The sequence below is a fragment of the Martes martes genome, assembly GCF_963455335.1.
Source record: "Martes martes genome assembly, chromosome: 1".
NCBI classification, from domain to species: domain Eukaryota; kingdom Metazoa; phylum Chordata; class Mammalia; order Carnivora; family Mustelidae; genus Martes; species Martes martes.
The window spans coordinates 209900394-210034841 of NC_137888.1; the positions used below are offsets into that span (position 1 = coordinate 209900394).

At 57.6% G+C, this 134448-nt stretch overlaps 10 protein-coding genes across 21 annotated transcripts in view; 7 read left to right on the top strand and 3 right to left on the bottom strand.

Annotated features, from left to right (window-relative positions):
* The first annotated feature begins 14275 nt into the window (after positions 1–14275).
* Positions 14276–23095, top strand: CDC37 (cell division cycle 37, HSP90 cochaperone). 2 transcript variants are annotated; one of them, XM_080813593.1, is made up of 8 exons: positions 14276–14473; positions 19525–19806; positions 20155–20263; positions 20379–20494; positions 20590–20712; positions 21246–21428; positions 21526–21597; positions 22497–23095. In XM_080813593.1, the coding sequence occupies exons 1-8, from the start codon at positions 14372–14374 to the stop codon at positions 22650–22652; spliced, it is 1143 nt and encodes a 380-aa protein (XP_080669719.1). In that variant the 5' UTR covers positions 14276–14371; the 3' UTR covers positions 22653–23095. The 2 variants fall into 2 exon arrangements, with proteins under 2 accessions (XP_080669719.1, XP_080669718.1); XM_080813592.1 differs by having other exon boundaries at positions 19981–20263; positions 22497–23080.
* A 7367-nt stretch (positions 23096–30462) lies between these two features.
* On the top strand, positions 30463–49870 carry TYK2 (tyrosine kinase 2). Of its 9 annotated transcripts, none has more exons than XM_080812409.1 (24): positions 30463–30544; positions 31005–31967; positions 36271–36394; positions 36526–36673; positions 37042–37205; positions 38245–38611; positions 39050–39250; positions 39351–39508; positions 41246–41354; positions 41446–41635; positions 41733–41836; positions 41930–42112; positions 42204–42291; positions 43153–43280; positions 44081–44216; positions 44302–44456; positions 45399–45549; positions 45996–46093; positions 46301–46493; positions 46803–46921; positions 47183–47355; positions 47591–47708; positions 48436–48546; positions 48640–49870. In XM_080812409.1, exons 2-24 carry the CDS (start codon positions 31733–31735, stop codon positions 48772–48774), a joined length of 3588 nt encoding a protein of 1195 aa, XP_080668535.1. In that variant the 5' UTR covers positions 30463–30544; positions 31005–31732; the 3' UTR covers positions 48775–49870. The 9 variants fall into 9 exon arrangements, 8 of the variants coding, with proteins under 8 accessions (XP_080668535.1, XP_080668534.1, XP_080668538.1 ...); XM_080812408.1 differs by having other exon boundaries at positions 30479–30544; positions 30874–31967; XM_080812412.1 differs by having other exon boundaries at positions 30483–31513; positions 31752–31967.
* Positions 49871–53007: 3137 nt separating this feature from the next.
* Positions 53008–60025, top strand: ICAM3 (intercellular adhesion molecule 3). The gene is made up of 8 exons (XM_080821159.1): positions 53008–53066; positions 53292–53383; positions 53956–54222; positions 57758–58063; positions 58395–58682; positions 59034–59288; positions 59398–59646; positions 59743–60025. The coding sequence occupies exons 2-8, from the start codon at positions 53302–53304 to the stop codon at positions 59934–59936; spliced, it is 1641 nt and encodes a 546-aa protein (XP_080677285.1). The 5' UTR covers positions 53008–53066; positions 53292–53301; the 3' UTR covers positions 59937–60025.
* A 243-nt stretch (positions 60026–60268) lies between these two features.
* Positions 60269–74472, top strand: RAVER1 (ribonucleoprotein, PTB binding 1). 2 transcript variants are annotated; one of them, XM_080797164.1, is made up of 14 exons: positions 60276–60510; positions 62033–62099; positions 64432–64901; positions 68328–68519; positions 68695–68824; positions 69175–69269; positions 70040–70127; positions 70425–70636; positions 70733–70826; positions 70902–71038; positions 71801–71875; positions 72379–72519; positions 72909–72992; positions 73090–74472. In XM_080797164.1, the coding sequence occupies exons 1-14, from the start codon at positions 60292–60294 to the stop codon at positions 73234–73236; spliced, it is 2151 nt and encodes a 716-aa protein (XP_080653290.1). In that variant the 5' UTR covers positions 60276–60291; the 3' UTR covers positions 73237–74472. The 2 variants fall into 2 exon arrangements, with proteins under 2 accessions (XP_080653289.1, XP_080653290.1); XM_080797163.1 differs by having other exon boundaries at positions 60269–60510; positions 70733–71038.
* A 171-nt stretch (positions 74473–74643) lies between these two features.
* FDX2 (ferredoxin 2) lies at positions 74644–78965 on the top strand. The gene is made up of 5 exons (XM_080797182.1): positions 74644–74845; positions 74932–74986; positions 75190–75296; positions 78339–78426; positions 78536–78965. Exons 1-5 carry the CDS (start codon positions 74671–74673, stop codon positions 78690–78692), a joined length of 582 nt encoding a protein of 193 aa, XP_080653308.1. The 5' UTR covers positions 74644–74670; the 3' UTR covers positions 78693–78965.
* Positions 78966–79503: 538 nt separating this feature from the next.
* ZGLP1 (zinc finger GATA like protein 1) lies at positions 79504–81711 on the top strand (the record flags this gene model as incomplete). Its single annotated transcript, XM_080827005.1, has 5 exons — positions 79504–79640; positions 79892–80266; positions 80912–80997; positions 81342–81435; positions 81582–81711. The coding sequence occupies 5 exons, from the start codon at positions 79504–79506 to the stop codon at positions 81709–81711; spliced, it is 822 nt and encodes a 273-aa protein (XP_080683131.1).
* Positions 81712–84785: 3074 nt separating this feature from the next.
* ICAM5 (intercellular adhesion molecule 5) lies at positions 84786–103206 on the bottom strand (the record flags this gene model as incomplete). The annotated part of the gene is made up of 18 exons (XM_080820221.1): positions 103086–103206; positions 101235–101492; positions 97382–97687; positions 96773–97060; positions 96435–96689; positions 96002–96250; positions 95747–95912; positions 91383–91624; positions 90180–90449; positions 89664–89984; positions 89149–89436; positions 88492–88746; positions 88106–88354; positions 87190–87432; positions 86823–87101; positions 86498–86737; positions 85812–86078; positions 84786–85060 (listed from the first exon to the last, which is right to left on the bottom strand). Exons 1-18 carry the CDS (start codon positions 103150–103152, stop codon positions 84786–84788), a joined length of 4518 nt encoding a protein of 1505 aa, XP_080676347.1. The 5' UTR covers positions 103153–103206.
* Positions 93044–95739, bottom strand: ICAM4 (intercellular adhesion molecule 4 (Landsteiner-Wiener blood group)). Its single transcript, XM_080797367.1, has 3 exons — positions 93829–95739; positions 93394–93699; positions 93044–93250 (listed from the first exon to the last, which is right to left on the bottom strand). The coding sequence occupies exons 1-3, from the start codon at positions 94220–94222 to the stop codon at positions 93108–93110; spliced, it is 843 nt and encodes a 280-aa protein (XP_080653493.1). The 5' UTR covers positions 94223–95739; the 3' UTR covers positions 93044–93107.
* Positions 103207–112146: 8940 nt separating the features above from the next.
* Positions 112147–119253, bottom strand: MRPL4 (mitochondrial ribosomal protein L4). The gene is made up of 9 exons (XM_080807067.1): positions 118878–119253; positions 118726–118792; positions 118489–118639; positions 116580–116631; positions 115468–115585; positions 114444–114550; positions 114211–114320; positions 114055–114131; positions 112147–113000 (listed from the first exon to the last, which is right to left on the bottom strand). The coding sequence occupies exons 1-9, from the start codon at positions 118932–118934 to the stop codon at positions 112855–112857; spliced, it is 885 nt and encodes a 294-aa protein (XP_080663193.1). The 5' UTR covers positions 118935–119253; the 3' UTR covers positions 112147–112854.
* An 11300-nt stretch (positions 119254–130553) lies between these two features.
* Positions 130554–134448, top strand: part of S1PR2 (sphingosine-1-phosphate receptor 2) — a 7471-nt gene continuing 3576 nt past the window's right edge. Inside the window, exons 1-2 of one of the 2 annotated variants that reach the window (XM_080825018.1) lie at positions 130554–130689; positions 132723–132800. The gene's annotated coding sequence lies outside the window, so the exon portion shown is untranslated. The remainder of the gene's footprint in view (positions 130690–132722; positions 132801–134448) is intronic. The other variant, XM_080825019.1, reaches the window with a different exon arrangement.

Here is a 134448-nt window from a genome sequence, read left to right on the forward strand (position 1 = left end):
GAGGTTCCTGTTTTTAATTCCCAACCTGGCGGAGCAGGGTCTGCTCAAACCCCAGCTCCTCTCCTGAGTCCAGGTCCCTGAGTGACTATCTACTGAGCACTCGCTGTGTTAGGTCCTTTACACACAGCCCCAGTCTCACAACTCTCAAACCACCCCCCACCAACAGAGGAGTACCAACAGCCCCGCCTCACAGATAGGGGAAACCGAGGCCCAGAGAGGGCAAGACCCTTGTGCCAGGACTCCAGGCATCAGGCAGAGAGGTGCTGGGATCTCGGCTTTGCCATTTCCCGCTTGTGTGGGCTTGGGCACGAAGAAGGGACTTTGTTCCTCTGGGCCTCAGTCTGTCCAGCAGGAATACCACCCCAGGCACTGGAGACGGAGACATGTGGAAAAGTCCCCGGCACGGAGCCCAAGAATGAGCCATTAAGAGATGGATACCACCAAGAAAATGATGATCATTGCCACTAAGCCACTGTCCCCTGAGTGCCCAGACACCAGGGTAGGGGGAGTCCCTGGGGTCTTAAAAAGGAAGAGGGCCCAGTCCCAAAGGTACCCCCCACGCCTTCACTGGTCTCTCAGGACAGTGACCTGAGCCAGTTTGGCCGGGAGCCCCCGGTCTTGGCATTTCCTGTTGATTTCAGCTTTTGTTTTCCTTCAGCTTCTCTCCAGTTCCCTTTGGGAAATCGTAGGATATGTGTGCTGGGCCCAAGACACTTGCTTCCTGCCTGGGGGCCGGGGTGCCGGGGCTGGGTATGTTTCCAATGAGAGTGGGTGGGGGTGTTTGGGGGGAGGTGTAGGGCCTGCTGGAAGGCCCCAGAGAGAGCTAGAACTGTAGGGTCACAGCCTAGAGAGGCCTCCCTCGGGAACTCCAGGGGTGAGAGGCCTGAATCTGACCGTCTTAGTGATGTCCCAAGCAGAGGGACACCCGTGGGGGTCAGTCACCCAGAGTCAGACCCCCGAGCACAACTAGAGCACATACCGTAGCCAAGAATACCAGGTGGTTAGAGCACGGGAGGGCAGGCGGACGGGAGCACACCCCAGAACTCAGAGGACTCCTCGGCTCCTCGGCTCGGGAGACAGAGGCAGCAGAGAGCATGTCCATCTTAGTCAGTGTCCCTGGGAGCTCGGACAGTCCAGCTGACACGATCACACAGTCCCAGGGCCACCATCACTGCCTCCCAGGAATGCCTAGTGTCACAATATGTGCCTCGAGAGCACACGCAGTCACTGTCACAATCGCTGTCCCCGAAGCACACACTGTCACATCCTCATGGTCCTGAGAGCTCACAGGGTCCGACTGTCACAATTCCCGTGACCCTAAGTACACAAGTCACACGGTCACAGTCACTGCCCTGGAAGCACGCCATGTATCACAACCACACTGTCCTGAAGCACACACACAGTCATGCTGTCACAATCATGGTCTCGGAAGCACATATGGTTCCACTGCCATAATCACTGTCCCCAGAGCACACATAATCCTATGTCACAGTCGAAGGTCCCCAGAAGCCCAGGCAACGCCTATAGCTAAGACACAACTAGTAGTACCCCAACAGCTGGAGCCAACCCAGGTCAGGGAGAGGATGCCATCAAACCAGTCTGACACCTGCCCTCACTAACACTGTCCCCTCGGGGGCAGGGAATCCTTTACTACCCTGTGCTGGGACCATGCACTCTCCGGGCATCGGTCCCTCCCTCTGGTGAGCTACTGAACCCTAACACTCCTGCCCTGAGAGGGAGCTCCAACGCAGCACACAGGCCCCCAACACGGGGCTCCCCCAAGAGGCTCCCTCCGGATCTCTGACCCCAGCTGCTTCAGGGCGAGTCCCCAAATGCTCCCCCACACCCCATAGAGTCCTCCACCCCCTCAGGGGACTCCGAGAGCCCCTCAGCCTGGAGGAAACATTGTGATCTCAGCAGGCGCCCCCTACAGTGCCCTCTAGGAAACAGTACAGTGCCCCCAGGAAAGTCCCTTCAACTACCCAGCCTAGCCACTGTCCTGCGCTGTCATCAACTAAGGTTCACGCTGCCAAAGCTGCAGCCCTCAACCAAGACGTCGTTAATACTACACGCAGCATGGCGCCCCCTAAGTCGACCCCAGGACCGGCTTCCGCAGGAAGGGTACTCGTGTACAGGGCATCACCAGGGTCGCGTCCCGGACGCCCCCCCACAGTAGAACTCCCCCTCCCCTCCACACCCCCGCGAGTCACTCGGACTCCACCCGCAGCGCAGCGCCCCCTGCGGTCAGCGGGGCGAGTTGCGTCCTCTCTGCGCGCCTATCCGCTCCACGCGCGTCCGCCGCCCGGAGTCTTACCGCCTGCAGCTGCCTCCGCTCGCGCCGCCGCTGCCGGTGCCGGTACCGTGGAAGGACGAGGGCCAGGACATGCGGGAAGTGCGCAGGCCGGGCCGGTCGCCGGTGTCCACGGCGTCGGCGCGCTCTATGGGCCGGTGTGGCGACCGCTCGGGCTCTGCGCGCTCCGCGCTGTCGGAGTAGCCGCGCTGCTGGATACGAATGGGGGTCCGCGGCTGCCGCCACAGGTGCTGGGGGGGCGGCTTCAGGGTGGCCTGGCCCTCCCGGGGCCCGGGCAGAGACAGAGACAGGCTCCTCTCCGAGGGGGCGGCCGGGGGCTCCATGGCGCCGGCCCCCTACTGCGCCCCGGGGGGCCCCGGCCTCTCCAAGCTGCACCCTGCTCAGCGGCGCGCTAGCCGACGCGCCCGAGGCCCCGCGGGTGCGCCCGGCCTCGGTGGGGCCATGGCGCCCCGGGGACAGACCCGGGGGCGCTACGGGCCGGTCGCCCCCGGGCCGGGCGCCGCGGCTTTCTGTCGGCGGCTGGCGCTCTGCTCAGCGCCCGGCAGCGCTCTCCGCGCTCGGCACCCCGCTCCGCGCCAGCCCCGGCTCCCCCGCCCCGTCCCGCCCCTCCCCGCCCCCCGCCCGCCGCTCTGTCAGCGCCACCCCCCTCCTCCTCCTCCGTCCGGGCCAGTGGGGGGCAGCCACCCAAGGAGGGGGCCCCTCCCCACCCACGCAGAGCCCCGCTCCCGGAGGGGAGGGGGCGCCGGGACTCGGCTTTCTCCGGAGCGCCCTGCCTAGCCGCGGCGTGCACGGGAAAGAAGGAGTTAAACGGTTAATCCGATCAGGAGGAAGACACCCGACTGGTTGCCGGTGTGTCAGTCAGTCCGTCCATCATGGCGGGGGCGGAGCCCTATGCTGGCGTGTCCTCGCCGCTACCCCTGGCCGGGGGGAGAGTGTGGGGAGTGGTCCCGGCGCCGCCGGTGCGGTCTCTGAGGCTGGCAGCGGCGATGTTCCGGGATTCTCCTGTTGGTGGGTCGGAAGATGGTGATGATGTGTGCCCTGGGCGGGATGGGCGTGCACGTGGCCCCTTCCGAGGGTTGTCTGTGTTTTTGGTGTCGGCTGGAAGTGTGTGTGCGCACGTGGTTGGCTGCTGCGGTCTGCCTGTTTCTCTGGATTTCGCTGTGTGTGTATCAGTGTGTCTGTGGGTGAACGATGTGTGCGCACGTGTGCTGCTTGTTTGGAGGGTGTGCGCCGCTGTGGGGTCTGTTCTGGTGGCCTGGGGCTGTGCATGTGTACCCACGCGTTTGGGTGTGTGTTGTGGTCTATCCGTGCTTGCCGAGTTGTGCAGGCAATTCAGCCTCGGCTGTTTTACTGTGGTGTCTGAGGGAGTCTACATGCGTTGGTGTGTGTGTGTGGTCCGCCCGAGGGCCGCTTTGGGGTGTTTCTGGGGTGTGTCCCTTTCGTTCCCGTGTGGCTCCAGGAGAACACCCCGCCTGCCCGCCCACCGCTCTGTGTATCGCTGCCTCTTTTAAAGCGCTTCTACAGGAGGTAAACTGAGGCAGGTCTCCGGCAGCCGCGAGATGCACCCCCATGCCCTTTTCAGGCGAGTAAACAGCCGAGCCTCCTCCCCGCGGCCCCCGCCGGCAGAGCCCCCCTTCCGGCACCTAAATCGGGAGTCGCCGTGACTCACGCTCCCGCCTCCCCCAGCGCCGCGCCGAGCGAGCGAGCGAGAGAGCAGAGAGCGAGCGGGATCCGAGCGCCACCCTCCCCCCATCTCTACCGCCCGGGCCGCGACGGAGCCCTGGCGGTAGCCGGGCTTTGGGAGCGCAATCTCCCGGGTGTCCCCTCTCTGGGCCCCACGCGCTCTCGGACGCTAAACAGCTTGGGTGCGCGTCCCCGGAACCAGGTCCCCGCCCCCGCGCGTCCCCTTCACGGACTCCCCAGGGCAGGCCGTGCCGTCTGCCACCGCCCTCCTCCCTCCCGCGCCCCCCCACCAGCACTGTTCTTATAAAAAAAAAAAAAAAAAGCGGCCGTCTCCAACCCCCACAGCCGCTTTTCTCCCAGCCCGAGGGGGCTCCGGGCGTGGGCGAACGCCGAGCAAGAACCCGCCCCGCATTAGCAGCCGCGGGGTATCCCAGAAGCCAGAACTGTGTCTCCCGCTTCTCTCGGGGACCCTCCCCCAACAGTATATAGTCAAAACGGCTTCTAGGGGATTGGCAAGGGCTGCCAGTCCTCTCCAGATCATTTGAGGGTCCTGGCCTGGACCAAATTCTTGGGGTCTGGAGGCTGTAGCGTTGGACGGAGCTATCGGTGGGTAACAACGGATCGGGGCGGAGGTGGGGGGGTGTGTGGACCACAACGAGGGAGGGGGCGGTTTGCAGAAGGGCGCAAGGCAGTGGGCTAAGGCTGGTGTTTGGAGCTCTGCTCTGAATCCGGGTTAGACCAGGCTGGACCTGAACCTGGCAGAGGGTAGAAGGATGATTGGGGTGGGGGTGGGGAGGAGTTGGAGGGAGATACATTAGACCCAGGCAGGAGGGATGACAGTCACTTCCTTCCCCCATCTGGAAACGAAGCATTAGCTCATGACCCAAGCAGAGACCCCGGAGATCTCCAACTGAGTGGATAAGGGGATGGCAAGATTGAGGCTGCAGACAACAGTGGCCTGAGGAGGGCCTTGGGCCAGGGGCCTGGCCAGCAGCCAGGGCAAACTCAGTTGTCCAGCTTTTGAACTCATCCTCAGGCCAAGATAGGGGCTGAAGTGCCCTCAGAGGACCCCAGATGAGAAAGAGCAAAGGGGCTCGCACGTACCTCTCACATGTCCTCCTAAGAGAAAGAAAATGCCAGTCCAGCCCTCCACCAGGGTCTCACCATCCCCTTTAAGGCCTGGAAGAAAGTGTATCCTCCCACCCAGCTGATAGGTGGGAGACGCACTGCCTAATCTGCCCCAGCTCTCTGGGAGGGCGTGATGGGACTGGAGGGCTGAAACCCTTTCCACAGGCCTGCCTCTTTGCTGACTCAGGGAGTTGCAAAATGGAAGAAGGGATTCAGGGGCACCCTGGGGAAGGGGCATCGCAGCCTGACCCACAGGGCTCCAGAAATTTCAGCTGACTTTGTGAAAAGCCAGGGGCCTGGAACATGGAAATGGCTGGTGGCTGGACCTAGCCCCAGGCCCTGAATCTCCATCCCACCTCCCAGCCTGGTCCCCTCCTGCGTACCTGTCAGCTTGGGTGATGGAAATCCGTGGAGGGACCAGCAGTGGCAGCGTGGTGGGCCTTGGCGGCAGTGGGATCCCAGGGTCTGAGGGCTCAGTCTCCGCCCAGCCCAGGCCAGGACCCGTGGAAAGGCGACGGCGAGGGCGCCGGAGGTCGGCCCCCAGCATGCTGGCACTGGTGGGCTCTGGGGTCTCCCACAGCCTCTGAGGAGGGACAAGGACAGGATAGGGGGGCACGGCCGGACTAGACTGCTCTGAGTCCCTCCCTCCAATAACACCCTTCCCTAGCCACCTGAGAAAGTGGCTCTTGGGGACATAGACTCCTCGTGTCCCCCTCACATCTTAGCCACTCGCTGATCCCTCCCACAAAGGGCGCTTTCCCACGCCTTCTCAGCCATAATTCTTACAGCGCTTCCTTTTGATGTTCCTGTCCTGGGGCTCTGGACCCTCATGCCTGTACACTGTGTGCCTCGCTGTGAAACCCCTCTAACATACCCCCACCCGGCACGCCTACGAGGCCCCTCCTGGCCTTCCTGTCTGTGGCCCCTCCCCCCCATCTTAGACCCTCAAGACCTTACCCCCAGCACCCTTTCTTCACCCTACAACTCACTTCCCACCTGGGAAGCCCCTTGGAAGCCCCTGCGTTCTGTCCCGGGCCTGAGAGCCTCTTGATCTAGGCAGCTGGAAAATTATGGAATCAAGGGAGTAAACTGAGGCACAAGGCGACGACACTCCTCAGATTTGACAACGTAAAGCCACACTTAGTGAACAGCCATAGTCACAAGAGGGCGCCCGTCTCCCCCGCGGCCCAAGCCCCGCCCCCGGCCCGGGCCCCGCCTCTCGCACCTCGTCCCGGGTCCCGGCCACGGACAGAACACTGCGACTCCTCTTCATCCCGCCAACCTAGCGCGCCGCTGGGGCTGCGAGGGTCATATCCGCCCCGGCCAGCGGCTCCTGAAGGACCAAGCCGAAGACATCCGCCGTTAGTGCCCCGGGGCTCCCCCTGCCGGCGGAGCCCGAATCCTACCCTCCCTCGCTAGTTTTCTCTCCCGTGGCGTGACGTCAGCGGGTGGCTGACGCACTGCCCGGGGGGTGACGTCGCCTGCCCGTTGCCAGAGCGACAGCTGACGCACGGTTGGGGTATGGACGGCGTCAATGCCCGGGATGGCCACTGGGGGGCCGGGAGCCTCGGGACCGGGTCGCCCCAGCCCCCACCCGTCCTCCCGCGGGGGCTTCCCCCGGCCTGGGGATCCCGCAGAGAAGACCGGGAGCTCCCAGAAGCGGCCGCGTGTGGCGCGTGGTCCGAGCCGGGGGCCGGAGGAAGCGTCTCCTCCGAGCTGTTGGGCTTTTATGCCTAAACCCGAAATAGCTCCGATGTGCGGGGGCCGGGCGCAGCGAGACGGCGGCTTGGGCACAGATGGGGGACGCACAAGCAGAGGCGCGCGGAGACAGACAGGGACGCGTGGAAATAGAAACAGACAGACAGGGACACAGACGCAGCTCCCGATGATGAGTGCGCTCTGCCGGCGGCGATCCTTGCCTGAAAGCCTGGAGGAGGGGGAGGCCGGTTCACTTCACCTTCGCACCCACGTGAGTGTGTGGCCATGGGTCAATGACAAACCCTCTGAGGCTTGGTTTCTCCTCTATGAAATGGAATGATCATCCCTACAGGGTCCATGTGAGAATGAAATGAGATCATACCACACTGAATTCTCACAGGACAGTGTCTGGCACCCAGTAAGTGCTTAATACCGCCAATATCTGAACCTGAGAGAGTCTGTTAGAACCCAAGTCAGATCATGTCCCTCCTCTGGTCAGAGCCCTCCACGGCTTTTACTTCCCTCAGAGGAAAAGTCAGAGTCCTCGTGAGGAGGCCCATATAGTCCTGGCACAATATGCCCAGTCACCTCGAAGTCCACACCTCTCACTCCCTCTCAGCTTCTGTTTTATCCACACTGGTCTCACCTGTTTCTGGACACACCAGGCACACTCTAGCCTCAGGGCCTTTGCACCTGCTGATCCTTCTGCCTGGAACTCTTCCCTTAAATATCCACAGGGTCCTCACATTCTTCGGGTCTTTACTCATATCTCACCTTTTCAGGCATTTCTCCTGGAGTGTCTCTCCATCTCACCCCTGTTTAATTGCTGGCCCTTCAGGACGCCCAATCCTGCTTATCCTGCTCTATTTTTCACAGGTCTTATCACCTGATAATGTACTATGTAATTTATCTATTACACTTATTGTCTCTTCCCACATTAGAATATCAACTGCAGGAGGGCAAGAATATTTTATCTGTTTTATTCCTTACCATATCCCCAGTGGCTAGAACTGAATCCAGGACATAGCAGGCTCTCAGTATTTGTTCAATGTCTGGTTATTATTTTGAGGACATAATAGCATAATTATAAAGTTCCTAGCAAGGTCTGCTACTATTTTACCCCCTACTATGGGGGTAAGAAAAAGAAATTTCATTTCTTTTTCTTGCCTTATTGCACTAACTAGCATTTCAGTTCAGTGTCAGCCAATAGAAATGAATGTAAACATTATCTCACTAACCTCAGCAAGCATTGGACAGACAGTTGTTGAACAAATGGATGAATGTATAAAGATAGTTTAAAGGTCACCTCCACTTATCAGCCAAACAGACAGTTCGTGTTCTGAGCTCCCACTGATGCTTATTTTGCCCCCATTAAAGCATTCCTCATTCTGAGTTGTAATTATCTGTATCAGTGGTACCCATTCATTATGGTCCCCCACACATGGTCTCAACGGATGCTAAGCGAATGAAGGAATGAATAAAAGAGACACGGGGGAAAGAGGCACCCTCCCCCCCTGTATGAAGTCAGATACATGCACTGACAGTCCATGACAGGCAGAGAAACGGCCATGTAATAAGGGCCAGGCTCAGACTCCAACATTACACCAACAGGGGTGGTGCCTGGGTGGCTCAGTCAGGTTAGCACCTGACTCCTGATTTTCGTTCAGGTCATGATCTCAGGATACTGAGATCGAGACCCACACTGGACATGGATCCTGCTTAAGATTCTCTCTCTTCCTCTTCCTCTCCTCCACCCCCAACCCTGACGCAGCATGGATGCAAGTTCTCTCTCTCTCTCTTAAAAAAAATTACACTGACAGGCTTGTATTCAAATCCTAGCTCTTGCCATTTATTAGCTGTATGTCCTTGAGCAAGTCACCCAGCCTCTCTGAGCCTCGGTTTCCTTATCTGTAAAATAGGAATGATAACCATACTTATCTGAGGGCGTTGTTGCGAGGATAAAGCAAAGCAATGCCTGTGAGGTTCTAAGCACCATGCCTGGTTCATGGTGGGTGCTCACAAAACGGTAGCCACCATCCCAGTAATAATAGCAATTACCATCATTATTGACTCACAGACATGGAAGACAGCAACACATTCACAGAAACCTCACCTCTGCCCATTCTCCCCCTAGACTCACCAGCTGACTCACTGTTCTGCAGACTTCAAGCATATGCAGACCTCAGGGCCTTTGTACTTGACCCAAAACACCAGGCTTGGATATCCTGTGTTCCTCCCCACTCCTCCTGATTGCCTTGACTCTGCTTTCAGTCTGTTTGTTTCTTTTAGACTTATAACATTCTAGGGGCGCCTGGGTGGCTCAGTGGGTTAAAGCCTCTGCCTTCAGTTCAGGTCATGATCGAGCCCTGCATTGGGGGTGTCTTTGCTCAGGAGGGAGCCTTCTTCCCCCTCTCTCTCTCTGCCTGCCTCTCAGCCTACTTGTGATTTCTGTCTGTCAAATAAATAAATAAAATCTTTTAAAAAAATAGACTTATAGGGGCACCTGGGTGGCTCAGTGGGTTAAAGCCTCTGCCTTCAGCTCAGGTCATGATCCCAGGGTCCTGGGATCAAGCCCCGCATCAGGGTCTCTGCTCAGCAGGGAGCCTGCTTCCTCCTGTCTCTCTGCCTGCCTCTCTGCCTACTTGTGATCTCTGTCTAATAAATAAATAAAATCTTTTAAAAAAATAGACTTATAACATTCTAACGAGATAAAGAATGTACCTACTATTTTTATCAGCTGTTGCCCATCCTTTAATTAGGACACTGAGGTCTGGATGTTGATCTGTTCTGTCTCCAGCTGGCTCTCAGATTCTAGGACAATGCTGGCATACAGTAGGCACTCAACCTATATCTCTTAAAAGAACGAATCAATCTAGCTGAAGCCCTTACCTCCTCAGGCCTCTGCTCAAAGTAGATCATTCTGGAGGGGTTCGCTGACATAGCTGCTTCCCTCCATCCCATTGGCCTCACTCAGCTTTATCTTCCTCCTCAGCCATCATCATCCCTGACATAATGTACATTTACATCTCTGCTGTCCACAGCCTGAGTTCCACGAGGGGAGGGAATTTTTCAGCCTGGTTTTAGCTGTATCGAGAACCGGCTTCAAAGACCTGTGACCTGTACAGTCACTCACAGCCCTGTGCTTGGAAGGATTAAGGCACTGCCCTTGTTGTCTGAAATGCTTCCTTACTTTGACCAAGGGCCCTGCATTTTTCCCCTTGCCCCGGGCTCTTCAAATCCTGTAGCCAGATCCCCAGAGCCTGGAGCAGCCCATGGATTTGCAGAATAAAGAAAGGAATGGAGGAGTGGATGGCCAGGGAAGCCCTGCATTCCAGGCAAGAGGGGCAGAGACACACACACACCGCCCACCGCTGTCTGGACACCTGAGCACGTTTGCAGAAATCAGCCTTGGCAGAACCCCGGGCTTGGAAGGCAGGGCATCACGAACTGGCCTGAGTGCCCAAGGTAGTGGGGTGCCTCTAAGCCTGCCTTCCCCTCCCCTGGGCAGCAGGCAGGCTGGGGAGAGGGGTGGTCCAGATGGCAGAGCACACTGTTCTGGGCAGCTGGCACCAGGCTCAGGCGAGAGAAGAGAGAGGGGCTGCTTTCCCTACCCCAGCTTGTCAGTGGGATCAGCCAGTAGCCCAGCCTGGGAGCCCTTGGCCTGGCTGGACAAGAAAACACCAGCTTCACCCAAGCCCACCACCCTCAGAAGGATGCCGGGCTGGATGGCCAAAAAGAGGGAAGGAGGTGAGGATAAAGGCCCTTATTCACACTTTGGCCCTGAGCATTCAGGCCTGAGAAGGAATCGTTACTAACTAGCTCGATGCCTGGAGATAAAGCAGGGCCAGGAAGGCTCGCCAGAGACCCCAGGGCCTTTGTACTTGCAGTTCTCGTTGACCCAGTTCTCGTGGATATGCATATATGTGTGCGTGAGAGTATACACCGGTGTCCATGTGCCGCCGAGCAGGTGGGACTTTGGATGAGTCTGTGAGTGCCGCACAGCTAAAACCAGACCACACCTGCAGGAGTATATAAATACATGGGACAGGGCGAAGCCACATCAGTCTTTGAATGACACTGGATGTACCTCTGTGTGATTACAGAACGTGTATGCAGGAAGAGAGAAGAACACATTCTTGTGGACACAGCGGGAGGCAGCATTTCACAGTAGTTAGGAATGCAGGTTCTGGGTTCAAATTTTTGCTCAGTCACTCACTAGCTCTGTGGCCTCAGGCATGTTATTTAGCTGTGCTGTCTCCTGCCCGCGTATGGTGTTTGTTTAGTATGATTATGTCTGTCTGGGTTTAAGGGTGTGTGAGTGTGTGTGTGTGTGTGTGTGTGTTGTGTGTGTGTTTGAAGATGAATTCGACTCTTCCAGGAAGTCCTCCTGGATACCCAACCGGAAGTGGACCCTTCCATTTTGCTCTTTAAACACAGCCTTCTATTTCGATCACAGATCACAGTCCTAATCATAATCTGTGGTTATATATTTATTTGTTTGCGTTGTTTCTTTTTCTGTCTTCTCCATTAAATAGCACCTCTGTGGGAGCGGAGAGTTGTGTTCTGTTCCCGGCTGTGTCCCCAGCACCTGGCATATAGTAGTGGATGCTGAATAAATGTTCGTGGAGTAGCTATTCATCACAGTAGGGCTGTGTCTGTGTGGTATAGACAGAGAGGCGGGAGCCGGCTGTGGATCATGGGTTCCTGGGGCGCCCTGTGCTCAAATCTGGTCTTGACTTTCTTCCTTTCCCCTTCCTTCAGTCACGCTCACTTGATGGGAACGATGATACTCCATCAACTCCCTGTATTGCCTTTGACAAGCTCTTTCCACTGTTCCAGGTCTCGAGGACTCACTTGTCCCATCTGTACAATGGGAGGGAGGATGGACTGGCTCATAATAAACCTCCTTCCTGACCTAAAGTACTATGAAAATAGTCTTAATCTAATACCCTCTCTAATTCAGTCAACATTTATTGAGCATCTACTGTGTACCAGGCACTGTTCTGGCCCAGCCCATATATAACAAGCTGAAGGAAGTGAATGTGTAAGGCAGACACCAACCAGAAATCTCCTTCCATCTGGCACACCCTTACCCCCCCCCATCACCCTCTACGCCCTATAAATTTTAGACTCTACGGTCTGAATTCACCAGTGGGTTTTGCTCTCTTTACACCCAGATCTTGCTCCTGCACCCGCCTTAGGTACAACCACAGCAAACAGCCGGCTCTGTTTGCTGATGGCTATAGTCCCATTTCCTGGCTGCAGTGCTGGGGCACGTAGTAGGCGCTTGGAAATATGTGTGAAATGAGCTAGGAAATCAATGACAGAGCAAAGGCAGGCTCGCATGCATGACCTCAGGGAATCCTCGCTGTCGTTAGCCACTTTGCAGATGAGGAAACTGAAGCTCAGGGAGGCAGAGCCAATGCCACTGGGGTCTCACTGCAGCTAAGTTATGTGCGGCTGTGGGATGCAGCAGAGAAAGCTTGGGTAGCCGCCCACCCCCACCTCACAGGTACCGGAGACACAGCAGAAGATGCCCTGATGATGGTGGTGTGAGAAACCCAGGTCGGTGCAAAGCAACTCAGAGGGCTCTGTCTCAGCACCCAGCCGGACATGCTGTGCTGGCAGATTAGGAAAGTCTTGGCGCTGATGGGGAAGCTTCCGGCGCCCTGTCCCCAATTTTGGGAGCTCGGGCTCCCAGGATCCCGTTTCACTGGGGCCGGTAGGCTCCGGTCTCGGAAGCTAGGGAAAGATCTCCGCGGAAACCCGGGAATCTCCGGCATCTGGGGTCCCCCCGCACACCCACAGCCCGGAGGCTGCCCTGAAGCCCTCAAAGTGCGTACTGGTGGGCCCCGGCTTTCATGGGGGGCGGAGGAACCCCACAGCGTCCTGGTCCCCTCCCTCCGGGGTGCCAGGTCCCCGTCCCCAACCACAGCTCTCAGCCCGGAAGCTTACCTTGCAGAGGGGCTGGGGAGGGGATGCCCCGCCCTCTCCGGCCTGAGGGGCGGGAGGGGACAGGGGTGTCCAGACCCTTTGTTTGCTGTTGTGTGTGTGTACGTGTGTGTGCGCGATTGTGAGCCCCGCGGGGGTGTGGGTTCGTGCGCGCGCGTGCCCGGGGCCTTGACGGCCGCAGAGATGCTGGACTGCCTGGGCTGGAGGGGGAGGGGGAGGAGAGGGGGACTTCCCCCGCCCCCGCCCGCCCACTCGCGGGTTTGAAAGATGCCGGAGAGGGAGGGGAGACAGCGGGCGGGCGCTTTTGTCTGGATGGCCCCTCCTCTTCCCTGGGCAGGGGAATCCCCCCATCTTGAGAACTTTAATCCACCCCCTCCAGCCCCCTCTCTCCGAACACGCTCTCGGGGGTAGTCTGGGAAAACGCGCCTCTCACCCGAGGGGTCGGAGCTCCTCCTATCCCACCCGCCCTCACGGAACGCCCTTTAATCAGAGATAATCCTGGCCCTAGGCTGCAACACGGCCTTTTATCCCAGTATCAAAACGAGGATTGGGATGCACGCAAGTGTGCAGCTGAGGTCGCCCAAGCTCGCAGTAATGAAGTCTTTAGAGCCCCGGCCGCGTAAGGGGGCTCGAGACCAAAGAGGAGGGGCTACGAACGATTCTAGAGTACCACCACGAGGAAGGCTTCCATCCGCACCTCCAAGATCCCCTTCCCGTCCCCCGGCGGCGCTGGGCTGGAGCACAGGCCTTTGGCTAGACATTAGCGACACCCAGCGGCCGCACGGGGAGACGCCACGGACAAGAGCCCGAGATCCCCTGACTGGAGTCGGATGGCGGGAGGTGGGGGGTAGGGGTGGGGGTCCGGGTGATTTTAGAGGGGGCGTATGTGCGTGAATCCCCGCTCAGGAATGGCAGAGGATGGTGACGCGAGCGGGAGGCTGTGGCCCGAGCCAGGGAAACACTAGCGCCCAAGGCAGGGCCACATCGTCCCCACATCTGACCCCCCAAGGGCAGGGCCATATCCCTCCTCCATTTAGACCTTCCCAGGGCAGGGTGCTGTACCCCTAGAATTGGGAAAATGCTCTGATCAGACACCCCTCCCCAGCGTGGGGTTAGGTCCTCTTCTCCGGGTGCCCGGGAGAGGTCTTCCCGCCCAAGCCCGCCCCTGCAGTATGCTCGGGCTGACGTCACTGCGGCGTGGCTGAAGGGGACAATCCCCGCCTTCAGTCTCGCCACCTGCCCCGCCCCTCGCGGCCGCCGCAAACGCCCACCGGGGGGGCAGCGGAAGATGAGGGGGGCTCGAAGTTGGAACGCCAGCCCGTATACCTCCAGGAGATGCCCCGCCGAGGCCCCGCGCCCCATGAGGCGGGGTCTTTGCGGGGACTCCCGGGGGCCGGAACACGTGCGCCTGACCCTTTAAGGCAGGCCGGGTCGCCACTGCCGCCACCGCCGTTACTAGGGATATAACGTCATGCGCGGGCGGGGAACGTGCGCGCCAGGGCGGAAGCGGAAGGGGCGGGGCTCCGCAGGCCGAGTCTCCAGCGCTGCCGCCGCCAGAGTCAGACTGGGAGCCGGAGCGGGCTGAGCCGCCCAGGCAAGATGGTGGACTATAGCGTGTGGGACCACATAGAGGTGTCTGACGATGAGGACGAGACGCACCCCAACATCGACACGGCCAGCCTCTTCCGCTGGCGGCACCAGGTAGAGTGCGCGCGTCCATCCCCTTCCCCCCCTCCCTCCCCCTCCCCGCAGCGCCCGGGACTCCGCTCCAGAGTTCTGACCCCTAGTAGTGCCAGGGACCCCGCCATTGACACCTGGGATTCCCAACGCACAGTCTGGACTTTCAGTATCGCTTGGGGTTCCTCGATTCAACTCCAGACCCCAGAACTGCCAGGGCGCCGAGTCCCTACCAGAGATCCCGGGCCTCCCCTCCGGTGTCTGCATGGAACTCCCACTTGACCCTTAGGGCACCTCTCTCCGAGTCTAAACTGCTAAGAGAAGCTTTGGGGGTGCCCCTCAGTCCCCTCTGGGACCTTCCACTTACACGCAGAACTCTGCCTCAGAGTCTGGATCCTGATCCTATTCTGGGAGGCATTTCTGATCTTGGATATATCATCCGCCTCTCCCCAAATCGTAGAATTCTCCATACTTTGAATTCATTCTGAGATCTTCTTTCCTAGTTCTTGACAGGGATTCCCATTCAGATCCAGAGATCCTGCTCCTCCTCCCAGCAGAACAAGGAACTGTGTTCTTCCCGGAGATTTCTGTTCCTGGCTTGGGAGTCCAACCCATAGCCAGGACCCCTTCCCTGGAATGTACACGGGTGCTACACCAGAGCCTTCAGTCTCAACAGGCCTGGAGTTTTGGAACCCGTTTCCCCTCCAGACTAAACTACCGGTTCCACTCTGATGGAGCCTTCCTAATGCCAGCCACTCTTAGCGTCACCTACTGTGGACCCCATTTCCCATTATACCAGGAAACCCTACCCCACAGGGCTTCCGGCTGGCCTTTCCAGAGCCCCTGCCCCTCCTTGGTATTGCAGGCCCAGGCACCACCCACCCCCAACAGTTTCCTGTAGGAGCCTCTGGCAGCCTTGGAATGCCTTATACCAGCTCCAGTCCAGCACCCAAACCCACCCGGCCTTCCTCCTGACCCCAGCTCAGTCTGCTGCTCTCAGACACCCAGACTGTACCTGCTCTCAGTAGGGACCCGCCCAATTTGATTCCGAATTTACCACCCCTTCTTTTACCTATTTGCTCCCAAATCCAGATCCCAGAACCCTGTCTGGGTGTCCTCCTGCCTCTCTCCCCGCCCAGCAGTGCTCACAGGCCAACAGAACAGCTCTCATAAGTCCTAGTAGTCTAACCTCTGGCTCCCGCAAATCCGAGTTCCTACACCAACATACTTGTGTATATTATACTCTCACACTGAGGACGAGGGATCTCTCAGAACCTTCCAGTTAGGAATTCCTCACCCCACCCTTGCATAAGGCAACTCCCAGTCAGAACCTCCTAGAAGGGCCTTTCCCCATTCCGTGGTGTCTTTTGTCCCTACATCTGGTCTCTAGTCCCATTTCCAATCCTTACCCTACTGCTGCAGTCTCTAGGGGAGTGTACCTGCCAGGCAAGCCACGGAGTCAGAAGAAAGTTCTAGCACTTCTGTTTCTTGCTGTGTGTAACATTTTATTACGAAGTGCTTAAGATCTGCGCAGAGCTCTAATAAGACTATTCTTGGGAACACCTACTTCTGTCACATAAAGAGGTTAATCTATACAGCTGTATTGAGAACATTTTGGTTCTGGGTGGAAAGCCAGCGCCCCCTCTCCTGCAGAGGACATCCTCCCCACCATGCCTTCCTCCTCCCTGGCACAGGACCTTTTCCTGTCCTGCTGAGGACCCTGGAGCTGTAGTGGAGCCTAGTGGGGGTGGGGGAGGGGAGATAAGCATCTCCAGCTGTGACAGGCAAGCTTGGGTTCTAATCCCAGCCCTACCGTTTACTGCTGTACTTTCCCTGCCTGGGGAGACCAACCTGAGAATGAAATGAGATTAGGCTCAGACAAGAACTTGGCTCAGGGCCTGGGAGGGAGTAAGCATATGGGAGCGGGAGGTGGGATTAGTGAGAAGGTAGCCTGGTGCGCTTCTGAGTATGGGCCTGCATGCCTGGGGTCCAGTCCTTCCGTTGGCTTACTGTGTGACCTCCGGCGGGTTGTTTGATTTCCTTGTCTCTCAGTTTCCCCCAGCTGGGACTCCTAAGGGTATCTGCCTGAAAGGGTCGTCAGGATGGGTTACTTTATTTAACTTGTGTGATGTCCTTGGGATAGACATCATCTGGCATGTGATAAACTCTCTGTAAACTTGAGCCGTTAGCATCATTGTTGTTATTTGGGCGATCCATGCTCCTGGGGAAAAAAAATTCCAGAGGTATCCAGAAAGGGACAAGGGAGTCTCCCAGGCCCTGCTGTGTCCCCCCCCCCCCCCCCCCCCGCCGCCAGCTGCTGTTACTGGTCTCTTGTGACTCCTTTCGTGGAACTGGATGGCACCAAGGTTCTGGGACCCTCAGGTTTTCTATCTATAGGGCAGATGGGTGGGGACACCTGCAGCCCCCCCCCCCCCCCCCCCGCCACCGCCCGCTGTCTGCCCTGCCCAGCCTGCTCCAGCCCCTCCCAGAGGTGTAAAGCCCGGGCTGGGCAAGCTGCCGTCCCCATCGGCTCTGAGAGGCCTTTATTTAGCTTCGGCCTCCCTGGCGGCCACTCAGAGGACACCGAGAAGAGCTTGGTGGCCGCCCAGCAGGAGTCAGCAGGATGGTAGGTTCCTGCTGCCACCTGAGGCCAGCGATGATGCCAGCCTCTCAGCGGCAGGGAGCCCCTGGGGCAACAAAGGCCCATCCCGGGAAGGGGAACGGGCAGGGCCCAGGGCTGCTTTCTCTGGTCCCTCCACAAGAAAAGGCCCTTCTCGGCCTTTATCCACATGGGCAAAGTGAGATTCGGTATTGACTGTAGCAGTCCTGTGGGGCGTGAGAGAAGACTCCAGGCTTCCGGGTTCCCACCCACCGCCCGCCTGGCTCCGGGCTAGAACCTGGGGGTACGGCCTCCAAGAAGGCGCAGAAGTGAGTCGGGAGACCATTCTGGTGGCAGTGGCTGTGACGACAGTAACAGTGGAGCGTGTTCAGTACTGAGTACTGGGTTGTGAGCAGTTTCCTGAGGCCCCATTTCCCAAAGAGGAACCCCAAGGCTTGGAGAGTTTTAAGTGTCTTAGCCAAGGTCACGTTGCCAGTAAGTGGTGGAGCCGGGTGACTTGACTGTGCAGTGCCGACCGCTCCCAGCTACTGAGCATTTACTCTGGGCTGGAAATCGACCTAAACGCTTGAAGTACATTTTCTTGTTTGAGGCCCAGAATGGCCTCCAGAGAGAGAGAGAAATCGTCCCCTTGGATGGTAGTGGCAGTCGCCAGCACGGGAATGGGGCTTGTTGAGCGTCCAGCACAGCTCTGGACTAGCGACTTGAACTTCTCATCTCCTTTGCTTCTTCTAGTGCCACCCTGTGAGGTCGGTGCTGTCGTCGCCTTCGACAGCTGAGGAAACGGAGGTCCTAGAAGTTAAGGGATTGACCCAGGGACACCCGGCCTTTACTCGGTGGCTGTGGGTTATGACCCCACATTCGGGGCCTTGGGGGCACAATGATGTGGCACGGGGGCACTTGGACAAGGCTCTGTCGAAGCTGAGACCCGGGGGCAGAGTGAGTGGAGCAAAAGGGAGGGAGTTCCAGGTGGCAGCAACAGCCTGTGCAGAGGCCACGAGTCAAGAGACAGCTGGAGCATTTGGGGAACCATGAGGGCCAGCATCTGCCTGGGACCCAGCGTTGGGAGAGGAGAGTGGGACCCAGGCCCCCGTGGGGCCTTGGTGCTGTCTGAGCAGCTTGGGGCAAGGGTCAGGGTTGCGGTCTGAACCCAGGCACTCTAGGTTGGGGTGGCAGGGAGGGCTGCAGACAGATGTGCCTGGCAGCTTCTGAGTCTAGCTTCGGGGAGCAGTGATGGAAGGTAGGGGCGCCTCTCAGGGCTCAGGCAGTGGCTCGCGATTGAGCAGGTACTGCTGAGAGCCGGGGGGATGATGGAGCCCAGCTGGGCTGGGGACCAGATGGGGCCATGCCGTGTGACATGGGGTCCGCTGGGGACCTGAGCGAGAGGGGGAATGAAAAGGGACCATCTGAGCTTGGGGAACAGCCGAAGAGGCGGTCTGGGGAGCAACAGCTGGGGAAGGGGGACAGGAGGCTGGTGGTCCCCGAGCTAAGGCTGAAGGAGATGTGCCGGCCTGGAGACAGAGTGGAAGGGGTCCTGGGCAGCAGACCAGGAGCAGTGCCCTGAGGGGAGCGAGTTGGAGAGACTTCTAGGAGTGGAAGTAGTCAGGACTGGGTAGCAGAGAGGGAGGGAAGGACAGGCCAGTGAGCAGGCCTCGGTCGGGGCAGAGGCGGCTGGAAGAGGTTGCTGGGCAGGGAAGGGCACCAAGTGTCCCTGAGGGCAGCTCTCGGGACGAGGGGGAGCCTGAGACCCCCATCTAGTATTTCATCACTTTATTCATCCAACAAGTGTTTCCCATGTGTGCGGTGTGAGACACAAGAGTGAGCCCATCCCTGCCTCCATGGAGCCAGTATCCTCGGAGTGGGACAGCGTCGATAACACAGTAAATAATTATCACTGGGCGTTAGCAGATAATGAGTGCTGAGGAGGAAGGTGACACAGGGCAAGAGTAAGGGGAGGTTGCCATTTTCAGCAGAGTGGTCAGGGGAGGGCCTCATCTGTAAAGTGACCTTTGAGCCAAGATGGTAAGGATGTGAAGGAGTAAGCGATATGAGGGGGGGTGTGTGGAATCGGAACAGGGAGCTTTGCAGGCTGAGGGAACAGCCAGTGCAAAGGCCCTGAGGTTGGAAGTGGGTTGGAGAAAAGGTGAGGCAGCCAGTGTGACTGAGGGGAGGGGAAGACCGTCCAGGGCCTTGTGGGTGGATAGGACTTGGGCTTTTGCTGGGTGTTTTAGATGGCACGGAGTGTTCCGGGGTGGGGGGTGGGGGGTACGACAACATGCACAGACTCAGTTCTGTGCAGGTGTGCTGGTGGGGGTGGAAGCTGGCCGTCCGGGCCAGAGGGTGGCACATACATTCCCTGGGCCATCCCAGGTGCAGTGCGTAGAGCCCTGGGTGGGGCGGGGCTGAGGTCCAGGGACTGGCCCTTCCCCGAAGTGATGGGCTGCGTGTCTACCCCCAGGCCCGGGTGGAGCGCATGGAGCAGTTCCAGAAGGAGAAGGAGGAGCTGGACAGGGGCTGCCGTGAGTGCCGGCGCAAGGTGGCCGAGTGCCAGCGGAAGCTGAAGGAGCTGGAGGTGGCCGAGGGCGAGGGCAGCAAGGTGGAGCTCGAGCGGCTGCAGGCCGAGGCTCAGCAGCTGCGCAAGGAGGAGCGGAGCTGGGAGCAGAAGCTAGAGGAGATGCGCAAGAAGGAGAAGAACATGCCCTGGAATGTGGACACGCTCAGCAAGGACGGCTTCAGCAAGGTGGGGGGGCGGCGGGGTTCCCCTCCTGCAGGGGCAGGGTGCTGCACGCTGCTCAGGGGTAGGTGGTGGGCGGCAGGTCAAGGTGGGCACGGGCTGGCGGGGGTGGAGGGACAGGTGTGCGGGGCCAAGCGGATGAAGCACCCCACTGGTACCGCCCCTCTGATCTGCCCGAAGGCCCTAGTCCGAGGCCACACCTGCCACACCCTCGCTCCCGCCACACTGACGCTCATGACACCGGCACCGCCTCCGCCGTGGAAGGGATGGGCACTGCGGCCTCGGCCTGCCCGGCCACGCTGGAGGCGCCCTGCGGCCTCGCCCCAGCCCACTCCCCCTCTCGTCCCACCACAGAGCATGGTCAATACCAAGCCAGAGCCGGCGGAGGAGGAGTCGGAGGAGGTGAGGGAGCAGAAACACAAAACCTTCGTGGAGAAGTACGAGAAACAGATCAAGCACTTTGGTGAGTTGGACGCGGGGTGGAGGGGGCCCGCTGCTGCCGGGGCGTGGGTGCGTGTGGCAGGGGCCGGCCCTCTGCCTCCAGGGCCCTTCAGCACCTTGCGGACACCTTCCCGTAGGCATGCTCCGCCGCTGGGATGACAGCCAGAAATACCTGTCGGACAATGTCCACCTGGTGTGCGAGGAGACGGCCAACTACCTGGTCATCTGGTGCATTGACCTGGAGGTGGAGGAGGTGAGTGGAGGCTGCCCCGGGGCTAGGGAAGAGCCCTTGTCCTGAGACCGGCCCTCCGTGACATCATGACATCGTGCGTCTGTTCCCTCTCGCAGAAATGCGCGCTCATGGAGCAGGTGGCGCACCAGACCATCGTCATGCAGTTCATCCTGGAGCTGGCCAAGAGCCTGAAGGTGGATCCCCGGGCCTGCTTCCGGCAGTTCTTCACTAAGATCAAGGTAGCATCCCCAGGAGCCGGGCCGGACTGGGGTGTGGCCCTCTCTGGCGCACCAGCCTCTGCTCGGGCTCCCGGCCGTGAGATCGGAGCCTGCTGTAGCAGGGGAGGGCAGAGGCATGGAGGGGCCGGTGACCAGCTCCCAGACAGTTTGAAAGACAGGGGTGAGGGACAGAGTCAAGGACGCCTCAGGGCTCCTCAGCTGAGCGCCTGGAAGAACAGGGCGGCCCATGCTGAGGCTGGGGGTACCGAGGCCGGGGCAGCCGTGCAGAGCGGTCCAGAGCGCAGGCGAGCCGTGTTGAGTTTGAGGTGCCTGGTGCCCCCACAGGCGGTCGTGGAGGAGGTGAGCGTCGCTGGTCTGTGGCTCGGGGGAAAGGGGGCAGGCAGGCAGGTGGTGGTTAGCGCAGAGATGACAGAGCCGGCAAGGAGACTGCATGGGCCTGCGCGGGCCAACGCGGGCCTACTCGGGCCGATCCGGGTGCGGCTCCGTGAACGGCTCACGGCCCCGTGAACAGCTCTCGGCCCCCGACCCTGCAGACCGCTGACCGCCAGTACATGGAGGGCTTCAACGATGAACTCGAGGCCTTCAAGGAGCGCGTGCGGGGCCGTGCCAAGCTGCGCATCGAGAAGGCCATGAAGGAGTACGAGGAGGAAGAGCGCAAGAAGCGGCTGGGCCCCGGCGGCTTGGACCCCGTTGAAGTCTATGAGTCTCTCCCTGAGGTGCGGCTCCCCTGTCCCCAGGCGGGGGGCCGGGGGGGGCCGCAGGGAGGACCCCTGGGGACCTAGGCCCTGACCCCCAGCCCTTCTGCACCCGCAGGAACTCCAGAAATGCTTTGACGTGAAGGATGTGCAGATGCTCCAAGATGCCATCAGCAAGATGGACCCCACCGTGAGTAACAGCGCCCCAGGGCCACGCTGCAGCCCTGCTCCCTGCTGCCCCGGCAGAGCCTGTCACCCTGTGGCCCGCACGGGAGGCAGCCGGGCTTCCTTTCACACACGTCTACTGTGTGACCACTCCCAACGGTGAACACGGCGTTTTCAGCATGTCCCTTGCCACCGAGTGTCACCGCCCCGTGGGCCATTTACGAGCCTAGTGGTCCCACCAGGTTGCCCCACCTTCGTCCAAGGACGGGGCGTTCCTCCCCAGCTTGGGTTACCCCATCAAACCACAGTTTCTTTGGAGACTGATCTGGAGAATGCTTGGGGGCTCTGGGCACGTGGTACATGTCACCTGTCACTGTACGTGCCCGGTGTGGGGCTTGAACTCATGACCCCAGATAAGAGTCACGTGCTCTGCTGGTGGACGGGACTCTGTATCTTCATAGATCTCAGTTTGACCCCGTGCCTGCTGCTTGCCTCACTGGTTGGCCACCCTAGTGTCCTCATCTGTGAAATGGGTCTAGTTGTAGGACCTGGCCCAGGATTTCTAGAAGCTTCCATGAAAAAGGATCTCTAGACCAAGGGTCTTGATCCTATGCTTCACAAGCTCCATGTCTGTCTTTAAAAGTAAAGTTTTATGGGAACGCAGCTCTCATTCCGGATGTACGCTGTTTAAACTTGAGTTAATGTTAAGTGAAACGGAAAGGTCTGTTCCTCACCGGCACTGGCTATGGCGGAAGGACTTGGCAGCCGCACGTGCAGATTGCAGATCATTCCCATCATTGCGGAATCCCCTAGACAGCTCTGGTCTAGAACAAGCAGGGAGCAGGTTTAAGGATGTGCAGGGGGTCGGGGGGCAGGGAGGGTGGGTGGGCAGCCCGGCCTCACGCGCCACCCTTCTCCCCACAGGATGCGAAGTACCACATGCAGCGCTGCATTGACTCCGGCCTCTGGGTCCCCAACTCCAAGTCCAGCGAGGCCAAGGATGGGGAGGAGGCGGGCCCCGGGGACCCCTTGCTGGAAGCCGGCCCCAAGCCAGGCGACAAGAAGGATGTCAGCGCCTAACTCGCCCCAGCTGCTGCCCACCTGCCTGCAGGCCCCTGTGTGCCCCTCTTCGGAAAACAGAAATAGATGCCATCTCCCCAGCTCCTGGCTTCCACTTTCGCTGCTCCCGCCCAGCCTGGGGCCGGGAGAGGGCCTGTCCCCGCCCCCACTGCCCCCACCTCCAGTGCTCATCCAAGTCTCTGCTTTGAGTCAAGGGGCTTCAGTGCCTGCAGGACGCTACCCCCTCCCCCATCAGCATTATGCCAAAGGCCTGGGGGTCCAGGGAGGGGCGGAGGTCGTTAGGCTGGTTCCTGGGGTGGGGGGAGGGTCTCCAGCCCAGAGGCCTGCTCCGGTCACTATGGGCTCTGTTTTCACTGTTCATCTGCTGTCGGAGTCTTCTATATGGTAAACAGCAATGATCTTCCAATAAAGGATTTCAGATGCTCAGGGGGGCGTCTCGAGGGCTGTTGACAACAGCTCTTCTCGTGGAGTGGGAGGGAAACCCAGTGAGTGTTGGGAGGCCTGGCCTGCGGCCTGCGGTGCCTCAGGCTTCATCCTCCAGCTGTCTGGGCAACTCCCTCTGTTCGGATTCCAGGCTCTTGCACACGCTGTTCCACTGCCTACAACGTTCTTCCCCAGGGTTCCTTTACCTTGGAGTTCTCAGCCCCACCCCCCACCCTGTGGCTTGGCCCCCAGGCCCCCTGCCCCATTCAGGAGCATCGTCCATCTCTCATCACTGCCCTTGGCATCCATGGCCTCCAGATGGGTCCGGATCCCATCCCCTCTGGCCTGCAGCCCACCCCAGCCACTTCCACATATGCCCTTCCACCCCAGTCCACGTCAGACCCCAACAGGCAGTGGCCAGAGGGGAGCCGGGAACACGTGAGTCAAGTCACATCCCTCCCTGAGAGCAGAAGCCCGAAGTCCTCTCTGCAGTTCACTACGGCCCCAGTCTCTTCCTGGCCCCTGCTCTGCTCGCCCCCTCTCCTGCTCCCTCCTTGCAGGTCTCTTTAAATTTCTGTATCAGTGTGACCTTGGGCAACTTCCTCAGCCTCCATATACCTCCCCCTCTGCACAATGAGTAATGTTAGTGCCTTTCTCCTGGGGACTTAGTGCTAAAATGAGATCATGCCACAGGCAAGCAGGGCGCCTGGCACTTAAATGCTCAAAATATGGGCCTTGGCGTGTGCCTGTCCCTCTCCCCGGACACCCTTCCCTGCACCCCTCGTGAGGCTCCTTTAAAAAGTAATGAAATATTTGGGCCACATGAAAGGGCTTAAAGAATAGTACAATGAACAAGGACACCGTTTTAGGATGAAGCCAGCAGCGAGGCCCTCTGCCTGCCCCTTCCAGGGGGTCGCACCCCTGGCAGCTGCTTACCCCTCGGACCAGAGCTCGGTGCCACTTCCTCCCCAGGGCCCTCCTTGGCCCACCTGAGTTGTCCCTCACGTGCAGCCAGGCGGCTTGTGTCATCTGTCATGTGCCAAGCTTTGCTGGCCTGTGTGCTGTCCTCTCCCTCGAGCTGTGGCCCTGAGATACAGTCCCCTGGACGGGTCTGGCCTCAGTGGGCACTCGGTAAACCTCTGCTAAACCGAAGAGCCCGTAGATGCTGTTGTGTGCAAGCTGATTGCCACGAGGGGGCAGTGGTGAGCTGCAGACCCTGCGGGCATCCCCTAAAGCTTTTATATGGTGGGCATCGAGCCGATCTGGACGGCTTGGGGAGGAGGAAGGCGTTCCTAAGGCCCTGGGGAAACCTCGGCCATCCAGGATAGGCGACTTCATTATTTACTGTGAAAACTTTCAAAGATGGAATCCATATTATTGGTTTTTCCTTTTGCCTCAGGCTCTAATATAACTCAGCACTGTTAATGAATCTCTACGTAAAATTTCAGTATTTTGTTCATGGGTGTTTTTTTGTCCACATTAATTGTGCTTTCTAAAAAAAATACTTCATTAAAGTATTTATCTTGGTTACTGAGGTTTTGGGCGCCCTCTTTACTTTTCATGCCTCACCTCCCGCACCGTAGTGTTGGCTCTCAAGACTGGATTTAAAACATCAAACGCTATTAAGAGACACTCAGGAACTAGCTCTGTCTGTCCGCCCTCCACCCAGGTGGTTCCCCGCCCCCAATCACAGGCGCCCATTGGAACCCACTGTCCATGCTTTCTCGTGACTCTTTCCAAGATTTCTTTTTGCAAAATTGAATGCATTTTTGTTCTTCTTTAATTGAATGTGTTCTTATCCCGTCTCCTCTTCTTTACCTGAAACAGCATGTTTCACAGTCTGAAATGCATCTTGCTTTTTTGACGGCACAGTATGACCTGCAGACCCACCTTTATCAGTCCATCGCCACTTCCTCATTCTTTCTACCCTGTGTGGAAAGCTGTAGGGTGTGCCTTCCTTGGGGTTGATTTCATTCAGGGTTTTCCCAGTCTCTCTCTTTTTACGAGCAAGAAATACCCTGGTGCACCATTTCCCGTGAGCACAGGCATCCTACCTATAGGAAAAATTCCCAGAAGCAGGATTGCTGGGTCTTAAGTGAGAGAAACAGAGTTCAACTCAAAAGGGTTTCACAGAACAAACTGGAATGAAGGGATTAGTGTCCGGGATGTCAGCGGGGTTGCGGAACCAACAAATTCATATCAAACGTATTCGTTTTCTACAGCTGGTGTAACATAACTGGTGTAACAAACTTAGCGTCTTCAACACAAACTTACTGTCTTCCATTTCGGCTGCTCAGAAGCCTGACACAAGTCTCACTGGGTTAAAACCAGGACATTGGCAGAGCTGCAGTCCTTCCGGAAGCTCCGAGTAGGATCCATTTCCTCGCCTTGCCCAGCTTCTAGAAGCTGCTTCCATTCCTTGGCTCCTGGCCCTTCCTCTATCTTCAAAGATGGCAAAGATAAGTCAGGCCTTCCTATCGTATCACTCAGACTTCTTTTTCTTTCTCCCCCTTCCACTTTTTTTTTAAGTTAAGATTTTTAATTTTATTTGTTTGAGATAGAGTGGGAAGAGGGGCAGTGGGAAAGGGACAGAGAGAATCTGAAGCAGACTCCATGCTGAGTGCAGGCCTGACACGGGGCCGGATCTCACAACTGTGAGATCTCGACTTGAGCCGAGACTAAGAGTCAGTCACCCAACCGATTGAGCCACCCAGGTGTCCCCACCCCTCCGCTTTTAAGGATCCTTGTGATTACCTTGAGCCCAACAGGATAATCTTCTTACCTGAAGGCCATCTCATTAGCATTCTCAATTTCCATCTGCAATTTTGCTTATTTATTTTTAAAAATATTTTATTTATTTATTTGTCAGAGGGAAAGAGAACACGAGCACGGGGAGGGGCAGAGGGAGAAGCAGGCTCCCTGATGACCAAGCAGCCCGATGTGGGGCTGGATCCCAGGACCCTGGGATCATGACCAGAGCCTAAAGCAGCCACTTAACTGACGGAGCCACCCAGGCGCCCCTCCATCTGCAAATTTAATTCTCCCTTTTTATGTTTCTCCCTAACGAAGCATAACTTATTCACAGATTCCAGGGATTAATTAGTTCCTAATGGGCTTTTGGGGGGTCTGTTACTCTGCCTGCCACAGGGGGGCACCACATCCAGGGCTCAGGGGCAGGGGCAGGAAACAGAATTAGCAGAACTCATTGAGATCTGGAGCCACAAGGAAGGCACTCCTTGCAGAATATGTGGTCACAGAGGTACGATCACTGCCCAAACAGTGGCCGGCAGGGAGGGAGCAGGGGACTAGATATCACTCCACGGTTCTCCCACTTCTGGTCTCTGGCCAGGTTTCCCCGTTGGTAGAACCCACCCGAAGCTGGGTGCAGCACTTTGATTACTTCTGGCCACAAGAGGAAGCCCTCAATATCATAGGCAACAAATACCCAGACAACAACAAATAGCCTAGAACAAGTTACTCCAGCCCCCGATACGCCTTACTTGGCCAACTTCTTCCCTCCCTACCACTTAGCACCTTCCAATATATCATAAAACCCACTTACTAGTATTTATATCGTTTACGTCCACTTCCCGGAGGTTACGTCCACTTCTGTGTTTTGTTCATGGCTAAATCCTCAGATCCTAGAGCACAGCACACAGTAGGTGCTCCATAAGTGTGTGTTTTTAAATTGTGGTGAAATGTACATGCCATGAAATTAACCATTTTGGGATGTGCGATTCAGTGGCTTTAAGTACAGGAAACTGTTGCCTTTAAACACATAATCCCCCATTCATAAAATATCTGTAATTTTGTGGGACGCCTGGGTGGCTCAGTCAGTTAAATGTCTGCCTTCAGCTCAGGTCATGATTCCCCCGGGGTTTGGGGATCGAGTCTGGCATCCAGCTCTCTGCTCAGCGGGGAGCCTGCTTCTCCCTTTACCTCTGCCTGCTGCTCAACCCACTTGTGCTCTCTCTCTCTGGCAAATAAATAAATGAAGTCTTTTTAAAGAATCTATAATTTTGTGACTGGCTTATTTCAACTAGCATAACGTTTTCAAGGTTCATCCGTGGTGTAGCATGTACCAATTTCATTCCATTTTGGAGTTGAATAATTTTTCATCATAGGATACAATTTCTTTGCATATACAACCTCGATGTGGGATTGCTGGATTACGTGGTGATTCTACACTTAACTTTAGGAACCACTAAACCATAAACATATTCTGAATTCAGTAATTCAATGTCGGGGACCCAGAGGCAGAGTTAAGAACTTGTCCTCAAAATCCTTTTCTGCCTTTTCAATTCAGAACCATGTGAGTGAATTACTTACTTAAAATAAGCAATTCTTTAAAAAAAGAATGACGATGTAAGAACATTTCTTGGCACCACTTGGAAACCACATAACTATCCATCCATGGGAGAAGAGACAGATATACTGTAGCCTACTTTTTAAAAACATTTTAAAAACTTATTTATTAGAGAGAGAGAGAGAGGGAGGGAGGGAGACAGAGCATGTGCTCCCTGTAGAAGCAGGGAGCCCAACTGGGGATTTGATCCCAGGACCCCGGGATCGTGACCTGAGCTGAAGGCAGTTGCTTAACTGACTGAGTCACGCAGGCGCCCCAGCACAACGTTTTCCAGGTTCATCCAAGTTGTGGCATGTGTCAGAGCTTCATTCCTTGTAATGACCAAAAGGTCCCTCGTATGGCTAGACCACATTTTGTTTATCCATTCATTGATTGATGGACACCTGAGTGGTTTCCGCCTTTTGCCTAGCTGATGTTTTCATGTATTTCCAACCCCTCGTTGAGTGCCTGTGATATGTCCTAATCAAACAATTCTGCAAAATAGATCTATATGCAGGGGAAAGGAAAGATCACCAAAAACTATCATTAATTGAAAAAGATAACGGCCCTCACTCTGTACTCGGGTTCCAAGATCTCACATGTACTCCCCTGTTTGACGTTCCTGACATGTCTCAGAGTCTGCGACTCCAATTAGCCCCATTCTGCAGGGGAGGAGACGGGCATGAGCAGTTAAATGTTTGCCCAGGATCCCACAGTGCTGAGCTGGGATACCAACCCAGACTTTCCGGTTCCAGCCTTCGTGTATGTAACTCCTGTTTCCTCCCAAGACCAGCAAGGAATGCCCAGTTTAAGGCTGCTCGTGGGAATTTCCTGGAGGCATGTATTCACATATGTACCCAACAGGGTATGGCACTTCCTTGGAAGGATTCCCAGGAAACTGACCAGCCTCATGGCTGTTTGGGGGGAAGGGGCTGACTGTTCCATGAACTCTCCAATTCAAAAGAACACAAAGGGGTTTTGTTTTTAATTCACCGACTGGACTCTTGGCTTTTGCCTGGGCTGGTGGGAGCTCTGGGAGGCCCCTCCCTGCAGGGTCAGGGGAATCCCCCAATTCTAGCTTCCTCCTAAAAACCCGCGAGGGACCGGTGGCCAATTGTTCTAGTTTGCTCAGGACTGTCCCAGTTACAACCCCGAAAGTCCCTTGTGGTAATCTCCCTCAATCCTGGGCAAACCCTGAGGGTTGGTGGGGTGACCCGGAGGGCCCCTGCTGGTCCTGGAAACTCTTTGTGATGGAGGAGTTTGCAAAGGAGGCCTTGGGCCCTGGGGGCAGGACACTAGCCTTGCCCGAAGTCTCTGTAGTCTTTTTTTTCTTCAGCTGTCAGGTGGGTGTGCTGGTCCCGCTTTAAGAGAAACTGAAAGAGCTTGGTGAATTCTAAGCACATGCAGTCTGGGATAATGTGAGCCGGAATTATCTTCTTATTACTGGGGTTATTAGCATCTTTATTATTATCAGTCATCATAGCCACCTGCCACTTCCTGTCCCCCTGGGATGCTGGACACCCAGTCCCAGGCTCAGCCCGTGCTCTGTGGAGGCCGCCTCACTTCACCCAGCTGCCTGTTGAAGAATCTGGCAACTTCGACTTCCTGCTGCTGCGCTCTCAGGGGCAGAGAGGAAGCTGAGGCCGGAAGGCTATGGTCAGGCTTTCCGCAGCAAGCAGGACAGCCGCTCAGGCCCAGAGGGCTCCCTAGATCATTCACCACCATCCCCCCACATCTTTAAGGCATCTCCTGGGTGCCAGGCATAATTCCAGATGCTGAGCATATAGTGGAGAACCACACAGACCCCTCCCTTGTGGAGCTGACATTTTAAAGTGGAAGACAGGCGTTAAAATCAGTGCTCACAGAAACTTCCAGTGAAATGTCATAAGGCCTGCAGAGAAAAATACAGCAGGGAAAGAGACAGAAAGATGGGCTTGCTGATTTAGATCAAGGAGCTTCTGGGGAGGGCTGAGGGTTTATTTCTTGACCTGGGTAGTGGGTTTATTACTGTTCTTTAAAACTGGGCCCACAGGTGAAGCCCGGAAAATCTTTCTTTAGTGCGTGGTAAAGGAAAACTTTCTCTACTTGCAACACTTCTGATACCCCGTATGTGGGTTTTCCACACCAGACAACTCTCCAATTTTCTGTGGACACCAGCTGGGAGGAACTGAATCAGATACCAAAGGTGGGGGATGACTTAAAAGGATCCTTTGCTCGGACAGGACCAAGCAGGCTGAAGATAGGCTCAGGCCTAGGTCGAGGGCTGGTCGAGAAGAGGGCTCAGATGAGTGAGGTCAAGGAGGGCGTCTTTGTCACCTCTCTGTGCCTCAATTTCTTGCTCGGAGAAATGGGGACAACATAAGCCCCCAGAGGACTGCTGCCTTGATCAAATGAGATACTGCATGAGAACACTCAGCGCACAGCCTTCTCGGTAAATGACAGCGACGTGCCGCTGTGTGTTGGTTAGAACTCCGGTCAGGGGGGACTTCCAAGCTGCTACTTTGACAGCCTCAGCGGACGGGGCTGGAGGTGATCGGGCGGAGGATCTGATTAGGCGGGCCGGAGACGCCTCCCGGGCGCGCGTGAGGGGTGCCTCCGTCCAGCCAGGTGCGGCTGGCCCGGCGGAGACGAGGGAAGCGAGGCAGGATGGAATGGAGTCACACGGCAGGGGCCTGGAAGACTGAAGGGCGGCTGGCTGCAGCCTTGATCGCCAAAACGAGGACAAGAAGTTTACGCCAGCTCCGAAAGCCTCACTTGGGCCAACAGCCCGCGTAGGAGATCGATGTGGCGACGCCGTTTGAACGCCTGCACTGTCGAACCCCGCATACCAGCCAGCGCTTCCGCATCTCCGCCCGCTCCCCTCCAGCAGCCAATCACTGACGCCATGGTGCCATCCCAGCCAATCGCGGTTGAGGGTAAAAAAAAGGTGAAGGTGAGGGCCAATATAAGCGCCGCTATTGCAACGAAAGGACCAATGGCTACGTGCGACGGGTCACAACAGCAGCCAATGAATATGCCCATTTCAGGCGGCCAATGGGAGGCGGCGTCTCGGCGGCGATTTGGCGGTGGCTGCCCGCGGAGCGGGGCGGGGTCCCGGGTTCGAGCCAGAGTCCGGGGGGAAAGGGTGAGCCTGGAACCTCCGGGAGATCCCCCGGAGGACAGCGGCCGGCGGGAGGTGCGGTGGGAGGCGCGGCGGGAGGCTGCGCGCGGCGGAGGGTGGACGGAAACACCCGCTGCCTCGTGACCGGTCGATGCCTGGTGGGTGCGCATCGCGGCTCCTGCCCCAGCCAGCGCGGTTTTGGGGGGTGTGTTGGGGGGCGGTGCGGGTCTCCTGGGTGCGGACGTCACTCCTGCCGCATCTGCACAGCTGGTCTGCGCTCAGTGGGGACGAGGACGAAGGAAATGGGCACCCCCCGAAACCCCGTCCGTATTTTCTCAAACGTTAACATGTAGTGATAGCGAACAGTTCTCAAGTACGGACCGCACGCCGAGCCCTGCCTGAGCTGAGCGCTTCCCCTCCCGCATCTCACTGAATCCTCCCCGCGCCGCTTTGGGGGAAAGACTGCTCTCTGCCCCTTTTCCAGACGAGGAAACGGGCTCAGAGAGGAGCTGATTGCCGAGGAATCTGACATTGTGCTACGACGACACTCTCTTCTTCCCATCACTGTTTGTCTTAAACTGGAGGACTTGGAGGCCTGACCCTCGGCCTGGCTCTCGAGGAGTCCCCCAGCTGGACTGAGGGGCGACTGGAAACACAACCCCTCCTAGGCTCGGGGGAGTCAGCAGGGCCTGGGGTCACTCGTGCGGGTAGGTGTGGGACGCATGAATCTTGGCCTGCAAGAGAGAGACGATCAGGCCGATGAAATCAATAATAATGATTTTATTTTTGTTTTTGTCACATTTTGTTATTTTTTCATGCCTGCATTAAGGGCTAGGTGCTGTGGGGATGTCACAACCTTCTTTTCATGGCAGTGCTCTCCGCATCTTCATTTTCCGATGGGAAAACTGAGGCCCGATGTGGCTAAGTGGCTTGCCTGAGTTGACACGGAGAGAGCCAAGATTCGTCCCCTGGTCTGTCTGACCTGCCTGCCTGGTGATTTGGGGAAGGGGGTTGCAAAGCAGGTTTTTATATTGATGCAGGTTTATCCAATAACGGGGTTCATTGTTCATGGCAGATCTAACAGGTGTGGACGTGTACCCCAACTCCATCGAACAGATGTAGAAACAGGCTCAGGGAGGGGAATTGGATGCCTAAAGTCACACAGTGAGGGGGTTCTAGAATTTTCCCCTCAGGCCTAATGTTTGGGGGCTGATGGCCTATCTCTTTCTAGCCAAGCCAGCTGTCAAAAGCATGTCTCTGTGCCATTGGGGTGCCACCACCAGGGACAGCAGGCCTGATGGCAATGGAGCTCAGCCCATGGCCACCAGGGGAGGCCTGAAGGTCCTTCTGCACTGGGCTGGCCCTGGCGGCGGGGACCCCTGGGTCACCTTCAGCGAGGCCACACTGACCGCAGAGGAGGTCTGCATCCACATTGCACAAAAAGTCGGTGAGTCTGGGGCATCAGCCCTGTGGCAGGGGTGGAGGTGCTCAAGGTAGCTGGGCCCATCCATCTGTCCATCTGTCTGCCCATTCATTCAGCAGACATTGAGTGAGCAACTACATTGTGCCAGCCCCAAATCACTGTCTTTTTAGAGCTGATATTCCAATAGGAAAATCAGCAAGAAACACAATGAATAAGAAAACCGTGTGGGAGGGGCGCCTGGATGGCTCAGTCAGTTAACCGCCTGCCTTCGGCTCAGCTCACAATCTTGGGGTCCTGAGATCAAGCCCCACACCAGGCTCCCTGCTCAAGGGGGAGTCAGCTTCTCCCTCTCCCCCCCACTTAGGCTTACTTGCTCTCTCTCTCTCTCAAAGAAATAAATAAAATCTTTCTCTTTTTTTAAAGATTTTATTTATTTATTTGACAGAGAGATCACAAGTAGGCAGAGTCAAGCAGAGAGAGGGGGGAAGCAGGCTCTCTGCTGAGCAGAGAGCCCGATGCAGGGCTCGATCCCAGAACCCTGGGATCATGACCTGAGCCAAAGGCAGAGGCTTTAACCCACTGAGCCACCCAGGCACCCCAGAAATAAGTAAAATCTTAAAAAAAAACAAAACAAAACAAAAAACTGTGGGAGAACAGAGGTAGATGATGGAGAAAAATTAAAAATTCAGGAGAGGAATGCCTGGCTGGCTCCGTTGGCAGGGTATGTGACTCTTTTTAATTTTTTATTTATTATTATTATTTTTTAGATTTTACTTATTTATTTGACAGAAAGAGATCACAAGTAGGCAGAGAGGCAGGCAGAGAGAGGGGGAAGCAGGCTCCCTGCTGAGCAGAGAGCCCAATGCAGGGCTCGATCCCAGGACCCTGGTATCATGACCTGAGCTGAAGGCAGAGGCTTTAACCCCCCACTGAGCCACCCAGGCGCCCTGTGGGACTGCAAGTGAGGTGGGAGCCACAGAGAACTGGGCGCAAAGGAGGGGCGTGACTGGACTCAGGCGTCACAGGGGCTCTCTGGCTGCTGTTCGGGGAATAGACTGGCAGGTGAGGGTGGGAGCCAGGAGACCAGGGTGGCAGTGACCTCCAGGTAGGAGATAAGGGGGAGAGGTCAGCCAGGCCAGATCTTATGGTGCCTTAAATGCCAGAGGGAGGCGTTGAGAGTTTATACTTTCTCCTGAGAGCAGTAAGAAACTGTGGAATGCCTGAGAAAGCCCATAGCAGAGGCACCAGAAGTATCCTGTCTTCCTCCTGAGGAGGAGAAGGACTGTCCAATTGGATCTTGCTTATATGCTCCTTCCTCCAGGAAGTCCTCTCTGATGCCCTTCGCCACAACCAGATGGGGGCCTCATGGTGGATTTCTGCCACCCCTTGTACTTTCCCATGGGTGGCTGATCCTTCATGAGCTCCGACGGGTGTGCTGGGTGGTGAGAAACGTGCCCAGCAGAAGAAACAGCGTGTGAACAGCTCCCAGACAGCCTGATGTGTGTGAGGAAGCAAAAGACCTTAAGAGTAACGAGTATCGGTTTCAAGAATTTGAAAAGGGAAGTAGGACTTGAAAGTGGATCATATTGTCAGACTCCAGGTCATAGTTATTATTTTTAAGATTGATTTATTTTAGGGAAGTGGGGGAGGGGCAGAAGGCGAGGGAGGGGAATCCCAAGCGGACTCCCCGCTGAACGTGAAGTCCGACTTGGGGTTCCATCTTACAAGCCTGAGATCATGACCTGAGCCTAAATGGAGAGTCAGACATTTAACCGACTAAGCCCCCCCAGGCACTCCCTGCCCAGGTCATGGTTAGTCTGTGCTGAGGGGGTTGGGCTTTCTTAATGGGGGCCATGGGGAACCATGGAAGGTTTAAGCCAGAGAGTGAAACAGTCAGGTTGGTTCTTTAGGAAGTTGTCTCTCAAGGAGGCATCTTGCTGTGAGAGGCAGTGAGTACACTTGGACCCAGCAACTTTGGAAAGCCATTGACATCATCCAACATTGTTGGAACATACGTTCCCTGAGGCCCATAGTTCCACTTCTAGAAATGCCTAGTACAGTCGCTCAGCTCATGTGTTCTAGGAGACACATACCAGAAAGTTCGGAGCGGCTTCATTTATCATGGTGAAAAATAGGAGACCATCTCAGGGTACCCTGTAAAGGAGAGGACACAAACTAAGGTTGAAGGCTGGAAAGCTATGCAATCAGGAAAAAGGAAATTTAACCAAAGTTACACCTAATCACATGTGAAGTTTTTTTCTTAATTTAATTTAATTTTTTAAAAGATTTTATTTATTTATTTGACAGACAGAGATCATAGGTAAGCAGAGAGGCAGGCAGAGAGAGAGGAAGGGAAGGAGGCTCCCCGCTGAGCAGAGAGCCCGATGCGGGGCTCAATCCCAGGACCCTGGGATCATGACCTGAGCCGAAGGCAGAGGCTTTAACCCATTGAGCCACCCAGGCACCCCTTTAATTTATTTTTTTAAAGTAATCTCTATACTCAACATGGGGTTTGAACTTGTGACCTCAAGATCAAGAGTCAGTCTACCAACTGAACTAGCCAGGCACCCCTCATGTGTGAGTTTTTTTTTGTTTTTTTTTTTAAGATTTTATTTATGTATTTGACAGAAATCACAAGTAGGCAGAGAGGCAGGCAGAGAGAGAGGAGGAGGCAGGCTCCCTGCTGAGCAGAGAGCCCGATGTGGGGCTCGATCCCAGGACCCTGAGATCATGACCTGAGCTGAAGGCAGAGGCTTTAACCCACTGAGCCACCCAGGTGCCCCATGTGTGAGGTTTTAAAACCTGTTGTGATTGGGCGCCTGGGTGGTTCAGATGGTTAAGCATCTGCCTTTGGCTTGGGTCTTGATTCCAGGGTCCTGGGATCAAGTCCTTCATTGGACTCCCTGCTCCTTGGGGAGCCTGCTTCTTTCTCTGCCTCTGCCTCTCCCTCTCTTTCATGAATAAATAAATAAAATCTTAAAACAAAACAAAACAAAAAAACCTGTTGTAATATGAAGAAGTAAATTGTAGAAGGACACCTATAGTGTAATACTGCATTTAGAGTTTATAACATTTGAGACGAGGTCATAGACGATATGGGAATGATAAACTCTAGTTCAGGAGTGTGGTTAACTTTTTTTTTTTTTTTTAAGATTTTATTTATTTATTTGTGCTCGCTTCGGCAGCACATATACTAAAGATTTTATTTATTTATTTGTCAGGGAGTGAGAGAAAGCACACAAGCAGGCAGAGAGGCAGGCAGAGGCAGAGAGAGAAGCAGGCTCCCTGCCGAGCAAGGAGCCTGATGCAGGACTCGATCCCAGGACCCTGGGATCATTACCTGAGCCGAAGGCAGTGGCTTAACCGACTGAGCCACCCAGGGCCCCAGGAGTGTGGTTAACTCCTGGGGAGAAGAGGTGGATGTAGGCAGAGGCAAGTTTTATGTCTTGTGGCTGTACTTTGGTGATAATAAATTATTCTCAACAGATTGTCTTAGGTAACAGTTTCAAGCGATGTGTATAAAAGGATGCCTCGGGTGGCCGGTGTAGGGATTGGCAGCGAGTCTGGAGGCTGGGGTTAGGGCTGGGCTTTGGATCTGAAGGATCCCAGAGATAGATGGAGGATATGGAAAGAGCAGGTCTTGTGACCCATCTGATGTGGATTGCGGGCAAAGTTGAGGACAAGGACCAAGTCCTAGCTTAAAAGAACCGGCCAAAAAAGAGGCAGGTTTGGGGACCTGGCATGAGGTCCCTTTGGAACATGGCACATCTAAGGGGGCTTCATGTCCAGGAGGAGACATATGGGAGGTAGTTGGGTATTCCTGCAGGGCTGGAGCTCGGAGACCAGGCAATGTGCCAGCAGTTTGTAGAGTTTGTAGAGCCAGCAGTTTGGTCGGTCAAGGGTAGGTTTTTGCTGCAGTAACAAGCAGCCCCCCAAATTTTCCCTGGGTCAAGACAATGAAGGTTTACCTAAAATCCAGTGCAGGTCAGATGATTCGCTTCTGTCTCGGAGCTTTGGCACTAGGGGTCTCTAACATCCCTGAGCCAGAGGAGATGGTAAGAGTTTATTTCCAGGCCTAGAAATCTGCAGATCCCTTTCACCAGCATCCCATTGGCCAGAAACTGGTCCTGTGGCCCCATCCCAGCTGCAAAGGAGGATGGGAAATGTAGTCTCTGAAGCCACAGCTCGGTCACCATGTTGTATTGTCCTCTGTGGGCAGAAGGAGGCCCGGGGAGGGAGGGCCTGTGATGGGAAACATCAGGTGTGGGGTCCACAAAGCAGCTGGCAGCAGATGCCGCCTCCTGACCCTCTTTCGCCCCTGTTCCAGGCATCACTCCGTCCTGCCTCAATCTCTTCGCTCTCTTCGATGCCCAGGCCCAGGTCTGGCTGCCCCCAAACCATGTCTTGGAGATCCCCAGAGACATGAGCCTGACACTGTACTTCCGTATGAGGTGGGTGAAGGGCCCTTGGGAGTCTTGTCCCCTTTGGTTCTGTCCCCTTGCTCCCCTGCACCCCGCCTTCCTGGAGCTGGGTCTGAGTCCATGCTAGGCCCCAGCTGCGACCTCTCCGTCCTGACTTGCAGGTTTTATTTCCGGAACTGGCATGGCACAAACCCCCACGAGCCGGCTGTGTACCGCTGTGGGCCCCCAGGGCCCAAGTCTTCCTCCGAACAGGCAGAGCGGGGCATGCAACTCCTGGACCCGGCCTCCTTTGAGTACCTCTTTGAGCAGGTGCATGTAGGGCTGGGGAGGTGGGACTGTTTGTGAGGGACTTTGGTGCCATTGAGGAGCCCCCCCCCAACACCTCTCCCCAGTTCACTAAGGCTAATAGATTTCAACTCATGCCACCTGGGATCCTTTGGCTGCCTGAACCGAAGGATTCTGGGACACAGGATTGCCCGGGAAAGGGGGCTGTGGTCAATTCGTGATGTCCTCCGCGGGCCGAGGTTGGACAGAAGAGGCACGCGTGCTGTGTATTTGGCCTTTCCAGAAAACGGGTCCCCTCCCATCCCCAGAGTAGACAGAAGCTGGGGAGTGAACAGGCTCTCATGCCTCCCTTTCTGCCCAATCTGCCCCCCCACCCCGGCCCCAACCCCCAGGGCAAGCACGAGTTTGTGAATGACGTAGCATCGCTGTGGGAGCTGTCCAGCGAGGAGGAGATCCACCATTTTAAGAACGAGAGTCTGGGCATGGCCTTTCTGCACCTGTGCCACCTTGCTCTGTGCCGTGGCGTCCCCCTGGAGAAGGTGGCCCAGAAGATCAGGTGTCTGGGAATGGGGCGGGGATGGGTATCTGGGAGCGGCAAGAGGCCTCGCCTACTGCCGTGTGTTCATTCAGCACTTATCTAGTACCTGCTGCATACCTGCTGTGGTACCAGCGGCCATTCTGGGTGTTGAGGCCACAGAAGTGACCAAGTCAGACAGCGGTCACTGCCCTCCTGAGCGCACATCTGGTGAAGGAGGCATCAGTAAACAAAATACAAAAGGGGGAGGTCCGGTGTTTTTCAACAGTGATAAGTGCCGAGAGGGAAATTCAGCAGGAAAGGAGGAAGAAGGAGCCAGAGGGAGAGGTGTAGGATTTCAGCTTGGAGGGTCCAGGACTCCCTCAGAGAATGTAGCATTCAAATTCGAAGGAAGTAAAGGCAGGAGGCTTGCGAGTGTCTGGGAGAGCATTCTAGACCGAGAGGACAGATACCTCTCTGTTTAGAGGACAAAGAGGCTGGTGCAAAGATCCTGAGGCCTGCCTGATGCATTGGAGGATGTGTGGCTGGAGCAGAGCGAGTTTGGAGAATTCCTTAGGATTCTAGGGAAGGACGGACCCAGGAGTGTGGGGAGCTGGGAGCCAGCTGTGTGCACGGCCATTGCTGTGAGGGCCCCGGTAATCAGGGTAGACTGCCTGGAGGAGGCAGTGGGAGACATGGCTCTTGGAGGACCAGTAGTCCCTCTTAAAGCACATATCTTTCTTTCCCTGTTGTATTATCACTCTGGAAGACTCCGGCTGGGACAGTAAAGTCCGCGGTGCTGGGAAACCCAGAGGAAATACCCTCTCTAGCCTAGATGGCAGAGAACGCTTCCCGGGGCGGGAAGTGACATTTCTGCTAAGACCTGAAGGTTGAGTCAGCTTTATCCTGATGTGGAATACGTTGGCAAAGCATTCCAGGCCGAGGGAAAAGCATATACAAAGGCCCAGAGGCAGGAGGCAGCAAAGGCCTGTTTCTTGGGGATCTGAACTTGGAATATGAGGGCCAGCTTGGCCGGCAGCCCCAGACTCCTGACCAGCCCTTCCTGGTTGCCCCCCCCCAGCTTCAAGAACTGCATCCCACGCTCCTTCCGGCTGCAGATCCGGCGGCACAACGCGCTGACCCGACTGCGCCTGCGGAACATCTTCCGCAGGTTCGTGCGGGCCTTCCAGCCGGGCCATGTCTCGCAGCAGGTCATCATGGTCAAATACCTGGCCACGCTCGAGCAGCTGGCACCCCGCTTCGGCACGGAGCGCCTGCCCGTGTGCCACCTGGAGCTACTGGCCCAGGCCGTGGGGGAGCCCTACTACCTCCGGGATGCCGGGCAGGCTCCCCCAGAGCCTGGGCCGGAGTTGGCCACCGGGCCCCCCACTCACGAGGTGCTGGTGACGGGCACAGGTGGCATCCAGTGGCGGCCAGTGCGGGCAGAGGTGAGCAGGGGGCCCCTTGCATCTAGCGGTCCAGGTCGGGCTGGGGCTGGGGCTCCTGCTCAGCCTTGGCCTTGGCCTCCCAGGGTGGCTGCAGGGAACCCTTTCCCCGCGTGGCTCTGGGATATGTCTGTTTGTCCCCCGGGGGTGGTTTTTTGGGGAATGTCCTGTCTGTGGCTCCCCCCTGGGGACCTCTGAGGAACCCCGGTGTGGTATTTGGGGGTGAGAGGGCCTGGCTCTTCCTCTCTTCCTCCCTGAGGTTCTGGCCTCTGGCGTGTGGCTCTCGAGGGGGAGGGTCCCCATCATCCAGTCTGTGACACAGACTCCAGTGGGGCCGCCTCAGGAGCATCCCCGGTCCCTCCAGCTCCTGCTTCTCCGCGGGGAGAATGTGCGGGAGACGGAACCTGCATCACGCACCTGCCCCGCGTGCTGGCTTTCCAGGGTCCCAGAGGCGATGGCGGCAGCAGCAGGAATCCCCGTGCTGGCCCACTGGGGAAGAGAACCAAGGCCCCAGCAGCGGGCGACCAGCCGGCAGACAGGCCTCGGGAAGCGCTGTGGACCTACTTCTGTGACTTCCAGGACATCACACACGTGGTGCTGAAGGAACGCCACGTCAGCGTCCACTGTCAGGACAAGAGCCTGGTGGGGCCCAGGGCTGGGGGCCTGGCAGGGGTGGGGGCTCTTCTGGGCTGGATGCCTGCCTGATGTCCCGTCCCCACCCCGCCCTACCCTGGGCCTGCAGGAGGTGACCCTGCCTTCCCGGGCCATGGCCCTGTCCTTGGTGTCGCTGGTAGATGGCTATTTCCGCCTGACCACCGACTCGAGCCACTACCTGTGCCACGAGGTGGCTCCGCCACGGCTGGTGATGAGCATCCAGGACGGTATCCACGGACCCCTGCTGTGAGTGTGCTGGGGGGAGTGGGGGGAGCTGGGGGAGGAGTGGAGGGAGCAGGGGAGGGGTGGGTGGAGCAGGCAGGAGGGGGAAGGGCACGTGGGTGACACAGCCAGGTGGTGGCTGCGTAGAGCTCATGGTGAGGCTTGAATGAGGCACGTGCGTGTTTGTGCATATTCATGTCTTTGCGTTCATGTTAGTGCACACGTGTTCACCCATGCGCATGCATGTATGGGAGTGCACGTGGTCATGTGTACATGCGTGCAGTTTGGGCACGTCAGCGGTGTGGGGGAGAGGGGGCGCCTGCAGTGGTGTGGACATGTGGCACAACGGGACCCGGGTTTGGGCTGTCACTGTACACGTCTGCAGGTCGAACAGCCCGCGCGCGGCTGCGCTGCACGGTCGCCTGCCCAGTCGTCATTGCCTGGTGTCGCACGCGATGGGCTGGTGATTTTCGTGGAGCTGTGCGTTGCGCAGACGCCGGTGGCCATTCACACGTTCGCACGAGCATTCACATCCCTGCAGGCGTGTGTCTGTCCTGGTCACTGGCAGTCCCTGCCGTTCTCTACAGACTCACGGGGCGGAAACTTTGGTGTCTGAGCATCACGGGTCCTCCTGCGTGCCACTGGGTCACGGGGCTGTGACTCTGAGCTCATGTGGTCATCATACCTGTGTGTGGCTGTCCCCCGGTTTACCTGTGACAGCGAGACTGGCTGTTAAGGTGTCTTGAGAGGTCTGACCCCTGGGAGCCTCTTCGTCTCTATACTGGAGGAGGGTGGAGGGGCCTTCTGCCTCTTGAGGGCTGAGGTGGCACAAGGTCACCACCTGGTGTGCGTCACCTGACAGGGGTCTCTGGGCCCCATCCACGGGCATCCTGGTGTGTTCAGGCGGCTGTAACGGTACCGTTGACCGGGTGATGCCAAAATAGCGGACATCGATTTCTCACAGTTCTGGAGGCTGGAAGTCTAAGTTCAAGGTGCAAGCAGGTCCAGGGTTTGGCAGAGAGCCTCCCGCGTGGGTACACAGACACAGACACAGACACAGCTTCGGGCTGGTTCCTCACGTGGGGGAAGGGGCAAGGGCACTCTCTGTGGTCCTTTTTGTAAAAGGGCATGAATCCTCTCCGTGGGCTTTCCACCCTCGCGACCTACTCAGCCCCCAGAGGCTCTGCTGCTTCGCGCCGTCGCGCTGGGGGGTAGGTTTCCACACGGGAGTTCTGGGGAGACGTGGACGTTGGGTCAACAATAGAATGGGAGCCCCAGCGTTGGGGTGGGGGGGCGGTGTGTCTGGGCCCGGGTGGCAGTGTCACGGGTCCTGCCCTTCTGTGTTCCTGGAAGTCGTCCCCTCTGGGTCTGGGATGTCGTGGCCCCTTATGCCCCCTGTCGCAGTGGCTGAGCGGCTGTGTCTGCGATTGGTATCGTCGGTGTGTGTGTGGCAGGCTACCCACCGTGTGTCCGAGTGGCTGGCTGGGGATGTGCCCTCCGGTGTCTGATCACTGTCTCCTGTCTCTGGGCACGTGTTACCGTGTCGGAGGTGCTGCCTGACCATCGCCCCACACATGGGTGCCTGTCCCACTAGTGGGTGTTTCTGCACGCGCTCAGACTCCGCGTCCCCACAGAAGTGCTGACATTTGTCCCAGCCGGGAGTGCTCCCCTGCGGGCAGATTCTCTGTAACCCCGTTGCCTGGCCTGTGCCCCACGGTACCCCCCAGATTCCCTGACCGCGGCCCCCTGGCCCCCCCGCAGGGAGCCATTTGTGCTGGCCAAGCTGCGGCCGGAGGACGGCCTCTACCTCATCCACTGGAGCACCAGCCACCTCAACCGCCTCATCCTCACGGTGGCACAGCGAGAGCAAGTGAGCCTGGGGTCGGGGTCCTGGGCTGGGGCCGGGTGCGCTCCCGGCCTGGACCCCTGCTCACCGCCGTGCCCCCTGGACCCCACCGCAGGCCCCAGGCACACAGCGCGTGCACCTGCGCAAATTCCCCATTGAGCTACAGGCCGGGGTCTTCACGCTGGAGGGCTGGGACCGTTCCTTCCCCAGCGTGCGGGAGCTGCGAGCCGCCCTGCAGGGTTGCTGCCTGCGGGCTGGCGATGACTGCTTCGCCCTGCGCCGCTGCTGCCTGCCACGGCCTGGAGGTATGACGTGGGGGGCCCTGGACGGGGTGACGGTGGGCGTTGGGATCCCCATCCCCAACCCAGGCCAGCCCTCCATGATGGCACCTCAACCCCCCAGAGATCTCCAACCTCATCATCACGCGGGGGCCTCGGGCCAACACTGCGCCACTCAACCTCAGCCAGCTCAGCTTCCACCGGATCAGCCGGGATGACATCACCCAGGTGTGTGTGGTCAGAGCTCCCTGAGGCCGGGGGACCTGCGGAGGGTGGCCCTGGACGCTGGTCATGGAGCTGCCCCGTGCCCTATTCCCTCAGCTGTCCCACTTGGGCCAAGGCACGAGGACCAACGTGTACGAGGGCATCTTACGAGTGGGGGGCAGAGGCCCCAAGGAGGGCACGGCAGACAGTGAGGACCCCCCTACGCCCAGTGGGGACTGTGAGCAAGAGCTCCGAGTGGTACTCAAGGTGCTGGACCCCAGTCACCACGACATCGCCCTGGTGAGTGAGCCCAGCCGGGGGGCGGGGGGGGCCGGGGGGAGGGGTGCGGGGGTCAGGGTCTGTGGCTGCCTGACCTGCTCTGTCCCCACAGGCCTTCTACGAGACAGCCAGCCTCATGAGCCAGGTCTCCCACGTGCACCTGGCCTTTGTACACGGCATCTGCGTGCATGGCTCCGAGAGTGAGTGAGCCCCGCGTGCCCACTCGCGTCCCCGTCAGCAGGCCACCCCCCGCCTATGCCCGCTCCCTGGGTTGGACCCTGACCCTCAAGCCTGTGTCCTCCTTACTCTTGGCTCTGTGCTCCACCTTGACCTGTACTGGGATCCCTGACTGCACACCTCAATTTGTGACTACTTGACCTTCGACCTGTGCCCCAGCCACGGACTATTTCCCAACAGTCCCCGACTACACCTGGACTCTTAGCTTCACCTCCTTGCCTGGCTGCACCCTGATCCCTAGCTCCGTCAGCCACCCAGCCTCTGTCTACCCTCTGATCCCACCATGCGGGTGCCAGTGTTGTGGGGCGCCCCCATCCTCCCAGATCTCAGTCCCTGCTCTACTCCCACCCTTGCACTTACCCTGCATGTATCTCAGAAGTCCTTGTCCAGCCAGTAGCCCCCAGATCCTCAACCCCATGTCTCTGTCTCTCTCGCTTTCCTTCTAACACTGGTCGACACCCCATGAGCACCCCAAGCCTGTGGGATCCTCTCATCACTTAAGCCCCAGCCCCATGCCTCCACTTGTCTCCACCCGCCCCCAGGTCCCCAGTCCTATCCTCCCCTTTGTCCCTTACATAGCAGCTTTGTCCAGCCCCCCACCCCGGCCTGAGATGCCAGCATTCACCTCTGTCTCACCCTGCACCCGCATGGCCTACCCTACCTCCTGCATCTCCCCTCGCCCCACAGTCACTTGTCGGCTGCCCCCGGCATCTCTGCCCCAGCGCCTTCCCCACCCACGGTCCCAGCCCCCATGTCCCGCCCCCCACCTTGTTCAGGAGTGGGGAGGCAGGTGGGCAGCCCGTGCAGCGGCTGGAACTTTGCAGACATCATGGTGGCCGAGTACGTGGAGCACGGGCCTCTGGACGTGTGGCTGCGGCGGGAGAAGGGCCACGTGCCTGTGGCCTGGAAGGTGGCGGTGGCCCAGCAGCTGGCCAGCGCCCTCAGCTACCTGGTGCGTGGCCTGTGGGCGGGGCCTGGGTTGGTGGGGCCCGCCGGGGCGGTCGCACTCTTTCCACGAGCCTCTTCTGCTCACACACCCCTGTGGCTCCCATCTCCCCCAAGAGAGGAATGCCTCAACCCTCTATGTCCCATGGGGGCCTGAGCTCAGCTCCTCTGTCACTCTTTCTTGGCATTCGTCCCAGCTCCTCCTGGTGCAGTCACCCCAGTTTCCAGAGCACCTCTGTGTGCCAGGCTCTGTCCTAGACCCCAAGGACACAGTAGAGAACAAAACCGAAGTCTCTGTCCTTAGGGAGCAGGTATTTTAGATGGGAGGGGCAAACGAATGATTAACTACTTTACATAGTATTTTAGAAAGCAGTGACAACTGTGGGAGAGTAGCAGGCGTGGAGATAAGGAGTTGGCTACAGGCGAGGGAAGAGGTGGCGTTTAAAATAGATGCTACGGGTGACGGGGGGTGAGGAAGGAGCCGTGTGGGCACCTCGGGAAGTACATTCTAGGCCGAGGTAATAGCCAGTGCAAAGGCCCTGGGGCAGGACCATGCCTGGCATGGTTAGAGGACAGCAGTTGGACCTGACCACGAGCTTTGACCACCAGCTCTGGGAAGACAGGAAGGACCTACTGGGTATCCAGTGCCAACAATGTACTTGGATCCCCATGACGGTTTTTGTTTTGTTTAACCATGGTTATTTTCTTCACGTGGGCTGTCCCTGTGGAGACCACATGGGATGGGAGTGGGGGCAGCATCTACAGCACACCCCCAGTGGTCACACCCCCTTTTCACCCTCCCCACAGGAAGACAAGAGCCTGGTTCATGGTAATGTGTGTGGCCGGAACATCCTGCTGGCACGGCTGGGGCTGACGGAGGGCACCAGCCCCTTCATCAAGCTGAGCGACCCCGGTGTGGGCCTGGGTGCCCTTTCCAGGGAGGGTGAGGACCCGGTCTGGCTTGGGTTCAGGGATAGGCTTCCCCACAACTCTTTCCACCCTCGCTGACCTCTGACCCTGGCCCCCAGAGCGAGTGGAGCGGATCCCCTGGACAGCCCCTGAGTGCCTCTCCGGCGGAGCCAACAGTCTGACCACTGCGGCCGATAAATGGGGCTTTGGTGCCACCCTCCTGGAGATCTGCTTCAATGGGGAGGCCCCTCTGCAGGGCCGTGGCCCCTCCGAGGTATGTCTGGGGCATCTCTGGGCCCTTCCCACAGAAGGGACTGGTACCTCCAAGGAGTCTAGAGGGCACGTTCAGGGTCCTGGGCTGCCTCCCCTCTGGCTATGTGGCCTGGCATATATACGTGGCCTCATCTCTCTGGGGCTCCATCTGGTTGTCTGTCAGCTGGGGCTGACAATCTTTTTTTTTTTTTAAGGATTTTATTTATTTGTTTGACAGACAGAGATCACAAGTAGGCAGAGAGGCAGGCAGAGAGAGAGGAGAAAGCAGGCTCACCACGGAGCAGAGAGCCCGATGCGGGGCTCGATCCCAGGACCTTGGGATCATGACCCAAGCCAAAGGCAGAGGCTTTAACCCACTGAGCCACCCAGGTGCCCCTGGGGCTGACAATCTACCTCATCAGGTTGTTGTGACACACAGCAAGTAAGTGACATACTTCAGTTTTAAGCAGAGCAACCAAGGCCGTCATGGGAGAAGCCACAGGATGTGGGGGTGAGGGAGGACCAGAGGACTCCCCTGACCCAGCTGAGGGGTCAGGCAAGGCTTCCCAGAGGAGGTTTCAATCCAAGTACAGAAATGTTGCAGTGACCCAGGCTTGGAAATGCAACCTAGGCAGAGGTCATGGCAGGTACAAAGGCCCTGAGGCATCAGATTTCTGTTGGAGCTTCCTGGAGGCAGAGTGAGGAGGAGGCAGGGCAGGAAGGGCCTCGTGCAGGCTCCTCCTGAGCACTACAGAGTCAGCTGGACTTGGGATTCAGCCTGGGCTCTGCACTGGTGTCCAGGTCCGCTTCCCTCCACCAAGCCACAGTGGCGTCATCTGTAAAATGGGAATGACGGGAACAAGGACCCAGCGTGCTCTGGGGGCTTGACTGTCTTTTGGAGAAGGGGTTTGGGGGCAGGGTATGGGCAGGGGTTACTGACTCCCATGCGTCCCCTTCCTGGCAGAAAGAGTGCTTCTACCAGAAGCAGCACCAGCTTCCTCAGCCCTCGTGCCCGGAGCTGGCCACACTCACCAGCCAGTGCCTGACCTACGAACCAGCTCAGCGGCCCTCCTTCCGCACCATCCTGCGGGACCTCACTCAGCTGCAGCCCCAGAGTGAGCCCCACCCCAATTGCTGGGATCCCTGCTGATGCTGGCCCCGGGCCCCTGAGGGGCTCTACCCCGTGACCCCTGTCAGGTGTGACAGTGTCTGACCCACTTCCGGGTGTGCGGACACCTGTGCTTGCCTTAATGGTTTATGTGGGGAGAACCACGGCTTCCTTGGACAGATCGGGCCCTTGCAGCTTTCTGGCTTTCGTTTTCTCTCATCTTGAAATACCCTTTACCCTATCTGAGACCGTCCTGGGTGTCCTAGGATGCAGCCACTTCTGCATTTTGGACACGAGGTAGAATTTTCCAACCGTTGCAAAAAAAAAAAAAAAAAGTTTCCTTATATTTGAGATTAGATGCTGGGGGAGCCGTGGCCCCCTTTCTGTGCCCCCGAGGGTGGGCCTGTCGGGGAAGAGGCAGGAGTCCAGTGACACCCACCGCGGCTCTTCTAGATCTTGCTGACGTCTTGGCTGTGAGCCCTGACTCACCTGCGTCAGACCCCACCGTGTTCCACAAGCGCTATTTGAAAAAGATCCGAGATCTGGGCGAGGTGAGGGGCTCAGGGGGCTGGGGCGGGCCTGAGGTTAGTTCTGGAAATATGGGTGGGGCCTGGCCTGGAAGACCCCCGCCTCAAGGGAGTCCGAGTCCCGGCCCCTACTGAGGAGGTGGGGCCTGGGATTTTCCAAGCGCACCCAGCCAGGGGGTGGGGCCTGGGGAGCCGGGGCAGGGCCAACCCGCCTGCGCGTTCCCGGGTCAGGGCCATTTCGGGAAGGTCAGTCTGTACTGCTACGACCCCACGAACGACGGCACCGGCGAGATGGTGGCCGTGAAGGCCCTCAAGGCGGACTGCGACCCCCAGCTCCGCACCGGCTGGCGGCGGGAGATCGACATCCTGCGCACGCTGTACCACAAGCACATTGTCAAGTACAAGGGCTGCTGCGAGGACCCAGGTGGGCGGGGCCGGCAGGGCCGGGGCTGATTGGAGCCGCTGGCTGGGGCGCCGGGGTGGCTGCGGCCTGGGGCAACCTCCATCCCACCTTGGCCCTCTGCGGGGCCGCGATGGGTGGGAGGGACTCGGCGGCCCCCTCACCGGGGTTTTAGGATGGGCTGGCCCGCCTCAGGGCTGGACCTAGTGTCCAGGGCGAGTCAGGGCCCCACCGTTGGGGAGGGGCGAAGCTGCAGCGCTGGGAATGGGCGGCGCCCAGCCCCTGCCTCCGTCGCCCGTCGCCCGCGCGGGCCACCCCTCTGCCTTGCTTCAGGAGAGAAGTCGGTGCAGCTGGTCATGGAGTATGTGCCCCTGGGAAGCCTGCGAGACTACCTGCCCCGGCACAGCGTGGGGCTGGCCCAGCTGCTGCTCTTCGCGCAGCAGATCTGTGAGGTGGGCCCGCTGGCCCCCGTTCCCCGAGCCCGGCTCCCTCCTCCGTGGCCGGGCCCGGATGGCCCCACACCGCCCGCTCACCTGTCCCCGCCCCTGCTGCCGGCCCTGCTCCCTTCCGCGGCAGCCACCTGCCACCCTGCCCGTGCTGGCCTGGTCCCAGTAGTCCCGGCCCAACTCCCAACTCCGCAGCCCCTTCCCATCCGGTCCCGCACGCCTCAGGCTCTGCCCTGGGCCACTGACCCTGACTCGCCCTTCCCCCAGGGCATGGCCTACCTCCACGCACAGCACTACGTGCACCGAGACCTGGCGGCCCGCAACGTGCTGCTGGACAACGACAGGCTGGTCAAAATCGGGGACTTTGGCCTAGCCAAGGCTATGCCCGAAGGCCATGAGTACTACCGCGTGCGCGAAGATGGGGACAGCCCCGTATTCTGGTGACCGGACAGGACCCCGCTGGAGTGGGGGGTCAGGGGTACCTGGAGCAGACAGGGTGAAGGAGATAGAAGCCCGGGTCCCAGGTGACAGGGCCTGGTCTCAGTGAAACTGCTCTCCCCCCCCCCCAAGGGTGGGGCCCTGACTGGGACCGGAGAGCTCCTAAGCCCCAGGTAAAAGGACTCCCACCTGGTCTGGCCAGAGGCGTGAGTGTTCCCCCATTCCCCTCCCCCCCAGGTATGCCCCAGAGTGCCTGAAGGAGTGTAAGTTCTACTATGCCTCTGATGTGTGGTCCTTCGGGGTCACCATGTACGAGCTGCTGACCTACTGTGACTCCGGCCAGAGCCCCCCCTCGGTGAGAGCCAGGCCCTCAGCCCCACCCCATACCAGAGGCGCTGGAAAGGAAGGCATTGAATTCCCAGCTCGCCCACTATAGGGAGCGCTTAAGCCACGTGGGCCTCACAGTCCCACCGTGTAAAACGGGCCCCCTTGCCGCGTCGGGGGGCTCTGACTGTGACAGAAACCCAAATAGAAACAGCTTATTCAAGCGTTTGCAGCCGGGGAGGCACAACTTGACTTAGATCTCAGCTGTCCTCAGGAGACCCATTTTTCTCCATCTCCGCTCAGCTGCTCTCCGCGGAGGCATCTCTCAGGCAGCTCCCCCACCCCCACCCCTACCCCCCGCTCCGTTGCGGCAGCAGTGGCCCCCAGCTCTTCAGACACAGCCTCCCAGCTGAGGGGACCAAAGGGTCTCCTCCCCGCCCGCATAGGCTGTGCTCGGAGTTTATTCCCAAAGGCCATGGTCAGAGGGGTGGGCAGAGGATTCTGGACCGATGAAAACAGTTTGCTGAGAGGCTTAACAGCAAACCCCCGGCTCCGACTTACTCCATGACTGTTAGTTACCTACCTTCCACAATAACCCGGTGGTAGATGTTATCGCCCCATTTTACAGATGAGTAAACCGAGGCCCAGAGAGATGAGGTCATAAATCTGAAGTTAGGCACCAGGTGCCGGTGGAGGCGGGCGGGGCACCGCGGAACCTAACCCTCCTCCTGAAAAGAGCTGCTTTTGTTTCTCTGTAGAAATTCATCGAGCTCATAGGCCTCACCCAGGGGCAGATGACGGTGCTGAGGCTAATTGAGCTGCTGGAACGCGGGGAGAGGCTGCCCCGGCCAGAGAGATGTCCTTGTGAGGTGAGGACTCCCCCCTCCCCGCAACTTTTCCCCTCCCTGCCATCAGACCGCAGAGAGAGCAGCCCCCGCAGACCCACTTTCTTTCCTGCCCAGATCTATCTCCTCATGAAGAACTGCTGGGAGGCGGAGGCCTCCTTCCGCCCCACCTTCCAGAACCTCATACCCATTCTCAAGACGGCCCAGGAGAAATACCAAGGCCAGGCCGCCTCAGTGTTCAATGTGTGCTGAAGCCTCGCAGCGGCTCTCGGGGGACCGGAGCAGGCGCCCACCCAGAGGGCCTCCCCGGCCCCAAGGAACCCGACAAGGAGGGGCCGGCCTGGCCTCACCGTTCCCAGTGCCTTGTTCCTGGCTGGAGCCGCCACCGCTGTGAATGGACTTTCTTTCTGTCTTACTCCCTTTGGGTTGCTGTAGCAGTCTTACGGGTGGGCTGGCTTGTAAACAGAAATTTATTTCTCACGGTTCTGGAGGTTGGGAAGTTCAAGATCAAGGTGCCAGCACGGTCACATTTTGGTGAAGGCCCTTTTCTTGGTTCACAGCCGACACCTTCTGGCTGGGTCCCCCCACGCTGGGGGGCGGTGCTGGGGATCTCCCTGGAGTCCTTCTTATAAGGACACTTAGGCGCAAGGACACCCTCATGATCTAGCACCTGCCAAAGGCCCACCTCCTGATACCATCACATCGGGCATTGGGATTTCAATGTGAGAATTTTGAGGGGACACAACCCTTCAAACTGTCACACCCTCCATGGTTATGAGCCTGGCGCGGGCCCCTGAGGGACCCAGGACAAGCAAGGACCTAATCGGGCCCTCGAATCCGATCTTTGGGCCTTCCCCCTCCGGCTCCCAGCCTTATTTAGGGCCCACCATTTCCACCAGCTGGTAATAAACTCCCATTTTCTCTGCTGGAGGCTGTGATCCGTGGGCCCTTCTTCGGCAGATGTTTGCTGTCCTGGGCTTTGCAGCTGGAGCAGGACGCTGCAGACCAGACTGATATCTCCGACCTTTGCTTCGACCAAATCCCCAGCTAGCAGGCCAGTGCCTGGAGCATGGAAGGCTTGCGGGAACTACTCGCTGTAGAAATCGACAAAGAATGCAGGGCTTCGAGGAGCCCTGCACCAGCTTGCAGGTTCACGCTTTCCTCCCTGTGTGACTTCAGGCAAATGGCTCTCCCTCTCTGGGCCTTAGCTCTCAGCTCTGAACTGGGCATGGTCATGCTGGCTACCTCGGGGGACTCACGGAAGTAGCTAATGGGGTTCTTTAAGTCAGACGCTTAGCGGACAGACATGCAAACAATGTACTCAATAAACATTTTATATTCTTGTTAATCTGGTGTTTGCCAAAGTGTTTCTTTTCTTTTTTTATTTTTTAATTTAATTTTATTGTTTTAAGATGTTATTTATTTATTTGAGAGAGATCACAAGTAGGCAGAGAGGCAGGTTGAGGGGTGGGCGGGAAGCAGGCTCCCTGCTGAGCAGAGAGCCCGATGCAGGGCTCAATCCCAGGACACTGGGATCATGATCTGAGCCGAAGACAGAGGCTTTGACCCACTGAGCCACCCAGGCGCCCGTCTTTTATTTTTATTTTTTTTTTAAGGAAATGATTAATTTTGCTTTTCTCCCCCTAAAGATTTATGTGTTAGAGCATGGAGTGAGAGGAGCAGAGGGAGAGGGAGAGAGAATTTCAAGCAGACTCCACGTGTGTGTGTGTGTGTGTGTGTGTGTGTGTGGAACCCAACATGGGGCTTTGATTTCACGATCCTGAGATCAGGACCCTGAGGTCACCACCTGAGCCGAAACCAAGTGTCCAACGGTTAACCCGCTGCGCCACCCAGGCGCCCCTGCCGAGGTGTTTCTACTGAGACAGGATGTGTGTCAGGCCACATTGTGAAAGGCACTGAAATATTTTTCTTTCTGGTTGGGTTTCTCAAGACCTTGTGGCCTGCAGCTCCCCTTTTCCAGATAATTCCATATGGATGGGTTGAGGTTTGCTTTTTATAACAGTTTTCATATTAAATATGCATTACAGTTATAAATGGGCACGAGGTAGGTGATACTGACCCATGTGGTGAACTATCTCCCTCTCTACAAGCCACTACTGTCATCTCCCTGAAGGCAGCTAATGTCATCTGGTTTCCTGTTCTTGCTTCCAGAGACACTTTATCTAGAAAAAGGAAATCTGTGCGCGTACTATGCTTTCTCAACTCTTGCAAAAATAGTAGCATGTGGCAGGCCTGGCTGGTTCAGTAGGTGGACCCTGTGACTCTCGATCTTGGGGTTATGAGTTCAAGCTCCATGTTGACATGGAACCTACTTAAAAAAGAAACATTTTTTTAAAAAGGCATTTTGGATTTTATTTATTTATTTGAGAGAGAGTGAGAAAGAGCATGAGTGAGGAGAAGGTCAAAGGGAGAAGCAGACTCCCCGTGGAGCTGGGAACCCGATGCAGGACTCGTTCCCGGGACTCCAGGATCATGACCTGAGCTAAAGGCAGCTGCTTAACCACCTGAGCCACCAGGCACCCAAAAGAAACATTTTTTAGGGGCGTCTGGGTGGCTCAGTCACCCAGCATCTGACTCTTGGTTTCAGCTCATTCGTGGGATCAGGCCTAAGAGATATTATTTCTGGCATCTGAGAAGGTTCGAGATTTTTTTTGCACTGGAAATTGATTGCCTCTTCATTTTCCATTTTTTAAAAAAGGATTTTATTTACTTATTAGAGGGAGAGAGCGCATGAGCAGGGGGAGCAGCAGAAGGAGAGGGAGAAGTAGGCTCCCCGCTGGGTAGGGAGCCTGATGTGGGGCTTGATCTCAGGACCCTGGGATCATGACCTGAGCCAAAAGCAGATGCTTAACCGACTAAGCCACCCAGGTGCCCTAAATAGCCTCTTTGAAGAAATGTCTATTCAAGTCTTTTGCCTATTTTTAAATGGGTTTTTTTTTTTGTTGTTGAGTTGTGTTGTATTTGCATCCCCCACCCCAAGAATATTGAGCCCTCATGCTAAGGCTTTTAGACCCTCCTAGAAGTCCCCCCATTGTCCTCTTGAAATGTTGCCTTGCAATCCCACTTTATCACCTCAAGGACAGTGCCTGGCTGGAGATTCCCTGTTAACTTCCTCTATAACTTCCAGGAATTTCTATAATCTGGATATAATCCCTTACCAGATAATATAAGTTCCCCCAGCCATGCCAAAGTGATGCGTTCCTATGAAACCTTTTATAAGTCAAAAATGGCCTGAAGTGAAGAAGTAATCATCATGAATTTATGTGGAAAAAATTGTTAGTGTTCCCAGACCCAGAATAAATGGGGAGAAAGCCCCGATGCTCTCAGACGCAGGTCAGAGCTCCGGCAGCTCGCTGCTGGGATGCTGAGTGTCATCCCGGGGAAGGACTTGGGGCTCCCCTCCCATTGCGTAGTTGGGCGCCGTCTTCTATAACGTCCACTATGAATCCAATGCTGAATACTATTTTCGCTTTTAATCTTTTCTCCTAAAAAAGAAAATTCTCTTCAGATTTCCTTTGGTTAAAAAAAGAGGTACTAATGTAGGTCTTTCGTAAAAGCCAAGTGGCGTAATGGAACTTTAGAAAAGGGAGGGAGACCAGGGTTACTTACAAATACTTTTGATTTTGGTTTTAGGCACCCTCTCAGGACTTTGTGGGAAATGGACGGGGCGGGGGGTGTGTGTGGGCCCCCCACCCCCCAACCCGGGGCAGGGCAGCAGGGGAGAGACCCGACTGGAGGGGGGAGATGTTCCAGCTGAGAGAGCAGGGGGCGTGGTCTCGGGATGGGGACAGTGGGTGGATGCTGGCTGCCCTCGAGGACCTCAACAAGGTTCCTCTCTGGAGCTCAGATCAGAGGCACAAGACAAGGGATGGAAGTGGGAGTGCCCACCTGGGCCCCCAGACCCTTTCCTTGGGGTGGAGAAAGCAGCTGCCCCGGGGGAGTGGGCAAGGGGGGGGCAGGGGGGTTCGTGAGGATGGAGGGAAGGACCAGTTATAAGTAGCACCTTCAGGTGGATTCGGCCCAGGATTTGGCTGTACTCCAAACACCCCACCTCAGCATGACACACAGGAAATGGGGGGATCCTCCAAGATCTTCCAAGTTAAAGCGCCCCCACAGTAGCCACTCAGACAAGTCAACGCAGAGCCAGGCGCCCGGGCCCCTTCAACGTGGCTTCTGTTCATTTTCATGTCTTTACTCACCTTAGGGGACCCTCATTATCTCCCCCGAGTCTCTTATTTGCCTCATCCTGGGAATTTCAGGACCCCACACTAATGCCTTTAGACCCTGCCTACAAGTCCCTCCACTGTCCTCGTGCGATCCCACCTCATCACCTCAAGGACACTGCCTGCCTGGAGATCCCCTGTTAACTTCCTCTCTGGAAACCGAGCACCCCCCTTCACCCAAGTTCAGCAGGAAGGAGGCATCTCATCACCTCCTCCAACGCACCCCAGGCTTCCTAGTACTGAGCACAAAGGAAGCCAACTGTGTTAGCATTTCCTGTCGATCATTCGGGGGCCAGCGGTGTGAGTCAGGCCTGCCCCGTCCAAGACCCACCAGCAGCCTCTACCTCGCTGGGGTCCCCCCACTCCGGACCCCCTGTCCTTCTCCAGGGCCGGCCCAAAGACCTGCCCCTGGACTTCTGCAATTTTAACGCTGTGGCTGGGCTTCCGTCCCCTGGGGGCCCCACCCACTCCCCACCCCCTGCCCCCAGCTGCCCTGGACCTCATTAGGGCGACTTTCTCCTACAGGCTGGCCACCATGGTGCTCCCGGGGCTGCTGCCCAGGGCCTGCGGGACTCCACTCATCTCCCTGCTTCTGGTCTGCTGTCTGCTGCCCCCAGGTGAGGCAAGCCAGGCTGGGGAGGGCTGGAGCTGGGGGACTGGCAGAGGGCGGGCGGGGGGGGGGGGTGGTGGAGGTGGGAATTGATGAAGCAGAGCTTCCCTCACTCTGCTCCTGGCCCCGTAACACTTCCCTAAACTCATCTGACAGGTACTCACCCAGCGGCCTCAACAGAACGGCTGTTTACCTCGGCCTTCAGGGCTCCCTGATACCTGGTCCCTGTATGTGACTTGCCCCGCCCCCGCCCCCCCCAGACTCCTTCCCTGGACCTCTGTCTCTACTTTCCCCTCTGCCGGGATCTCTTCCCTTTCACCCAGAGCACTCCTACTTTCCCTTCAGAGCTGGCCCGACTTGCCTCCTCCTCCAGGAAGCTTTTGTTGACTCACTTCCTTCTCCAGGCTGGATCAGGTCTCCCCTAGCCTTCCTCAGGGCTTTCCCCAATTCCTGACCAATCATCCGTCTTCCCCCCTGGACTGAAGCGCCACAAACGCAGGGAGGTGGTGTTGAAAGGTGGGGGCTGTGGGGGGCTGGGGAGAGGCACCAGGCCAGTAGAGTGTCCCTCTGCTCCCACAGGTGCCCCAGGACAGCAGTTCCCGCTGAGGGTGGAGGTCCAGAGCCCCGTGGTGCCTGCCGGGGGGTCCTTCTTGGTCAACTGCAGTACGGATTGCCCCAATCCCAACCTCATCACCCTAGAGACATCCCTATCCAAGGAGCCTGTGGGCAATGGCCTGGGCTGGGCCGTCTTCCAGCTCTTCAATGTGACTGGTGATACCCAGGTCCTCTGCTCTGGCTACTGCGATGGTGTCCAGATGACAGGCTCCTTGATCATCACAGTGTACCGTGAGTGACGGAGCCTGGAGGTGGGACCGGCCCGGGGCAGTAGTTGGGGGGCAGATGGCGAGGGGTGTGGGGGAGCAGGGAACCCTGAGTCTGCAGAGATGGACCAGGGCTCTGACCCAGAGTGTGGACCTGAGCGTGTGCGTGTGCGTGTGCGTGTAGAGAGAGACAGGCGCATCTCAACCATATGCCAAGGCAACAGCTGCGGACTCAATTTACTTGGGGCCCATCAAGAACTTTTTTCGATGACATCTCCTTCTTATCTTTCCCTATTTCTTATGGCAGGTAATAAGTCATGTATGTGGTTTCAAATCAAGAGTCATAAAAAGGCATCAAAGTCAGAACCTCCATTTTTCCTAGTGCTGGCTGCGATGTTTTTGTGTGGACACTGGGCGCTCTTTCAGCCCGTAAGCAGCCCCAGGCTGGGGGAGGAACCCCGAGGAGCCTCATTCCGCAGATGAGGACAGAGGGCTCAGTGGGGTCAAGTCGCTTGTCGAGGCTCATAGCCCACGAGTGGAGAAGCTGGTCGTCTGGCTCTCAGGTCCTTGCTCCTAACAGCTGAGTCTTCCCCAATCCCCGCTGTTACCAGTTTTTTTTTTTTTTTTTTAAGATTTTATTTATTTATTTGACAGACAGAGATCACAAGTAGGCAGAGGCAGGCAGAGAGAGAGGAGGAAGCAGGCTCCCCATGGAGCAGAGAGCCCGATGCGGGGCTCGATCCCAGGACCCTGAGATCATGACCCAAGCCGAAGGCAGAGGCTTTTAACCCACTGAGCCACCCAAGGCGCCCCTGTTACCAGTTTCTTAGGCTACCTGCCAGAGTTTCTCTGCATTTGCAGGAATCCAATAGATCAGAAAAGAGAGCACACCCGTCCTGGTCCCTGCCGTTTGGCGGAGCCTTCATAGAGAAGTGTGGCATATGCATGGGACCGTGTGTGCACCTGTCTGTGTCTGTGTCCCCATGCGCATGTCTGTGAGTGTACACGTGTGTCATTATCTCTGCAGGTCTGTGTGGAGTGTACACAGGCGTTAGTGCCTGTCTGCATGTTTGTGTGTGCCTGTGGCGTGTGTGGGTGTGAATGTGAGTGTGGGTAGGTCTGGCTTAGGATCTGCGCCTGTGTGTGTCTCTGTGTGTGAGCGTGTGTTTCTGTGTCGATGTGTGTATCTGTGTGTGATGGGCGTGGAGGTCTGCATCGGGACACGTCTGTGCTTTTATGTCTTTGTATCTGCATTTCTGTGTAAGGTGCAGATCTGTGTGTGTCCCAGATACCTCCGTCCAGCGTTCTGTGGAAGCCTGTCCGTCCTGGCTCACAGGAGCCGAATGCACTCATCCCTTCGAGACCCTGCGTCACGTTGGGTAGCTTAAAAGCAGCCAGAGTGGGAGTATTTACCCTGCAGAAATCGGCAAACGCTCCATGTTGGGGCTGTCCCACCCCATCCCAGCCCTGAATTCCCAAGCGTTACTAGCACTGGCCCACACGCCACCATCTCTGACCCGTGGTGCCCAAGGCTAGATGGGGCACTTTTTGTTAAATACTCTAAAATTGTAAATACAGGCTTCTCCTACTATCCCAAAGGAAAGCACTCCTGTGAAACCTGTTGTGAGTCAAAATGATGAAAAGTGGGGGCGCCTGGGGGCCTCAGTCCTTAAGTGTCTGCCTTCAGCTCAGGTCATGATCCCAGAGTCCTGAGATAGAGCCCATCAGGCTCCCTGCTCAGCGGAGAGCCTACTTCTTCCTCTCCCTCTGCTGCTCCCCCTGCTTGTGTGCATTCTCTCTCTCTCTCTCTCTCTCAAATAAATAAATAAAATCCTTAAAAAAAACGATGGAAAGTGAAGAAGCAATCAATTTCTATTGAAAAAAATCTTGAGCATTCTCAGACGCCAAAAATAACATCTCCGAGGCTTTTCTGACACGTCTTGCGGACACATTTTGCTAACAGGCTCACAGAATAAATGGGGAGAAAGCCCCGATGCTTGCAGACACAGGTCAGAGCTCTGGCGGCTCGCTGCTGGGATGCTGAGTGTCATCCCAGGGAAGGACCTTGGGCGCCCCTCTCACTGGACACAGTATCTGCTGCCCTATAACCCCTCCCTGCAAAACCGACACTGAATGCTACCTTTGCTTTTCGCCAATTTTTTTTTTAAAGGTTGATTTATTTATTTGAGAGGGAGCACAAGCAGGAGGGGCAGAGGGAGAGGGAGAGAGAATTTCAAGCTGAGTCTGCACTGAGCACAGAGCCCAACGCAAGGCTCGATCTCACGACCCTGGGATCATGACCTGAGCCGAAACCCAGGGCTGGAGGCCTAACCGACTGTGCAGAGGCCCCCTGGCCATTTTCCTTTCTTTCTCTTTTTTAAGAGATTTTATTTATCTGAGAGAGCACAAGCAGGTGGGAGGAGCAGAGGGAGAGGGAGAAGCAGGCTCTCTGATGAGCAGGGAGCCCGATGTGGAGCTGGATCCCAGGACTTGGGATCATGACCTTAGAGGAAGGCAAAGACTTAACTGACGGAGGCACCCAGGCGCCCCCTGGCTATTTTTCTTAAAAGCGAAAATCCTCTTCCGATTTCTTCTGCTTAGTGAAAACAGGTGCTAATTAATGTTGGGCTTTCACGAAAGTGGAGTCATGAACTTTTGGAAAGCGGGGGACACCTACAGGAAGATGTTAGCTATTTTTCACAGCAGCCCGTGCACTGGCCTCCGTGTGATAGCTGAGGTCCAGGCTTGAGTTGTTGAGGGCCCAAGAGGCTTCCCAAAGGGGGCCCAGGGTTTGGTCCGCGTGCCTAGGAGGGGCACTGCAGCTGCTGCTGCGAGCAGACCCAGCCAGCCTGGGGCTGTGCAGTCCCTCAGGGCAGTGCCAGGTCACCCTGAAAGGCTGCCTCGGAAGAGCCTTGAGTGCCTGGGACTGACTGAGGAGGCCAAGGCCAGAGTCCAGGCCAGACGCTGGGAGGTGGGCTGTGGGAGTCCCAGGCTGTGACATCAAGGAGGCAGGGGAACACACAGGGGCCTGGAGTTTGGGTGACTCACCTTCTAACCCCAGCTGGGCCCCTTTCTGGCTCTGTGTCCTTGGGTAGATCACCTCACCCTCACCTCTCTGGGCCTCAGTTTCCCCATCCGTAAAGCAGAAGGATAATAGAGATTTCACTTGGTTGCTGTGTGCATGAAGGTGGATGACGTTTGGAAAATCTAAGGAAAACTAAATAAACAGGAACTTTTATGAGTACTAATAACATTGTAAGTGGTCATAACTTAGTCCCCTTTCTTCCCCCCCTTTTTTTTCTCAACTGTGAATTTCTCAGGAACAGAAAATCTGACTTCTATTTCAGTGCCTGGCAAGGGATCCCACAAAACAGGAAATAATAATCATGATGTTAAGGACAGTAGCAAACACTTCTGGCACAGTACTAAGCCCTCCCCGTTTATTAACTCAAAGTTCAGTTCTGCCCTGGGCCACCCTCAGCCTTCTCTCTGCTCCCTGGGGTGGGAGTTGTAGGGCTGGCTGGTGAGTACAACGCTCCCCCCTCCCAACCTCGCCCCAGGGTTCCCGGAGCGAGTGGAGCTGTCACCCCTGCCCCGCTGGCAGCCCGTGGGCGAAAACCTCACCCTGCGCTGCCAGGTGGCAGGCGGGGCGCCCCGGAGAAACCTCACCGTGGTGCTGCTCCGCGGGGAGGAGGAGCTGAGTCGGCAGCCGGCCGTCGGGGAGCCCGCCGAGGTCACGGTCACGGTGCTGGCGGGCAGAGACGACCACCGCGCCAATTTCTCCTGCCGCACGGAACTGGACCTGAGGCCCGGAGGGCTGGGATTGTTCCAGAACAGCTCGGCCCCCAGGCAGCTCCAAACCTTTGGTGAGGGAAGAGACTGCAGAGGGTGGGTGATGAGCTGAGCCAGAGAAGGGGTACCCTGGCAGGGAGGTTTCTTGCAAATGGAGTGGACTGGACCTCAGCGCCTTCTGGGAAGGGATGCCCTCCGCCACTGAGGACGGTGCAGCCGCAAACTCGCGGCAGCGGTAACTAACGAGAAGTCTAAACGGGTGTGTTCTGGGAAGGGGGTGAGCCAGGCCGCAAGATATCCTGGGAAAGAAGGACCCTGGTTCGGGGCAGTGAGCATTCCATGGGGAAAGGGACGCCCAGGGCTCTGGGAGACCCCCCTCCTGCTCACGTCCACCCTTCTCCCCAGCACTGCCCGTGACCACTCCACACCTCACTGTCCCTCGGTTCTTGGAGGTGGGAACGACTTGGTCCGTGAACTGCACCCTGGACGGGTTGTTCCCCGCCTCTGAGGTCCACGTCCACCTGGCGCTGGGAAACCAGACGCTGAACTCTACAGTCGAGAGCCACGAGAACACGATCACGGCCACAGCCACAGCCACAGCGAGCATGGAGCAGGAGGGTGCCCAGGAGATTGTCTGCAACATGACATTGGCGAGCGTCAGCTGGGAGGCCCGGGAGAACATAACCATCTACAGTAAGAGGGGGCGGAGCCAAGACAGCAGGCCGGCGAGACAAGGGGCGGGGCCTCGGTATCCCGAGTGGAGTGACATATATAGGGCGGAAACTAAACTGGAGAGGTGGGGTCTGAGCCCGCAGAGAGGAAGGGGTTGTCGTGTGGGCGGACCCTAAGTTACCTGAAGGGGATATATGGCAAGACTACCCCAAGCGGGACTGGGGCGGCGGGGGGCGGGGGGAGAGGTGCAGCGCACAGAGTAGCATAAAGGCATGGCCTGGATACCCCAAGAAGAAAGAGGCAGGAGGAGCGCGGGGACAGACCTATGTGAGGGCGTGGTCAGTAACCTCCTGGGCAATGTCCCGTCTTTAGGCTTCCAGGGGCCCACCCTAAACCTGAGTGAGCCCAGCGCCCCCGAGGGGACCGCAGTGACTGTGACTTGCTTGGCCGGACCCCGAGTCCAGGTCACGCTGGAGGGAGTTCCAGCTCCGGCCCCTGGACAGCCTGCCCAGTTTCAGCTAAACGCCACCGAGATGGACGACAGGCGCATTTTCTTCTGCAGTGCGACCCTCCGGGTGGATGGGGAGATCTTACACAGAAACAGCAGCGTCCAGTTGCGTGTCCTGTGTGAGTAGGTCACTCTGATCTTTAAACCCTTGCTCTCCTGGTTTGGTGGGAAGACTCTCCCTTGCCCCACTGTGCCTCGAGTGTGTCTTATCATTGGACTGATCCACAGACGGTCCCAAGATTGACCAAGCCAAATGTCCTCGACGCTTGACGTGGAAAGATAGGACTATCCATGTCCTGCAGTGCCAGGCTCGGGGCAACCCGGACCCCAAGCTGCACTGTTTCCAGGAAGGCTCCCGGCTCGAGGTGCCCATCGGGATCCCATTCCTCGTCAGGTTAAACCATAATGGAACGTACTCCTGCAAGGCGGCCAGCTCACGAGGCACACACACTATAACCGTGGTGATGAACGTTTGGGGTGAGCCAAGACGGGGCGGCGGGTATAGACGGGCAAGCCCGGGCGGGGGCGGGGGGCGGCAGAGCGTGTGTATTTATTTCTTGCTTCTCTGCATAGATCGGAACGCCAGCGCCGTCAGCATCGTCCTGGGGGTGTTAGCGGTCCTGGGCGTGGTGACGATCTGCGCGGCCTTACTGTACGTCTTCGGGGTCCACAGGCGTAGTGACATCTACCATGTGAACCAGGGGAGCACTTCGTTGCCCCTGACGTCTAGGCAGCCCGAGGAGGCTGTGGGGGAGGATCCATCCTGAACCTCCAGCTGGGGGAATGCTGGACCAAGGACGATGGGGGGTTTCTCTGTATCCCCGGGTTCCGCATCAATAAAGCTCTCAAAATCCGGAGTCTGTGGCTTGATTCCACGTGTGCTGAGATCACCCACTGCGCTTGGCATCCTTTGAGTGACATCTCTGTGGCAGCAAGGGGTGGAGCCTGTGGTGTCCAGACGCGGCTTGAACTCTGAGAGGCGGGCTGGGCCTTAGCCAATGGGCTGAGGGGGTGGGAGAGGAGGCGGGGCTTGTCTTGGCCAATCGGCGGGCGTGCCCTCGTTGCCGCTCTATGACGCTCCGCCCAGGCTCTCTGGTCCCAGAAGGCGCCGGGTTTCCCAAGATGGCGGCCGACGTGTCCGTTACTCACCGGCCCCTGCTGAGCCCGGAGGCTGGGGCCGAGGCTGAAGGTGATGATGCCGCGGAGCGCCGGGCGCCCGAAGAAGAATTGCCGCCGCTAGATCCAGAGGAGATCCGGAAACGCCTAGAACATACCGAGCGCCAGTTCCGTAACCGCCGCAAGATACTGATCCGGGGCCTCCCGGGGGACGTGACCAACCAGGTATGGGGGGGGGGGAGCGTGGCGGGAAATACCACCGTGCGCGTGCGCGGGGGGAACCGGGCGACACCAACGCTGGCCTGCGCCGGGGGGCGTCGGCGGGAGAGTCCAAGCGCGGGATCAGTGCTGGATCGGGAGAAACCAAGAGCAGGATGTGGGGGTGGGGGTGGGCAGTGATGGAGGGAGAAACCAACTTTGGACTGAGGGAGGACGTTGCTAGGGGCGACCACAGGCTTGGACGAAACCAAGTGATTGAAGGGGGGCGGGGAACTGGAAGGGGGCGGGCAACTTTGGCCTGGTTGGGGGATTGTGAATGAGCTACTATATTGGGACTGTGGAAGTAGGGATGGCAGTTGCTCCCTGCTCTGTGTATTGCCCCACCCCCTCTACCACGGGTAGGCGGGATGTATCCAGAAGTTTCAGGGTTCACTGGAGTATGCCTTTCCATAGCACGCATTTATGGACCCCTTTGCGACATCCGGAAGTTGTAGTAGCTCCTGGGGTCTTTCTTCACCTAAAGCTTCTGGATTAATTTGGAAAAATAGAGTCTAGTTCCCCCAGCTCACAGACCTGCAGGCCTCACCCACTGTTCTGTGCCCCCTCCCTTGACTGATCTGGCCAGGGCTGCCCTTCTTTTGGGGCCTACATGGGGTAGGGCTTCCCAGTGCTCTTTGGACCCAAGGAGATTGCACTTAGTCTGCCCTGCCCTGCCACAGTGGGATGGGTTCTTTCTCCCTGCTGCTGAGAAATCTCTGCTCTCTGACCCACGTGCACATCTGCCACTGACTCTCCCTAACCACAAGTAGGCGCATGGCTGGTGGGATCTCAGAGTGTGGTGAGGGGCAGACTTGGGGACAGACCTGGGGCAGGCGCCACTAAGCATGGTCTGGTTCTTCCCTAGAGCTGGCTCTCCTAATGCCTACCAGCTCTCAGCTGGGAACACTCTGTCTCCTTCAGGGTGCACGGTGTGTGTCTGGCAGTAGCAGGCCCCAGAGTTCACCCACGAAGCTAGCTTACCAGAAGGCCAGCCCTGTCAGCAGGGGGGAGTTGGGAGGCATGTGAAGCCATGCACTGTGGTCTTATTAAGTACACAGGGTCCCCAGTCAGGTACCCGCTGGCTGGCATTCTCTCTGCTGCCCTGACCAGCTGCATGACCTATGACATGTTCCTTTGCATCTCTGAGCCTCAGTTTCTTCATCTACAAAATGGGTTAATGCCCAATTTGTTGGGGTGTTGGAAAGAGTCACACTTGCAAACCGAGGTTTAGATGGATTGAAGTTACTTCCCTAAGGACATACAGCAGACCTGGGACTTGAACTCACACCCGTCTGACTCTTCAGTTGTGTTGTGTTAGTTCAAAGCATGGAGTCTGCAGCCAGGCTCTGAATCCTGGCTGTGTGTGTTCCCTCGGTTGTGAGATGGGGATGCTGATTGATCTGCTTTCATAGCTCGTCCATGTGGAGGTGGCTCTGAGTGGGTGCCTTTAGCCCCTGGTGACTCTATCCTTTGGCTTCTGTCTCCACAGGAAGTGCACGATCTGCTCAGCGACTATGAGCTCAAGTACTGTTTTGTGGACAAATACAAAGGGACAGGTTTGTGGGGCTGTGGGTTGGGCTAGTGGCAGGAGGTGACAGTCCCTGAAACTGGGAGGGTCTAGGCCCAACATTTCCTGTCCTGAACCTCAGGCCCAACATTGTCCCCTGGGCCATACAGGACAGACTATTGTCCCACTCTGTCTCTCATCCTGGGTGCCCATTGTGGGGCAGCCTTGGCCTTCCTCCCTTGGGCTGCCCAGCCAGATACCTGAACATTGGGCTCCCCACTTGCCCACGCCATTCCCCCCAGCCAGCCAGTCACCCAGGCCTAGTCTGGTCTTCTCCTTCAAGTCCTCCAGAACAATTGGCATCCCTTAATTCCCTCAATTTCCATCTGACCCATGCCCCCTCAATCTCTGCCAAAAAGGCAGCTTCTCACTGATCCGTCTGCCTCTGTGATGTCATGCCTTCCCCCCAGTAGCCAGCCCTGATCCTGTTGAAAATCTGACCTAACCTGAAAATCCAGGCCTAACCTTCATTGTTCTTCTCTCTCTTCAACATCTCTGAGGCTCCTGCTGACACTACAGTGCAGGGATGGGCCCCGGCCTCACCGTTCCCCTGGGCACCCATCATGTTCTAGGCTGTTCCCTCTGCCAGTGCTCTTAGCTGTCCACTGTGCCATCCTGGTGGCATCAGGCAGCTCCACGTTGTGCCCCGAATGCCCCGCCCATCATAGCACTGTCACGCTGGGCTCTTGTCGCTCTCTCGCTCACCTGCCTCCTACACTTCGTGGCTGGCTCCATGAGAACAAGGAGGGGTCTTGTCAGCCTTGGTGCTTCCTCTCTCCCCGCCCACCAGGCACGGGAGACTCTCTGTGGGTGTCTGTGCCTGCCAGGCATTGTGCCAGTATTAAATCTTCTGGGGCCTTTTCTTGCAGTGTGTAAGGTGGGTGAGGAGCTGAGGACAGGTAACTCCTTGCGACCCACCTGGCAGGCTGGGAAAGTTGTTCACATCTTGGGTGCAGGAGGCAAACGGACTTCAGGTCCTGGTCTGGCCACCCTCTGTGGCCCCAGGCAAGTGCTTTACCCTCTGGAGCCTCAGTTTTCTCACTTGCAAATTGGGCATGACCTGCTTGGGTTAGCCACGAGGCCAAACCTGTTAAAATACCTAAAAAGCTGGGGGTGCCTGGCACCTAATGGGTGCTTATTAATATTGGCAGAGGCAGTGCATCAAAAGTGTTTATTGAGCACCTAGTATGTGTGTGTGCCGGGTATCAGGGGGATCGAGGTTAACTGACATTCTCATTGATAGAGTCTTCCAGCAGTGGTCACTGAATGTTGTATGTCACTGAATGTTGTTTATACCGGGTACATAACTGTTAACCGAGCGGAGAACAGTCTAGTCTGCAGACAAGGGTGTTATTCAAACAGCTGCAAACATGGAGGTTTGCATGCGTGCATGCATACACACACACACACACACACACACACACACGATCAGAAGCTCCAGATGTGCAACAGGAGAAGTCAGGCTAGGCTTTGTGGGGAAGTGATGTTTGAAGGGCAGGTCGGGTTAACCAGGCAAAGCAGCATGGAGGTCCGGCTTCCAGGCTCAGGGAAAAGCGGGAGCAAAGGTCCGGGGCCGAGTGGGCGTGGCACAGTCCAGGAAGTAGCAGTGAAGAGATGGGAGGGGAGGTCAGCAAGGCCAGTGGGCCAGGCCACGCAGGATCCACTGGTCCCTGTAATGAGAAACCAACCCCTAAACAAGGACGCGATGCCATCTGATTATCCTTTTGAAAGGCTCTCTGTCGCTGCTGGGTGGAGAGCAAACGAGGCATGGCGGTGGGACTGGATATGAGAGGTGTTGGTGGCCTGGAAAGGTGGTAATGGAAGGGTGCAGAGCAGGGCACTGGGGCATGCCTGCCTGGGTTCAAGTCCAGGCTCCTCAATGGGGGCAGGGGGCACTGCTCTGGACCTGTTTCCTTGTTGGCCCAACGGGGGTTGTCAGGAGCAAGTTCTCTCGTTTCCCATGAAGAAACTGAGATCCCAGAGCTCCCCAGAGCCATTCAGGGGCTGGACTGGAAGCCCAGGCCCCAGCGACTACATCCTGAACCACTGCCACACAGCCCCCGAGTTAGACGCGTGTGGGACCCAGCCAGGCACACGGTGGGTGAGCCCTGCTGTGGGTGGGGATTGGGGACAAGAGCAGGGAGCAGGGCTCAGGGAGGCAGGAGGCCCCCGCAGCTGGGCCTCAAGGCTGCCAGCCATTCCCTCGGCCGGTCTGTGACACGTCCTGGTTGTTAGGTATTCTGAGGTCATGCAAGGTGTAGAAGGAGCGGGGGGCTTGCCCCTCGGGGTGCCTCCTGAGCCCGCACCCCCTTCTGCCGCAGCCTTCGTGACCCTGCTGAACGGGGAGCAGGCAGAGGCTGCCATCAGCGCCTTCCACCAGAGCCGCCTGCGGGAACGCGAGCTGTCGGTGCAGCTGCAGCCCACGGACGCGCTGCTGTGCGTGGCCAACCTGCCCCCCAGCTTCACGCAGCAGCAGTTCGAGGAGCTGGTGCGGCCCTTCGGCAGCCTGGAGCGCTGCTTCCTGGTGTACAGTGAGCGCACCGGCCACTCCAAGGGCTACGGCTTCGCGGAGTACATGAAGAAGGACTCGGCCGCCCGCGCCAAGTCGGACCTGCTGGGCAAGCCGCTGGGCCCGCGCACCCTCTATGTGCACTGGACGGACGCCGGGCAGCTGACCCCCGTGCTGCTGCACTCCCGCTGCCTCTGTGTCGACCGCCTGCCCCCCGGCTTCAGCGACGTGGACGCCCTGCGCCGGGCGCTGTCGGCGGTCCACACGCCCACCTTCTGCCAGGTGAGCCCTGGGCCTGGTGCAGGGGCCCGGGGGGTCGGGGCCGGGGACAGAGCGCCTCGGAGGGGCCCTTTGGAGTCACCTGCCTTTTCTAATCTCCTGGGTCCCTTTTCAGTAAAGCAGCAGCGGTGCCACTTTGAATGGGGTTCTTGTTAGAAAGGCCACGTGGTGTAGTGGGTGACAGCCCAGCCCGGAGCCAGATGGCTGAGGTTCAGATCCCTGGGCACCCTTTAGCGACTTGATAAACCTTGGTGGCCTTGAGCCTCCTATCAAGTGCAGGTGAGGCCTCCTTTGAGAAAGCTGGGTGCGAGGCTGGTCACCTCTCTCTCCCATTCCCGTGTTCCTCAGACATTTGCAGAGGGGCCTTGTGGCTCCCAGGTCTGGCCTTGGGGAGGCTGTCTGGAGGCGCCCACAGCCCCGTGTGAGCCTGGAGGTCAGGACGTTGGGCTTGGCTGGATTCCAGGTCTGCCCTGTGGCTTTGGGCAAGTCAGTCACTCTCTGAGTCTCGGTTTCCCTCCATAAAAAGGGATTTGGCACTCACGTCGGGTTGGCAGAACAGTGTCTGTTTCATCCGAGTGGCATGTGTCATGCACTCCGGTGTGCGTGCCCGGCCCTGTGACAGGCACGGTGGCGTGAGAGCAGGCCAGACCCACTCCTCTTACCCACAGAGCCCCGTGTAGGCACTCCTTCAGTACCCGCTGAGCGCGTTGCTGAGAATGCCTTCATCCTAGAACAGCCCACGGAGGCAGATACTAACCCTGTTTTCAGGCGGCACAAATTCGAGTGCCCTGCCCGGGGCTCTAACAGCCAGAGAGGGCGTGGCAGGGCCAGGCTTGGAAGGCCGCAGCCTGGCTCCAGGGGCCCCCAGGCAGCCTGACGGAGCTGCCGTACAGGCTCTAACCCCAGATCCCCCCAGTCCGTGGCCAGGGGTGGCTCCCACATCCCTTGTGTAAATGGAGTGTTGGGGCCTGTGGACTCCACTGTTTTAGGAAGCCCGCTCCTCGCTCACTCTGCATTTGGTCACGCTGCTGCCCTCCGTGGCGTACCTGCCACGTGCTAGGTCCCAGGTCAGGGGCTCAGGACACAGATGACTTAGCTTGGCAGCCCCGTCCTGTCTTGCAGGGGTGGGACAGTGGGGCCGTGACCAACGATCAGTTCTCGCTCCAAGCCTCAGTTTCCCCATCTGGAAATGGGGCTAGCAGTGCTTTGTGATTGGATTATTGTAAATGGCTCCTTGTTCGTGGTTCCACTTAGAGTATGTGTCCTGGTTGAGTGGAGGCCAGGCTCAGGAGTGGGGCACGTTGAGGTTTGAGCCTTACTCTCCCTCTCTAGGAGCCGAGAAGCCTCACTTGCCCTTTGACCCCTCTCTCTTCCCCTGCAAGATGGCACATGTTGTTAGAAGATGTGCGTCTGGGCCTTGGTCAGAGGCGAAGCTGAAGTGCTCCGTAGAGGCAGGCTGACGGCTGGAGACCCCCTACCTGGGCACCCAGCACAGGGGCACGCTGAGAGCACCTCCCTTCCTTGCCCCCGGGGAGGAGCGTCTCCTTGAATCCCCACAACCACCCTTAGAGCTGGGGCCAAACGAACCCGTTTGGCCCCAGCTCACAGATGAGGAGAGCGAGGCCCAGGGCTGGGCACGTGCAGTGATGTGTCCACACCAGCCTGCCAGTAAGGGGGGCCTGGGGGTCGAGGTCCAGCAGCTGACCCTGGGGTCCCCCAATCCTGAGCGGGGCACCCTCACCTTCCAAGAAGGCGGGACGCCGAGCTGGGAACTGGCCGTCCTGGTGGGGAGCGTCATTCTCAGCATCGCCAAGCTGAGCCTATCAGGCAGCGCCCTCGAGGCCCGCTCTGCGCGCTCTGCCAGCCCCTCGCGGGCCGGTCTCCAGCAGTGCTGTAGACACGAATAAAGCAGGTATCCCAAGGCTCTGGGTGTTGTCAGAAGCCTCCTCCGTTTTATTTATTTTTGCGAATGGGCAGTCCAGCCCTGTTTGGAAATTCAGCAGGTGCAGAAAGGTCAGTGGCGAAGGCGGCTTTGCCCGCAGCCCCTGCTCGGAGCCGGTTGTGGCGTCTCCTTCCGGCGAGATTCTACCACGCATTTCAAGCAGATGCGTTCGGATGTCCTTGCGCTGCCCTCTGCCTGACCCAGATACGGCCGGGCCTGCTTCGGTTTGGTTCTTCTGCTCGGTCTCGGGCATATTTTCATGCTCAGACACGAGAGAGCTTTCTCACTGCGTCAGGGATGCCCCATATTCGTTTCGTGGACCCTGCTGTCCTCTGTGGATGGACGTGCATCGCTGGGGACCAAGGAGCATCACTGTTTCTTGAAACGGCCAGAGCCGCCCGGAGGTGGTTTCTTGAGGGCAGCAGCAAGGCCTTGTCCGCTCCCGGCTCCCGATCTGTGCCCCGGGCCAGGGACTGCCCTTGTCGGAACCCGTTTCCTCCCCTGCAGAGTGGGAACGCTGCCCATGCCCGGCTCTGAGACGTGCTGGGACAGCCCCCATGGCACCCAGCCTGCGGCGGGCACAGTCCGACCAGGTGCTCGCCTGGGATCTGCCTGCCCTGGGATAGCACCCACCGTGCCCATTCATTCCCTGAGCAGGTGGCAGGCTCACATGCTGGCACAGCCTGACCTGACCTGACGGGGGCGGGGGGGGCACCTGTGGCCTTTATCTTTGTGTCTTGCTGCAGAGACAGACCCGGGTGGTGGGGGAATGGACACGTGACACACGGCACATGCAGCATCCTCCCTGTCTCCAAAAACGTCTCCATCCCGGGACACATCTGACCCCAGAGTCTGCACAAGGGGCTGTGGGCCTAACCCACAGGCTGCTGTCAGGAGAGGTGGGGGGCCCTGACTGGCTGTATGACTTCCCTCCCAGCTGGCACGTCTGGGCTTGAACCCGAGCTTGGAGGCCACATGTTTCACCCCCCAGCTGTGTCCTTCCTCTCCAGCCCTGGCTGCGTGTCTTCAGCCTGAGGCTCAGTGGAGCCGTGTCAGAGCCACCCATCTCTCCTCCCCCCAGCACCCCTTCCCAGCTCTGTAACTGCCACCCTGCGCCTTCATGTGCTTCACGGTCCCCATCAGAGTCCCCAGGTGGCACTGGTCTGAGGCCCAGGGGACTTGACCCATGCAAGGTGGATCCCAGCTTTGCGCTCTTACCAGCTGCGTGACCTTGGGCATGTTGACCTCTGAACCTCAGTTGTCCACTCTGAAAAATGGATAGGATGCAGCCTCCTAGGGCCATCCAGAAGATTCGATGAGCTGTTGCAAGAACAGGGCTCAGAAGAGTATAGGGCTAAAAACCCACCCCGTCTGGGGAGGTTCACTGTCACGAGGAGCCAAGTCTGGTCACCATTGTCACTTCACATGAGGGCGGCCCCTGCCACTTGGGTGCTCACGTCTTCGTCCCTCCCTGACCCCCCCCCCAGCTGGCATATGGCCAGGACGGGCAGCTGAAGGGCTTCGCTGTGCTGGAGTACGAGACGGCAGAGATGGCCGAAGAGGCGCAGCAGCGGGCGGACGGCCTGGCACTGGGGGGCAGCCACTTGCGTGTCTCCTTCTGTGCCCCCGGGCCCCCCGGCCGCAGCATGCTGGCTGCGCTCATCGCTGCACAGGCCACGGTGAGTGTGCGCCTGGGAGGTGTGCCCCCGGGGGTGGGGGTGGGGGACCCAGGGGCCAGACCCTCCTATCTTGAAAAGTCAGGGTGTCAGCTGGACTCAGGATGAGAGGGACGGGTGAGCCCGCACCCCTGCGGCCAGGCGGGGCTCTAAGCCGCTCTTCCCTCTCTCTCTGCAGGCCCTCAATCGGGGCAAAGGGCTCCTGCCCGAGCCCAACCTCCTGCAGCTGCTCAACAACCTGGGGCCCTCCGCCTCCCTCCAGCTGCTGTTGAACCCCCTGCTCCACGGCAGTGCAGGGGGCAAGCAGGGTAAGGTGGGGCCAGGCAAAGTGGCGGCCAGGGTCCCCAGCTCTCTCGGAACCCGGCGCCTCCGTGGGCTGTTTTCCCATCCAACCGCTAAGTGACTCAAGCCCATGAGCAGGGGCTGGAGGAGAGCACCGCAGAGGAAGCAGGTGTCCCGAGCCCCTCCTGGGGGAAGCAGAGCTAGCTGCAGAGAGGCAGGCTAGTGAAAGGGCCGTCCCTCCCTGCGGCACACTCTCCTTCTGGCCCTCTTTTGGGGGACATCGGTTGCTTTCTGGGAGCTTCAGGCCCGGGGCTGTGCTTCATTGGGGCAGGCGCTTCCATCCTGGGTCCGCTGCTCACTTCCTGATCTCCCCCAGGCCTCCTGGGCGCACCTCCGGCCATGCCGCTGCTCAACGGGCCCGCCCTGTCCACGGCACTGCTGCAGCTCGCCCTGCAGACCCAGAGTCAGAAGGTAACTGCATGGCCCCGGGCCCCGGGCCCTCCGCATCCATACGCACACCCCGGCCCCATGTTGGTCCACGTCACACCCCACTCACATCTGCCAGTGGCTTGCCATCGGTGGGGTGAAGGCAGGTGCTCAGGACACCGGCGATGATGCAGCCTGGGAGAGAAAGTCCAGGCTTCACAGGAGAGTCGCTTGCTGGCGTCTCACTCCCACCTTCTCAACGCACAGACGCGGAGACCCGCACAGACCAAGATACACACACACACACACACACCCCATCCACACACATCCACACACACGCTGCTGACCTACCCGGTTTGGTTCATTAGGGTCAAGTCAGTGACGTGGGGGTGTCTGACCATCACTGACGGCCTCAGGGGCTTGTGGGGCTGAAAGTGGCTCCACGTGTGGCTGTTACCCTGCGTTGGATACTGTGCTTCCGTGATAATCAGCAAGGGGACTGGGTGTGGGACAGTGTGTGCCTGGGAAGGACCATCATCTTATGTGTGTCTGATGGTGGCTGGCAGTGCGGGGTGACGGGCCCTGACACCCTGAGCGTAAGGTGCATGTCCCTGGGGTCTTCCCAGGGCCTGGTGTGCAGGAGGCCCTCTGTCACCACTGGGTGGCCGGAAGGGTGACGGCTGGGATGTGGGAGCCCGTGTTCTTGTGTACCTGTGACTGGCTGGGCCTGGAGTCTGGGCGCGCTGGGCGTGGTGACCCCTGCCTCCTGCCCGGGCCACGCTGGCCATCTCCAGCTGGTTGTGCTCTGTCTCCAGAAGCCTGGGATCCTGGGAGACTCTCCCCTGGGCACCCTTCAGCCTGGGGCCCAGCCGGCCAACCCCCTCCTCGGGGAACTGCCTGCAGGTAACACAGACCCCGCCCCTCCTCATCTCTCCGGACCGGTCCCTCTCCCCCTTTCTGAGCCCCTTTCCTTACTGGGTGTGGGCGGATGACCGCATCTCTCTGGGTCTCAGTGGCCCCAGCCATCAGTTGGGCCCCCACCTCCCAGGGTGGCCGGAAGGATCCTGGGAGGTGACGTGCTTAGAGGGCTCTCCGCAGTGCCCACCGCATACCTGCTGGTCCCAGTCCAAGCGGGAGGCCCAGGACCCCCTGAAGATGGGTCCTTTCTGGTTGGGCGCCAATACCTCCTCCTCCCTGTAGGGGGGGCCCTGCCTCCGGAGCTGCCGCCCCGGCGAGGGAAGCCACCACCTTTGCTGCCACCCCTCCTCGGCCCCTCTGCCGGTGACCGGGAAGCCATAGGCCTGGGTCCCCCAGCAGCCCAGCTCACTCCACCCCCGGCCCCAGTGGGACTCCGAGGCGCCGGCCTTAGGAGCCTCCAGAAGGACAGTGGACCTCTGCCAGCACCCCCTGGGGTAAGGCCCCACCCTGTACCCAGTACCAGTCCGGCCTCCTGCCCTGCCCGACCGCGCCTGCCAGGGGCCCTCACGAATCCAGCCCTTCTACCACAGGTCTCGCTGCTGGGGGAACCCCCAAAGGACTTCCGGATCCCCCTGAATCCCTACCTGAACCTACACAGCCTACTCCCGGCCAGCAACCTGGCGGGTAAGGAGGCCCGGGGCTGGGGAGGCACAGGGAGGAGCCGCCGCCCGGCTGAGGGCCACCTGCCTAACCCCCCAGCCCCTGGAGGTGGCGGCGGCGGCGGCGGCAGCAGCAAAGCCTTCCAGCTCAAGTCCCGCCTGCTCAGCCCTCTCGCCAGCACCCGCCTGCCCCCTGAACCAGGGCTGCCTGACAGCTGTGGTTTCGACTACCCCTCGGTGAGTACCTAGCCGCCGTGTGGCCAGCCCTCCCGGGGGCCGCTGCTGTGGCCCTTTGTCCCCTTAGAGCAGGTCATTCTCCAGAGCGTTATTTCTCGAGTGCTGATGGCCAGGCGAGCACTAGGGAGATCGTGGGAAAGGTGCCACACAGAGTCCCTGTCCCGAGTCACAGGTCTGTCTCTGCACATCAGACCTGCTTCCTGTCTGTCTCTCCTGAGAGGCCTTAGGCTGTGCTTCTGGCTCTTAGAGACAAGGCACGGTGTCCTGTTGGTTTCTCTGTCCTCTCTCTTCTCCGACTCCTGTCCCTGTCCCTGGAGAGCTGCTCTTTCCGTGATCCCAGCCCCCCCATCCCGGTCAGCTACTGCAGCCTGGCCACTGGCAGGCCCCCAGTGTTGTTTGGCCCATGCTGTGTTAAACACAAATAACAACTGAGATAAATGTCGATGCTAACATATAAAAGACCTCACACACCCCAGATGGGCAGCTGCTCCTGAAACGCTGTGAACACCTTCCCCCACGGGGGCCACACGCCTTCACAGCAGCCGCCTCCGGGGCCGATGTGGAAGGCCTCCCTGCTGTGGGGTGCACACCCTGTCTCCTTCCAGCTGCCCAGCCTGCACTTGGAAGTTGCCCACACACAGTCGAGTGTGCCCCCTGCTGGAGGGGGCCAGACTTCCCCGGGAGCAGCAGTGCCCTGGAACTCAGCCAGGGGTGAGGCTGGCGTGGACTCCGACCCAACATGCTTCTCCCCCTTTCCTGCAGGATGTGGGACCTCGGCGGCTCTTCTCCCACCCACGGGAGCCCGCACTAGGGCCTCACAGACCCAGCCGACACAAAGTAAGGGCTGCCCCGGCCAGCTTGCCTCCTGGGTGTATCAGTTAGCTCTTGCCGCATAACAAGCAGCCCCACCACTTGGTGGCTCAGAACAGCAGATACTTGATTTCTCCGTCGTGGAGGCCGGCAGGTGGTTCTCTGGCAGCTTAGCTGGGGCTCGGTCATCTGCACTGGTTTTAGTGACATACCTAGCAGTTGCTGGGCGGGGTAGTGGGGGCCTCAGCTGGGACGATGATCAGCCCCCGGAGCTCATTCTCCAGCATACCACCCTGTGAGGCCGGCCCACATATAGTGGTGGTGGCCCTGGGACTCCCCAGGGGAAGCAGGGAGCCCAGGCCCCTCTGCCTTTACCATCATGCTGCTCGTCCCAGTGGCCAAAGCTAGTCACTGGTGCAGGGGGCATTTCGGTGTCCAGGGAGTGGGTGTGGGGGGGGCATTTTGGAGGGTCTGCAAAAGCAGGTGGAACTACAGTCATCTCTCTCATTCGGCCCACCCCCTCTCTGCAGATGTCCCCCCCACCCAGTGGTTTCGGAGAACGGAGCAGCGGGGGCGGTGGGGGGCCCCTCTCCCACTTCTATTCGGGCTCGCCCACTTCCTACTTCACCAGTGGCCTGCAGGCTGGCCTCAAGCAGAGCCACCTTAACAAGGTGAGGAGCTTCCCCAGCCACCACATTTCCCCAGGGACAGCCAGAATGCAGGGGCCCCTGCGACCTTTGGTGCCTGGGCCCTGGCTGAGGTGGTGGCAGAGTGGGGTTCTGGGCAGAGCCGAGCTCAAACAGGCCATCCTCCCCACACCTGTGTGTCTTGCCCCTAATATCCAGCCTTCCTGGTCACCTTTCACTCCCTGTCCAGTGGCCTATGGTGTGGGCGATATTAGCCCCAGTAGACAGAGGAGGAAACAGGCTCACAAAAAAGAAGTCCTCCTCTAGTCTCCTAGCTGATGAGTGGCAGAGGCAGGATTCGAGCCTAAAACCCCTTCCCTTGGCCTTTGGGGGCTGCTTCCTCTCCCATTCCATCTTTCTCCCCTGTCTCCCAGGCGGTCGGCTCCTCTCCACTGGGCTCCGGAGAAGGGCTCCTGGGACTTGGTCCCGGGCCCAATGGCCACAGCCACCTGCTGAAGGTACGGGTCATGAGGTGGGGTGGGGTGGCATGCCAGGCTGGGGAGCATTGGCCCCTGGATGGCCCCTGACTTGCCACCCCCTCCCCTCTGTCTCTAGACCCCACTGGGTGGCCAGAAACGCAGCTTTGCCCACCTGTTGCCCTCACCCGAGCCCAGCCCCGAAGGCAGCTACGTGGGCCAGCACTCCCAGGGCCTCGGGGGCCACTACGCAGATTCCTACCTGAAGCGCAAGAGGATTTTCTAGGGGGCCAGTGCCAGAGATGCTCAAGGGCCTGCACCAAATCGCTTTTGGGTTTTCTGGTGTTCTGTTTGTGTTTTTTCTTTCCCCCTTTCAGTAATAGAAAAATCTCTGAAAGACTTTGTTGACCAACCAGCCGGAACCCAAGGAGTGTGGGGGAGTCTGGGGGCCGCTGTGCACCTCTGGCCTGCTCCCGGCATGGAAACTCTACAGCCTTAAGAGAGAGGGGCCCTCGCCTGCTCTCTGTCCCCTCCCCCATATCCACCTGTGTCTGTCTCTCTGGGAGTCCTCTCCTGCCTCGTCACTCCTGTATTTTGGCCTTTCGAGTGCCTTGGAGGTTCCCCTGACCTCCCGTGAGGATCAGAGACTGTCCCCGTTTTTTAACTTCGACAATTGACTTTTGTTTCCTTTTCTAATTTGTATTATTTTTTAAACAATCCAGGACGACCCCCAGCTCTGATTCCTTCAAGGTCCAGCATGTCTGGGCCTTCATTCCACTCTTTTCGGTTTGAAATGGCTCAGCCCTCTTTCTCTCATGTCTGCTGCAGGCATGGCTGTGTCCTGCCCCTGCCTGCCCACTCTGGCCTGTATTCCAGCTGGGGGGCCCCAGGCCCCTGCCACTGTTCCCTTGCCTTCTGATGCCTTAAAGCTGGGTCCCAGGCCCTGCGGTCAGAGCCTCTTAGATGCCGAGCTCCGGAAGCTTGACTCAGGACCAAATGGCTCTGGCCTGGGGATTGGGCCCCTCTACCCAGGGTCCCCACTCTGAGGACAGTAGAAGGCCAAAGCCTTGGTCTTGGCAAAACAACCCCATCATCCTTCCTGCCCAGGCCTAGGTGCAGAGACAGGTTTTCTCTGCCAGCTTAAACCAGTCCTGCTGTCAGTCTGTGGGAGTCGGGTATTGTGCATCTCACTGAGCCTCTGCTGTCTATCCCCTCCCCCGCTACCCCCATGTTGAAGATGAGCTCCGCCTCTCCATCCCCAGGCTAGATCACCTGGAGCTGGCCTCCTGGCCTCCTGTTGGCCCAGTGCCCAGTCCAGCAACTTCATGCAGTTTAGCTCTGCCCCTGCCCACCAGCAGGACCTGTCGGCCTGGACCCTCCCCCTGGCCGGCTGGGCCACCAGCTTCCCTCCCCTGACTCTGGGGGGTCCACATCCACTCCAGGGGGGTGTCCTCTCCCCAGTCCTCCCTCACAGACCTTCCTTTGCTGAATTAAAGTTTGTAAGTAAATGGTTTTAAAGAAAGCAGAGCTGGCTGGTTCTTGGGACAAACAGTGGGCCTGGGTGGGTAGTCGGGGATGGCCCCGCAGGTCTTTTGTGGGGGCGAGCCTGCCTGGCTCCCTAGCACTCTGGTAGTCCCTTCCTGGCACGCGCCCCACTCAAACGACAGTGCTTGTATTCGGGCAATTACGGGCCTCTTGGGTTGCGGGGCTGCCACTGGGCATGCCCAGTCCGGGTCACGTGATGCCTGTCATGGCTGCCTCCGTGGCCCGGGGAGGCGTGAGTGCTGGATTTCTGCTGCGAGCGGCCAGGGGAGCCTGGTGGAGCCGGCCTGGGGGCTCCTGGGGGTCTGGGGAGGCAGCGGCGCCAGTGACAGCCAGAAGATTCCGAGCGACAGGTACCTGGGGCGTTTGGGGGGACAGGGTTAATCCGTCAGACGCCTGCGAGGCGCGTCCCGGCCGCTCACCCAACCGTGTCTTCCAGGCTCGCGCCCGGCGGGGGAAGAAGAAGCTGGCGGCCCCGACCGGCCCGGGGACGTGTGAGTGTAGGGGGCCAAGTCCCCTGTTCTTTATCTCGCGAGGCTCCTCTGGTCCCCGCCTTGCCCTGCAGCCTCATCTCTGTGTCCCCCTTCTACCTCGTCCTATTCCCTTGGCAGTCAAGGGGAGGGGAACCAAACCTAGACGTTACCTGCTTACCGCGCCCACCATCAAATTTGGTAGCTGCATCTCCGTCTGTCCCCAGGGTGAACGTGGTGTTCGTAGACCGGTCAGGCCAGCGGATTCCGGTGAGCGGCAGAGTGGGGGACAATGTTCTCCACCTGGCCCAGCGCCATGGAGTGGACCTGGAAGGTGGGAACCCGGCACTGGGAATTGGGGAGGTTCTTATCCATTGTTTTAAAATCAGATATTGTTCTCCGTTACTTAATCTTCCCGTGGCTTCCCATCAAACGTGGCTAAAATCTAGACTCTTCACCATGGCTCAAACCCTGACCAGTTCTGACCCTTCACTCTCTCAGCAGCAATTTATTGAGCATTTCTTAGAGGTCAGTAAAATTCCTGCTCTCCAGGAGCTTGTATTCTCTCCTTCCTCTTTCTAATCTAGGCAAACTGGCTTTCTTGATTGTTGCTCAAACGAAAAAGCCAAGTTCATTCCTGCCTCGGGGCTTTTGCATTTCCTGCTCCAGATATCTGAAGTACTTTCCCACCAGAACTTCTGGCTCCACCTCATCCATTGGGTCTCATTCCTGACAATCTCATCCCCTCAGCCCAGCTGAAACCCCTACCCGCAGTCCCTCCGTCACCTCAGTGTGCTTTATTGTCTTCCTAGCACTTCTCAGTGTTTTGTTTCATTTTTGTCACCTGTCCTCAGAATGAGATCAGAAACCGTGGTGCTACTTACCGGTTGCCTGTCATGTTATTTAGATGTAACCGGTATTAAATCTGTATTTGCTGAATAAAAGATAATCGTAGCAGGGACGCCTGGGTGGCTCAGTTGGTTAAGCCGCTGCCTTCGGCTCAGGTCATGATCCCAGGGTTCTGGGATCGAGTCCCGCATCGGGTTCCTTGCTCTGCAGGGAGCCTGTTTCTCTCCCTGCCTCTGCCTGCCTCTCTGCCTGCTTGTGTGTACTTTCTCTCTCTCTCTCTGGCAAATAAATAAAATCTTTTAAAAAAATTTTTTTTTAAAAAGATAATCGTAGCAGACATTACATTAAGCGCATTAAATACCTACTGACTGACTGAATCTTCACGACAAGGTTATGTGATAAGGGAGATTGTTATCTCATTTTATAGGTGAGGAAGCAGCCCCAGGTTAAGTTGACATGCTTCAAGGTCAAGTAAGTGGCAAAACTAGATTCAAAGCCCGCTTATTTTAGCCACTGATCCGTGCTGCTCTTCTGTGTATATTGAACACCTCCTGTGTGGTAGGCAGCAATGTACAAAACAGACAAGACCCCTGTCATTTCACGTCAGTTTCAACTTCACAGGGACTATAATCCCAGGAGTAAACATGTAATTACATCGTGAGCAGCTGGAAAGGGCAGTCTGGAAGAAGAAAAAAAAAAAAAAAAAACAAGGGATAGGGTTATTTTTCAGGTGACTGTAATACAGAGCCTGATTTAATATCATCGGGGGTGGGGATGTTGGGGGCTGGCCGTGGCAGGCCTACCTCAAGTTCTGTTCTGGAATCCAATCCTAGGAGCCCACGACAGAGATTGGAACATGAGTTTCAGAGGCAAGTGGCCTATGTTCAGGTTTTGCCTCTTACCAGCTCTGTGACTCTGAGCAAGGTCCTTGACCTCTCTGGGCCTCTGAGGCCTCATCTATGAAAGGGGACAGTTTATTTGCTGTCTCATTGGGCTGCTCTTGCACTTAGTGCTGAATGCGCGGCCCCTGGTTAGTGTGCAGTGCCTCGCTGGGACTCTTGTATTCGATAATCTCTCATTGATGAGGGAGCGGGGCTGCGAACGAGATTCCTTGGGGACTTCCTGGAGCTTCAGGGTCCAGACATTTTATCTCCAGGGAGCAGGGAGGGTGGGCCAAGTCACCAGGTCCCTCTGGGTGGTTCTTCTGGGTTCGGAGGCTGCTTTGCAGCTTCATCCTCACTATCCAGCGTGTGTGGAAGAGAGAGAAATCTGTCCCATTCTCTTATAACATGTCTCTTGAGCTTCCACGTGCCAGGCTCAGTGCCAAGTAACAAGAGAGCAGGCCAGGTTGATGGGGCACAGGTACACCCAGAGATTCAGATGGTAACCTGAGATCGTGGTAAACGCTGTGCAGAAATTAGAGTCCCCAAGGCCAGGCAGGGATGGGGGGTGATGTGGGAAGAGGATAAGAAACAGGAGATGGGGGAACTGGAAGACAGTTGATTCCCTGAAGGCAAGAAGGATCTAGCCGTGGTAAAGGAGTGGAGAGAAGAACATTCTAGGGCAAGGGGGCAGCAGGGGCAGAGGCCCCGTGGTGGGGACGAGCTTGGTGCGTTGGAACTGAGCAGGGGGGCCAGCGTGGCTGAAGTGAAATGAGTGAGGGGTCGGGAGGATCTCAAGGAATGAGCTGAAGAGTTTGGTTTTATTCTGGCTGCGAAAAGGCCTTGGAAGGTTTTGTTTTATTTATTTTTAAGATTTTATTTATTTATTTGACAGAGACAGCAAGAGAGGGTGGGTGGGAGAGGGAGAAGTGGGCTTCCCACAGAGCAGGGAGCCCGATGCGGGGCTGGACCCCAGGACCCCAGGATCATGACCTGAGCTGAAGGCAGACATTCAACAACTGAGCCACCCAGGCGCCCCAAGGCCCCGGAAGATTTTAGACCCGGAGGGACATTATCCTCAAGCACAGTTCTTAGCGACCAATCCAAAGGGTTGGAATGTGTCCGGGGGGGGGCGGGGGGGGGCGGGAAAGCCGGAAACCCCAGCTTCTCTATCTTTCAACCCTTATTTTCTGGTCTCTTCCCCTGCCACAGTGGGTGTTGAGGAAGCGGGTCCCATTGTCAGGAGCAAGAGGGAGAGGGAAGCCCATGTGCCCAGCACAGTGACAGGGTCCCGGCTAGGGCTTACACACTGCGGGGACCCTGCCTGACCTTTCCCCTCTCAGCCACACTGAAGTCAAGTCCAAGCTCATTTAACAGTTCTGTGTGCACCGTCTGGCCCACAGCCTGCTGGGGGGGGGGGGTCCTTGGGAGATGAGACACCCTAGACAGCCCTTTGCAAAACGGTACACGAAGCTTGGGAACAGCTAGTCGAATCAGTGTATGGGGGGGGGCAGTTGTCCTCGGTGCGGGCCCCTGAAGGACAAGGGGCAAGCGGGGAAACAAAGGGCCTCTTCCCCCTTCTGTCTGTGCCTCATGGTGTCTCCGTGACCCTGCCCCTCACTGGCACCTCATCTGTCTCCCCCCAGGGGCCTGTGAAGCTTCCCTGGCCTGCTCGACCTGCCACGTGTATGTGAGCGAGGACCACCTCGACCTTCTGCCTCCTCCCGATGAGAGGTGAGCGGGGCCCGCCCCTCCCCGCTGTCCCGAGGCCCTCCGGCGGCCCCCGCCTCTCTCCTCCCTGCCCTGTGGGGCCCTCCCATGACTGCTCTTCTCCTCACTCCAGGGAGGACGACATGCTGGACATGGCCCCCCTTCTTCAGGAGAACTCCCGGCTGGGCTGCCAAATCGTGCTGACTCCTGAGCTGGAAGGGGCTGAATTCACGCTGCCAAAGATCACCAGGAACTTCTACGTGGACGGCCACGTCCCCAAGCCCCACTGACACCGGCAGCCGCGTGGCCCTGGGGAGCCGGGACCGGAGGAAAAAACCAAGTTGCCAGCCCAGCCCAGAGCATGGACAGGCCAGAGAGAGATGCTGGAAGCAACCAGAAGGCCAGAGCCCCTGCCTCAGAGAGATCCCATGTCCAGGCTCTGGTGTTGGGGGCCCTGGGGGGACCCAGCCCTGCTGGGGCGGCCTCCCCTCAACTCATGAGAATCGTGTGGAGACAGGGTGGAGTCTGACCGGAGCAACAATAAAACCGTCTCGCGGACCGCCAGTCTCGAGTGTCCTTGTGGGGGGGGGAGGGGGGGAGGGCAGGCCCTGGGGGGGTCTCTGGCCGCATCTTCTGGAGCCGCACATCTCCCCCCCTACCCCAGTAGCGCTGGGGCCATGGGGGTGGGGGCGGGGGGACGATTGAGGCAGAGACCTGGAAGCTTCCGTCCTGGAGAGCCTGGAGCGGAGCGCACGTGCAGCCGCGTGGCAAGGCCCCGCCCCCGCAGCCGCGGAGGGATTTGGAGGGACCCAGGCTGGCCTGGAGGGGTGTGAAGACCACCCGAGCAGAGCTGCCTGCCGGAGTGGGACCGAGGCAGGCCGGAGGGGTGGGGGTGGGGGGGCTTGGAACCGAGGGCCCCGCGCTGCCTGCCAGCCCCCCCCCCCCCGCTCGCTCCGCCCCCCCCCCAGGTGGGGCTCATCGCAGTCTGCCAGAGGCGCCCCCACCAGGCACGTCCCGCTCCACTCAGGTGGGGCTCATCGAGTGGGCTCGGGGTGGGCGGGGCCGGGCGTGACTAGGGAAGTGGGACTGGGCCGGGGCGTGATGGAGGCCGAACCCGTCCCAGACTTCTCAAAGCTGCAGGAGCTGCTGGCGCCGCCGTGTCTGGACCCTAAGCCGCCCCGGGCGTCCCCTGCTCAGCAGGCACCAAGGACCCCAGGATGCCCCAGACCTAATGGCAGGTGCGTTCAGGAGCGGCCCCTTCCCCGAACCTGATCCAGTGGTCAAAGGGTCATGACCTCTGGTTCCTGGGGTTATCCAGGGGTCACAGTGTTAGTTACTGGCACTTAAAAAGAAGTTCTGGTCCCGAGGGATCCTTGGGGTCATGTGGGGGTCACATGGGGGTCAGAGGCCACGCAATTCCCCCATGTCTCTGAGGGCTACATAGGTGCTGCCCAGGGCTGGGGGTGACCACCCTGTCCCTTGTCCCCAGGTCCTTCTGGCCTGCACGCCAGGACTCGGTCACCACCCTGCGTTTCGTCCAAGAAACAGCAGAGGGGCTGGTGCAGCCCCCTGCCCGGGACAACCAAGCCCTCGGGCCCTGCTGGGAGCCAAAGGCTTTGGAGACTCTGGGACCCTCGCCTCTGGCAAGGGATGCCAAGAACATGCTGGCCCCAGTCAGCCAGGCATGCGGCAGCTCGGGGCCCCCGGAGACTCCCCCAGCCCCCTCAGCCCTACTCCAGAGGAGGCCCCGGAAGCAGTCAAAGCCCCACCCAGGCGCTGAGAAAGTGGACCCCCGCTTCGAGGGGGTGACCCTGAAGTTTCAGCTAAAGCCGGATTCCAGCCTACAGATCACACCCAGCTACAGGTAGGGGCTGGCCCAGAGGAGGGCGCCCTTTTGCAAGTTATAGTGATAATAGTGGGGGCGAGGGCCTCTGGGCATCGGCTCGTGGGGGCGCCGCACACCAGCCCTACGTTACAAACGGCCCAGTCTCTGAGCCAGACCTCAGGCTGCGACCAGTCTGGGCCTCCGCTACAGCGAGCCCGCAACGTCCTGGTCCGAGCACAGGTCCCGTCTATGAGACGGGCCTGACCATCCTGAGGGCTGCTGCTACTGTTTACTCCAGTAACGATCATGACCACCACCTGTCAGGAACAACAACGAGGAGAGGTAACAGGTGGCCCTTGAGGTGTCTATTGGCTCCCTGAAGCCTTGTGAAGCCCATTTTGCAGATTTGGGGACTGAGGTGCAGACAATGCGATCGCTTATCCGGAGTCACCCGTTGAGGTCTCTAGAGAAATGGGGTCTCAAGCCGGCAGGCTGGCCCCAGACTTCCTACCTCTTCACATAATAATTATTATTACTGATGGGGGGGCAAGACCAGACCTTTCAGACAGCAGGTGCCTCCCTGGGGATGCTCCAAATCCTGAGAGTAAATCGTCACACCAAGGGGCCACTGCTTGGGACAAGGTTCCGGTCCCCCCCCAATGCTAACTCCTATGTACTCTCCAGCCTGGCCTGCAGTAGCCGCTCTCAGGGTCCCTCTGCAGGCCCTGCCGGGGGTCCTGAGGCCAACTCGGGAGGCGGCGAGGCCCTTGGTGAGTCCTGGTGACTTAAGAGCTATAAATATGGGGGGGGGGTAGTTTCCCATCCTCTCCTCCTTCCCATGCTGCTTCCCCATTTAGACCCATCCAGAAGGAGTCATGGTGCACCTCCCTCCGCTCAGGCTGAGTCACCCCCGCCCCCGGTTTCCTCCTCTGCTTAGCTTTGCCATCTGTCTCCCTTCCTTGCTTTCCCTCTGTCTTCGATCTGGTAATACCCGGGGCTGGCCCAGGGCCAGGTGGGGCCATCGCAGCGACTAACAAAATGCCCCACCTGCACAGGCCTCGTGAGCCCAGATTCTTGGCTTCTGGCCCTGACCCTTGGACCTCTGCCCCTTCAGGGCCCCGGTGCTGTGCTTCCTGTAGGACCCAAAGGACCCCCCTCTGGAGAGATGCCGAAGATGGGACCCCTCTCTGCAATGCCTGTGGTATCAGGTCCTCAGGGTGGAGGGAGTTTGGGTTCTTAGCCGGTGAGGGGCTCTGGGAGGGGAAACCCTCTGCTGTGGGGAAAGTGGTTCCTGCGCGGCAGTTTCTGGGCCCCTGCTGCGTTCTGATGGTGTTTTCTCCAACCCCCGTCCCAGGTACAAGAAATACGGCACCCGCTGCTCCAGCTGCTGGCTGGTGCCCAGGAAAAGTGTGCAGCCCAAGAAGTTGTGTGGCAGATGTGGGCTGTCCCTGGGCCCCCACCAAGGCCCGACTCAGGAAGGGTAAGCCCTTCCTCACCCAGCTGAGCCCATCCTGACTCAGTTTCTCCAGGGTGTGGGGGAGGGGATGGGCAGAAGCCCTCCTGGGAGAAGTGGGGGAAAAAGACTTGGGTCTTCAGGGGCCCAGCCTGCCTCTTCTCTGCCCCCCTCCTATTCAGGGATCCCAGGTGGAAGACCCAGGCCTCGGGCTCCAGAGTCCCTGTCTCGGGGGGCCACTGTCCCCCCTCTCTGGCCCCTGGTCCCGTCAGGTTGGGCTGAGCCTCCCCTCCGAAAATATTCTCAGCAGTGACACTCCTCCTGTGCACAGCAACAGCAATAAAGAACCAAACGACTCTGAGAAAGGGTGCTGTGACTTGGGGATCCCACCTCATGCACATTTCCCTCCCTCCCCCGTGCCAGCAATGTGGGGGCATGTTTTCTCATTAGGATTCTGAGGGACACACACACACACACACACACACCCATGTACACAGGGACCAGCCCCCCCCACCCCGAGAATTAGCCACATTCGCCACAACATCCCACATAGGGCACCAGCTACCCCTCGCAGAGACAAAGAACACTTGCAGAAAGACAGACACACGGCGCCTGGCTGGCTTGGTCAGTGGAGTGTGCGACTCTCGAGCTTGGGGTTGTGGGTTTGAGCCCCAGGTTGGGTGTAGAGATGACTTAAAAAAAAAAAATCTTAAATAAAGGCAAGACAGATACGTGTGTGTGGGCTGACACACATTCACACACGAGCCACACACACCCACATGTGCTGACACGTACGTGAGACAGACCACACGCTAGGCAGAAACCCACATTGATCCACACACATCTGATAGACACGTGTCAGTGGACACATGAGATACACATGACAACACGGAAGATACACCCAGGTGACACACACATTGGCACACAGCGATACACGCACAGTGGTCCCTTCGGTGGCCCCCTCTTCCTCTTCAAGAGCTCTCTAACCCCACCAAAGGGTGTCCCTAGCCTGAAGCCAGAAGCCACGTGGGAGAAGAGGGCCCTGGCCAGAGCTCAGCCTTGTGGCTGTCCCCAGAACACACAGGGTACCAGTGCTCACTGGGAGGACTGGCGGGATACAGCCAGGCTGGGGGGTGGTCCCCCGTGGCAGCAAGTGAGACCTGCCTGGCCACACACACCCCAGGAAGGGGAGCCCCTGTGAAACCCTCTTTGTCTCTCTTGGGTGAGTCTATGGGGAAGGCCTGGGCCCAGTTCCTCAGTACTCCGATCCCTGACTCCTTCCGTCCCACCATTCCTCGGCTCAGAACACCCTCCCCCATGTCTCCCATAGCTGCTGTCCTCTCCTTACTGGGAGGGTAGGCAGCGTTCCTTGACTACCCAATCTAAAATGTACACCCCACTCCTACACTGTGTCAGGCTCTAGTTCAGCTCCTCACTGGTCTCCCTCTTAGAACCTACCAGAATCTTCAGTTCTCTACTGCTTTGGGCTTATTTCATTCACCTTGATCTTCCCATCAGGACCAAGACTGCAGGGGTCCAAGACCACAATCGGCCACCCCACTGCCCAGCATGGGAGTTCTCTGGGGATACACATTGAGCACGCGAAAGTCTCAGACCGTGTCCCTGTGAACTCACGGCTGTTTTTACCCACTTATTCAGCATTTATTGAGAAAGTGCTGTGTGCCAGGCCCCACTGGGGACACTTTGTGGTGACTAGAAAAAAGATCCTTGCTCTAGTGAAGCCAATATTCTAAAACGGCAGTAAACAAGTACTCAATTAAATATCTAAAATGTGAAAATAAAATCTATAAGGAGATAAGGGGTTGGAGGACTACCTCAGTGAGGCTTCTCTGAGGGGGAGACATCCAAGGCCTCTCTGACATTTGTATAGAAACCTGAGGATCAGGAACTGGCTGTGGGACTTTGAGGGGAGGACGGTCCAGGCAGAGGGAATGGCAAAAGCAAAGGCCCTGTGGCAGGCTGGACTTGGTGGGACTCAAGGAACCCCGAGGAGGCTGGTGGGAGTGGAGGGAGGGGGTTAAGGGTGTGTGTGACAGGAGGGGCCACACCATCCTTGTGCTGTTGCCTGCTGTATACAGGCTTGGCCGCTAGTTCCTTCCACCCCCCGGTCCCCCAGCATCCCCCATTTCCTGTTCTTACCTTTGCTCAGGAAATGTTTGCCTAGGGCAGCTGACAGAGTGGGAGCTGTCCGGGACTGCTTCCTTCTCTCAGGCTCTGTTCCTGCTTTTGAGGGAGGCAGAGACTGCCAGAGTGGGGGGAGGCCAGCTGTTATCTCCTTATGCTGCAAGGGGTGAGCGAGACGGTGGTGTGCGGAGGGGGTTGCATGCATCTCATCTGAATCGTGACAGGCAGTCAAAAGGCAGGCTGGGGTAAACTGAGGCACGGTGGATGGACACAGGGTGGAGGTGGCATTGAGGGTGGGGCGGGGAGGCACTCTCTAACATAAGGAACCCTTTAACGGGAGGGACATCTCACTCATAGTGCAGTCACTGTCCGCATTTCCTCATCCTGGCAAGACCTCAGGATAGGAGCCCACTGCCCAGACCCCTGGGAGGGGGCTCCACCCATCCTGGGAAGACAGCCTCTGCTCTGCCAGGAACCAGGCCTGGGGGAATCACCTAGCTCCCACCCCACAGAGTTAGCGGGGTTAGAGGGCAGTGCTGGGCGGAAGAGATAAGGGGCAGGGAACTGGAGGAAGGAGTGCGGTCCCCACCCCGGCCCAAGGTTGGCTGAGAGCAGGAAAATGGACACGGAGCGAACATGCTCCAGCTCACACAGCATGAAGGCGCCTTGGACCGTGCCTGACACACAGTAGGTCCTCAGAAACAAAAGAGTCCATGTATGAATAACCCTCGGGGTTGGAACTGGAGCCTTGGGTTGCTTCCTCACGGCAGAGACTGAAGTGGACGGACCCAGAGTCCTTTATAAAAACTTTATTGGGGGGGGTAGAAAATGGGCGTGATGCCCCTGGAATTGAATAAATAAATGAATGAATAAATAAATACATAAATAAATAGAACAATAAGTAAGCCCCCGTGTGCCTCTGGGGGGCGTCCCCCGGCCTGCGGGGAGAAGGGAACCGGCTCACGCCGAGGTCAGCTGGATGGCGAAGACCTCGCCCCCCGCCTGCGCCTCCGCGGTGTCCGCAGCCTCGGTTCCGCCTTCAGCGCCCGTGCCCCCGCCAGTGCCGCCGCCTGCGCCGTTGAGACACACGGCCTCACCGGAGCTTTCGGCCTCCTGCACGTTATACTCGCCCTTCTTACAAGCGGTGGACTGGACGTAGAAGGCCAGGCCGGCCCCGGCGGCCAGCAGGGCCGCGCCCCCCGCCGCGCCGCCCACGGCGACCCACAGCCACGGACCTGCGGGGGTAGACCCTCAAAGACAGTGGACCAGCTCAAGGCTCCCAAGCCCGGCCACCTCTGTTCCCTCCCCATGGGCGAGGTCAGCGCTCACCGGCCTGGCAGAGAACCCCAGGAAACTCACAGCATGGGGTGGGGGAATGGAGAAAGCCCCGAAAGGCTACCCGAGCGCTGGTACGACCCCAGACCCGTTTTACGCATCACTTCAGCACAGGAGGCGAGAAGTCCCCAGCCTCAGGGACACCTCCAAGTCAACCAACTCTCTTCATCCCCAAGGGGATGAGGGCGGGGGGACCCCGTCATTCCTTCACCCCGGAAAGCCCGAGACACACGAAGTGGGAGGGAGGGGATCTGGGTGGGACCCCCCACCCCCGTCACCCCTATCTTCCCCGTCACCCCTTTCCTCTGCCCTAGGTCCTCTCCAACACTTCTCCACAGCGGCACAGTGAGGGGGGTGAATTGGCTGGTCTTTACCACACAGGACCTACCCCAAATTAATAAGCCCCTCCCACAGCCGTCACAGCCCTAGAGGGTCCCTCCCCCTGAGCTCCAGTCCGTTCCCTCTTCCTCCACCTTCCACCCCCAACCCTCCATCAAAGCCCCATTCGTCAGGGTGCCCCTGCCTTCTGCCCTGCCCCATCATCTACCCAGAAGGAGAGGGAAGCAAGGACCGGGTTGGGGGGGGCAGGGAGCCCAAGGCGCAGGCCACGCCCCCTGCAGATCCCTCGCCCCGCCCCCAGCTGCCACTTACCGGCCACGCGCACTGTGATGCGTCGCGCGTGGCGCCCATGCGCGTTGGTGGCTGCGCACTCGTACTCGCCGCCGTGGCTGCCCATGGCGCCCGCCACGCTCAGCGTGCTGTTGTTGCTCGACAGGCCGATGTTGAGCGCCCCCGGGGGCGCGCGCCAGCTGATCTGGGCTGGGGGCCAGGCCTCCGCGCGGCAGGTCAACGTGAAGTTCCCGCCCGGCCGCACCCCTCCGGGAGGCGAGGCTGCCAACTCGGCCACCACCGGCCGGTCTGCAGAGGACAGGAGGTTGGAGGAGCCCCTCAGAGCCGGTCCAGGCACTGACCAAGGGCCCTTCCGCCCACCGCAATCGGAGAGCCCTGCTCAGATGGGTGGGCAGGGATCCGGCCTTCCGTCCCAGCCACCACCTCCGCCTACTGTGCGGCCGCAGTCAGCACTAAAATCCTGTGCTCAGTTTCACTGAAGGAGAGAAAGTGGGGACCTGCACCGTGCCCTTCTGACCTAGAATTTGAGGGGGCGCGGGCGCCTGTTCCCTGGAGTTTTCATTATCCTCAGGTTTAGACCGGGAATTCTTGTCCCCAGGAGGGGGAGGCCTGAAGGAGTTACCCTTGAACTGCCCTGGGCAACCCCACTGCTGCAAGTCACCGTTTTGGGAACTGAGGGCCCTCTAAGTGGTGCTGCTCCCACTCACACTCCACGCCCACGGTGACCGTCCGGGCGTCCGTGCCATGCATGTTGGTGGCCAAGCAACGGTAGGTACCCGCATCCTCTCGGGACACGCGCAGCCGCTGAGGCCGGGGCACGCCCTCCCGGGAGCAGCGCACTTGCGGGGACGGGCGACCCCGGGCGGCGCAGGCCAGCCCTGCAGCCTCGGCCCCTTCCAGCCATGTCTGGTGACTTGGGCAGGTGGACTCATCCATTTGCGGCGGCGCTGCAAATCAGCCATGGGGGGACGTCAGGGAGGGTCCCCGACCCTGGGCCACCCCTACTTCCCCGCCAGCCTCGGCCCCGCTCACACTCCGTGCTCACGGCGACAGTCTTGACCATGGAGCCATGCCGGTTGGTGGCGTTGCAAATGTAGATACCAGGTGCCAGTCCACTCGCGATGCTGGGGACTCCGGGAGGAGAGTCTGGGGAGGCCAGCGGCAGCAGCAACCCCTCACTGGCACCCTCTGAGCCGATGCACTCCACACTTGGCTCTGGCTTTCCATCCACGTTACAAGAAAACAGCTGCCCAGATCCTTCCACCCACGTCCAATTGCTCGGGCAGCTCTGCTCCTCGAAACTGGGGCCATCTGGGGAGCAGAAGGTTACACAGGGACTGGAAGTCAGGCCAGGGTTATCCTGACATACCCCATCTTGCCCCGTGTTGTCCCCACTCACATTCCACTGTGACGGCCACAGTTTTGGCCACAGAGCCTTGAGCATTAGTGGCTTCGCAGCGGTAGGTTCCTGCGTGCTCCCGCACCACGTGCAGCAGGCCCTCGACGACCCCAGCCTCCCCAGAGTGCACACAGCTCACGCTGGGCGGCGGGACCCCGTGCGCCACACAGCTCAGGGAGACCTCTGTTCCTTCCAGCCATGTAATGTGTTCCGGGCAGCCCATGCTGTCCAGCGATGGGGCGTCTGGAGAAGGAAGTGTCGTTGGGTTCGAGGTTTGGGGACTGGCCTAATGTCCCTAGACCCTCTTTCCCTATGAGGGAGGCCACAAAGGGTTGGGCAGGCTGTGCCCTGCCCAGAGACACTAAACCGAAGAGATTTTACCCTGGTAGGGTGGTGAGCTGTTTTGAGTCCTTTTTTCTGATTCCTACAAAGTACCCACAGGCTCGTCCCCAAGTCTTTGGCCTAGAAACTCTTAAACGCCTTGCAAAGCCCACCTTCCCAAGATTCTGCCCACATGCCACACCGCAGACCCTTAGGGACACATCTGCCTCTCCTCCTCCCTCCTTTTTTTTTTTTTTTAAAGATTTTATTTACTTATTTGACAGATGGAGATCACAGAGAGGTAGGCAGAGAGAGAGGAGGAAGCAGGCTCCCTGCAGAGCAGAGAGCCCGATGCGGGACTCGATCCCAGGACTCCGGGATCATGACCTGAGCCGAAGGCAGAGGCTTAACCCACTGAGCCACCCAGGCGCCCCTCTCCTCCCTCCTTCTGCAAGATCTTCCCCTAATCCCGCTCACCAGCCTCTTCCGTTTTTCAAAATCCTGCCCGAAGACACATTTCGGACCCACTCTTCCCTGTAGGCTAGTTACCCCTAGACCCCGAGAAACAGAAATGCGCCTGTGCACCCCCACTCACACTCCACCGTCACCGTCACTTCCTTGACTGCCTCGCCCTGGCGGTTGACCGCAGTGCAGCGGTAAGTGCCGGCGAGAGCGCGAGTGACCGGACCTTGCAGGCCCAGCGCCAGCACCGCCCCGCTGTCAGGCCGCTCGCAGTGCACGGAGGGCGCGGGGTTTCCGCGGGCTTCGCAGCGCAGCGTCTGCTCCGGGCCCTCCGGCCACGTCCAGCTCCTGGGACAGTCCGAATCATCCAGCCGAGGGGCGTCTGCAGGCAGGGGCGTGGGCCACTGAGAAGCTAGACGCGGTCCTGGAGGAAAAGCCCCACTTCCACAGCAGGGCCAGGGAGCGGACAGGCCGCTGGAAATCACGAGGAGGGAGGCGAGAGGTTAAAGACCAACTCACATAGGACGCGGAGTTCGGCGCTCTTGTTCTTGCTTAGGGTCTCCCCGACCACCTCGAGGCTGGCGTCGCAGAAGAAGCTGCGCTTGTCGTCGTCCTCGGTGGCATTTAGCTGAAGCTGGGCGGGCTGCCCCGGGACCACGGCTGGAATTCCGTCCAGTGTGACCAGGGCTCCGGGTCCAGCTGCGCAAGTTACTGTCACCACCTTCCCCTCGGGGGTGCTGGGCTCGCTCAGGGTCAGGACCGGCGCGGGGAAGCCTGGGGACGGGGCATTGGCCGGGAGTCCACCGACCACGCCTCTCCTTGCGGGTCGAGGCTGCCCCTCATCTGCCGGAACTCTCCCGGCAGTGCCGCCCACCCATAGGCACCGTGCCCCGCCTCTCCGGATGCTTAGGCTCCGCCCCCTTCCCACCCCGCCCCCTTGAGGTCGTTTGGCCACAACTTTACAGGGTCCTCCTCGGGTTTGCGATGTTCCCCTTCGGCGGCGGCTCAGACTCTCCCTCTACAAGTGTTCAGTCTCAGTCCTTCAACCTTCCCACCCGTTAGGGACTTGGAACCACGGCTATTCCTACACTAAGGCCCCGCCCACCCTTTGCCCCGCCTTCCAGTTCCTCTGGCTCCACCCCTGAGCCGCGGCCGTTCCGCTTCACTCCCTCTTACTGTAGACAGTCACGTCCTCCCGGGTCTCGCGGCTCTCGCCCCCCAGGGTCACGTTGCAGACCAACTGCCTGGCGCCCTCCTGTTCTGCGTTAGCTGTGGCTGTGGCAGTGACCACGAGCGCGTCGCCCTCCAGGGTGATATCGGGACTCAGCCTGTGGTCCCCCAGCGCCAGGTAGACCTCAGCCTCCGAGGCTGGAAACAGCTCGTCCAAGGTGCAGCGCACGGGTCTTTCTGAGCCCACTTCCAAGAGCCGGGGAACAGCGAGGCGCGGGGGGTCTGGAGACAGGGCTGAGGGTCGAAGAACAGAGCCTGAAGATCATGTATCAAACACTTGATATGTACTAAGCGCTTTACATGCACTATCTTACCCTATTTTCCTCAAGGCACAGGGAGGAAAACAACTTACACCTTGTGTATTTTGGAGTAAGGACTGGAATTCAGATTTCTTTGCCTCCAGATTCTTAAACACTCGCCCGACTCCTTTTTGTCCCCTTTGGCTCCCTACACCCACTCACCGAAAGTTCGGAGTTCTCTAGGGGCGGAGCTGTTTGAAAACAGCCCCAGGCCATGCGGCCGCAGGTCCAGCTCCGCGCGGCAGGAGAAATTGGCCCCATGGTCCTCCCTTCGCGCCAGTACTGTAGCCGTGAGCACCGCGCCCCGCGCTCGGGGTGGCTCCCCGGCGAAGCTGCGACGGATGAGCTCCTGCGCGCCCCGCAACAGGGTCAATGTGAGGCTCCCACGAGGCCCAGCGCCTGGGACCCTACAGCTCAGGGTGAAGTTCTCTCCCACAGGCTGCCAGGCCGGCAGCGGTACCAGCTCTACGCGATCCGGTCGCTCTGCAACGGGAGAACCACTGCTCTTGGAAACGCTGGGGCTCAGAGGCACGTGGCGTGGAACCCAGGGTCCCAGAGGCGGAGAGCTTGGGGACCCAGGGGGTGGAGCCTGAAGGGGAGGACCCTGGGGCCCAGGGGGCGGGGCTTGGAAGGAAGGGAAAATACTAGTAGAGTGGAGCGTGGCCGCTGAGAACTCACGGAAAGTGCGAATGAGCCCACGCGCCTGCAGCGTGCGCCGCGCGCAGCGGAAGAAGCAGACGGGCTGGGTCTCCGGCTCGCGGATGTCCACCAGCTGCCGCGCCAGCCAGCGCAAGCCCCTCTGGGTCCCATTCCGGCGCAGCGAGGTCTCCAGGCCACCGCGCTCAGGTCGTGGGCAGTTGGTGCTGCAATTCAGCCACAAAGATCCCCCGCGCTCCACGAGCGCCACGCGGGGCTGCAGGTCCGCCCAAAAGGGCTCCTGCGCGACCGCTGACCAAGGAAACGTGGGCTCAGCCTGGGGAGCCACCTTCCTGGTATCTTTGTGCCCCTATGTCGAATCAGGGATTCCCGGGGAATTAGCAGAGGCCACAGCCAAGGAGGAACTCAGGAGTCCCGCGTCCTGCCCTGGTCTCAGGTTTGGAGGCGCGCTCCCAGGGTTCAAACCTCGAGGGCGTCTCTGGGACATGGCAGCAGAGAGCCCTGGTCTCCAAGGAGCCGATGGAGTGATGGGAAAGCATGGGGGGGGGGTGATGAGATGAAAGACGGGGTCTTTGACGCACACAGCAATGATGGGAAGAGGGGACCTCGCGTGGAGGAAGGAAACGAACTGGTTTATGGGTTCTTGCGGAGAGGGGGAGACAGGTTGAGGCGAGGGCAAAAGAGAGATGAGGCTGAGTCAAGGCTAAGCGAAGACCCCCAAACCCGGGAGAACACAGAAAGAAGACTGAGGCTGGGCTCATGGAAGGAACCGCGGTAACAGATGAGGGACTCCGTTGCCAGGGCTCCGGATGGAGCGGGAATAGCGCCTCTGAGTCACAGCAGTTGGGGAAATCGGGTCTTTCTGGACCACGACTGAGAAGGATGTCAGTCCGTGAAACATGGAGCATAACAGAGCGTGGAGAGGTACCCCGGAAAGGGACACGGGAGACCCGGGGTCTCCAGGGCATGAGATGGGTGCGGAAGAACACCCAGGATCTCGAAGAGGGCAGGGTAGAGACCCGTGCGAGCGAGGAGTCTAGGAGCTGGGTCTCCACTGCGTGTTGGTGGGGAGAGGGATGGAGGGAGAGGCCCGGGCTCAAGGTGGGACAGGAGCGTGGGAGTAGAGCGAGACGAGGGCGGAGCTGGGAGTGGCTTGCGGCCGCTTCTCTGGTCCCGGAACTCCGCCCCCGCCCTGTCCACCCTGAGCCAGGACCGGGCTCTTACCTGAGAGGCCGAAGAGCCCCGGGCCCAGGGCAGCCCAGAGGCCGAGCAACGCCCGGCACAGCCCCGGCGAGGGCCCCGGCATCGCCGCCGCGGGGGAAGCGCAGGAGGCGAGGAGAGCGCGAGCGCTGAGCTGGGCGAGAGGACGGCTCGGCGGGTGGGTTGTGGAGGAGGCAGAGTTGCGTTCCGGGATTGGTTTAACGTTGGTAACTTGGTTTCCAAGGAGGGGGCGGCGGCAGAGGCGGCTGGGGGGCGGGAGGGCGAGCGTGCTCCAGGCTCCCGGCCTCGGCGAAGGCGTGCTGGCAGGAGCAAGCGACCCCCGGGGTCTACGTGGAGGCCCGCCCCATCGCCCGGAGCCTTCTGGGGGCGGCCGCGCGCTCCCGCGTCATCCTCGGCGGCGAAGCCGAGGTCCGGGGTTGCTGGGTTGCCCTTCTCAACACCCCCCGCACACACACACCGCTAGCTTGGATGCCGTGGTAATGAGCTGGACTCAGAGCTCCGCCCCCATAGTTAGTTTCCCCACCCCACCCCCGCGGCTCTTGGGCAGGGGATTGATGTGAGGGTTGGGAGAGATCCGTGGAGCAGAATGGGGGAAGGTACAATTCTAGGAAAGGGTGTGGGGATGCCTCCCTCACTGATCCTTTTCCTTATGACCCAGGGGAGCTGCGCGCTATAGCCACGCCCCTAGTCCCCCTCCGGCTCCGCCCCCGCACGCGACAGAGGGGGTGGGGAAGAAAGTGCCAGCGAGTCGGGAACACGTGTGCGTGCGCGCAGCGTTCGCGGGCGTCTAAATTAGGGTCGGCTCTGCTCTGGGTCTGTATTTACCCAGCGTGCAGCGGGCACGTGTCTACGCGGCGTGTGTGAGCGCAAGCGGCGGAGGAGCGCCCCCGAATCCGCTTTCGGCGCGGTGGGCGGGGCCCCGGACCGCACCGGCCCTCCCAGACATCCAGTGCGAGCCCGGCTTGTGTGTCCACGCGAGACCGAGAGACCAAGTATGACACTTCGACCCTGCATCCGGGCGCCAAGCTTTGACACCCCCCTGCGTGTGCCCACCAGGCCGGGCGATCATCAAGACGTTGCCAGGACGCGAGTCTGTGACACCCCACGTGGGCCATCTGAATTTTTCTTCCCAGCAGTCACAACATGGGTACCTTTTCTTCGTTATCTTCGTCCCTAAACGTGTCATGTGACCCCGTCCATTTGCTCTCTCACCGCCAGCGCTAACGGCGAACTGTGGGGGTCAGTTCTCGCTCCACCCCTGTCCTCCAGGAAAGTGCTGGGTCTGAAGGGGAGGGGCGGGGGGGGGAATGGGAAGGGAAACTTAACATCCAATCGGAGCTGCTGCTTTGCAGCGACGGAGCCAATGCGGGGGGGGGGGGACCATACTGTGAGCCAACCCTCCCACAGCCCAAGCCCTCCAGTGCCCAAGCTATGCCCATTTGCACCGAACTGATAATGCCCACAAGGGAGGTATATTACCACACTCGTCTGGGAAGTGAGGGGCTGGTGCGCCTGGGTCCTCAGCTGGATGGGAATGAGGAAACCTCAGGGGCCCTCAGAGAGACAAGGAACTTGGAGAAAGTGACGGAGGCAAGGGCAAACAAGAAGGCCACTTCCTCAGAGGTGGTACCCTAGTGGGGGACCTTTAGGCCGCGAGACAGAGTGACGGAGGAGGACTTTATTGAATCAGCGTTCCCCAAATTGTCCCAGATGCCTTTTTCCTCCGACTCAGCCGGCAGAGACCCTGCTCTCTTTACTCTGGTTCTGCACCAATGGCCATTGTCGCAGGTAGACGGCCCCCACGACGAGAAGGATCCCCACAAGGGCCGCGATGGAGCTGGAGGCCAAGGCTTTGGACGCGGGGCGCCAAGCTGGGGACGGGAAGTGAGAGTGAGGAACGGAGCACAGGGAGGTAGGCCCACCCGCCGGGAGCTCCCGCCGGACTCGCTCGCCCTACCGGCGTGGTGCCCTGCCCGTCCCCTCCTCCAGTGCCCGGGATGCAGAGGTGCCTCACCGAGGCCACTCAGCGTTATGGGTGCCGAGCTGCTGCGGACCACCATGCCGTCAAGACTGAGGCGTGCGTGGCAGGTCACCGGTTTCCAGAAGTCGCGGAGCCTGGCGGGCGCCGTGTAAGTCAGCGTCACGTTGGCCAGATCAGAGCCGTTGTAGCGTCTCAGGTTCTCAGAGTAGATGACCCGGCTGCCGCGCCTCAGAGTCACCACCAGGAAGCCCACGGGGAACACGTGCGTCACGTGGCAGCGCAGAGTGTACTCGTTGCCCACCAAGAGCGGAGGCTCCAGGATCACGCTTCGCGGCCGCTCTAAAGCAAGGGGCGGAGGGGGGGGGGCGCTCTGAGCCAGGTCCGCGTGCGCCCCCTAGCGCTACTGCTAAATACCCACTTCCGTCCCCCTCCCCTCACCCCGGCAAGGCCTGAACCCCCGTCCCTCACTGTAGGCGGTGATCTTGGCTGTGGCCCACCGTGTTTCTCCTGCGCAGGTGACGAAGCAGCGCACCTCGGAGCTCCAGGCTCTCACGTCCAACAGCTGGTAGGCTACCCAGCCGGGCCCACTGTGCGTTTGGCCCCGCGGCAGCTGAGTGCTGAGGCTGGAGTTCTCCGGCAGGGGGCAGCTAGTGCTGCAGTTGAGCCACACGGAGCCCCCCGGCTGCACCTCCTTGAACTCGGGCCTTAGGCGCACCCAGAACGCCCCTGGGGTCTCCGAGGGCGCCGGGGAGCTTCCTCCCGGGCCTTGCACCCGCGCTCTCCGGCGCCGATGCGCTCTTCCGCCTCCCGGGTAGGCGGCTGCCAGCAAAAGCAGCAGCGAGAGGGGGAGCAGAGACCCCATGGCAAAGGGCCCAGACTGAGGGGCCCGAGCGCCTGGGAGCCAAGGCTGGCTCTGGAGATAAGGAGGCCGGCAGCCCCGCCTCCGCAGCCCCACCCAGAGGACAGAGGCCCCCAGTGGGCCGAGGATCCTGCAGTGTGGAAGCCCCTCAGGCCCTCCCTCAGCTCTAGAAGAAATTCCAGACCTTTGTAAAGCAAGGCTCAGAGAGTTTGCTGAAGAGGTATCTTTAATTCTCACTTGAGTCTCCCAAGGTCCTAACAAGCCCCAGATTTGGATTAGAGCCTGAGGGGGTGGGCCTTGAACCGGCAGCTTTTTCTTGGGGGAGGAAGTGAGAGGACCAGGCTGGAAAGGGCTTCAGCTGGATGGGACAGCTCCCCTCAACTCACACAAAGCAAGTGTTTATGAAAAAGCTTAATTAGCACTAGAGAGAGGCTTCTGGAACTGGGAGGGGGTCTTCCCAGGCCTCTCCTCCCTACTGCCTGCAGGGCCCTCGTCTCTGCAGGAACCTGAGGCTGCCAGAGTGCTCTGGTCTTGCATGGTCCCACTGAGATGAAACAGGACAAGGCGGGGACACACAGGGGTTGGGAATAGTTTCATAGGACTCCATGGTTTAGCTGCCAATGCATGGGCATTCATGTTTAGGCACGCCACAGTATCATTGTGAGCACTAGCAGAGATGCATATGGGCAGAGAGGGGGCTAACAGAGGTCAGTGTCAATGATGGGGGGAGGAGTCTCCAGGCTCAGTGGGTTGCTCCTAGGCGTGGCACCAACTAAACCGTATCACCATAGTCAGTCTCCTTCTGGAAGAAAGCAGCTTAGCCAATGGAATGGGAAATCCCAGCCCCACTTGATCTTTTTGGCCAGGTGCTCCTGTGCAGTACACAACTAGCACACCTGTACCTGGCAACCCTGAATGAGGTTAGACTGAGAGCTCCTTGAGGACAGGAACTCACGTTCCTCTTCTTTACCATTCTAGCCCACATAAAAGGCACCCAATAAATAGCTGGTAAAAGAACAAATTAATAAATATGTCATCATTAAAAGTTGGGGACAGTCCATGGACTGCAGGGCTGGAGCTGGCATTTGTCAGAGGAAGTATGGGGGTATGTGTTTCCATGCTGTTTGTGTTTGCGCAGGCTACTTCTCTCTTAGGACTGGAGCACCTCAGCACACGCAGTAGGGGTGTTTCACTGTTTCCCAGTTGGGGGTCCCATGTTGAGTGTCCCACCACACCCTCCCTAGACAGGTCAGGCCCTTGACATCCCTCAGTCATGCCCCATGTCCTGCCCCCATCTTGTGGCTCAGTCCTGTGCCTCCAGGTCAGGCATGAGGCTTGGGGATCCTAAGTGTGCCCGTGACAGGACCCCAAATCCTGTCTGTATCCTGAGGCCTCTATCCTGTCCTCAGGCATCCTGGGAAGGTGGGTGGAGCTGCATAGCTCGTGACCACCCTTGTTCAATGTGGCACTGCTGCCACCGTGTGGGGGGGCTGAGGGGGAGGCTGGTTCTTGGCCCAGGTTCAGGGCGGCGTGGCCGGTGTGTTCAGCTTCATGGCAGCTGCCTCCTGGGCCTTCTGTAGCTTGTATTTCTGGATCTTTCGCTGACGGTTATAGAGGTAAGCGGCTCCGCTCACAGTTCCCAAGAGGACAGCAACTGCCACCACGATGATGATGGCCATGTTATTCTGGTGGTCTGTGGGGAGGACACAGGGCTGATGAGGGTTGAGTCAGGCTCACTGTCCCTGCCCTGCCCTGCCCAGCTCCAAACCCCAGCACACTCACAGGTCACATTCAGGACCACTTCGCGGCTGGTCACCCCACGGGGGCTCTGGGCCTTACAAAGGTAAGTGCCCGCAACCTCTCGCTTGACGGGTCTCAGGTCCCCGATCGGCAGCAAAGCATTGTCCCCCTTCCGGTGACATTTCAGTTCAGGAACTGGGTTCCCCCAAGCTTGGCACCGCAGGGTCTGCTGGGAGCCTTCCTCCCATGTCCAGTTTCCCGGACAATCCCTCTCGTCTAGTCGGGGACCATCTGGAGAAACACAGCAAGATGAGGGAGGGGTGAGGAACCAGGAGGACACCCCTCACCACCTAGGGCTGGAGGACTCAGGAATCTGGGGAGCGGGCTGGAGGGGGCCCTCGGAGGGCAGGAGCTCATGGGATCTTAGGGGCTGGGTCCTCGGGATTGGGGGTCACTGGCCAGTGGCCCCACTCACACAGGACTCGGAGTTCCCGGATCTGGTTCTTGTGCAGCAGGTGTCCAGCCACAGTCAGGGCAGCAGAGCAGGAGAAGCTGCGTCTGTGGTCCGCAGCGCTGGCATTTAGTTGGAATGCTGCCCTGTGTCCTGGAGACTCGGATGGCAATCCTTCCAGCGACACCGTGGCTCCAGCCTGGGCCTCACACTCCACAGTCACCGAAGTCCCTTCTGAGACCTCTGACTCACTTAGGGTCAGGTTAGGCGCGGGGAAGCCTGGGAGGGGGTGGGTGCACAGTGAGCACCGCCCCCTAGCATTGGCCCCGCCCCTGGGAGGCCCCGCCCCAATCTTGACTTACTGTAGAGGAACACATTCTCCTCCCTCTTCTGGTCTCGACCTCCCAGGGTCACCACACACGCCAGCTGCTGGATCCCCTCCTTTTGTGAGTTCGCCTTGACACTGGCCATGGCCAAGACGGAGTCCTTGATGTACTGGGATGTAGAGTCCAGTTTCTTTTCTGCTAGCGTCAGGATGACTTTGGCCTCCGCAACTGGGAACAGCCCATCCAGAGAGCAGTTCACAGTCCACTGTGTGCCCACTTCCACAATTGCGGGGGTAGCAAGGCGTGGCTGGGTCTCTGGCAGGACTGGTGAGAGAGGGTGGGTGTGAACAGAGAGGCGACAGGCAACCTGAAGCCCCTTTCTGGGGCATTTTCATTCCCCCATCTGGGACATCCTCTGGTTCCCAGAGACTGCGGCTCCCCTGTCCCAGAACCCAAGCCAGATTACAACCTTTTCAGAAGGTCCTGAAGCTGGGGCACCCCATCCTGGACCACCCCACCCCAATGCTCAAGAACATGCTCTTTCCTGAAGCCTTAGCACCCTGACCAGAGGCCTCTCTCCCCTGGCTCCCCAAGCAGGAACAAAGCCCTGAGCCCAACCTCTCTGGCGGCTCCCCAGTGCCTCACCAAAGGTTTGGAGCTGCCTGGGGGCCGAGCTGTTCTGGAACAATCCCAGCCCTCCGGGCCTCAGGTCCAGTTCCGTGCGGCAGGAGAAACTGGCGCGGTGGTCGTCTCTGCCCGCCAGCACCGTGACCGTGACCTCGGCGGGCTCCCCGACGGCCGGCTGCCGACTCAGCTCCTCCTCCCCGCGGAGCAGCACCACGGTGAGGTTTCTCCGGGGCGCCCCGCCTGCCACCTGGCAGCGCAGGGTGAGGTTTTCGCCCACGGGCTGCCAGCGGGGCAGGGGTGACAGCTCCACTCGCTCCGGGAACCCTGGGTGTTAAGGGGGCGGGGGTGGTGGTGTGTGAGCAGGACAGCTGCCCGCAGGGGGCGCCGGGGCGCCGGCTGCACCTGTCCCAGGAGCCCCGCCACTCTCCACTCTTGACAAACACTCCCCAAACCACCCGAGCGGGACAGGAATGTGAAGAGCTTCGGGATAAACCGGTGGGAAATCCCCAGGTGGTTGTGAACGGGGCAAAAGCAATTCTTTAGTTTCAGCGTCTGAGAGTGAAATGCGGAAAAAAAGCTCAAAATCTATCACCAGGAAATTTAAGCTGCCAGGTCCAGTAGAGATTGTTTCTAAAAGCCACCCCCCCTCTCCGCTCCCCCTCCTCCTCTCCTTGGCCTCAGTTTTCTGCGAAGCACCCCTCACTGTGTGGCATCTGAAGGTGACATCCATCCACTCAGTTAACTTGTCTCTCCTCTATGTACCCCCTCCCCCACCACGGGAGGTCAGGCCGGGGGCGCAGGGGTCTTTGCTTTGTCCCCTGACCCACGCCGCTAACAGTAGGCTCTCTATATTCATAGAATGAATAAGGGTGAGCCACCCACACTGACTCGAGGCCTTTCAGAAGCCCCCTTTTAAGGGAAAGAAGTTCCCAAAATGCAAGAACCACCAGCAGACACTGAAAACGAGCCTCTGAACATCCCCTGAAAACACAACACGGTGGGCTTGGCTTCTGCCACGGTCTCCACTTCAAGCACTTCAAGCCCGGGCTGCCCATGAAAATTGACGGCAGCCGTGACTCAGCCCTGAGATGGGACCCCCAGCCTTCCCACGGAGGGGTCTTAAGGACTGCGGTTCACTACACCTGTCCCAAGAGCCCCTGAAGTGTCTGTTAACGTGTCCAGGGCTGACACCTAGCTTCGGGGCTTCGCTGCTACCTGCTGTATGCGAGTGAGTTCGCCTCTGGGAAAGGGGTAGAAATGGAGCCTCAGTTTCCTGAGCCGTAAAATGGGTTATCGGAGGTAAAACTTTTTTTTTTTTTTTTTTTTTATTTATTTGACAGAGATCACAAGTAGGCAGAGAGGCAGGCAGAGAGAGAGAGAGGGAAGCAGGCTCCCCGCTGAGCAGAGAGCCCGACGCGGGACTCGATCCCAGGACCCCGAGACCACGACCCGAACCGAAGGCAGCGGCCCAACCCACTGAGCCACCCAGGCGCCCCCGGAGGTAAAACTTTTATGAGTTCATTTAAGAGGTAGAGAGAATGACTGTTAAACAGGGGCATGAGGTTTCTTTTTAGGGTGATGGGGATGTTCTAAAATTAGATTGTGGTGATGGTTGTACAACTCTATAAATACGTGAAAAGGTGTTGAATTGTACACTTCAAAGGGGTGTCTTTGACGGTGTGTACCTCACACCGTATCTCAGTAAAGCTGTTTTAAGAAATAAAAGGGCAAGAAACCCCTCCACCTGGTGTGAGCATGAACTTGCAGAGCTGCTGTAAACCTCAAAACCTCAGCCCCCCACCGCTCCGAAATGGAACTCACATCTCCGAGCCCAGCTCCTTGACCTTCAGGTCAGACTGGGGGAGGAGGTCTGTGTTGCTTGGCCCTCTCTCTGAGCCCCAACCTCCAGTCCTGGTTACTTCACTCTTCAAATATTTGTCTGCCCTCCCTTCCTGTACCCAGCCACTGCCCACACATGTGGTCTGGATGAGGTCCATGCCCAACTGCCCTCTGGCTTCCCAGAAGCCTGCCGCGATCTAGAACCCTGGCCTGCTCACACACTGGCTATGGCTCCCTATCACCCTGCGGAGAAGGTCCCAGCTTGTCCACCCGGCATTTGAGGCCCTGCCCACCTCAGCTCTAGCCACACGGATCTGTCTGTATTCAGTGCCTCCTAACGCCCCTGCCCCTATCCACATGTTTTCCCACTCAAACCTTTGTGTAGTCTGTTCCCTCTGTCCTGAGCGTCTGTGAACTCCTACTCACCCTTCAAGGCCCAGTTAGGGGTCACCTCCTATAGGAGTTAACACCCTTATTCTTTCTAGAGAAATCTCAGCCACCCAGGGATCCTGCCTCAGCTTTACACTGGGGGTGGGGCAGGACCGAACTGGACAGAATGTTTTCTAGGGGACCCTTCTACTGTGTGCCAGTTCTGTTCCATTTCACAGAGCTGGAAATGAAGGCAAAGTCTGGTGCCTGAAGGCACGGAGGGAGAAACGTCACAGAGCCGGGACTCAGACTGGGGAGCACTGGGCTCTCAGCTATCAGGCCGAAATGCAGAAGTCTTTTGGGGAGGTTTGCTGGGGGTTTCACAGGCCACCGGGAATGTTCGGGGACTCCCCTCACCTGGCCAGAATCAGGACATGGTCCTGAAGGCTTCCTTCGGCCACGCACCATGAAGGTGGAAGGTCTTTTATGCCTCACGGCCTCATTATACCTGTGCAAGGAGAGCTCACGGGGAGACAAGCCATGTCCCCACCATCGCCCAGTTAGTCAGGGCCATGCTGGGATCGGAACCCGAGGCTGGCTGATCCCAAGACCAGTCGGCTGGTTCTCTTCCTTTTCTTTCTTCCTTGTTCTTTTTGTTTTGTTTAGTTTGGACTATAGTGTTTTATTTCTTTATGGCCTCTGGTAACAGAAATGCCCAAAGTAAAACAAGGCACGAGACAGATCGCCCCCTGCCCTCTCCCAGAGCAGCCCTCCCCCAGCTTCTGTCCTCACAGCTAATACGGTCACTTCTTGCATTTCCTCTCATGCCTCCTTCTTGTGACGACACAGGCGTCCCTCACCCCGCCGTGCTGCTCCTTAACACCAAAGTTGGATGCCACTCATTCTGAGCATACCTCCTTCCCTTAAACTTGACAGTACACTTGGGAGCTCATTTCTCCTTTCTGGACACAGGCGCTTCCTCCCTGATTTTTTTTTTTTGCACAGCTGTATACTATTCCCCCCACCCCACCCCAGCCCCCTATGCTTGCCCGCGTCTGCCCTTCCAAACAAAGCCCAGTGAATAAGCCCATCTCGCGCTCCGCCCCGTTCAGTTCCCTGGTGGGTGGGGCCGCAGGGAAGCCCGATTCCCAGCAGTGGGATTTCTATGTCCAAGACATGTGCCTGTGTCATTTGGAGAACTGACACCCCCCCCCCACCCCGCTCAGGGCTGTGCTCCTGATGCTCCCACCCTGTCAACAATGTCCCAGGACAGCCTACTCCCCGCCTCCCAAGTCTTGCCAGCGCGGTTCTGAGCAATTCTATTGACTGTTGCCAATATGTGAAAAATGCCATCTCCGGGCTGCTTTGAAATTGCCTCTTCTTTTCAAGAGTCGCATCTAGGACCTGTCATATGTTTAAAGAGGCCTAGAATATTTGAAGGAACTGACCGAATCTCTGTACTGCACTAAAGGCACCCCAGAAAATTCAAGAAGGGGTTTCAAAGGACAATGAGGCTCTCCGAGGAGGTCCCCACTAGTCCTTCAGTGAGTCAGCTCTGGTCCCACCAGCAAGCAGCCAGGGCTGTCCTGGCCCGCGGGGACCCCCAAGCACCCACTTCTCCCACCCAGCCCGCCTAGTCCGGCCCCTGGGCCCAGCCACTCACAGTACACGGCAAGGGACATTGAAGCCATTATCTGTTTGCCACAGTTTGCAAAGCATATGGGACGGCTATCTTCTTGCACGTCACTCAGTTCAAAGACCTTCCAGTGGGACCCATGGGCCACTTCCTTCTTCGTCAACTGAGTCTCCAGGCCCAGCGTGGGGGTCTGGTCACAGGAAGCACTACAGTTCACCTGTACGGTGCCTCCTCGGGGTATGGTGGCTTCTGGGGGGTGCACTGATATTTGGGTACCTCCAAGTCCTAGAACAAGAGACGGAGGAGGGGACAGGCATTACAAACGGGGTTCAACCACAATTACCGTGGACCCAGCCCGTGCCGGGTGCTGGGGACATCGCCTTGAACGAGACAAAACTCTGCCTTCAGTGTTCAAGACAGAAAAATTCACAGACAAACAAGATAATTAATAACTGATGTTAATCCGAGCTTTGACGGAAACAAAACAGGGTGATAGGACAGACAGTTCCTTGGCGAAAGAGTGATGTGTAAATGATGAGAAGGGGCTGGCCATTCAGAGGACAGAGACATTAATTCCGGGGAAAAGGAACAAGTGCAAAGTCCCTGTGGCAGGGTAGCTGGAGGAGAGCGAGTGAGGGGGAAGAGCTGAGAACAAGCAGGGTGGGAAGATCCTGTGGGCGGTGCAGGCCATGCCAAGGTCTTGTTCTCCATCCTGAGGGCAACGGGACACCATGGAGGATTTTGGCAGAGGATGGCCTGATGTCAGTGTTCTTCCTCCTCCCAAGGTGTGAGGTGGAGAGGATTAGCCCTCTGGGAATGGAGAGGCTCTGATTAAGCTGGCTCCGTACTCCCTCTGACAAGTGGTCTCCCCTCTCCAGGCCTCAATTTCCCCATCTGTAAGGTGGGTGAATATAGCCATCCCAGTCCCTGCTAATGCAATGGGCTCACAGCACAGCGCAGGGGAGAAGAAGCCGGGTTGTAGCGGTTAGCTTCCTCAGACTCCCCGCACCTCCGAAGCGGAAAAAAATGTCTGTCTGGGCCCACCCCTTCTCTCTCTCCTCCAGAGATCCTTGGCCTCAGTTTTCTGTCTGCTCTCTCTGGGGTGGAGGTGTGGGAGAACAGCAGCTCTGAAAATTCTCCTGGAGTAATGGGATGGTTCCCATTTCATGGAATGAAATGGCGAGGCTGGGAGAGGTGACGCTGCTCACCTAAAAAGCCACAGAATCCACACTGGCGTCTGGACTAGGACCCTTCGTTGACCTCCTACGCACAGGTGTCCCTTTCCCACCAGTGCGCTTCCCAGCACCCACCGCCATGTGTGACCCACGGTGTCCCCTTCTCCCCTCCCTCTGGTCTGGAGTTAGCGGAGGGGTGCTGGGACATCCCACTCTCAGCCTCTGGGCCCTGGGCAAGTCAGCCCTGGAATTCCCCCGAGCAGAAGCAGTCCCGGACTTCCCCAGAGGTAGGGGATGAGGAACAGAATGTACGCGTCTTGGGGGGGGGGGTCCCCAGCCTACTCAGCTTGGCGCCGGACCCATTCCCAAAGGGTCTGACCCGGTCCTGGAGCCAGGCGTGGCATTGGGCCAGGACACAACCATTTCCAAGTGGCGGCTCTTGCGTTCTCCGTTTTATTGCTGAGAAACTGAGGCTCCGGGAGGCTCAACCTGTAGCTTGAGGCCACCCACGGAGATGATGCAGGTCTGGATTCGAACCCAGTGCTGCTGTCTTCGGCTCTAGCCCCAACTTCCCACAAAGAGCTACCTAAGTACGATTGGGGCTTTATCCCCCGCTGGCCGGGAGTCGGTCCTCCCAGTGCATTCAGGGCGCTGCCTGGATTCCGGGAGTTTGGCGCGACGGCAGCCCCCACCCGTGACTCACCTGGGAGCAGAACTCCGGTCAGGGCGAGGAGCGCTGGCAGCGCGAGACGGGCGGCGCCGGGAGCCATAGCGGGCCGGAGGAGGGCGGAGAGCGCGCGGCAGAGGCGCAGAGGCGTGCGGCGCGGACTGGGCTCCCGGCGCGCGCGGGAGCTCTTATAGTGGCCGGGCACGGGGGGACAGAGGGGCGGGGCTGCTTTCCCGGAAACCTCGCGCCTTCCCCTCCGGAAGGAGGGCTCCGGCATTTCCGGATCGAGAGGGTACCGAGCTCAAGTAGTGTTGACCCCCCTAATGAGCGCTGGAATTTCCGAGTTGAATCAACGAGGGCCGCAGCGGCCCCGCTGGCCCCGGGAGCCGCTCCTGGCGCTGGGGGTCGGGTCCCGGGCCCAGCTGACCGTGGTTCAGCGTTTACTCTGCGCGAAACGCTTTCCTGAATACTGCCCACTGCCCTGGACGGTGGGGACTGCTATTGTGTCCGTTCCACGGAGGGGTAAACCGAGGCTCCGAGCTGCGAGGGGATTCGGACTCAAGTGTGACGCCTCAGCGCGGGCGGGCCTCTTTAACGGAGTGGAGGGTCCCTCGCTTGGACTGGGGCCCAGGAGTCCCTTCGGGGCGTCCTCTATCAACGGCGCCCCTCCCCAAGGAGCAGGGCCCTGCCCAGCCGACAGATTTCCCGAGAAGCGGCAGGAGCAGGCCCGGGCACATTCTGGCGTCCGCGAAAGCTGGGGGTGAGGACCGGCGGCGTCATCACGTCCGGGGCCCTGCATCCCCCCCTCCGATGGGCGCTTCCACCCCCGCGGCCTCGCTTCCCCTTTCGGCCTCCGCAGCGGGGACATCTTCACAGCTTCCAGAAAAGGGAAGGAAGCCGCGTGGTCCTGACGCGCTGAGTCCTCCGCAGCCGTTCCCAGGGGAAACTGAGGCAGCAAACCTGGAAGGGACGGGGGCGCTCGGACCCTTCCGTTGCGCGGGGAAACAGCTCCCTAAGTGGGGCGGGGAGAGGAGGCCGTCAAATTCCAAGGGCTGCGCGCGGCTCCTGCAACTTGAGCGCTGGGCGCGCGCCCTGAGTACGTGCAGATGTTTGCACCCGCTGATTCCATTAGGGCGGGGCGGGGGGGCGTTGCCTCGGGGCCGCCTGCACGCCCCCCACGCCGGGGCCTCGGCCTGCGAGTGTGACCCCAAGACTTGGCATCCACCACGACGACGGTGGGGACCCTGGAGTCTCCCAGCGCCAGCCCGCGCCGCCCGAGTCTTCCTGTTGTGGGGCGCGCGCCACGTCGCCATGGAGAACTCGGAGGGGCCAGGGAGGTCGCTCAGCAGAAGGGGAAGGGAGGGGGGCCCCGGGGACGTTCGGGCCCTTCCTCCGGAGGATGGGCCTGCGAGTCACTCATCAGCAAGAAACGCGTCCCTTCCCCCGCCCCGATCCTTCCCAAGGAATTTCCACGGGGATCTTTCAACGCGGGGTGTGGTGGGTGCTGAATTCCCGGCCAGAACTGCCTAGCAAAGGTGCAGAGTGGGAACGGGGACGCGCTGCCCCTCGAAGGGCCTGGGAAAATCCCGTACGGGATGGGGTCGGGGAGGGAGGGGAGTATTTTCCGGCGGATTTTCCTTTTTCTCTAAAGATTTTGTTTGTTTATTTGAGAGCAATAAAGATTACATTTATTTCTTTGAGAGCGAGAGCACGAGCCAGGGGAAGGAAAGGGAGAAAGCAGACCTCCCGCCGAGCGGGGAGCCCGAGGAGGGTCTCGACTCCACGACCCTGAGATCACGACCCGAGCGGAAGCCAGACGCTGTACCCACTGAGCCACCCAGGTGCCCCGGGCGGATTTTTCTCGGGCTCTCCTTGGGTCCCTTGACCTTAGTCCAAAGTGCGCAGGCCGCGAGCTCCCCCGCGCGGCCCAAATCTTCCTTGCAGCCATAAAAGCGCCAACCTTTTTCCCCCTCTCCTGACCTGCTGTGCCCTATTTATTGAGCGCCTGTTGTATACCAAGAATCCTTCCAAGGGGTGCTAAGGACAGAGCAGTGATCAGAAAAGACAAAAGTTTCGTCATTGTGCAGAGGTGGTTTTAGTGTGGGGGGGGCAGACAAAAATAAAATACATGGGCTGTTACTTGTGATTAGTGCTGAGAAGTAAAACGGGAGGGAATAGGCAATGTGGGATTGATGAGCTTTTAAATAGAGTACTCTGAGACAGACTGAGAAGGTGACATTTGAGCGAAGACCACGGGAGGTGAGGAAGGAGGTGACAATATCAGGGAGGGAGTGTACCAGGCAGAGTACTGAACGTGCAAAGGCCCTGTGGTAGGGACAGCCAGGAGGCCATGGTGGCTGGAGTGCAGTAAGGAAGGGAGGAGGAAAGGAGGGCAGGGAGGAGATCGTGCAGAGCATGCTTGTTGGCCTGCAGGGCACTTCGGCTTTCCTCCCAGTGAAGTGGGAGCCATGGAAGGTTCTGAGCAGAGCAGGGACAGCCCTGACTCTGGTGTTTACAGGCACCCTCCTGAGACCGCAGGAGCTATGCTCTGGGGGCAGGGAGGACAGTCTGGAAGCCAGGAAGCCAGAGGAGGTGACTCCGCTAGTCCAGGTGAGTAATGATGGGGCCTGCACTGGCCGGTGGCATTTGGAAACGTGGTCAGATTTGGCCTCCGTTTCGGTGGCAGGGTCAACTGCACTGGCTGGGCCTCGAGGACAAAACGGAGTCAGGGAGGGCTTGTGGGTCCTGACCTGAGCCCCCTGGGTGGATGGAGAGCCATTTCCTGAGATGGAGATGGGGCGGTAACAGGGCACAGGTTGGCAAGAGGAGTCTCCACTCTTGGTCATCCACTCCCTTTGTGTTTCCTTGAGGAAAAGGAAAACAGAGGCTCCCCAGGCCTTCACTGAAGCTTCCAGGAAGGGCAGGGCTTCCTTCAGGGTGCCAGGCAGTCTCAGGCAGGCCGACAACTGTCCCCACTGCAGACCAGAGGCCGTGGACACAGGGCAAAGTGGCCACAACCCACTTTGTGGTTTCGTGCCCGCTTCTCCCTTCAGTCCAAGGTCTCGCGTGGCTGCGCTGCCTTTCCTGGCAGCTTCCGCGAGCTGCTGCTTTTGTCTCTGAGCATTCGGACCATGCTGTTCCTCTAGCCCGGAATTCCCTTCCACCATTTCTACAAAAGGTCCTCAGAGCCTCGCATCCTCAAGGTTGTAACAGGATGAGGAGCAGCTGAGGGTTTGAATCCAGGCTCCCATACCTACCAGCTGTTTGAGCGTAAGCTCTCCCCCAAAGTGAACCTTGAAACAAAACTTGGCGTCCAGGCAGTTTGTCTGGGAGGCGATCTTAAGAAACACCTGGGGTGGGGGAGTCCGGGAAGGCAGGCAGTAAAGGTGTGCGTTAGCGGAGTTATCCATTGGGGTCACTGAGGTTCAGTCTTATGGAGGAACTCTTGGAGGTGGGGAGACTCTATGCCAGTCCTGTGCCTCGCTGGGTGGAAGCCGTTCTGGGACTGTCAGCTCCCCAGCACTTTATTACTAGATACATATTTTTTAATTTAAAAAATGTAATAGGTTTTATGTATTTATTTGACAGAGAATACAAAAAGGCAGAGCAGCGGAGGGAGAGGGAGAAGCAGGCTCCTCACGGAGCAGGGAGCCCGATGTGGGACTCGATCCCAGGACTCTGGGATCGTGACCTGAGCTGAAGACAGACGCTTAACCGACTGAGCCATACAGGCGCCCCTTAAAAATTTTTTAGTCACCAGGCTGTCCATTACATCCCCAGAACCTATTTATCTTATAACTGGAAGTTTGTGCCTTTGACCGCCTTTACCCATTTCCCCACCCCCTGCCTCTAGCAAGCACCAGTCTGTTCTCTGTAACTATAAATTCAGGTGTTGTTTTTTTAAGATTCCACATGTGAGTGAGGTCACACAGTATTTGTCGTTGTCTGTCTGATTTATTTCACTTAGCATAAGGACCTCAAGGTCCATCTACGTTGTAGCAAATGGCAAAATGTCCTTTTTTTTTTTTTTTTTTAAAGTAGGCTCCATGCCTACAACATGGGGCGTGAGACTGAAACCCAAGCTGAGATTAAGAGTTGGATGCCTAACCGACTGAGCCACACTGGGGCCCCCGCTTTCCTTCTTTTTTTTTTTTATGGCCAAATAGCATTCCACTGTGAGTATGTATATGTCCATTCATCCACTGATGGACGGTTAGGCTCTTTCCCTGTCTTGAGTATTGTAAACAATGCTGCAGTAGCATGGGGGCGTAGAGGCCTTTTCAAGATAGTGACTCTGTTCCCCTCCGACTGATGCGGAAGCAAAATTGCTGGGCGGTATGGTAGTAACTGATTTTAATTTGGGGGGAGCCACAATCCTGGTTTTCAAAGTGACTATACCAGTTTACATTCACATATGTGTGTCTAATTGAGACAAGTTCACATAATATAAAGTTTACATTTTTAAAAGATTTTATGTATTTATTTGTCAGAGAGAGAGAGAGAGAGAGAGCACAAGCAGGGGCAGCAGGCAGAGAGAGAGGGGGGGAAGCAGGCTCCCCGCTGAGCAGAGAGCCTCATGCGGGGCTCGATCCCAGGACCCTGGGATCATGACCTGAGCTGAAGGCAGAGGCTTAACCCACTGAGTCACCCACATGCCCCTATAAAGTTTACATTTTTGCCCTTTAACAACTTTCTAGAATATTCAAAATCTTGTACCACCACCATCACGACTCGATTCCGGACTATTTCCTCACCCTCCCCCCAAACCTGGCGCCTCCTGATTACCTCTTCCCTCAGCCCCTGGAAACCCCTACTCCACTGTCTGTCTCTGTGGGTCTGGCTATTCTGGGCATTTCCCGAAAACGGAATCACACACTCTGTGGCCTTTTGTGTCCGGCTTCTTTCCCTCTGCATCACGTTCAGGATGTCTCGCATAAAGGTTCATCCCAGTTGTAGCATCCTGCAGCTCTTTTTCCTCTCTCCGGCCGAAGAGTGGTCCACCGCAATGATATATCACATTTTGTTCATCCATTCATCAACAGGTGGGTCATGCAAGTCGTTTCCATCGTTGGCTGTTGTGAATCAGGCCACCACGAACGCTGGCTTACAAGTGTCTGCTGCAGTCCCTGTTTTCAGTTCTGGGTGTACCTCATTTCTTTTTTTTTTTTTTAAGATTTTATTTATTTATTTGACAGATAGAGATCGCAAGTAGGCAGAGAGGCAGGCAGAGAGGAGGAAGCAGGCTCCCCGCTGAGCAGAGAGCCCAATGTGGGGCTCGATCCCAGGACCCTGGGACCATGACCTGAGCCGAAGGCAGAGGCCTTAACCCACTGAGCCACCCAGGTGCCCCCCTCATTTCTGGTTATAGCTGGAGAATATTGCCTTGTATGCATATATGACACTTTGTTGATCGGTCCATCAATCGACGGACATCTAGGTTGTTTCTCCCTTTTGGCCCTGGGGAACCATGCTGCTTTGTACATTCATGTGCAGGCATCGGTATGAACATTTTTTCAATTCCTTTGGGAATATGCTTAGAATTGCTGGTCGTATGGTAATTCCAAGTGGAGTTTTAGAGAAACTGCTAGACTGTTTTCTTTCTCTTTTCTTTTCTTTTTAAGATTTTATTTATTTATTTGACAGAGAGAGAGAGAGAGCACTCAAGCAGGGGGAGCAGCAGGTAGAGGCAGAGGGAGAAGGAGGCTCCCCACCAAGCAAGGAGCCCAATGCAGGACTTGATCCCATGATCCTGGGATCACGACCTGAGCCGAAGGCAGACGCTTAACCGACTGAGCCACCCAGGCGCCCTGAGACTGTTTTCCACAGCAGCTGTACCATTTACATTCCCACCAGCAACGTACAAGCACGCAAGACTTCCAATTTCTCTACATCCTCATCAATACCAATTTTCTGTTTGATGATTACTACTATAATTGCCATCCTAGCGGATGGTATGTTGTCCTAGTCCCCCCCCTCCCCCTGCACCCCCCCCCATCCCACTGTCCTTCTGACCTGCCCAGCAGACAAGCCCAGCAGAGGGCTGGGGGGTGGGGGGAGGCAGGCATGCGGGACAGCTGGTGTCAAGGATGCTGAGAGCCCCTGCTGTGAACTGTGACCTTGAGCAAACCACTTCCCCCCACTGCGGGAGGAGGGCTATCTTGCTGGTTTCAGCTGAAGAATGAGATGGTAACACAGACCCTGAAGGCTGATGTGAGGCGTCACTAACCTAGTTTGGATGCGATGATTGGCCAGCACAGAGCAAGGGCAGTTAGCGGTCGTCACAATTTGTCTGTTTCATGAGGAACCAGTGTGGAGAAATTCCCCCTTAAACTTCCTCGGTGGAAACACAGGCTTCCTCTGCATTCCCACAGATCTGGTTCACGCCGGTATCACAGCTCATCCTAGCCACCCTAGGGCGTAAAGCAGAAGTTCACGTTGCTTACAAGTCAGTCAAAACAGAACTTTGCTTCTCCCTGCACCCCTTGACTCTGTGCTGCAGTCTCGCCCCACTCCTGGCTGAGAAGTCTGCCCACGACTCAGGCCCAACTCAGTATCATATTCAAGTCTCTGAACTTGACTCTGTGTTGGAGGGGAGGCCCGGGTCAGGCCTCCCCAGGCTGGAGGCCTCAGTGAGGAAGAAGGGCCTGGTCTCCCTGCCGGTGACCTTCTTTCTGTCTGTCTCACCCCCTCTCACTAGCCTGGGGGGAGGATCCCTCCTTGCCCAGGTGCAGGAAGGAGGAGACAGGGGACAGGGCAGTTCTTCCCGGGGTGAGAGCTCTGGATGGCCCAGCAGCACATAAATGTGGCACCCTTGGGGGATTTGGTGGGTACGTGTTTTGAGGGGCTCTGAGGTTTTCTTTTCTAGAGATCCCTTGGTTAGTGTGGGAGCATCTTTGGTTTGGGTAAATAAGCAGTAAGCAGACCCCTGGCCCCACCTTGAGAGCTGCCTGGGTCTCGCCCTCCGCCCTCCAAGTGGGATCCCAGCTCTAGCTTTTGCTTTCACTTTCTTAAGCCAGATTCAGCCTGAGTCCTGGGTGTCCTGCCTTGGAATGGCTAACTGCGAAGTGCCCTCCCTCTCTGGGCTCTGTCTGGGTCCGTCCATGTCCCCAGAGGGTGGGAGAAGGACTGAAAGGTAGCAACAGCTCCCCGGACGAAATGTCTTCACTCATTTCTTCTTAAAAAGGCTCTTTATAGAGAATTTCCAACACAATTGCTTCTCGGCCTTTTGGCTAAGATCAAGTGGAGAATTCCCAACACAGACAACAGCAGGGGACGAGCGGTGAAGCCGCTTGTGCCAGCTTCCATGGTCCTCACGGCTGATCTGGTTTCATTTCTCCCCTTAAACGGCTTCATGGGATCAATTCCCCCCCACCCGACCCCCCACCCTACCCTGCAAGAAAAAAGTAAAAGTGCTAACCCCCAGGACCTGCAAATGCGTAAGTTGAGGTTTGTTATTGAGGCCGGGTGGCGGCAGGGGAGGCGGGGCACTAACCCAACATGACCGGGGTCCTTATAAAAAGGGGGGAATCTGGGGGTGCCTGGGTGGCTCAGTGGGTTAAAGCCTCTGCCTTCGGCTCGGGTCATGATCCCAGGGTCCTGGGATAGAGCCCCGCCTCAGGCTCTCTGCTCAGCAGGGAGCCTGCTTCCTCCTCTCTCTGCCTGCCTCTCTGCCTACTTGTAATCTCTGTCAAACAAACAAACAAACAAACAAATAAATAAATAAATAAATAAATAAAGGGGGAATCTGGAGGACAGACCTTGGGGTGACCATGAACCCAGTAACAGCAAGGATCGCCAGCAAACCACCAGAAGCTGGGGAAGAGAGATGGGACAGAGGGTCTCACTCGCAGCTTCAGAAGGAACGCCCCGGCCAACAGCGTGATCTTCGATTTCCAGTTTCTTGGACCACGAGACAGTATGTTTCTGTTAATTCTGCCCCCCAGGCTGTGGTCCTTGGTTCAGGCAGCCCAGGAGACCAACACACACGCTGCCTCCCAATTACTTGAAAACACATTCTAGTATCAGATCATCTTTTTTTTTTTTCTTTTTTTAAAGGTTATTTATTTGCCAGAGAGAAACACAGCGAGAGGGAACACAAGCAGGGAGGGGGAAAGGAGGAAGCAGGCTTCCCGCAGAACAAGGAGCCTGTCAGGAGGCTCGATCCTAGGACCCTGGGAACATGACCTGAGCCAAAGGCAGATGCCAACAATTGGCGTCCCAGGCATCCGCTCCCCCCCGCGGCCCCCCACCGCCCGATTTATTTGAGAGAGAGAGAGAGAAAGCCCGCACATGCTCCTGACTTGGGGGAGGGACAGAGAATTCCTGACTCCCCGAGCGGAGCTGACACACGACTCAATCCCGCGGCTCTGAGATCCTGCCCTGAGCCAACACCGAGTCGGATGCTTAACCGACTGAGCCACCCAGGCGCCACTCAGATCAATTTTTTTTTTTAATGCCTTTTTTCATCCTTGGTCTGGCTGTAGGTTTCCGGTATGGTTGAACAGGTTCCAACACATCTCTGGAAAGTCCGTGGCGGGAGGCGGGGTGGGGGGGGGGGTCAGTTGGCTTTGCTGTTTCCTGACCGCCGTGAGGTGGACAACTAAGCAGCCTGCCTTCTAGCTACGATGATCTAGACTCGTCTGGGCGCTATCAGAACAGCTGGGTCTTACGCCAAGCCTCGCGTCCCCACGTGGCCGGTGAGAGGCACAGGGAGAGGCAGGGAACAGTTTGGCTTCAGCCCAAGGGACATTTCCCACCGGCCCTCTGCACCCATCCTCGCACCGGCTCCAAATGGCTCTTTTACTTTGTCAAGTCTGGTGCTTTAAGGATCAAAGTTTTTATCCGTGAGGATTTTTAAAGAATGTGCTGCGAGCTCTGAAGGCACTCCCCAGAGACGCATTCCAGAGACGTTCTTGGCAAGGGGCTGCCTAGCCCATGGGTGGTCACCGCCCCCTGCCTTGGCTAGACCGACACGCGCCGATGTCCGTTCTGTCTGACTTTAAGGAAACTGACCACATGGTCGTCTGTGTTAGGACTATTACAAGAAAATCAGCTTGGGGAGCAGCTATCAGCAGACTCCACAATTAGGATGCCCGTTCAGTGTTTAAAAAGTGTGTTTATTTGCTCATTTACTGAGCACAGGGATTCAGACTCTGCTTGGGGGAAATCATTATGACAAAAGCTTCAGGTTTACATTTCCTTTTTGTAGAATCAACCCCCCTGCTTGGCCTGCAGGGCCATGGCCAAGGGCAGCACGAGCCCCATCGGGGATGTGAATTCTCGGGGGCAGCCCTGGGCAGTGGGGAGGCAACGGGAGCGGGTTCCTGGGCACAGCGGTGCCGCCACTCCCCTGCATGCTCCTGGAGCCTGACTCATCCTGGGGAAGCGGACTGTGGGTCGTCGAAATAAACAGCCCTGCGGTTGCCCCTTGAAGAGAGGTACCTAGCAGCACCTAGCACTGAGGAAAGAGCCAGACGTGCCAAGTGGAAGTATTTACAAAATGGCAATGAGCCGTTCTATTAAAAAAAAAAAAAAAGAATGTTAAAAATGAAAGAGAATGTTGGGGCCAGAGGCCGGTGGGGCTCATGTGCCGAGCTGCCCCTCTCTGGTGGTGACGCCTGCTCGGCCACTCTGCGCACGGCTGCACGGGGATGAGGGGCTTCGGGCGGTGCGGCCCTGCTCTCACAGGGTGGGCACGAGGGTCCCAGGCCTGCTGGGGGTTTGGCCTGGCTCAGGGCAAGAACCCGGCACGGAGGGGTCCAGGAAGAGGGCGGCTGAGGGGCCCCCGAGGGCAGAGGACTGGGGCTCAGGGGAAGTCACGGTAGGGCAGGCGGAAGGGGTAGAGAGGCGTGTAGCGCGAGTCGTGCCAGAGCAGCTTCTCCTCCAGGAAGGCGACGGTCTGCAGGGTCAGGACCAGGGTCTGGTGCTTGAGCATGCTGTACACGTTCAGGCCTGGGAGTGGGGGGCGGAGATGCGGTCCGGGCTGGGCTGCCTACCACCTCTGGGGGCCCATGGCCTCCTCGAGGAAGCAAGCCCTCCCAGCGCTGCCCCTTGTGGTCTGACACGGGCTCACAGATCTTGCAGGCTAGGCTCGGGCCCTGGCTCAGCGGCTCACTGATGGCAAGACCCTGGGCAAGGGACGGTCCTCAGCTCCGCTTCTGATCGAGAGCCTCCTGCGTGCCTGGCTCTGCTCTGCGCTGGGGCTGTGATCCTCGCCACCCTCTCCAGAGGGAGCAGAGGCATGAATGTGTGGCTGCAGTGAGCGAGCGAGCGGGACAAGCAGAAGAGGCAAGGAGTGCAGGGAGAGGATTGGGCAGGTTGTGGAGGATCCTGTGGGCCTCAGGATGAACTTGGGCCTTGACCCAGAAGGGAGTGGGGAACCGCAGAGGGCTGTGGGCAGAGGAGGGAGGGGCGGGGCCCGGGTGCTCACGGGCGCCCTCTGGTGGCTGTGCTGGGGAGACTAGGCTGCAGACGAGAGCAGGAGCCAGGGCCAGGGCCAGGAGGGAGATCAGGGTATTGGGGGTAAGAAGTGGAATTCCTGCTATGTTTGAAGTCAGACCCGACAGGGTGAGCTAAGAAATGAATGGAGGGTGACAGCATGGTCTGGGGCCTGAGCCACAAGAAGCAAGGAGTTCAAGGAGCCAAGGTGAGACCCCCAGGGGCAATTGTCCGGGAGGAAGTCAGTCATGGAATCAGGAGACGGAGAAAGAGCTCTAGGGACTAGTCAGTGTGGTGATGGGTGTGACATGCCCAAGCCAGACTGGATCCCACCTCCCAGCATTTCGGAGGGAGGAGACGGATGAGGGCAGCCAGCAGCCGGTCCACTCACTCCACGCCCAGCACTATGACCCAAGCCTGGACAGAGCCTTTTTAAAAAGGATGGCATTTTCTGGATGCTCTGTCTGGGGGAGGTAAGGGCTGGACTGAGGAGGTGGCAGGTACAGAATCTGAACTCGCCCACGGACTGCGGGGGACCTGGAGGCGGGGAGAACTGCCCTCTGCTCACCGACAGCTGGGATCAGGTTGAAGGTCTTGAGGCCGGAGGTGGCTGCCACGATGTTCTGGGGCATGTCCTCATAGGCTCTGAAACAGAGGTCAGGAGGTGAACCCCGCAGAGGATGGCACCCAGCGCCCCCACCCCTGCCCTGCCCCGCACCCTCACAAGTCCACAAGAAGCACAGAGTCCCCCCAGCGACGGTATCGGGCCAGCTCTGTCAGGTACTGGGGGTCGGAGGTCGGCAGCTCCAGGGAGTCTACGACGTGCAGGTCATCCTAGTAGGAAGAATGGACGGGCTGAGCCCCTGACAGGCCCCCCAGAAGCTGCCTGAGCTCTCCAGCCCCCACAGCCTCCCCCCCCAACCAGGCCAGCAGCTCCTGGTGGGATCTGGCCCGTACCTGGGCCAGCTTGACGGTGAGCGCCACCTTGAGGCCCTGCACCCGAACCTTCATGGGCAGCATGTAGTAGTAGCTCGTGGGGCCCCGGGGGCCGTGGGCAATGCCTCCTGCAGGGACAGAGATGTGTGGACAGGTGAGGACCCCAGCTGGGTGTAGAGTACAGAAATTTCTCACAGTGGCTGGTGCAGGGAGGCTGCCAGCAGGCAAACCGAATCAGCAAAGGGGACAGGGCCTCGGGGAGGGACAGAGAGGAGACACTGGGTCCAGCGTTGCCTGGGACAGGTGACTTTATCACACTGGGCCTCGATTTCCTCAGCTGTCAAACCCTGAGTGAGGCCCATCTACCTGTGTGTCCTTCCTCTGCTGGGCCCTGGGCGGGGGCAGGGGGGGCGCATCAGGGAAGAAGATGGACAGGATCCCCGGCCTCATGTCATTCACCTTCAGACAGAAGTTCAACTGTAGAGGAAATCAGGGCTCTTTTTGGGGTGGTACCAGTTGTTAGGGGTGAGGGACCCAAAGGAGGTCATGAAGGGCTTTCTGGAAGAGGCACAGCCCAAACACATGAGAAGACTTGGGCAGGCAAATGGGAGATGAGACTGACATCAGCTGTCTGGTCAGAGAGGATGTGGAGGAACAAGGGCGGCGGGGGGTGGGGCGTGGGGGTGGTCTGCAGGCACCACTGCCTGGAATGCCAAGGAGAGGAGCTCAGACTTCCCAAAAAGGCTGCAAGAGCCACTGGGAAAAGCACTCTGGGTGCTGTGTGAAGGGTGGCCCAGGAGAGGCAAGACAGCAGTCAGGGCCAAAGGGGGCTGTGGCCATGGTCCGGTGAGAGAGGCTAAGGCCAGAGCTGGTGGGGGCTGGAAAGTGGACGACTCTCTGATCTTTGACCCGCACACGGGCAGGGAGGTCTGAGGGCCAGAGTCCTACTGCCCCTGCCCAGGTGGAAGGAATGGGACCGACAAGCTATCACACCAGATGGGTGTGAAGACGCCCCCAGGGTCCCTCCCCTCCCTGCCCCACTCACCTCCTCGCCAGATCGGGGAGCGGATGCTGCCATGCCTAGCACGCCCGCTGCCTTTCTGTGGCCAAGGCTTCCGGCCTCCGCCCCGCACCTCGGCCCTAGTCTTGGTCTTGGCATAGCTCTGCGGGTGCAAAGGGAGGAGGTGGGCGGTCAGGTTCCCGAGGCAGACACTGTCGCGGCTGAAAGGGCCCGGGCCTGGGAAGACAGCAGTGAGCTGGGCAGTGGGGGCTCGCCACTGGGGAGCCCCACAACAGGAGGGACAGAGATTAGGGCTCCATCGGGACAAGCACACAGAACTTGGGGAGAGAGACGATAAAGAAATCGACAGTTCCCTCATTGGCTCCAGAATGTCAGCCTCAGAAAGGCGGGGCTCTGCTGCCTGGCACATGGTAGTCACTCTGCATTTTTTGAATGATTTTAATGTGGTGACCACTAAAAGGAAGGTGTGGTGTGGGGAAACGTGCGTAGAGGCTAGAGAAAAATCAGGGAGAGGTATGGGGTGGGGAGATGATGAGAGACTTTCATGCCAAGCTAAAGACTTCATTCCTAGGACTATGGTGAGCCAGGGAGGGTGTGAGTAGGGAGAGGACTCACCCGACTTCTGAGATAAGCAGATGGAAAGCAGAGAGACCCTGATTGATAATGGCTTCTTCCATGTACTTGGCAAAAAAAACTAATCCAAACTACTCACCACTGCTCCTGCTGACCTCTGTAGCCACACCAGGCTCCCCGTTGTCCCTGCCGCAGGACCTTTGCACATACTGTTCCCACTACCTCTACCCTAGCGCCACTGCCTCCTTTACCTAGTTAGCACCTACTACACACCTGAGGTTAAATGTCTCTTTTCCTCCGGGACAACCTCCTTTGTCCTATATTTACAAGCTTGCCTACTTGACTCCCGTTCACCTCTCTGACGAGGCTATGAGCTTCATCAGGGCAGGGATCTTGTCTGTCTTGTCCGCTAGCACAATCCCTAATGCACGGTGGGTGTTCAGAAAACACCTGGCCAGTCACCTATCAGTGAGTGGTTCAGAAGAGCCTAGCAGTCCAGAGAAGACAAACCAAGGAGCTTCCTCTGCCGCCTCCTGCCAACCTCACCCCACTCGGCCACTCACAATTCTCTTAAAGTTCCTCTGCCAGATGGCAACCTGGTGCAAGATATCCAACCTACGGAGAAAGAAGAGCCCGTGAAAGGCCCGCCTCCAGTTAAAGCCCTCCCCCACCTCACCGGACGAAAACAGGGGCTCCTACCATCCAGCTCCAGGGCCCTGTGTGATCTGCCCCCGCCTCTCTCTGCCCCATCTCACACCACCTCCAGGCCCACTCCATTTCCATTCTGTGAAATGGGGTCCAGCCTCTATGCCTTTGTGCTCGCTGTTCCCTCTGCCTGAAACACTCTTCCTCTGGCTGGTTCCTCCTTAGCCAGTAAGTCTCAGCCCAGACATCTCCGAGAGGAGCCTCCTTGCTAAGAAGAGAGCCACTTCGGGGCGCCTGGGTGGCTCAGTGGGTTAAAGCCTCTGCCTTCGGCTCAGGTCGTGGTCTCAGGGTCCTGGGATCGAGCCCTGCATTCAGGCTCTCTACTCAGCGGGGAGCCTGCTTCCTCCTCTCTCCCTGCCTGCCTCTCTGACTACTTGTAATTTCTGTCTATCAGATAAATAAATAAAATCTTAAAAAAAAAAAAAAAAAAGAAGAGAGCCACCTCTTCCACCTTCTCACAGTACCTTACTCTTTTCCTATCGTTACAACTTACTCCTTGCGACCTTCTTTAGGGACTGATTTTCCTCTCTAGCCCTGCACGCTGGCCACTGTGGCTACCGACCCCCTGAAATGTGGCCAGGGCCCCATGTTGAAATACACTGTTTTAGATATATCAGGTTAAATTAAATAGATTGTTTCTTCCTATTTTTTTTTTTTAACGTGGCTACCAGCAAAATGTAAACTACACACATGACTCACATTATGGGGCTACATTGGACATGACCGCTGGGGAAGCTTGCCAGGGCTTGGCAAGCTACTAGGGCTAGTAGGCCAAATCTGGCCTGCTGCCTGTTTCTGTAAATATGTGCTTTTGCTTACAAACTGCCTATTGCCCCTTTGTACTACATCAGCAGAGAGGAGTCGTTGTCATGGCAACAGAAGAGCCTGCAAAGCCTAAAATGTTTACTATCTGGCCCTTTGGAGAAGAGGTTCGCGGAGCCCTGCTCTGCACTGTAGGCAACATCAGCAACCTTTGGTGCTCACTCCCTGCTGAATTCCCAACACCCAGAATGGAACGCGGCACGTAGCAGATGCTTTTTAAGTATTTACAGAATACACGAAATATGTTGTTTTAAATTTCTTTTGTCACTCTCTACTAGACTGGGACTCTAAAAGCAAGGGGCAAACCACGCCAATATCAATAACAGTAATAAACTAACAGCACTTATTATGTGCCTGATAGGAAGCAACTGAGGGGCAACATACACCTTGGCAAGCGATAAACCAGCCCAAGGAGTTGGCCCACATAAGGCTGAGATCCCAGTTCTAAAGCTTCCAAGCTGTGTGAGCTTGGGCAAATTTCTTACCCTGTCTGTGCTCAGTTTCTTTGTCCACAAAGCAAGAGTAACTGAACCCTATCCTAGGGTCGCTCTAAGGATCTACTTAACCAAAATGCAAATAGGCTATGCCAGGGCATAACCATTGTTAGTGCTTATTTTTGCAAAATTCAGTAACAGCAACCATAGTCAACATATCTGTATGACTTATTAGGGCCAGAATTAACTCATTTCATCATCACAGAAACCTCTTGAGGTCTGACAGAATGGGGACACTGAAACACAAGAGGGAAGGCAGGATTCGAACTGAGTCACTCAGGCTCCAGAATTCTGCGACCTTAACTTCCAGGACGTTAACTCTTAGACCTCAACCTCACGTAACTCTTTGGCAGGGAAAACCATCGTCCCCTTTTGGCACGTGAAGACGCTGAGGCTCAAACCCCGCTCCTTCTCCCTCCGGAACTCAGTTCACCATTTCACTCCCACCCACCTGGGCGCTGTGGAGAAAACTTCGGGGTGCAGCTCGGCCAGACCCACGCGCTCCTGCTCGTAGCCCCGCAGGGACTCCACCCAGGCCTGCACCGGGCGCCGGGACGCGGGTACCGGGAGCTCGCACCTGCGCAGCACGGGCGCCTGGGGACCTGAAGCGATGGGGAGGTCACCGGTCAGGGCCAAGCGTCAGGCCTCCCGGTTGCCGCCCCTCCTAGAGAGACCCTGGCAACCTCACCCGCGCTGGCTACCGACTCTGGCTTCGCCGCCTGGGGTGCTGCTTCTTCCGCCAGCGCGTTCAAGCCCTGTAAACGGGGGGCGAGTGTAAGAAACGACCCCCGGAACCTCCAACCTTTGTCCTCCGCTCCCGTCTCCAGTCCCCTGCCTCACCCGGCAGCCCGCGGGCCGAACCCAGGAGCGCGCCCCGGCCCGCAGTAGCTGCAGCATTGTCGCGCAGCCCCCGCCGCGAGGTCAAGGCTCCTTCTGGCTGCGCGCGGCGCCTAGCGATGACATCACGCCGGCGACACCGCACACCCCGCTCGGATCGGCGGTGGAAAACTGAGTATGCACGAGCGACGTCGGCGGAGCCTGGCCCAGCGTGCCTCCATCTCCGCCCCAAAACTAACCCCCAGGCTCCAATTTTCACGCCCGGCCTAAAGGAGCCCCCCCCCTCCACCCCGGCAACGCCTGGAAACACGTGACCTTACATCGAGAAGCCGCGCCCCTTCCATAGGCCCTACACTTTTTTTTTCTGGGTCCCGCCCCCAAAGGGCCTGTGCAGGAATCCAGCCAATGAGGCCTCCCTGCCGAATAGGTACGCTCCTGGTTTAGCCAATGAGCGTTAAGCCTGGAAAAGTGGCCCGCCTATGGCTGGGCGGTCCTGGGGCGGGCACTAAAAGAATATGACCAATACCTGTTACGCTTTTAGTGTCGGTCAAGCCCTCCATGCCCAGCTCCCGCTCCATCTAGCTTCCCGGACTCTCCGCGGTGGTTTTTCGGTTCTCGATAAAGTGGTTTCGTGTGTTTGTTTATGTGTAGGACCACCTCGTCTGTCGCTGAAAACCCTAAGTATTGAGGCTGTGGGACCGTGCCTCTCAGATCCCCCAAGGTAGAGGGGTATCTTTCCCCTCAAAACACAGATTAGGTCTGTGTCTTCACCTCCTAGACAGGGTCCTGTCCCCTCTCAGACCTCTCTCCGCAAACAGAGCAAGGTGGGGAGCCCGCAGACCCTGGATGGCCTCCCTCGTTGCGCACTCTTACAACTGAAATCCAAATAATTCATTTTTAGGTTCTTTGCCACGTTCCCCAGGCGGCCTCCAGGGGGCGTCATGAACCCGTAGCAGCCTTAGCTGCCTCGCGGAGCCTGGTCACCTGGCTGGCCTGGACCAGGAGCGCAGTGACCTAGAACGAGTTCTGGGAGCCCTCAGTTTCCTCATTTGGAAAATGGAGGGGTCGTGAGGCTTCATTCAATGAAGTCATGCCTACCACAAAGCGAACACTTAATGGTATTACTACTACTACGACTACGACTACGACCACTACTACTACTGAAGGTGAATTTTGTCATCAAAACAAGTTAAGAGCCAAGGCAGGGATGGGGTGGACCTAGCGGACTCGAATACCTACTAAAGACGTGGGTGGGTGTTTTGTTTTGTTTTGTTTTGTTTGCGTCTGATATATAACATGGATATTTTTGTGTAGTATTAATAAAAATTTACAATGTATTTCATTGTGTGTTCTATTCCTGCTAGAATAATTGTGAATGCATATTTAAAACTCTGCCCACTCTGCAATTTAGAAAGCTCTTTCAATCCTTTATGTTGTAGAATTTTATTTATTCATTTTATATTTGCGTAGGTAATTCACACACCAGGTAAAGACAATTTCAACAACTACAGGAGTATGAACTAGAGTGAAGTGTCTCCTGCGATCTATGATCCTGCCCCTCCCTGTTCCCCTCCCAAAAGCCACCACCACAACCAGCTGTGTGTCTCCTCCCAGAACCAGTTTAGGATTTTATATGCAGATTTACTAGTCTGTCCTGTGGAAGGAAGTTTGGATACTATGTAGCAAATGATGGAACAGCACTTGCTTAATGATTTATTAGGCACCTACTGGTACTGCATAGGTAAATCGAGCAGACAACATCGAGATACTTACAGCACAGTGCGGAAGGTTGAAAAATCAGAATAGGGGAAAGGGGATGCCTGGGTGGCTCACTCTTAAGCATCTGCCTTTCCAGTGCCCTGGGATGGAGTCCCGGTTTGGACTATTTGCTCAGCTGGGTGTCTGCTTCTCTCTCTACCTGCTGATCCCCAGTTTCTCCCTCTGCCTGCTGCTCCCCCTGCTTGTGCTTGCTAGCGTGCACTCTCTCTTTGACAAATAGATAAATAAAATCTTGGGGGAAAAAAAAAAAGAATGGGAAAGGGAAGCCTATAGTGTTTGCAGAGCCCAGGGGAAGAACTCTTAAACCCTGGGGGCAGGGGTCTTAGAGGTGACTTCTCTGAAGCTGTAACCTGAGAGCTAAGGTTTGAGGGTCCATCAGGAGTTTGTCCAGAGGAGAAAACATGTTTTGAAAGAACAAAGTTGCAAAGACCAGAAGTGGGGAGAGAGCGGCAGGAGCCAGGGGTGACTGGACCTTCCTGATGGCAACTCAATCATTTAAGTTGAACCCACCGCAGGGTCTTTGCACTGTTGTTTCTTCTGCCTGGAACATACTTCTCCCAGAGTTCCACATGGCTTTCTCTCTCACCTCCTTCAGTTATTTGTTCAAATGTCACCTCCTCCAAGAAGCCTGTCCTGACCACCCCATTCAAAATTGAAATCCCCACTCCTGGCCCTTCAGACCCCCTTATCCTGCCCCCCCCCATCAGTATCTCTCTTCTAACATCCTATGTAATTTCCTGGTTTTTAATGCTTTTTGTCTGTCTCCCGCATTAGAATGTAAACTCCCCCAGGACAGAAGTTTTGCTCAGTGTCCTTCCCTGCTGTAGCTCCAACATCCAGGATAGTAGCTGTAACGCAGTAGGGGCTCAAGACATGTTTCTTGAGTGAATTCCTTTGCTCAAAATCCTGTTGCAGGGGTATTACCAGAAACAGAGAAAGTCCTCCCTTTGTCTCCTGGGTCTCAAGATCTCTACCACCCCCCTTGCCCCTGATGCCACAGGAACATAAGATACCAAAAAAAAAAAAAAAAAAAAAAGAAAGAAAGAAAAGAAAGAAAGAAAAAGAAAAAAAGAGATTATTTACCCAATGACACTGTAGTCACAGAGACACACGCTCACATCGAGAAGGTGCCGCTAAGTGGCTGAGTACCCCTAGACAACTTGCTAGCTCTTTCGGAGTCTGGTCTGCTTAGCCGGATAAGTGGGACCCTCCCCTCCTGAGCTGAGTGAACGATCAGAATTCTCTTTTCCTTCCACGTCCACCCCCCACCGTGTTTTTCCCTCCTCAGAAGGAGCCTGTAAACACGAGTTAGATCACATCCCTCCTCTGCTCAGAACCCTCGTGTCTCTCATTTTACCCTGAGCAAAAGCCAAAGTCCTTGCTGCAGCCCACAAGGCCTTGCAGGACCTGTCCTCATCTCCTCCCACCTTCCCCCTTTATTACTCTGTGGTTTAGGCCACACTGGTCTTCTCACCAGAACTGGTCAATCCCATGTCAACCTCAGGGCCTTTGCACGGGTGCTTCTCTCTGCCTGGACCTCTCATCCTTAAATATCTGCATGACTCACTCCCTCACCTCCTTCAGGTCTTTACTCAAATAATTACCTCAGGTGACACTGGGTCTAAAGTCACTGTTCCCTTCCTACCCCACATTCTTCATACACCAGTACGCTTACCCCATTCTAACAGATGATGTCATTCTTGTTCATCTTGATTCTTGACTGCCTCTTCCACGAGAACACCAGCTCCTGGAGGATGGGGTCTTTGTTTCTTGCTGGGTCTCCTTGCTAAGAAGAGTGCCAGGCATCCAGTAGGTTCTCAGTACCTGGTAACTGAACAATGGGATGTAGAGAAAGAAGTTTGCATAGGACGCCTCTAGCAGCATGTTGACTGTGAGTGAGCCTTAATGAAAGGGAAATAATGACCTCGAGACCTGCATACTGAAAAGCTCAAAGTTTGGCCATTTTGGCCCAAGCCAGGATGGAGGTCAAAGGTTGACGTGTCTGGCCCCCTCCTGTGGATCAAAGGCTCAATGGCAGGTGACCTCTGTCCCCAGTGGTGTGTGGCCAATGTCGCCTTGCACCTCAGAGAAGATCCCTGCTGACCGTGGGCATGATAGCAGTTTAGAGAGCAGGCATCGGAAGTTGGAGGAACCCCCCCCAACATCTGGTCTTTTCTAGTCCCCCATCAAGGTGCAATGGTTTTCACAAAGGCCAGAGGTCAAGGATAGAGTATGGGGGGCAGCTCTCGGAGAGGAGGTACGGGGCGTGGCTGCAGGCTTGACTAGGGACCTTGACCTACTGGGGAGAGCCGCTCCCTCATCATTGACAAAACATCTGTGTGTTTGTTTGCGGCTCTGTTTGCGGGTGACCGCCAAGCATGAAGACCAGAGTCTCCCATTGCAGCAGCCCCCAGAGCCCCCGGGGATGGGCCTGATTTGCATAGACATTTCCATTCCCTTTAGTTCCCTTCAGTTCGGGGCCAGATGGGAAGTAGTGCAGAAAAAAAGGCCTTGAACCCCTTGGGGCAGGGTACGTGGGCTCCCCAGGCCTCAGTTTCCTCCTCTGTAAAATGGGAGTATAATTACCCCACCCTCGCATGTTTTGTGTTCGCCTAGGGCCTAGGTACATTCAGCCCATCCATTCCCTGCTCCACCCTGCCCCATGGCGAGGGGCTGACCCTGGCATAGGCCATCCCCTTGCCCGTGGGCTCCTGCCCACCTTTAGCCAATGGCGGATCCTGGAGGACGACTGGAGGGCAGAAGACTAGGGAGAGTCAGGATATTTCTCTCCACCTGCACGGAGAGTGGCTCCCACTGGGCACAGCCTCCCTATTTGCTTATTTCTAAATAGTCTACGCAACCCCTTCCCCAACTGGGGTTTCCTATCTATATAACCAACCCCTGCACTAAATCCCCTCTGTCCATCGAGGTCCCTGTGTAGACCTTGACGGATGTAATGCAGCTGGGAGGGATTTGTGTTTTGTTTGTTTTCAAATACAGTTTTTTTTTTTTAAAGATTTTATTTATTTGTCAGAAAGAGAGAGAGAGAGAGCACGCGAGCACTGGCAGATGGAGGCAGAGGGAGAAGCAGGCTCCCCGCCGAGCAAGGAGCCCGATGTGGGACTCGATCCCAGGACGCTGAGGATCATGACCTGAGCCGCAGGCAGCTGCTCAACCAACTGAGCCACCCAGGCATCCCTACAGTTTGTTTTTTTTTTTTTTTTTAAAGATACCATCGAAATAACATAAAGTCTTCCCTTTTTGGGGTACAGTTCTGCAAGCTCTCACAAAGACATAGAATCACGTAACCACCACCGCAAGCAAGAGAGGGAATGATTTCATCACCGAAAATCTACTCCCCGCTGAGCCCTTCCTAGGCAGTTCCTCCCACTGTCCCCAGCTCCCTGCAAACCACCGGTCTGTTCCCCATCCTTCTAGTTTGGCCTTTTCTAAATGTCATAGAAATGGAATTATCCAGTACATAGCCTTTTGTGTCTGGCTATTTTCCCTCCTTAGAAGGCGTTGGAGGGAGTGCCTGGGTGGCTCAGTCGTTAAGTGTCTGCCTTCAGCTCAGGTCATGATCCTGGGGTCCTGGGATCGAGCCCCACCTCAGGCTCCCTGCTTAGTGGGGAGTCTGCTTCTCCCTCTCCCACACCCGCTGCTTGTGTTCCCTCTATGGCTGTCTCTCTGTGTCAAATAAATAAAGAAAAGTCTTAAAAAAAAAAAAAAAAGAATGCACCGGGGAGTCACGCATTTTGTTCTATGTCGCTAGCTCCTTACTTTTGGAACTCGAGGTCACCGATACTCTGTCCTTGAGTGGTCTTCTATAGAAGGGTGCCCTGCGGTTTGTCTAGCCATTCTCTAGTTGAGGGAGCTGCTGCGCACTTTTGACAGGAACTGGCACATTATATATAAGTGCTGGGGTGGGGGGGCTGGCTGCAAAGTTGGCCTCTGACGTGCCCAGCTCCCCAACTGTTGCCTCCCTCATCCAGAGAAAGCTCTAGAAGGCCCGAGACTGTATCTGCTGCAGATGTGCAGGGACTGGCCTCCATCGGCAGGCTTCCCGCCCCATCCCCGAAGCGGAGGGTGGGCCCCGAGCCCAAGGAGGAGACCAGGCGGCCGCAGCCTCGCCGCCTGCCAAAATTAGCATCTGGAAAGCTTCTCTACAGTTGGGGCTCCTTCCCCCAGTGCTGCGATGACGACGAGGAGAAACTTGGGACCTGTCTCTGACACTTCATGCGGTTCCTCCTGCCAAAAACCAAGCGCTGGGGGCTGGGGAGGAGAGGGGAGGCCCAGGGAGGATGGAGGGATTAAGGAGAAGAAGGTTCCCCATCCTACCAGGGATGGATGCGGTCCTGACCGGTAGGTAAGCACTGCCCTTCTGTTCCGACCCACTAGGACAGGGATGGGGGGGGGCGGTCACCGCCTCAGGACTAGGACAGGGGCTCGGGATGCGCAGCAGAGCAGAGAGATCTAGTTCAAGTCCCACCACTGCTGTGTGCTTTGGTTTCCTCGTCTTTAAAATGGGGTGATGAGGAAAAAGCAAAACTCTGGAGACAGTAAAAAGATGAGTGGTGCCAGGGGCTGGTGCGGGGGGGCGGGCGGGAGGGATGATCTGGTAGAGCAGAGAGGACCTTCCCGGCAGTGAAACTATTCACTGTGAAAGGAGGATAATGGTGGGTCATCGGCCATACATTCATCCAAACCCATAGAACGTATGCCAGGAGTGAACTCCAACGCAAACTACGGGCTCTGGGGGCCTCCACATTTCAGCGCTGTAACAAATGCAGCCCCTGGGTGGAAACTCGGTGGTGGGGAGGCCGTGCCTGTGTGGGGGCAGAAGGTATATGGGAAATCTCTGTACTTTCCGCTCAGTTTTGCTGTGAACCTTAAACTGTTCTAAACACTGAGGTCTATTAAAAATAATGGGATGATGACAATAATAATGCCCCCCCCCCAGCTGCGAGGACTTGTAGAGCCGCGCCCAGCCCCGTCTGTCTGCGTTGTGGGAGCGTTGGCCATTATTGTCCGCGGCCCTGTAATTAATGGAGGCTGCTCCAAGTCTCTTCCTTCTCTTCGTTTCCCCGGCCTGGGAGCTCCCCAAGAAAAGGGCCTCGTTTCCTTCCTCTTCCACTGTTCTCTGATTCAAGGCGCGCCCCCCCCCCCCCAGGGCTCAGCTTTCCCCTTGACCTCCCAGACCATCAGGAAGTGTAGGATTGCAGTGTTTTCCAGTTCTTTTTCCAGCCCATTCCCTCAGCTGACCGCCAAGACCTGGGGTTGACCCAGAAGTAGGAGGTGGAGGAGTGGGGGGAGGCGGAAGTCGTCTGTTGGTGTATCTGAGTGTCTCTGGGGACATCACCTTTGTCTAGGAGCCATGGTCCCCTGACAGACGGATATGTCTGTGGCCTTGATATCACCCCACCCCCAGGTCCCTTGGGGGGGGTGGCAAACTGCTGAGCCAGCCAGGGCTGAGTGAGGGGGGGCACTTCCTCCCCAGCTTTGGGTCCCCACAGAGAGCTGAGATTTCCGCTCCGATAGCTCCCTAGTGAGGGGAGGACCCAGTTTGCTTTGTGCTTTGTACCCCGCGGGTTGAACACCTGGTTTCTAGAGGTTGTCCAGGCAACACACTTCACTTGGCAGAGGTTTCAGTGAGTTTCTGCTGAGGTCTGATCGGACCCCAAGATCTGGCCTGGAACTGAGTGGAAATCTGGCTCAGGAAAAGGAACAAAGTCATTGTCTGACTTTTCTTTATCTCCCCATCAAGGCCCTACTACCTGTGTTAGAACGATCTCGTTTCTTCTCTGTCTCCTCCATCGGACTGTCAGTTTTGGATGGCAGAAACCAGTGAGGCATAACCAGAGGCAGCATCAAGTACTATATGAGTATATAGTCTGTGTACATATATGTGGCATTAATATTTTCTCTTTCTTTCTTTCTTTCTCTTTCTTTCTTTCTTTCTTAGCTAAGCTCTGTGCCCAGTGCCCAACGTGGGGCTTGAACTCATGACCCTGAGATCAAGAGTTGTATGCCCTTACCCACTGAGCCAGCCAGGCCTGCCAATATATTGACTTTCAACCTACCTACCTTCCTTCCTTCCTTTCTCTCTCTCTCTCTCTCTTTTTTTTTTTTTTAATTTTATTTATTTATTTGACACAGAGAGAGTACAAGCAGGGGGAGCAGCAGGCAGAGGGAGAGGGAGAAGCAGGCTCCCCCTGAGCAGGGAGCTTGATGCGGGGCTCGACCCCAGAACCCTGGGATCATGACCCGAGCTGAAGGCAGATGCTTAACCCACGGAGCCACCCAGGAGCTCCTTGTTTCTTTTTATTCTTTTTTGTTTAAATGTTTATTCTTTTGGGGCACCTGGGTGGCTCCGTTGGTTAAGCGGCTGCCTTCGGCTCAGGTCAAGATCCCGGGGTCCTGGGATCGAGCCCCACAAGGGGCTCTCTGCTCCGCAGGGAGCCTGCTTCCTCCTCTCTCTCTCTCTCTGCCTGCCTCTCTGCCTACTTGTGATCTCTGTCTGTCAAATAAATAAATAAAATCTTAAAAAAAAATAAAAAGTTTATTCTTTTTTAAGAATGTGTTTATCATTAATATAAATTTATTCTTTTTAGACATGTTTCTTCTTTTTAAATATCATTCTTCTTTTAAAAATATGTTAATTATTAATATAAATTTATTTAATAGCAATATGTTGAATACTATCATCAGTATGTTTATTAGCCATGTTATTGTTTGTGTTATTGATAATAGTCATTTTTATGATAAGAATGATTTTATGACTAGAAGTCTGGTGATTTGTGACCCATTATTTGATTTTTCATGTCTTTGTCAATCTTTAAAATTGATAATGTGAGCTAAAAATTTCTAACAGTTCCCCCAGGGTACACCATAAAGATCTGGCCTCCTCTCACCTGTTCCCCTGCCCCCAGTTCCTCTGCCAGAGGGTAACCACCGTGACTGGTGTCTTGTGCCTTCTCCCAGAGGTGGCCGGTGAGCAGACAGGCAAATGTGTGTGTATTTATACAATCCTTATAAATACACCCAGAAACGCGGGCAAGCAACGCAAACCAATGTGCATTGTGCTTATTTTCAACTTAACACGTTGAAGACGGTTTCACACCAAGACGAATCCATTTTCACTTTTTAATAGGCCGAAATGGATCCATTTTAATTTCTTTTTGTATCCTTTTGCTTTTCAACACTCTTTATTATTATTATTTTTTAGGTCTTATTTATTTGACAGAGAAAGACACAGCAAGAGGGGGAACACAAGCAGGGGGAGTGGGAGAGGGAGAAGCAGGCTCCTCACTGAGCAGGCAGCCTGATGCGGGGCTCGATCCCAGAATCCTGGGATCATAACCTGAGCCGAAGGCAGACGCAAAACAACTGAGCCACCCAGGCGCCCTGCTTTTCGACACTCTTTATGAAGTATATACACACAGAAGACTGCACCCAACCTCTCTTTCTATTGGTTGCATTGTCTAGGTAGTTTTTTTTTTTTTTTTAATTTCAGCTCTCTTGAGGCATCGTTGACATATGAAACTGTGAGATATTTAAAGTGTACTTCATGTTGATCTGAGACATGTAGACGCTGTGGACGAGTACAGCTAGTTGGAGAACACACTTACCATCTCCCATATTTATGTTGTGTGTGTATCAGAACATTTAAGTCCCACTCTCTTGGCAAATTTCAATGATACAATATGGTGTCAGCTAGGACAGCCACCCCATTTCACGTTAGAGCCCCAGACATTATTCATCTCACAGCTGCAAGTTTGTACCCTTTTACCCAGCTCTCCCTTTGCCTTCCTCACCGCAGCAGCTGGCAATCACCACTTTCCTCCTCTCTGTGTCTCTGAATTTGACCTTGTTGTGTCTTGTTTAGATTCCACATATAAGTGATAACCAAACAGTATTTGTCTTTCCCTGCGTGGCTTATTTCGCTTTGTATAATCTCTCCAGGTTCATCCATGCTGTTGAAAATGGCAGGATTTTCTTCCTTCTCATGGCTGAATAATATTCCATCGTGTGTGCACATTGTATTTTCTTTTTTAACAATTTTTAAAAGATTTTATTTCTTCATTAGAGAGAGAGAGAAAGAGATAGAAAGTGCACGAGCTGGGGTGGGGGGGAGGTGCGGAAGGGGAGGAAGGGGAGGAAGCAGACTGCCCGCTGAGCAGGGAGCCCATCCAGGGACTCGATCCCAATTGGGATCGTGACTTGAGCCAAAGGCAGATGCTTCACTGACTAAGCCACCCAGGTGCCCCCATACCCCATTTGCTTTATCCATTCCTTCACTGACGAATGCTGAGGTTATTTACATATCTTGGCTATTGTGTATGACGCTACGATGAACATGGGAGTGCAGATAACCCTTTTCATCCTTGTATACTTCAACGTTCTTGACTGAAGTATGATACATACAGAAACTATCTAGGTCTCTAGCAGTCCACTTTTAATTTAACTTATTACTGGCATAGGGTACACGTGCACATGTTACAAAAATCAAAAGTTAGGACAGGGTTCATAGAATGAAAGCAGCCTCCCTTCCATGCCCTGTCCCTATCTTCCTCTTCCACTCCCAGGGAATTCACTGGTTTCTTCTTTCTTCAATATTCTGCACATTCTGAGGACATGTGGTGGAACATCAACTCCATAGGGACCCAGAGTTTTGTCTGATTTGATCTTGATATATCTCCAGCCTTTTAGGATACTATCTGGTACACAGCGGGTGCTTAATGTATCTGGTAAATAGCATATATGAAGGTTATGTTTGCATTTTCACAAATAGTGTCCTCCTAAAAGGCTCTTTTTTTTTTTTTAAGATTTTTTTATTTATTTGAGAGAGAGAGAGTGAGAGAGTGAGAGTGAGAGCATGAGAGGGGAGAAGGTCAGAGGGAGAAGCAGACTCCCCGTGGAGCTGGGATCCTGATGCGGGGCTCGATCCCAGGACTCTGGGATCATGACCTGAGCCGAAGGCAGTCGCTTAACCAACTGAGCCCCCCAGGCACCCCTAAAAGGCTGTCTCTTGTACCTGAACATAAGCTCCAAAAGGGGGAGGCCCTTTTTTCTGGTTTTGTTCACTGCTGCTACCCAGGAGGTGTACCAAAAATGTTTGTTGAAGGAACCAAGGGCTCTCCTATTATGCTGTCTAGCTGCTGATCTCTCACACACACGTGTGTATGCGTGAATGTGAGTGAGGGTGTCCTTCCCTCTCAGCAGCTAGGCACACAGAGTCGCCCTGGAAAAGCTGAATGAGGAAAAGAGAGGGAAACCAAAGAACCCCACGGAAGATTGGGCCCCAAGCTTGAAGGTGGGCTGAGCCTGGGCCTTCTTGTCTGGTTGACTCCAGCAAGGGCGGCTGGGAGATCATCAGCAGAGGCAAGGGAGACTGTTGGGTGCTCCCACTTTTCTAGGGGTCTTTTCTGAATTTTGAGGTCTTATCAAGGCAAGAGCTACTCCTGTCTTTGGGCCAAGGCGTGGCACATAGTGGGGACTGGATTTGCTGGCGCTTCGAGCCTTTTTGCTGCGTTGACACATAGGGGCTTTGGTGTCTCCTTGTTGAGTATATAAATGGGGTCCCAGTTTCTCCAACTCCGGGGACCCAGGGATGACCCAAGAGTACATCTACAATTGAAGACAGTTGTTTCAGGGTGAAGACAGTGGTTTCACGGAGCCGCGTGACGTCATGCTCCCGCAAGTTCTCACGACTGGGTCCTGGGAGGGGCAGGGCGGGGGGGGGGAGGTGCGGACAAAGGGACCCCGCGCGCCTCCCCCGCCGTCCCCAGCGCGCGCGGCTGGGCAGACCAGCCACATCTGGATTCAGTGGCGCCGCCGGAAAGGGGAGGGGAGGAGGGCGGGGCGAGGGGGGGGCTAGGCGGTGTCTCTCCCCGCCCCCCTCTGTCCCTGGTTGGGAGCCCTGGGACGCAGTCCCAGTACGGCGGGCAGCCCCAGCCCCTGCCGATGCCGTCCCGGGGGCGCAGACGCCAGAGCGAGCCCCTCCGGCCAGGGCAGGGACCCGGGCCGGCCCAGCCAGGTGAGTGTGCGGGACGAGTGGGAGGCAGAAAGGACGGGCCCAGGATCCCTGAGTCGCAGGATCGGAGCTGGGTAGCCAGGCCAGGGGTCGGGGGCGCAGCGGGGCGCGCACGCGCCGCCCGTGCTTCTGCTGCACGGAGGGAGTGGTCACTGTGCGCCCTCTCCACGACTCCGGGCGGCCCCTACAGCCTCGGCTGCGAACCCCCAGACTGAGCTCCCCGCCTTCTCCGGCGGCAGGAAGTTGGCGCCGAAGAGAAGGCGGATCCGAGCTCTTTCGGCCAGAGACTGGGAGGCAGAGCCGTGTGGTCCGGGACCGGAGGGTTTGGGGAGTGTGTGTGAAGGGGAGGGGCCCTCCCGCAGGCCGACTCCGGCTGGGCCAGAGCGAAAGGTGCAGCGAGCCGCGGAGCTTCTAAGTCAAGGGGCGGGGCCCCCGGGGAGGGCCGTCTGCCCCACCGCCTGCAGGTCTGCCTCTGTGCCTCAGTTTCCCCGAGTAGTTCGTCTTCTTCAGTCACCCCTTCGGGGGCGAGGCTTTGTTCTGGAAGGAAAGGGAACGTGAGTGCGTGATTCCCGCGCCTCTCCTTTCACCTGGGGCCCAGGGACGGGGCGGGGGTGCAGTCACCCGTGGCGCGGACCTCGTGTGTTCGGGGACCCAGTTGAGCGTCGGAACCTCGCCCCCTCCTCCGGCACGAGTTGACTCACCCGGGGATTTCCATGCCCTCCCCCGACTCTGCGCCAGTCAGATGCTCCGGGAGCCACGCGCTGAGCCCACGGACCCCCGCGTGGCGCGATGGTGGTTTGGTATTTACCGAGAGGCTGCAACTGGGATCACAACCCCCCCCCCCAACTCCCGCCTCTAAGCTCTCCGGGAATATTGGGGCGAAGCTCCTGGCGGGACGCAGAGGTGTCCCCCCCCACCCGCCACGGGAGATGTAGGGGTTCCTCGCGTGTGGCTGTCGCGAGAGAGGCCCCAGCGGGAGCGAGTGTGGATACCGCGCATTCCACCGCCAGATAAGGAGGCCTAGACTGCAGCCGGAGGGCGGGGGCGGGTCCTGCCGCTGTCTCCACGGAGACGCGCCGGGCTTCGCTCGGTCAGGGGGCTGCCGGCGACCCGAGGCGTCTCTAGCCTTTGCTGTGGTTTGGGGGCTAGGCTGAATTTAGGTGCCTCTGCCTCGGGGACCCTCAGGGCTTTGTTCACTCGTCCGTCCGTCCGTCCATCCATCCATCCATCCATCCATCACACGTTTTTAGAGCGCCTTCTGTGTGCCAGGCATCACGCCAAAGGGGCTGAAAACAGACTTGGTCGCTGGCCTCCAACACTCATATTAAACCACGGAAGCCAGACAGAACACAATAAAATACAATAATAATCTCTGAAGATGGCAAGTTGTGTGAAGATAATGAAGCAAGATGCTGTCATAGAGAGGCCCCGGGGAAGGTGGCTATGGCAGACCGACGGTCAGAGGAGACCCCTCTGAGCGGGTGACCTTAAAACCGAAACCAGAAAGAGGGGAAGACAGTCATTCCAGAATTTGAGGGAAGGGCATGCCTGGTTGAAGGAGAGCAAAGTGTCTGAGGTAGGGATGGGGGTGGCACCTAGGAGGCCAGCGTGGTTGGAGTGGAGAGGCCCTCGGGGAGCGTGGGAGGAGGCTAGATGGGCAAGGGCCAGGCCATTTTGGGCAGTGGGGAGCCATGGAAGAATTAGGAGGTGAGGGAGTGACACAGTGTATTGGCTCTGTGAATTAAACAGCTCCCCCTGGTTGCTGCATGGAGAACCGCAGTGTAGGGCACGCCTGACCGCTTAAGGGAAACCAAAAGTAGGGGTGGGGGCACTGCCCTAGGGCCAATGGCATGGATCAGTGAGTGACAGCGGGACTGTTAGCACAGGCCCTGCCTCAGTGGAACTTGGAGGAGGGGCTCCTGGAAGCCGCTGAGGCTTTCCCTGTCCTTCCTCTCTTCTAATCTCCCACGGAACAGTCTTGGTCTATCTTCCCTTCCCTCCAAACCCTGTCACTCGTCCCTCTCATTCCATTTCAGGCCTGGCCATTCCCCGGCTCTGAGCCCAGTGACCTCTTACTGAGCCTCTGGGAAGAAGTTAGGACGGCCTTGGTGAAGGTGAGCGGGAGACAGGCCCTGCATTTAGCCAGGTCTGGGAGCCTGACACAGCCTGGGTGGGGTGGGGGTGCCTCTTCTGCCAGCCCCAATCTCCAGGCCCCGCTTCCTCTTTCTGGGAAGCACGAGCCGGCCTTAAGCCCTGTCTTCAGCAAAGTCCTAGTGGGGAAGATGAGAAGAGGGAAGCAGTGTGGGCCTCGGTTTCCCCTTCTCTAACTAGGCGAGACACCCCTCCTTCTGAGGAAGCCTTGACAGCCTCCAAGGGCTGCAGAAAGTGAGTGTGCAGCCCCCGGTCTCCCCACCCCCCACCCCCACCCCAGGAAAGAAGACAGACTTTCGGTGGGCCTCTGGGGTGTGAGGACTGAACCCAATTCTTATTTCTCCAGGAAGCCTCCATAAACCTTTCTCTTGGCTGCCAGACCAGAAGGTTGGTGGCCCCGTATGAGGGAGGGGTGAAGGGGGCGGCCTAGGCTTTTAACCCACCAGCACGGGTGCTTCCCAGGCCTGCAACGGGCCCTTGATTCTCAGTCATGAACCCCAGGAGGGGCCCAGGAGGCCAGGGCAGCCTGGGGGGGCGTCTGGTCGGCGTGACCCAGCGGTCAGGCCGCCGGTTCACACTCTCCCCAGGGACATCCACACAGCCCTAACTCTGTTCTCTGAAAGATGTGGTTGGCCTGCAAAGGACCCATCACGAGCGCCTTCCTTAGAGCGCCCCCGACTGGGCCAATCAAATGCCGGGGACGGAAAGCTCAGGCCAATGGGCGAATCGCTCAAGGCCCTGGGATTGAAAATCAGCCAATCAGGGCGCGGGCTGTTTCTGCCCCGAGGGCCGGTCTAGTGGGGCGGAGGCCAGGGCCAGGCTAGCTCCCGGCCGGCTGCAGCCCGCAACGGCCAGAGGGCATCGGGGCGCCCAGGGCCCGGTCCGGCGGCGGAACAAGGGGCCTCTGTTTGGCGATCTGGGCGGGGCGGCAGTCTCCGGGGATGCGCACAAGCCTTTCTCTGTTTCCAAACTAGGACGGATGCCCCTTCACCCAGGGGGAGCAGCTGCCTCTGTCAGGCCCCCCGCCAGGGCCTCCTCTGAGGGGGCGTCCAGGGACCGAGATGGCTTGGGTAACCCCGGAAGCCCCCCATAATTCCCAGGCTCACTAGGAACCAGCCTAACCAGCCTTTTCTGGAACCGGACTCCAGGAGCGCACGTGTTCCTTGCCAGGCCTGTTTCCAGGCACCTAGGGAGGGCTCTTCCCGCTCCCTCCCCACTTAGCTAAAGGCTGGAGCTTCCTCCTGGCTTCCCCCCTCCGCGAAAGGCAGACACTGCACCAGCCCCTCTGAGACTCCCCCCACCGCCACCAGCGAGCTGGGAGGAGGCCATGATCTTGGCCTCTCAGCCTCTCAGCCCACGCTTCTTCCAGCCCCCTCCCCCCACAGCTCAGTTTTCCTTGAGAGGGGGGTGACTCAGGCTTTCATGGAAACAAATGCCCGTCCCCCCTCTCCTCAACCCCCTCTCCGGGTGCCTCTCGCCCCCTCTTCGGCTCACATGACTTCAGCGCCGCAGCAGCTGCCCCATCCTCCCAGCCAGGACCTCCCAGACTGGTCTCCTGTGGCTCCCCCATCCCATCACCCCCTCCCAGCCTTTCCCACACCGGATGTGACT

Coding starts and splice junctions, on each gene's coding strand:
- CDC37 (XM_080813592.1), top strand. CDS start 14,372: ATGGTGGACTATAGCGTGTGGGACCACATAGAGGTGTCTGACGATGAG. Junction 19,807..19,980: donor GCAAGGACGGCTTCAGCAAG/GTGGGGGGGCGG, acceptor ATCTGCCCGAAG/GCCCTAGTCCGAGGCCACAC. Junction 20,264..20,378: donor GAAACAGATCAAGCACTTTG/GTGAGTTGGACG, acceptor ACCTTCCCGTAG/GCATGCTCCGCCGCTGGGAT.
- TYK2 (XM_080812409.1), top strand. CDS start 31,733: ATGGCCTATCTCTTTCTAGCCAAGCCAGCTGTCAAAAGCATGTCTCTG. Junction 42,292..43,152: donor CTGCGTGCATGGCTCCGAGA/GTGAGTGAGCCC, acceptor GGAACTTTGCAG/ACATCATGGTGGCCGAGTAC. Junction 45,550..45,995: donor CACTCAGCTGCAGCCCCAGA/GTGAGCCCCACC, acceptor CGGCTCTTCTAG/ATCTTGCTGACGTCTTGGCT.
- ICAM3 (XM_080821159.1), top strand. CDS start 53,302: ATGGTGCTCCCGGGGCTGCTGCCCAGGGCCTGCGGGACTCCACTCATC. Junction 58,683..59,033: donor GGAGAACATAACCATCTACA/GTAAGAGGGGGC, acceptor TCCCGTCTTTAG/GCTTCCAGGGGCCCACCCTA. Junction 59,647..59,742: donor CGTGGTGATGAACGTTTGGG/GTGAGCCAAGAC, acceptor TTCTCTGCATAG/ATCGGAACGCCAGCGCCGTC.
- RAVER1 (XM_080797163.1), top strand. CDS start 60,292: ATGGCGGCCGACGTGTCCGTTACTCACCGGCCCCTGCTGAGCCCGGAG. Junction 68,825..69,174: donor CAGTGCAGGGGGCAAGCAGG/GTAAGGTGGGGC, acceptor GATCTCCCCCAG/GCCTCCTGGGCGCACCTCCG. Junction 72,993..73,089: donor GCCACAGCCACCTGCTGAAG/GTACGGGTCATG, acceptor CTCTGTCTCTAG/ACCCCACTGGGTGGCCAGAA.
- FDX2 (XM_080797182.1), top strand. CDS start 74,671: ATGCCCAGTCCGGGTCACGTGATGCCTGTCATGGCTGCCTCCGTGGCC. Junction 74,846..74,931: donor CAGAAGATTCCGAGCGACAG/GTACCTGGGGCG, acceptor CGTGTCTTCCAG/GCTCGCGCCCGGCGGGGGAA. Junction 74,987..75,189: donor CCCGACCGGCCCGGGGACGT/GTGAGTGTAGGG, acceptor GTCTGTCCCCAG/GGTGAACGTGGTGTTCGTAG.
- ICAM4 (XM_080797367.1), bottom strand. CDS start 94,222: ATGGGGTCTCTGCTCCCCCTCTCGCTGCTGCTTTTGCTGGCAGCCGCC. Junction 93,700..93,828: donor AGCCAAGATCACCGCCTACA/GTGAGGGACGGG, acceptor CCCTTGCTTTAG/AGCGGCCGCGAAGCGTGATC. Junction 93,251..93,393: donor CATAACGCTGAGTGGCCTCG/GTGAGGCACCTC, acceptor TCCCGTCCCCAG/CTTGGCGCCCCGCGTCCAAA.
- MRPL4 (XM_080807067.1), bottom strand. CDS start 118,934: ATGCTGCAGCTACTGCGGGCCGGGGCGCGCTCCTGGGTTCGGCCCGCG. Junction 116,632..118,488: donor GTTTTCTCCACAGCGCCCAG/GTGGGTGGGAGT, acceptor CTTTCTCCGTAG/GTTGGATATCTTGCACCAGG. Junction 114,132..114,210: donor TCTGTGCTTCTTGTGGACTT/GTGAGGGTGCGG, acceptor CCTCTGTTTCAG/AGCCTATGAGGACATGCCCC.